Source organism: Cricetulus griseus, chromosome 3, assembly GCF_003668045.3.
Source record: "Cricetulus griseus strain 17A/GY chromosome 3, alternate assembly CriGri-PICRH-1.0, whole genome shotgun sequence".
NCBI classification, from domain to species: Eukaryota; Metazoa; Chordata; class Mammalia; order Rodentia; family Cricetidae; genus Cricetulus; species Cricetulus griseus.
In genome coordinates, this window is record NC_048596.1 from 239,253,119 (window position 1) to 239,397,297 (window position 144,179).

The following is a 144,179-nucleotide window of genomic DNA, read 5'->3' on the forward strand; positions in this document are numbered from 1 at the left end:
TTCACAGCAGCATTGTTTATAATAGCCAGAACCTGGAAGCAACCTAGATGCCCATCAACTGAAGAATGGATAGAAAAAAATGTGGTACATTTACACAATGGAGTACGACTCAGTGGGAAAAAAATAATATTTAACAAAAGAAGTAATCCAATGACAAATTCCTAACTTGTCACTTATTTCAGTTTTGTGTCCTGTGTTATGATGAAATATTCTGATAAAAGTACCTAAAGGGATCAATGTCTTATTTGGCTTATAATTCTGGGTTACAATCTGTCAATGCCATGAAGTCAAAACAGCAGGAACTAGAAGCAGCCAGTCATATCCATGGTCAAAGGCAGAGGGGGAATGAATACATGCATGCTTGAGCTTAGCTTGTATTTGACACTCATAGACTACCCAGGACTCTAGCCTATGGAATTATGCACTGCCCTTAAAAGCACCCTAGTTAACACAATCAAGAGAATCTCCCACAGAGAACCCACAGGCCAACATGATCTAGATAGTTCCTTGTTGGGACTCTTTTCCCAGTTAATAACAAAAACTACCAGTCAAATGATTCCTTTGACATTGGTTTTTGAATGTAGCATTTGAAAATATTGTTATAAAAAAAGAAGAAAGGCCTGTGTGTTAAACAACTATGGGCTCTTTAGTGCAATAATTATTGGATACTACATTTAAGATAGTACTGGAGGGGAGAAAGTGGCTAGAGTACAACTGTCCTCCAAAATTAAACAAAAAGGAATCCCAGCAGGAAAGAGGTGTGAAGTCTGTAAGCCATGCATTACATGCAACGAATACATTTTTTTCTCCTATGATGGAAGAAATGCTAATATGCACATTCTTTGACATAAACAGGAAAGTTTCTATCATGTGGTGATATGTTATTTATGATTCATTACAGTTTGCCTGAAGATTCTGAAAGCAAAGTCAGACACAAGCCATAGAAACCAGGCACATACCTTTAATCCCAGCAGCCAGAAGCTAGGAGGTAATGGTGCACACCTTTTACCTTAGGAATCAGGGTAAGAGGTAAACAGATCTCCCTGAGTTCAAGGCCAGCCAGATCTACACAAGATTGAACCAGTCCTAAAGAGAAACAGCTCACACAAAGATGATCTCAGCTCCTGGGATCACATACCTTTAATCCCAGCATTAGGGAAGTATATAAGACAGGAGCAAGGTCTCAGTATCAAGCATTCATTCTCCAGCCATGTTGAGAATAGGAATGCCTGAGCTCTCTGATACTTTGGCTGCTTTGCTTCCCTGATCTTCAGTTTGAACCGCAATATATGTCTTTGAGTCTTTTAATTTATTGTGTTACAAAGTCAGTTTGTTTTCTATATTCTGTGGTTTGGGTAAGGAACCTTGGTTGAGAAAGATGATCTGAATTTTTAAACATTTTCAAGCTTTCCAAATTCAAAATGTGTTAACAGAAAAATGAAAAGTTTAAGATCATTGTTTTGTTCCACTAAATATTAATTGGCAAACTGGGCTGTTTTTGTGCCCCTAAAGAAATTAAAATCAATTAAAAACATTATATTTCAGCCTCCTTGCTTTTTTGTTTAACTAACTCATTATATTGGTATTGGTTTAAATTATTTTGAAAGGGATTGTTATGGTGTTTCAGAGAAATCCAGACGAGAATCCTCTGAAAGAGGCTATTCTTTCATCTCTGACGAAGTAAAGGTAGACTCTCAAGAATCTTGGGAAAAAGCTGAAAGAGTCTTGTATCTAATTTTAAGTCCCTCCTTTGAAAAGACAAGACATTTTATATTTAACAGCTTTTTTTCTTTAAACTGAAGCCATAGCCCATCTCCCCAGAAAGAAAAAATGTAATCTTGATTTTTTTTCTTTTCTTTGAAGGTTCTTTCATTGTCCCAGGACTTTAGAATACCTGATAAAATTTAGCTCTCTTGGACTGAGAAACTAGAGTATCCATTCCTCCCAAATCCCTCAGGAACAGTAGATCTGGCTTTAGGAAATTCTCACCCCTTCTTTATTGAGCTCTAGTCTCCCTTTGGAAGGAACTCCAGGAACCAGGAACAGACTTCAGAAGTACAGACTACCACTGTGGCTCACCTCAGACATGTTCATATTCTTTAATTTACTTAGAAACTTAAAATGACTATGAAATATTAAAAAGTACTTAATCCACTTGGACATAATGAGGCCTCAAAATTATTTCCTTTTTGTCTCAAGCCAAATTGTGAACTGGTGGGATTGGCACCACATACTCTCCCACTAGTTACCTTCAACAGCCTGTTGCTAGCATGTAGGAAATTTAGTGCAATCATGAAAGGCCTCTTGGGTGGTCTTGCACTGAACTGGTAAGGTAGATGTATTTCATTCAGATTAGCACCCATCATAAAGCACATAGAAAGTGACTCTGATGCTAACTACAATACCTCTTTTCCCCAGAGAAAATGTAATGAACTCATAAAGTAGTCAGTCCCACAAACACAAACACACACACACACACACACACACACACACACACACACACACACACACGTATATAAACTTGGAATTCTTAGCAAAATAAGCAACCCAATTACACTGAGTTGGACAGTCAGCAAGTCAGTGATTTTGTGGTTTGACCCTCATGTGGTACATCAATCACAGCAAATTTCTTTCTCTCTCCATTCCAAGAAAACCACCACTTCCCACACAACATGTCATTACCATCACAATAGGATCTGCTCAATAATAGAGCTTGGATGGGATCTTTAACTTTAAAACCCGTTTGAAATCATAGCTTCCTTCCTGTTGCAACTTAGCTTTGAAACAAACTTCCACCAATCTTGGCAAATCACTGCCTTTTTTTTTTCCCTTAGTGTTTTGATTCTATTACCTTTCAAGCCAGTTTGGATTTTCTATTTCCCCACAAGAAGCCAGATTTTTCTAAAGTACATGGGTAATTTTTCTATTTTTCCCTGTTTGAGACCTGCACATGCCTAAGCCTTCCAAAATCCCAGTATAAATGAGACAGATGATTTCCAGGCCCTGCCTTACACTGAAGAGACTTTGACAGTGGATGATTGCTGAGGAAGAAAGAACCATTCTTTAATTGAGGGTGTGGCCACTGCTGGGTTTCCCATAATCCCTTGGATGGCCACACATCCACATATCTATGGGCAGCACTAACTGTAAACAATAATTTTTTAAAAAAATATTGGTTTATCAGATAGGAGTAATAAAATGAGCTGAAGTTGGGATAGGCTATGCTGGGAAGGACATGGAGGAGAGTGAAGGGTAGATAGTTCATTGAATGCAAGTATGAAATTCTCAAAAATAAAGAAAAATACATATAAAAAAACAAGAAGAATGCAAATAAAATATCCATGGGCCCATGGAATAGGAACTCAAGTGCTTTATATAAAGCAACATAATTTCTACTTAGGCAACTGATGACAGTCTTATCCCTGTTTGGAGCACTAAATCACACAAATAAGCACCAAACCACCAATAAGAATTTGCAATACTATTTAGTAGCAAATAAATAAATTTTAATATTAGAAATGAATTAAATATTTTATGCTTAATTTGGCTCTTTAGCCATCCAATTTGAAATCTGTAGTCAAGGGAACTTGAATGTCACAGTAACACAGCACAGTTATTCTCAAGGGTTCTATCATATATATTAGCAAACTTCCTAATTGTTTGTTTGGCAGATAGGCAGGCGGCAGATACAACTGGTCCAATTACACAGAAAGGAATTTCATGACCATGCTATTGTACTTCCTGTCAGGGTGCCAGTTGCTAAATATATTTTCTTTAGTATTCTTTTCACTTTATTTTATTCCTAGAATTTCAACAATGAGATATGTATTTCGTTAAAAAAGCAAAACTGATATTCAAACACAGCCATAATTTGTAACCTTAGAGGAAGGTCTTAGAAATTCAGATATCTCAGATTGGTGAATACTCCAATTGTCATCATAGAACCTTCATCCAGTAATTGAGGGAACCAGATGCAGAGATTCAAAACCAAGCACCAGGCAGAGCTCTGGGAATCCAAAGAGAGGGAGGAGAATGTGAGCAAGATCATGATGGAAAAATCTACAGAGACAGCTGAACCAAGCTCGTGGAAACTCATGAACTCTAGACCAACAGCATGGGACTGAGTGAGGCCCTCTGTGTGTGGGAGACAGTTGTGTAGGGTGGTCTCTCTGAGAGGCCCTTGACAGTAGGATCAGGATCTATCCCTGGTACATGAACTAGCTTATGGGAGCCCATTCCCTATGGTGGGATGCCATGCTCAGCCTTAATGCAGTGGGGAGAGCCTTGGTCCTGGCTCAACTTAATGGGCCAGGTTTTGTTGACTCCCTATGGAAGCCCTAACCCTTCAGAAAGAGTAGATGGGGTGGGCTGGGGAGGGTGGAGGTGAGAAGAGGCAGGAAGAGGGTTGGGAGGGAGAACTGTGGTTGGAATGTAAAATGAAATTTAATAAATGAATAAATGAACAAATAAAGAAATAAGAAATTCAGACAGCTAGATAATCTTGCTTCATTACCCCTTTCTTAGAATGAAATTAGATAATAACATCAATAATGTAAATTGAACTTTGTATCACTGATTTTTTTCAAATGGAATTTCACTTTTTTTTTTTTTTAAGTTTCCATAGTATTACTTTCTGTGTGAAAACCAAATACTAAACTGGCCATGACACTGGAACATCAACAGCCATACTGACACTTCTTCATTTAAGTCCTATTTTCTTGAAGTTGTACTTCTGTCTCTTTGTGGGAGAAGCAGGCCATGTACAAAGAGTGTCAGATAAACCCATACCATGTGATGCCATTGAGGCCTGGCATAGCAATTGGACTCTTAGAAGTACAGGCTCCTGAGAGGGTTTAACACTTTTTATTTCAAAAGTATTGATTGGCATAAAGGGACTTTTACATTTCCTTTTGCTTTGTTTATCTTTGCCTCCTCCTCAACCTACCAAGGCCCTCTTGCTTCTAGGAAATTGACTTCAGTCATTTAATCACATGATTGTTTGTTGCTTTTTTTAATTGAAGAAGTAAGCATTTTTCTAGCACATCTGGAGAGCAAAACATTACACAACTGAAAAAGAAAGCCCTCTAGAAAATGAATCTTACATTTGAAATACCTGTCTTATTTTTCTGCTAGAAGTAATATTTTTTCCTGCTAGAGTAAATGTCCTTGCTCATGGGTTATTTCCATGTTTGACTTGAATGTATTTCTGAAGTAAGGATTTGGGGAGACCAGCAGTGCTGCTAAACTTTTACTGAGCAACTTCTCTTTCTGCCTTTCCCCCAACTTGCTGGCTGACCTGGGCTGCTTTTGTGACACCTGCTCCCATCTGCCCCCAAGCTGTACCCTTTCAAATGCAGGTCTAAATTACTTTCAACACACTTCTGCTACTCATTCTGTTAAGTGCCCCAACCAAATATAAGTTCCTATTGGCCTAAAAATAGATCCCTTGCCATCTGGAGCCCCAAATTTTTTGCATTTTCTCTTTCACCTCGAAGCAACTCTGCCAGTCATAAGAGAACTTCACCTGATGTAATTGTGTCTGTTTCCAACTGCTCCTGAACACACTCTGGAGCTTTCGTTCTGAGCGAATAATTCTCCCTTGTTATCACCAGGTTTCCTGAAGGGATCAGATGTTCATTCATTTTGACATTTTCAAATCATCAGAAAAAACTTTAACAAATCCCAGACTTGAATTTTGGCTTTAGTCTTTGTGTTTTATGAAATGTTATATCCTATACATATTTAGGTTAGACTAGCTCTCAAAGTTCTGCTTGGTGAAACACTCATGATTCTTGCAATCCTTAAAAACTGCAATATTGAAAGGGGCCAAGTTATTTTTTTAAAGGCTTGTTTTTAATCAAAACTGATAAAAGTTAAAACACACATATGTTCATTTAAGCTTTCTTGTATCTTTGAGTAGATAGTGTTAAAACAAGACCATGAGCAGAATATGAGGTATGGTTTCAAAAGAATATGAAGCAAGAAGGAAAATATTGCCAGTTTTCACTAAAGTTTCCCCAAATTTGTGGATAACAAGTATATAAAAATTTGTTCTGTTGTGAAATATTCAAGCACATATACAATTGATCCCATTGGGGAGCCCTCTGTACTCCAGCTGCCCTGGGATGCTTCCCTACAACTTTTAGGTTGTTCTCGGTTTCTTTCCTTAGTCACCCTCATCGCTGCTCACAACATTTTCCTGATAAACCTCACCCTGTGTCTTGACTCCATTATTTCTGACATGAATATCTCATAGATTCCTCCTCCCATGTCTTCTGAATTCCTGATAAGATGCAAAGTAAGTATTTGGCCCTTGTTTTTTTGGATACAAATTCAAGTACTTCCTGATTCAGTTTGAGTCCCCTTCCTTGTATCCACACTTATCCAAGGATGTACCCACCTCTGTGTTACTAATCCTATGATGGACCACACATGTAGACAAGCTATTAACAGCAAAGCAAAACCTTCACCTACACCTCAGTTCACAAATCAAGAAGCAATGTCGACTCTGGCCTTTATGGTTCTTCCACTTAATGTTTTTTTATTACTGGGCAGCTTCCATTCAGGGAAGCTTCCATTCTAATGCTAAAATACAAATACAACTCTGTGTTTTCCCCACTAGCTCTAACATAACCCAAAACTCCCTGTGCATGGATAGTTCATATGTTTTATTTTATTTTAGTAAGAGGGATAAAATCCAGGTTCTCAAATGTACCCAGAGCTACATTCCCAAGCCCATGGCTGTTGTTGAGAGAAGTCCTCAGATATTTTTCTCAGAAAATATTAAATCTTTTTTACAGTCATCTTTTAAAGGAAAATAACCATCTGATTCACATTGCAAGAGTTTATCTTCTGATGATTTAGAGGTCACAATTTTCAAAGTTAATCATCATATAATTTGGAGAAATCTTAATTTAAAAGTGTATTATTAAACAATTCTGAAGCCTAATTTTACAATTTATTTCTATTTATCATCAGAATTGAGACCTTGGAATATGATATCACAAAACATGAATATTCTTAATTCTTATCTTTTGCAAAGGTAAACATTATATTTAATTTTTTATCTATATAACAACAAGTGCTACAAAGAAAATATTTTACCATGGTTTAACTAATGTAATTATTACAATAAATTTTTCTTTTTTTTGTTTTTTTTTTCCTTTTTTTTTCCAAGACAGGGTTTCTCTGTGTAGCTTTGGAGCCTATCCTGGCACTCACTCTGGACCTCAGGCTAGCCTCGAACTCAAAGAGATCCACCTGCTTCTGCCTCCCGAGTGCTGGGATTAAAGGCATGGGCCAGCAACGCCTGGTCCTACAATAAATTTTTCATAACCCATTCTTCCCTTTCTAAATGTAATACAGTTGATTTAAGGTGATAAGGCAGGTGTGCTATTAGCAGAGAGTTATTTTACTCTTTATAGTCACGGCCTTCAGAATGCCTCTGAGATGTTTTTGAAAACAACACTGTTATCAGCTCTGAGTATATTCCAGACCTAGAGAGCTCCATGTCTGCTGCAGAGTGCAGAGCAGGAGTCAACTTAAGTTGAAGAAGCATATCCTTTTTTAATAAGTGAATAGAAGGAGCATGCAACTCAGATATACACAACTAAAGAAAAGCTTTCAGTGGTAGCACCATGAAAAGCACTACACATGGTAGATCCTGGAGTTGATGGCTTTCCAAAGGACACTGAATGAAGGAATTGTTATTGTCATGTGTAGAGACAAGAGACTAGGGTGACCCAAAGAAACATGGATGGGAATGGAGAGAGAAGAGTGATAGTGTGTTAACCAACAGAAAGAATTACTTTTGAACAAACTAGGGTCAAGACCACCTAAAGTAAGCAAGGACCTAATTGAGGGGAAAGGTAGAAATAGACACTGTGCAGAAGGCAGTGTGAACTCACCGCTTCAAGCATGGGGAAAGGAGGTGTGCACTGACTGTTGCAGATGAGGAAGGTAGCGTGAGCTGGCTGCTGTCACTGTAGCAAAGTGCTCCTAGTATGGAGACAGCACTGAAAATGTAACTCTAGGTAGAAATCTTGATTTTTTTCAGGGACTTTATTGCCTGCACCTATGTAATAGAAAGTAGAGCAGATGGAACTAGATTGTAGCCAGGACTAGCTGAGTCCAAGGTCATGCCCATGGCACACATTTTAGGGAGGTCCTTCTCTTCAGGATCCTGTGGGTGACTGGGATCAATAAATATAGCTATCAAACAATCATAGCCAGGGAAAGAGATCTTAGGTGATGGTCTGTACCATATGCTAGTAGTAGATTGGCGTTGATTAATGGTAAGCATGTTCAATGCACAAGAACTGTGTTGATCTGTAGACTCTAAACCACTTGGCAGTAATGCATTTTCCTTGAGTCTACAGTAGCTGTTCTAGAAAACATCAGAAGAAAAGTAGCAAGTAAAGAGGGACCAGGTGTGACTGGGGAAGGGACAGCAGAGAGAAATCTAGTCAATGCCATCTCCACATCTAGAAATGCTTATCTGCTGGGGTACTGAAGTCAAAGCAGTGATGGAGATTGAATGTACACTGTAGAATGGTGGTTCCAAAGGCAATGGAAAGATGAAGTTAGGAAGAGATGCAGGACTAAGTGGAAACATGACATTAATTACGGAAAAGAGTTAGTCACCAGACATTTACTTGAAAATGTCACTTAACATCCATTCTTTGAATTTTTTCCCTTTGAAACATAATCCTACGCTGACAGGTGTTTCCCCTTCGATGTACTGCATGGTAGATGGGGTTTTATACTGTCTCTGAAGCATTTTTCAATCTCAATGACAATTTTCACTGATTTATTTTTCCCTTACTGCTTGTTTTTAAAACATTGTCTAGGTATTGACAAGAATGTTACTGGTATGGATGAATTCCCTTATATTTTTTATCATGAGTTTTCTGTAAATGGTATCTTTTGATACCCTGAAAAACAAATCTTAGCCATTTTGCTTTTATGTATCAATTCTTCATTTCATATAATTAGAAGAATGATCAAAAATATAATTTTACATACAATATTTGAGAGTTGATTTTTGCATATGTGGAGACTCCTTAACAATTTAGTGGAGTTTATAATGCTCTAATATGCTCTAATGCTTCAACTCAATTTGAAGTTTTTAGCAGATGAGTATTTCATATTGACATAAGTACTATAAATCTCTTTGTTAGTTTAACTCTGATACTTCCATACATTGGGAATCCATAATACTACTATAATATATTACAGTCTCATTATTTCAAAGATTATATGAGAATATTTCAATGTTATTTACACAAACTATATCTACTGATAGATTTTGAATAGCATCTAGGAGGACATTATGGTTACCAATTAAGTGACAACTTAGGACTCTATATTATTTATATATCCAACCAAGTCTGTCAGCTTATTGACAAGTAGAGGATGACATACTAAAAAGAAAGGTAGATGGTTCTGAACTAATTTTTATTCATTAAATTGGTAATCATATAGAAAATAAAATAAGATTAGGTTTTGTGAGAAGTCTTCATTTCTACTGCTCATTCTTTCCTCCTCTTGTGCACAAACTTTCAGGTGTGAAGGCAAAATAGTTCATGGTTTTTATACTCTAATATGCTGTCTTTTTCACTCCAAGATATCATGGAAAATCTGTATTTTACACTTATAAAACTTCCAGAGAAGTAGTACACAACATACCAATGCCCTTATATTATTATATTTCTTTGTCTTAACAGATTTTTAAATTCATTAGCCAAACATTGGGACTTCTTAAATAAGAAGCAACATAAAAGTGACATTTGACTTTAGGCTATTTTTAACTAATGTTGAAATATTCAATTAAGATACTAATAAAATATCAGACCTTCTTTAAATTCTACAAGTCATTAGAAATGTCTATATCCTTTAGATTTAAACTTAAAAGATATAAATTGATTTTCAGAATTTGAGATCTTTCTAAGGAAGACAGAAATAATCCAGAAGTTGACTTAATTTTTAAAATCTGTTTATTACTTTATGAATTAATTTGTGAATGTTAGATTAAATTTATTAGTAATTTATTCTTAGTGAGATATCTATTTTTATTTTTATATTTAAATTCTTTAATTACTACTCATATTTACATATCGATGCCCCTAGTCCCTTGCCCTCCCATCCTCCCATGTTCCCCACCCAGCCCCCCCAACACATCCCCCTACTACTCCCCAGGGATAGTGAGGCCCTCCACAAGGGACCTCAAAGTTTGTTGTATCATTTTGGGGGAGGGCCTAAGCCCTCCTTGCTGTATCTGGGCTGCAATAGTATCCCTCCATAGGAAATGGGCTCCCAAAATCCATTTATGCACTAGGGTTAAAGACTGGCTCCACTGTTAGAGGTCCCACAGACTGTCTTGGCCTCCTAGCTGGCACCCTCATTCAGAGGGCTTGGTTCAGTCCAATGCTATTTCCCCAGCTTTATGACTAGGGTCTCCATGCTTTCACTAGGTTAGGTCAACTGTTTCTTCGGGTTTTTTGCAGTACCATCTTGGCTCCTTTGCTCATCCCTCTCTCTCCACAACTGGATTCCAGGAGTATGGTCCAGTGCTTAGCTGTGAGTTCCTGTTTCTGCTTCAAACAGCTACTAGATGAAGGCTCATGTTTATCTTTTGGGGACTGGGTTACCTCACTCAGGATGTTTTCTTCTAGTTCCATCCATTTGCCTGCGAATTTCAAGATTCCATTGCTTTTTTCTGCTGAGTAGTACTCCATTGTATAAATGTACCACATTTTCTCTATCCATTCTTCAGTTGAGGGGCATCTAGGTTGCTTCCAGATTCTGGCTATTACAAACAATGTTGCTATGAACACGGTTGAACATATGTCCTTATTGTATGAATGTGCATTCTTTGGGTATATGCTCAAGAGAGGAATTATGGATCTTAAGGTAGACTGATTCCCATTTTTCTGAGAAACCACCATACTGATTTCCAAAGTGGTTGTACAGGTTTACACTCCCACCAACAATGGAGGAATATTCTGCTTTCTCCACATCCTCTCCAGCATAGACTGCCATTGGTGTTATTGATTTTATCCATTCTGACAGGAGTAAGACGGTATCTCAGAGTGGTTTTGAGCTGCATTTCCTGGATGGCAATGGATGTTGAGTACTTTCTCAAGTGTCTTTAGGGCATTTTAGATTCCTCTGTTGAGAATTCTCTATTTAGTTCTGCACTCCACTTTTTAATTGCATTGTTTGGTGTTTTGGAGACTAGCTTCTTGAGTTCATTGCATATTTTTGTGATCAGCCCTCTGTCAGACGTGGAGTTGGTGAATATTTTTTCCCATTCTGTGGGCTGGCATTTCTGACTGTTTCCTTTGCCTTACAGAAGCTTCTATGTTTCAGAAGGTCCCATTTATTAATTGTCGATCTCAATGTTTATGTCTATTTCTTATGCCGTCATTCATACACCCGCAAGAGGTCAACCCCAGATTTAATGATGAGAATAAGATAGAGGTTGCCCTATTCAGTCCTGATAAGTGTGATAAGGTTTTGGTTGCTTGTCTTAACAGCCTGGGGAGTTAGTTGTACATTAAGAATCTTCACTAGATTACCTCTTGCTATAAACATTATTTAAGCAACATGGCTAAAGAAAATCTCTAGACAATTGAAGAAGTGTAGCTGAACTCTGGGAGGGTACTAAGATACTGAGGCCTTTGACAAAATCCAGTATCCATTCATTGTAAAAGTCCTGGAGAGTGTAGGGATACAGGCATATATCTCAATATAATAAAAACAATATATAGTGAACCCATAGCCAACATCATCTTAAGTGTAGAAAATATCAAACCATTCCCACTAAAATCAGGAACAAGACATGAATGTCCAGTCTTGCCACTCCTGTTCAACATAACACTTAAAGTCATAGCTAAAGAAATCAAGCAAATGAAGGAAATAAAGTAGATACAAATGGAAATGAAGTAAAAGTATCTTTCTTTGCAGATGTAGATGAGGGACTCAATACCTCCACCAGAACACTCTTACATTTGATCAATTCATTCACCAAAGTAGTAGAACAAAAATTAGGGCACATGATCAAATGAAAAAACATACTGGAAAAAATCAGGGAAATAATATTTGCAATGGGTGATAAAGGAAGGGAGGGAGGCAGGCAGGAAGGTGGGAAAGCAAGAAGGAAGGAAGGAAGGAAGGAAGGGAGGGAGGGAGGGAGGAAGGAAGGAAGGAAGGAAGGAAGGAAGGAAGGAAGGAAGGAAGGAAGAAAAAATTGAAATAAACCTAACAAGAAAAATAAAGTCTTACAAAGACTTCAAGATACTGTAAAAAGAAACAGAAAACTACATCAAAAAAGTGAAAAGACCTCCAATGATCATAAATTGGTAGGATAAATAGTATAAAAATGTCCATTCTACCAAAAACATCTACAGATTCAATACAATCTCCACTAATATTTCAATGTAATTATAAGCAAAGTTTATTTTAAATCATACATTTTATACGAAAATACAAAAGACACAGGACAGCCCAAACAATCCTGAGAAACAACAGAACTTCTGGAAGTATTACCATCCCAGATTTCAGTTTAAACTACAGAACTATAGTACTAAAAACATCATGATAAATATAGGTTTATTAATCAATGAATGAGATAAAATTCAGAGCCCACATATAAACCCACACTCTAATAGCCACCTTATTTGGAGCAAAGAAACCAACAATATACATTGGAGAAAAGATGGCATTTTCAACAAATAGTGTCGGTCAAACTGAATAGCTACATATTGAAGAATAAAACAAGGTCCATCCTCATTTCTCTTGCTGAACAAAATTCCAATGGAATCGATCAAAGACCTCAGCATAAGACCCAGTTCCTTGAGTTTGATAGAGGAGAAAGTAGGAAATAGACGTGAACTCATTGATGGAAAAGAAGGACTTTTTGAATATGACCCTGATAGCACAGCCATTAAGAGAAAAAATTAGTAAATGGGGTATTATGAAACTAAAAAAATTTCTTGAGAGAAATTTGAGGGAAGAGCCAGTATATCTAACAGCCAGAATATATAAACAGAATTCAAATTTAAACAAGAAAACAATTGCCCTATGTAAACATGGGATGTAAATGTATCTTTTGAGACTTCTCAAAAGATAAAATGCAAATGATTGGAAAACAATGACTTTACATACTTAGCCATGTGGCAAGATACAAATTCAAACTTCTTTGAGATTTCATCTCAATCCACTTAGAATGGTTAAGCTAAAAACAAAATGATAATTGCTGGTATGGGTGTGGAGAAAAGAACATTTATCTACTGCTCTTGGGAATGAAAACAATTGTAGCAAATATAAAAATCAGTGTAATAGTTCCTCAAAAAGCTGAAAGTAGTTCCACTATATGAATACCACCCAGGGGTATCTTTCCAAAGTACTTCATAACCTACTTTCAAGATTTTGGGTCATCCACAGTTATCACTACTCTCCTTATAATGTCCAGGAAACAGAAACAGCCTAGATGTTCACTAACTATTGAATAGATATTAAAAATGTGGCATATTTACACAATGACATTTTATTTAGCTATTAAGAATGATTATATTATAAAAGTTGCATGTAAATGGATGAAGCTGGAAACAGTCTCCTTAAGGGAAATAAATTAAAGCCAAAAAGATGAATACTATGCTGTTTCTCATTTCTGCATGTTATCTTTGAAATTTTAGATATGTGTGTTTCATTAGGAATTCCCATAGAGGTTAGGAAATTACAAAGGGGAGGTCCTTTCAATTGAGGGGAGATAGAATGCACTTCTATAAATGGTTAAAAGGTTATAATACAATGGAATGGTTAGTTTGTGTTTGAAGAGTGGAGGGTCTGGTAGAGGAGTGAGTATATGAAGGAATAACTAACACTAAAGAACTTTTGAAAAAGATATCGGAACTTGGAAATCTACCATTGAAGTTTCTCTTTCTCAATCTCTCTCTCTCTCTCTCTCTCTCTCTCTCTCTCTCTCTCTCTCTCTCTCTCTCACTCTCTCTCTCTTTTTCTCTCTCTCTGTCACACACACACACACAAAAAAACACACACACACACACTCATGCACACATGAAATGGAACTACACTATAATAGGACAACAAAGTCCCTACTGGAAACCACATTTTAACTGTTCTTGTATGTTTGGTCTTCCAGTAGAGCAAGGTTGACTTACTAGGAGATATATCATTAAAGAAAATCTACTTTCCTTATAACAGCTATAAATTACCAATAGCTTCTCAGCTAGATACAGGACTTTGCATGCTGGCATTTGATCTGTCTTGGCCTTATACAGGTTTTATGTGTGATATCATAACCATTGTTATGCAGCTACCTTGCTGTTTCCTGAGAGTAATCATTTCCTTGCAGATACATACCACCTCTGGTGCTTACAGTCTTTCTACACCATCTTCTACACAGATCCAGAGTTTTGGGAGGGGTGTGTGGTATAGAAGTACCATCTCAGACTGTGTAGAAGATGGGGTAGAAAGCATTCTGTCCATTTTAAGGTCTCTATGTTAATCACTATCTAGTATAAATATAAGCCTCTTTGGTGAAGGTTGAGAAAAGTGCTGATCTGTGGGCATAAGGATAACTCAGTTTAATACTACATATTTAGCAACATATGGATGGAAGGTTTTCCCCTAGGACCTAGGACCTGTCCAACCACAGATCCCAGGCCCCAATAATGGTGCCATGTATGGGTTTTACCTTGTAGAAAGAAATTAATCCAGTCAGGAAGTCATTGGATACTCCCATGATGTTTTTGCTGCTATTGTAGCAGTAGGAATATTCTGCCAGATCAGTCATTATTTTAGGTCACAGGATTAACAGCTTGGTAAGACTGATGATTACTTTTCTCTTGTAGCATGCATAATCTCCTTGCACTATGCAATCTATCTAGTGGGGATGAAGCTTTTGGGTACTGACCAGTGTCTTCAACAATGGAGTCTCAATCATCTGTGGTAGTTTGAATGTAATTGAACCCGTAAGCTAAGAAGGAATGACATTATTAAGAAGTGTGGCCTGGTTGGTGTAGGTGTAGCCTTGCTGGAGGAAATATGCTACTGTTGGGGTGGGTTTTGAGGTCAAGCTATGCCCAGTGTGGACACAGCCTTCCTCTGCTGTCTGCAGTCAAGATGTAGAATTCTCATCACATTCTCCAGCTCTATGTCTGCCTGCATTCCAACATGTCGCACTATGATGATGATGGACTAAACCTCTGAAACTGTAACTCTACCCAACTAAATATTTTCCTTTATAAGAGTAATTGTTGTTGTCATGGTGTCCCTTCACAGTAATAGAAACCCAAACTAAGACACCATCAAATTCTGGAAGAAAATCATTGGAACTGATTAATAGCCTGAAATGTATGCAGATCTATGAACCTTATTGGCCAACAAGTCTAAAGATGTAACCCAAACTTGGCGCTGCTTTATTGTTGTTGGCTTTGATTTGTTTTTGTTTGTTTGCTTTTCTTTCTCAGCTTATGATACCTGGTAGAAGCATTGTTACCCTATTATAAATTAATTCATTTTTACTATTATTTTCTGTGTGTGTTTATTTGTTTTGTGTATGTGTGTAATAGTCTACAGTAATAGGTTACAATTGACTCTTTGAGAGGGTTGTTAGTGTTATGCATCTCTTCCTGTATGTCCTCCTTTACCCTGAACTCCCATCCCTTGCCCCAAGTTAACCCATTCTGTACCATCATTCCTCTTTAACCTTTTATAGCACTGCTTTCTATCTCCCCTTCTATGGAAGAACCCCTCATGGTCCCTTACTAATTGATGGTTTTCAGATAAGTCCATGCATTTGGGAATTTCATTTTCTTTGACAGCTTAACAATATTCCATTGTAATAATATACCACATTTTCATTATCCATTCATCAGTTGATGGGCATGTATGCTATTTCAGTTTCTTGATTATTGTGAATAGAGCTACAATGAACATTGATGAGGAGGCATCTAGGATGTAGAGTCCTTCAATATATTCCCAGTAGTGCCATGGGTCTTTGGAAGGTTTATATATAGAATATAAAGATACCACACAAAAAGTCCACACCAATAAAACAAATTATTCAGTTAGAAAAATGGTGCATGGAACTAAAGACAGAGTTCTCAAAAGACAAAATGCAGAAGGCTGAGAAATTTTTTTAAAAAGGTTCAAGATCCTTAACCATCAAGAAAATGCAAATTAAAACTACTTTGTGACTTCATCTTACCCCTGTTAGAATGGCTATGATAAAAAAAAATGATGACAAATTCTGGCATGGATGTGGAGAAAGGGGAACACTTATTCACTGCTGGTGGGAGTACAAACTGGTATTGCCACTATGGAAATCAGTGAGGAGGTTCCTAAAAATCTGGAAATAAATCTACGACATGAAAAATCATGTTTCCTAAAGCAAACACAAGATAGAGAAAAGTATCGTGCTTTCTATTTTGTAGTTCCCCTGACTCTGGAGGACAGTGGGTCTCTAGGTGTGATTCTGGATTAAGCTGCCACAGTTTAGCATTCTGTAAAGAAGACTGTAAAGAAGACATCATATCCGCATGAAAGACAACAGAATAGTCAAGGAAAGGAACATGATTATTGCTTGAAAATGAATTTGGCTTTTCAGTGGTCCTGGAAGGAACACTTGAGACTTTGTTTGTGTACCATTGATTTAGGGAACATTGAGGCTTCCTGCTGATTATACATTTTAGTCAAATTTACAACTGTTTCATATGCTTTTGAAGAAAAACCTGGTTTTAGGACATTGTACCCATAATAAAGTTAATAGCATATAATAGGTACCTTTAAAATAGATGTATAATATGTAAATATTTTCACATAAGTATAAATCAAGGCACGACAGCTTTGGACTACTGATACATAGCCTGTTTTCATGATCCTTTTTTTCAATTGGTTTTTTAAAAACCACTCTTCCACATATGTACACATATACAAAAATGGTAGAACTAAAATATTTTCCCTCTTAGCAATTTTGTTGTAGTATGAATGAGTTTTATAACATTGTAAAAAGCTGTGAATTTCATGGTTTGAAAAGTAGTTTTTTGTTTGTAATCTATTATTTGAAACACTTTATTTTAATACTATAATTTAGTGCCACTAATTGCTTGCAACCCCATAAAGTATATATTATTAGTTATGTGCTTCAATATAATTTGAAGATATTGTTGAGTGTGTTAATTTTACATATTGATGTTATATTTACTTTTTAAATTAAGTAACAATTTCAACATGCTTTCTAAAGTTTGACTATCTGCAATGTAGTCATTGGTTCTCTTAATGTTCTCTGTCTCTGTCTCTGTCTCTGTCTCTGTCTCTGCCTCTCTCTCTCTCTCTCTCTCTCTCTCTCTCTCTCTCTCTCCCTCTGTGTGTGTGTGTGTGTGTGTGTGTGTGTGTGTGTGTGTACAGGGACATATGCACAAATACATGAGTAGGCCAGAGATTGATGACAGTAATCTTCCTCAGTCACTCTCCACCTTATGTATTTGAGATAGAGTCTGTCACTGAACTTATAACTCACTATTCATTCACCTAGATTGCTTTTCCAAGGAGTTTTGGACAATCAGCTTTTTCTACCTTCTCAGTGCTGGGATCACAGGCACATATTATACTGAAATTATAGATTTTTGCATAGAGCCTGGGGTCTAGCTTCCTATTGTTATCGGTAATTAGTGGTTAATACAGAGACTCATAGCTGTTCAAAGTCCTGAGAATATGTGACAAAGAATGCTCAGCCATAGAAGGGCCATCTCTATTAACCCCCATATCATCAAGTGACAGTGGAAAGAGCACAAGTGCCTGGTCCTCCAGCAGGTAGGTAGGGCTGGTCCAACCAGTCTCTTCCTGGGGCTGAGCAGGATGGTGAGTGTCAACAACTCAGACCCCCCTCCTAGTCATGGAGAGAACCATGCTGAGTTGGGAGACTTGTCAAAGCAGAGTCTCCTTTGATTGCATCAGGAATGCACTTTTATAGAGTTGAGAAAGTGGGTGGGGACCTCAAGATGGGGTGAGGTGTAAGGGCCAATAATATTTCACCATGTTAGCAGTAGCTAGGCAGAGGCAGTTTTGCTGAGACAGGTTGCCAAACTCGAGTCAGGCTCAGGAAGTTCCACTAGGCCTTGCTTCTTGGCCTTTTTAGGCCCAACACACAAGGGCTGAAGAATGAGGAGAAATGCTATGTAAAGCTGTCCTCTGCACATGTCATGGCTGCTACACACATGACTCAGAGCAGCTGTGATTGCCTGCACAATACCTGAACAAAATCGGATGGGTTAAAATTTCCAACATGGTTGGGGAAGAGGCCCATAGAAGCCCTACCCCAAGCTGAGGCGCTATTGACAATTGGGTGCTGCAATAGGGAGATTCTCTTTTTTCTGGTGGTGACCAGTGGTATATTGTCTGTACCTCAGTGACAACCCCACACCCATGTGAAAATGTGCATCACTAATGAGGATATGAAGTCGGGAGGGAGATGTGTTGGGAGGATCAATTAGAAACTAGAGTGAGGAATGGAGGTATAGACCTGATCAAAGTACATTTTATACCTGTACAAAATTTCCAAAGAATAAATTTCTAAAAGAAGCCTATGGCATTCTAAACTCACCCGAGGCCAAGTGAATACAAATGTTCCCGTTGGACTACTTCTTATAATTGTTTAAATTTTAAGAAATAAGTCTTGTTAAAACACAGTTTGTATTTTGTCATGAAGCCAACCTGAAAGCTGAGAGGACAAATTATGTCACTTATGTTCTTTGTCATTTGCTTGAATCACACATAACTTTTCTGACAGCCTACACTCTGCATTGATCTGTGCAGATCCTTTAGTGGGATGGAAGAAATGGCACCTGAGCAGTGGTGACTCACATTCTTGCTCACAGCAGTAGGCTGGTGTGTCTCAGCAGGGGTGGAAATGGGAGAGCTTGGTCACCTACCAGAAGGATCAGCTAGCTGGGTTCCTGAGTATGCTCAGCTCAAAAGTCTGTACCTTGCCACATTCTAGACAGCTCACCCCTTATATAAATATAAAGAGGAAAGTATTTTGGCTGGTAGTCTTCAAGGTTCTGTTTCTTTTTGTCTTAGTAAAAAGGAACAAAATTTTAGAATTACATACACAAGAATATAAAGTTTCAGAGCATATAATGGCTATAACCCACACTAATTTCAAAGACTATTGCAAAGGCTGATTACAGAGTATAGAATGAAGACTCAAGTTGTCTTGAATGCCTGTTCTGCCATGTGCTAGCTCTTAGACTTCTCTGTGATGCTCTTTGTCCATGTGCAAAATGGGTAGTGGCAGTGGATCCCTCAGAAGGTGACTATAAAGACTAAACAAGTTAAAACATAAAGTATTACATGACTTCAAAATTACAAACAATTTGTACACTTAGCTACACCATCATCTTAATGTTTGTTTTTGTTTTAGTGCTTCTGATCTCTCTTGTCTCCCAGTGTCTGGCCCCATTTTCTCATTTATACCATGGAGGCTACTTTTATCTCAACTTTATATAAACTATTGTCATTTTGAAAAGGTAGCCTCAATTGAGAAAATGACCTCATCAGATTGGCTTGTGGGTAAGATGATGGTGAATTCCCTTGATTGATTTTTGAGTGTGTAAATGGAGTTCTTAATTTGTCTAAGTAATAAAATCCTGAAGTCAGATATCGAGGAAAATTCTGAGAGATCAGAGAGAAGAAGGAGCAAGCCAACACTTCCACACTTCACCTCATTACCATCTCAGCAGACAAGAGAGCAAGTTCCTGTTTCTCCTGGATTATATCCTGTTTTCACCCAGCTAGCTCATTTCCTGTCTGTCTGTACAGACCTCCAGACCTCTATGGTTAGCTAGTGGGATGTTCCATGCTCTGACCTTCAGACGGGCTTTATTTGTACAAGCATGGTATCACCACAGATGTAGAAGGATCCAGTTCATTGTGAACAGTGCTTCCTCTGGGATGGTGGTTCTTGGTACTATATTAAAATAAAATAAAATTAAGTAAATAAAGCTGAGCAGTTAAGTCATGGGGAGAAAACAAGCAAAAAGAATTCCTCTATGGCTTATGAATCAGTTCCCATCTCTGGGTTCCTGCCTTAAGTTCCTTCCCTGGCTTTCCTCCATGGCATACTATGGTGTGAAATTGTAAGGTAAAATAAATTCTTTTCTGTCCAAGTTGCTTTTGGCTTTGATACTTAATCACATCAATAGAAATCCTAACTACGATAGAAAATGGAACCAGGAGTAAGGCATTTCTGTGAGAGATCTGACCAGGTGTTTTGGGGAGGATTGCAAAAGGACTTGGAACTTTATTCTGGATAAGCTCTTGAGTGTTCATGGCTTATGGAGCTGTTACAGGAACATAGAACATAGTGCTAAAAGTCTTGAAAACAGTGTAAATTGGCTTGGAAAATTTCAGAGATATGTTTTGAAAATCCATTAATGACTATATTGGGGCTGTCCAATATTTTGAATTAAGAACTACTGAAGAAAAATCTTTGCTAGGACAATAATGCTGGTAAACTAAGGCTAAGGAATTAATGATGATTAACAAGAGCCCAGCATTATTGAGAAGAAGTCTTCTGAGACACGTTTCTTCAGACTTATTATCTAGAAGCTGTGGTCCAGAAAGCAACAAAACTGTCTACTGTAGGTAGCAGAACATGAAAAAGTGTAAAAGTTACCCAGGTGGTACTTGTGTTGAAGACATGATGAAGTCGTAGAGAGAAGCTGAGGCTTAGCACCATGATTCAGGGTCAGAGTTCTTGAAATGAGACCAAGAGATGGTATTGGTGAAGGTGCAGCCCAGTTGTAGTGGAAATTCTAGCATTTTAGAGATGCCATCCCATGGGATGATGACCAAGGACAGCATCATGCGTGGCATCAAGGGATTCAGAGCCTCTAAGACATTCTGCATGTGCTGTAGATTGCAGAGATGGAGAGGTAGAGGAGAACAACAAGTCCTTTGGAAACCAGAAGATCATGAGTTCAAGAAAGTTTGACACTGAGTGTTATACTCTTGGATTTCAGCTTTGCTTTTCTTTGATTTTGGTTGTATTCTGGTTATTCCTTTTCAGGATAAGAAAGTAACTTATTTTGATTTTACAGGAGCCCACAGTTGAGAGACTTTGAACTTTTAAAGAGACTTTGGAGTTTTAGAAGGACTACGGATATTTTAGAGAAACTTTGAACTATAAAGGAGGCCTTGGATGTTTTAAAGAGACTGAATGTTTCAAGTGTTGAAATTTTTAAAGACTGTTTTAAAACTTGAAATGTTTTATATTGTCTTATTAATATGAACATGACATCTTCAGTACAAGAAGAAAGGAAACATTGTGGATTAAAAGTGATGTGTATGTCAAGTTGACAAGGGGTCAATTATGTTGCCTAGTTTTTATGTCAACTTGATACAAGCTAACATCATCTGGGGAGAAGGAACTTAATCAAGAAAATGCTTCCATAGTATATTGGCTTGTAGACAAGTCTGCAGGGCGTTTTTTGAATAATGTTTGGTGTGGGAAAGCCTAAATCATTGTATGTCATACCGCCCATGTGCAGGTAGTCCTGGATGGTAAAAGAAAACAGTCTGGGCAAGACTTGAGGAGTAAGCTGCCAAGTAGCTCTCCTTCATGACATTTACTTCAGTTTCTGCCCTGAGTTCCTGCTCTGGTTTCCCTCAGTGATGGACATAAAAGATAAGGTCAAATGTGCTTTTCCAAGGTACTTTCAGTAATGGTGCTTGATCACAGCAATAGAGCCCTTAACTAAAACACCTTCTTATATTGTTTTTGTAAGTTGTCTCACATCCTGCGAGAAAAATACAGTCATGTAAACACAATCTTTTTATGAATTAAAAGAAGAAAGGAGTGGTGAACATCATTTATGAAGTTATTCAGAGCAAAGTATTCATGATTTTCTTTAAGGATGATTGCTTACACTCTAGTTTTCAGTCTCTGATCCACTGTACATTTCTGAGAATGCATAGTAGGGTCTTTCTCAAGAAAGCATTCTCAGGACATTTCTGCTGTCTCTCTGGCTAGAATAACAACTTTGCCTATCTTCCTAGAGGCTACACTCTGGGATACTAGGCACATACTTACATAATTTTTTTCTTTTCTCACCTCTATATCAGAAACTAGCCCTCATGAGGGCTGCCTGATGAGTTGGAGCAATGGCACTCCCACCCAGTGGCTCTCCATCTTGATTAATGCATCTTTGTCTCAGGCTCCCTCCCCCTCTATGGACTTCCTTGGTGGTTTAATGTAGTGAACATTTTGAGAAGGTGGCTCATGGTTCTCCCTTGCAAACCTGACTGAGTCAGCCTGTGTATACAGCTGAATGGAGAGATGAGTTTCATATTGACATAGATCCTCAAATAAAGTTGTTAGTAATGCTTAATTAAATTTTACAAATACTGTATATGTTTATTCCTTACTTCCCTCAAAGATTCAAGGACTGTTATTAACAAAGCTCTGAGAATTCACTTATGCCTGCCTCTGTGTTAGATATGAATGTAATAACCTCTGCTTTAGACTTCTGTGTCACAAAGGAACAAGATGCATTAATATTGATAACATGATTGACAATTCTGATATACACGAAGTGAAACCCTCAATATGACTTTGTAGCCAAGGATACCAAAAGCTCCGGAAAGAGTGGACTAGATATGAGGAGCACGCTAGCCACAATGAGAGCTGTCACTAACAGGCACTTGACATAAGTGATGCATATTGGACAATTAATTCTGTAGGAGTGAACTGGAACACTTAAGGGCTACCTCTCAAGCTACTGTTTCCACTGCCGTGTGACTTTTAGTGATTTATTAATCATTATACTTCACTACCTTTCCCTCTGTAAGATTAGGAAGACAGAAAAAGACACTGTTAACGAACTTTCCTGTCTGATTTGACCCTTATAACTCAGTATCATAATTTAGTCATCTAGCTGTTAAACTGATTGACACTCTTTAAAGAGATACTTGAAACTTTTTTTTTCTGAGAACCTCTTCCCTCCTCTTAATTTCCAACTTGGTAACAGCTTTAACTCTAAGAATAGAACATGGCACTGAAATGAGCTATGTACTTCTACATTCATACAGAAAGATTTCTGTATGGCTCTATTTGCCTGCATGGCTAGATACTTAGCTAGTCCTTTAATTCCAATGTAGCAATTCATCTTTTTAGCTGTCTTTTTTTAATTAGTCAAAATACACAGAATCACAACTGAGCTCTACTTTTTTTTCTTCTGTAAAGCCATGTTCATATTCCTTGCAAGATTGTGCATGAACAATGGTTATTGAAATAAGGAAAAATCACAGAGTTCCTAAAATAGATACAGGTATGTATTTTTCTACATGTGTTTAATCCTCACAGTAGTAATTCTTCTCCCAGGTAAAGACTCAGTGGTGCATTTGATCCTTAGAAGAAGTTCTTGATTTGTGGTTTTCTGTTCAAATTATTCTCAGGAAAAAAAATCAGGGATACCTGAAGTTTTGAGAATATCTCAAAAGCATAGTATCTCCTTTTCCTGCTGTAACTGCCATTTGCTCACTTCCCAATTAATTCTTCGCACCCACCCTCCTCCCACCTACACACTCTTGCATACGATCTGTCTTAGTCATTTGTCACTATCTACTAGAAGCAGCATAGTAGCACCTTGATTGGTGTTTGGCGATTATCTCATAGATCTTGAGTGAGATGCACTTCTTTCTTCCCACAAATTGTTAGGTTGCTTAAGGTCAAGATCACTTCTACCCAAGAGGAGGTGTTTAATAAAACCTTATCCTAAGAAATAACCTTTTACTTTACTTTGTTAAGATTTGCTTTAAGACCTCAAATGGAATTACACAGTGCAGAAAAGGGGGATGTTTAAAGGGTATAGGGTGGGTGGGTGAAGAGCCTGTGAGAGAGCTGAAATCTCTGGCAGCAAAATTCTGAAAGAAAGAAGTATCATCCTTAAGAAATTCTTATTATCTCTTATTATCAAGAGCAAAACACAAGAGATATGGGTGGAAATGCATTTAGCAAAGGGTTATAGTGATGACATTTCAACATGCGCTACCCAAAAGTGCATCAGCATATGCATATACAGACACAGATAGCCACACAGTCTGTTGTTCTGCTCAGTAACTCAGAGTTATGGAAAGTATGTATATACGCAACACTACCACAATGGAGAGCTAAGCAGCAAACATTCTATTCTTTATTTACTTTTAAACGAGTACACTCTATGGCTAGACTGGCCTCTATAGCTAGCAGGTGTGATGCTGTATATTTCAATAAATCTTTATAATAAGGAAGTCTGTACATGATCCTTGTGCCTCAGTCACATACATGTTAGAACCACAGTCTCATGTTGCCACACTGGGATAATAGAAACTATTTTAGAAACTGTAGCAATACTTCCAATCCTCAGCATGTCTCAGTGTGTGGATATAGTGAACTAGTGTTACTGACCAGACAACCATGATAATTAGTTTTTAAAAAATTATCGCTATTTCACTAAATTTTATACTCACTAAAATATTTAAGATATACACCCTTAATATCCTCACATAGATAGGGAAACTGAATTTAAAAATTCACTTGTCTGTGATGTGTCTAGATATATTTCTAGAGCTCACAATTATGATAACTAAGAATATACTATAAACTGGTTTCATGAAAAAATGAACATCAAAGTTTTTTCCACATTTTCTACAAGACAGTTTTTTAAACATGTTATTTGATGGCATTTCTGATCTCATTTTAAAGATTTGGTGGCAGAAGTAAAACAATAGGTCAGTTCCATCTATAACTATAAAATATCAGATTAAGAAGAATGTCATTTCATATGCCTGCCTCAAGGCTTGTATCCAAAAAGCTGAGTGGAAGTAATTCTTTCAGCACATTGGACTTAATATTTTATTAATATACTATTAGTTGGCAGTATCAACAGGAGACTGCTTCCTAATATACTAATCCCTTATACAAGTAGTCACAGCAGTTGTATAAAACCTGTAAACTTATATAATTCCTTCAGAGACTTTAAATCATGTCTACTTTTAATACCTGATAAAATATTAACATTATATAAAAGCAGGTATAATGCTGTATAGTTCAATAAATAATTATAAGAAGTCTGTACATATTCAGCACAGATGCGTCTACTACATATTTTTTATCTGTAGTTGGCAGAGTCAAAGGAGCAAAAACTGTAGATCAAGACAGTCCTTGTGACTTCTGTGCTCAGATGGGGACCTGGTTACTGTGATAACTGTGGCTCAGATGGGGCCCTGGTCACTGTGACAATCATGTCTCAGATGGGAACTTGCTCACTGTGACAACTTTGGCTTAGATGGGACAGTGTCACTGTGAAAACTGTGGCTCAGATGGGACACTGCCACTGTGACAACCATGTCTCAGATGGGAACCTGGTCACTGTCACAACCATGATTCAGATGGTGACCTGGTCACTGTGACAACTGTGGCTCTGATGGGCTCTGTCAATGTGACAATCATGTCTCAGATGGGAACCTGGTCACGGTTACAGCTGTGGCTTAGATGGAGCACTGTCACTGTGACAACGATGGATCAGATGGGAACCTGGTCACTGTGACAATTGTGTTCATATAGAACACTGTTCATTGTGACAACAGTGGCTCCAAAAGGGCCCTAGTCACTGCAACAACTGTGGTTCAGATGGGGTATTGGTTACTGTTACAACTGTGGTACAAATGGAACACTCATCTCTGGTACAACCATAGCTTAGATGGGGTACTAGTCACTGTGATAACTGTGGCTCAGAAGGAACATTTGACTTTTAGATGATTTAAGATTATATCTCAACTTCCATTTTCCTCAATCCCAACTTGGCTGTCTGTTTAATGAGATTCTACTGATAAAGGTGTCCGTTTTTGTCTTATGTACTTATACACTCAGCACTAGGCACACACATTCTTAGTGTGGGTCCTAGAGTCTTCTGACCCTCTTATTTGTCTTTTTGTTGTATTTTCTCTGTTGAAAAATGAAATCTAAAACAAGCTGTCCTTACAAATTTCCTGAATGATTCAATCTAAAAACTTAAGCAAACCATTTGTGGAAAAGTCTACAAAGTATTGTGTATCTTAGAATCACATTGTATAGAGAAAATAAAACAAATATCACTCACACATCATTTACTGGTTTCACTTTTGTTGAAATACCCTCCTTCTGGGTATGTATAAGCATATGCCACCAAAAATGATATAACATGTGGTGATATTTTTTATGTTCTAATAAAGCTTGCCTGATGATCAGAATGCAAAGCTAGCCACAGACTTAGAGGCCAGGCAGTGGTGGTCCACACATAGATCCCAGCAGCCACACGAGCTAGTCATAGAAACTGGGTGGTAGTCATGCATGCCTTTTATCTCAGCACTAGAGAGGAATAAAGTACAGGAGCTCAGGGTCTCAGACTGTATTCACTCAATGCAATCTCAGGCAGTCTGAGAAGCACTGCAGTTTGGAGATGCAATCAGAGGATACAATTACCCCTTCAGTTTGAGCATTGGTAGAGGTGAGAACTCTAGTGGCTGGCCACTTTGCTTCTCTGGTCTTCAGCTTTAACCCCAGTATCTGTCTCTGAGTTTTTATTATTTATGTTACAGCTGTGCCCCGTTTACAAAGAGATGGATCAATTCAATTATTATTTATCTTTATGGTCACATTCATCTATGGGAATGAGATACCAATTGGCTCTTGTATTATTACTTTTTATTGTTGTGACCATGGACATTTATAGAAGGAAGGGTTTCATTGGGTTTATAGTTCCAGAGGAAGAGTCCATAATGCTTTGTGGGAACCAGAGCAGGAGGCTGAGAGATCACATATTTAAATATCTGAAGGCAGAGATAAAAATGTTAATGGGGAAAAAGCTACAAACTCTACAAGTCCACCCCCAGTGACATATTTCCTCCAATAAATCTTTACCTCTATGGTCCCACAGTCTCCCAAACAACTGAGGATGAAATGCTCAAATATCTGAGCTAATAGGGGAATGCTCTCATTAGAATGCAGCCTTTAAAGTTTCTTTTTGATGAGTAGTTTTTCATTTGAAATGATTGAACACTTGGGCTGATAAGATGGATCAGTAAATAAAGGAGCTTGTCACCAAAGCTAGTCATCCTGAATTAGATCACTGGGATACATATGGTAGAAGCAGAGAGTTGAGTTATAGCAGAAAATCATCCTCTGACCTCCAAGCATGGGTAAGAAGCACAAACATGGACATATATACACACAAATGCACACCTGCATATGTACACACACACCTACCAAACACATACATTCACATATACCTGCATGTATACATACATAATATACATACATAAATGAATGCTATAAAATGAAATTATTAATTATTATATTCTCATTCTCAAAAGCTTGTCAAGTACAAAAAAGAAAGAAGAATTAAGGCTACATGAACATAAATAGATTAATTTTTAAAAATTTGTTGAGTTATCTGAAACTAAATCTCAGGTTGCCTCAGTGGAAATGAAAGAATTCAGAATAAAGAGAAAAGAGAAATACTTCTTGGTCTGAATTATGGAGAATGCAAATAAATGGACTTGAAACAAATATGCATTTCTCATGGAAGTAAAGGACTAGGAATGTGACAGACATGATATCATTTTATAAAATAGAGTTAATTTCAATTTTATAGAATATAGGTCTCTGCTTGGTCAGCATTCTGCACTCTATGAGTTTCTATGTGAACAGGGTAGGTCAGTTCTAATAAATTCATTGGGAATTTCTACCTTGATACAGTACTTTGAAACCCACAAACTCATGTATTTTATTTCATCCTCATGCCAATAATGTGAAATGAAATTCGGCTCTTCTCTTAATTTCAGATAAGTTAGAAGACCAGGCCTTTTAATCCTGCAGCTCAAGCTTATGGTGGCTACTTCTTAGTGATGATGAAAACAGTCATAATGATGTTAACACCCTGAGTTCTTGTTTTGGACTGGACACCATTCTGGGCACATTAATTTATTCAAAAAAGTGATGTCATAATCCCCAGTAACTTCACTGAGTTTACAAATATGTGGCTCTCTTTGACACTGTATGATTATCATCTTCATGGCTCTGGAATCCAGAGAATTTCTGCTACATTCTGAGAAATGCTAGACAGAAGCAGGAAGAAGCAGATGGCCACCCTCAGGCCTAGAAAGGAGAAAATGCATTCTGACTTAGGAGGAAAAGGACTATTATTTCATGAAATAAAAAGGCAAATATTGTTTCCCTGACTGAAAAACATTCCAAACAAAGTAAACCTAGAATTTCTTTCATCTTTTCCAATATGGTGTTAATGGAAAGTACATGCGTCTTTTGGCTTTGATCTGTCACATGTTCTTGTCATACTGTGTCACCTTAAAGCATTGGGTTCAAGTGATCATTGGGTTCAAGTGACCTTTAAAAAAAAAAAAAAGAACTGTGAGACAAAGCAACAACAGAGAATTCTCATTATAAGTTGATTCTCAGGATTTAGGAATTTGTTACAGTAAAGGGAAAATGACTAAAACAGTGACTATCAGAATGGAATTCCAGGCTGACATCTTTTCATTTATTACATTGAAAGCCTTGAAAACAAATATAAAAAAATATTGAAGGCAGTCAATTATTAGCCCAAAATATGGTGTGGAAGCCGAAGACCCCCATGACAGCATTTCAAGACTTTTTTTTTTTCCTCAAGGAAGACTCCACTGAAAATCAGACTGAAGTCTTAAGAGTAACAGCAGAAAAGGATTAGAGCACACCTACCCAGTGTCTCACCTATATCCAACAGAGCTTCAGAAAGAACATGAGACATTATAAGATCTAGAATAAAGATAGATAGTTGGGGAGCCTGGAAAGGATGAAACAAATTTTCCGGGACCCACTAGGGTAAGCAACCCTATTCTCTATGGCAGAAAACAAGAGCTTTTGTTCTATAAAGATCTTGGTGGGAAAACTTATCCTTCTTCTCACAAGCATCATCCGGTTCACCCTGGTCCTCCCAGGCTATAGCAAAACTCTTCATTGTCACATATATCCAAATACATTTAAATCCTGGCCCACACTCAGCAACAGGGTGACCTGTTATAATGTTCCAGTTTGTGAAGTTGCCAATTTTCTTCTTCAGTTTTTCTGTTCATTTTCATTTCTGTGGATGAAGCAGTGGATTCTCATTATAAGCAATGAGATTTTTTTCTTTTAGATCTTAGATCTTTAGGCAATTTAGTAAGAATACAACTATGCTAGAAGAAAAATTATCTATGCTAAATCTAAACCTAATCTTAATCCCCAAAATTCAACAGGAACTAGAAAAAAACAATTGACTAAAAGAGTTCTGAATATTCCAAATCATCTTTGAAATGTACTGAAAATTAGAAATATCATCATGGTAAACTTTATAAAAAGAGGCCTCAAAATACATGTCCTTGAGTAAGTATGCCTATAATGCATATCATATACATCCCTTATACATTCTGTCTTTGTCAGGGTTCCTATTGCTGTGATGAAACACTATGGCCAAAAGCTACTTGAGAGAGAGAGAGAGAGAGAGAGAGAGAGAGAGAGAGAGAGAGAGAGAGAGAGAGAGAAGCTGCTTATTGACATGTTCCACATGGTTCAATCAACCTGCTTTCTTGTGTACTCTAGGACTACCTAAAATGACCTGGGCCTTCCCACATCAATCACTAAATCCCATAGATTTTCCCACAGACCAATCAGGTTCATGAATTTCTCAATAGAGGCTCCCTCTTCCCAAATGATTCTAGTCTGTGAGATGACAAAAACTAGATAGTAAATTAATCCATTGTCAACTTGACACACAAACATACCACTTCTAAACCATAACCTTTCCTTTCCTCTTAGTCCCCAAGATCTCATATCTATATTAATAATATAACATAAACATTCCAACTTTTGAAAGTCCCCACAGTCTTTAAAAATTCAAACAGAATGAGTTCAGGCTCTTCCAATTATCCAGATTTTTCAAAGTTCAAAGCATCTCTAAAATATCCAAAGCCTCTCCATTCAAAGTTCTGAATTATTTTTTTTAATTTCAAAGTATCTCAATTGTGCTCTTCTAAATTACTAGTACTACTAATAATAAAAGAGTTACATGCTTTTTTATTTAAGAGAGAAGAATCAGGGGATAGTCACAATAAAACCAAAGTAAAACTGAACTCCAGCAGTATAAAGCTCAATATCAGACTTCTGGGATCCATGATTGCATAGACTCTAAATGGTATGGTTGCAGCACTTCTTTGGCTCTACAATTTACGGAGAAGGAGTTTGTCTTATAGACTCAGGTTTGTTTCACTCCATAGCTACTGCTGTCCTTGGTGGTTGTCCCATTGTATTGACACTTATAAATGCTTTGGTCCCCTGCAGTATTTGGGCAGCTCGTTCACAAGTAGCCATTGTAGGACTGCCTTCAGCCTCAGCTGACCAGAACCATGGATCCCTTCTCTTTTTTTCCTTTTTTCCCTTTATTTTTGTTTTCTTGTGTGTGTGTATTTGTGCTCTCGTGCGTGCGCACATGCGTGCATGCACATGTGCCTGCATGTGTTTTTATAATTTTTGTGGCAAGGTCTATGTATCCCCAGATGTCCTAGAACTCATTATATACACCAGATTGCCCTTGAAGTCACAGAGATCTATTTACCTCTGCCTCCCAAGTGCTGGGATTAGATACTTGTCATCATACCTGGCTAGAGTCTTCATCTTAAAATAGCATATGAATGGCTCCAGTAGTCTTTGTTTTCCTCTGAAACTTCATAAGTCAGGCCTCTGTTGTCTGAATTGCTCTCAGTATTCTCTTCCAAGCTTCCATAAAGCAGCCCACTGAACACCAAGCACTCAATGCCTTTTCTAACCCAAATTTCAAACTGCTGTCATAATCCTCCCCAAAACACATGGTCAGGTCTGTCACAGAAATATCCAACTCTGGGTACTAATTTCTGTCTTACTTGAAATTTCTATTCTATCATAAACCACCATGAGCTAAAGCAACTTGGGGAAAATAAGATTTCAGCTTTCAGCCCCCCATCACAGTCCATCATTGAGGGAAATCAATAAAGTAACTCAAATGGGTCAGGAACCAGAGGCAGGAACCGAAGCAGAGACCATGGAGGAAAGCTTGCTCTTCATGGTTTGCTCAGCCTGCTTTCTTAGCCACCCCAGAACACCTACACTGGAGTGGCAACACCACATTGTGAGAGGCTTGGGCCCTCCCATGTCAACCACTAATCAAGAAAATGCCCCCACAGTATCACCCATGTGCCAATTTAGTGGGAACATTTTCTATATTGATGTTCGCTCTTCCCAAATGACTCTAGTCTGTATCATGATGTTGACATAAAACCAACTATGGAGTCCAGGGTGTTGATTCTCTGAAATCATACAAATAGAGCCAAAGCACATTTCTTCTATCTCAATGTTGGCAGAATTCCTCTGCCTGCTTCTAGCAGTGTAGATTTCTTCAGAAGGGGCATTTCCCAATGATGTGTACAATTGCATTAGCAGACAGATTACGGAAGTTAGCCCTTACCAGTGTGGCTGGCCAGCACAGAACCATTAAGGGCAAAAACTCCATACTCTTCTCTGGACTCTGGAGCTGTGACGTCCACTCATTCTTTCCTGCTCTGTGACATAGGAGCTCTAGATATTCTTGGGTCTTCCTGACCCAAGACTGGGAACCAGTTTCTTAGTGGTTAGACCTTATCCTAGGAGTTACACCATCAGCTTCCATTGTGCTCAGTTGTGTGAACTGCTCAGTCCTCTCCTGGAAGTGGCTTTCAACTGTCACAGCCTGAGGCTTCTCAGCATCCATAATCACCCCAGCCAATCCCCCATGATACATCCCTTTATCATACATCTATATACATTTTAGTGGTTTAATTTTCTCCAAAGCATGTTAAGACATATTCTCTAACTCAGCTTCTTAAGAAAATTGTGAAAAGGGTGACTATACATCCCAGTTTTCCTAGTACAAGCCCAAATCCTGGAGTCATTCTCATAAGCTCAGCATTGTACCAATCAAAGTGTCCTATTCCAATAAGTTATTGAATACTCAATTGAGAACAATCTAAAGGAAGACTCCTGAAGATTTATTTCTTCAGCACATCAAATAGCCCAATCAAATTCTCCGCCTCAGGTGTTTTTTTTTTTTTTTTTTTTTTTTTTTTTGTAAAACAGAAACACTCAGGAAAATAAAATACATCTCAGAGGATGCTAAGACCTCCATATATTGATTAACAGGCTATTGAAACTAATGCTTCACAAGAAAATAAGTAATTATTTCACTTTTGGATGCTTTCCTGATTTAAAACCAGTAAGAATCTATCTTCCTTCCCCAAACTGGGATACCTCTACTTCCCTAGCATATGACTCTGCTGTCCCTACCAGTAATTCCAGTGGATTCATAGCTGAGCCTTTTCCCTCTGTCAGAGGTGCAACTCTGTGTCTCCTCTTCCAAATCTAGCTTTAAACATGCCACTTTTAAAAGAAACTCCATCATTTCCCACTAATTTAAAACTGAATTTTGAAAATAGCTTATGGTTAGAATTCACAGGAAGTCACATCCGTCACTCTGGGATTGCCAAGAAGAAGAGTGCTGGAACTTTTCCTAATCTGTCTTCTGTTCCTCTGTGAGTGGGTGTTTACACTCACATTGCCTGCATCTTGGCCAGGAAGGTTTACCTCTGGAGGGGAGGTTAGATGGGAGAGCAGGGAAATTGTAGCTGGGAGCAGATGCCAGCGTGGAGGTGGCACGATGGTCCTACAGTATCAGAGGTCCTGCTGAGAGGGAGATGGCAGTGGAGAGCATGCTTTAATTGTCTCCAACACTGTAGTGTTCATGGAGAACAGAAAACTATTATTTAAACAGATGGCAAGCCTGTCCATCCATAACCAGGCATTTAATGAGATAAAGCAGAACACGCAGGGTTGTAGGTGTGTGAGTCCAGACCATTTTGGAAGATAGCAACTTAATTGCATTTCTATTTTTGTGAAGTCTGTTCCCAGATGCCCACCTTGCCCTCTATTCTACCTTTCTTCCTTCTTTGTCTTTTTTTTTTTTTGTCTCTCCTGTGTTTCTGGCTTGAGGGGTATAATTAGGTGGACATTTCCTTCAGGGCTTCCAGTGCCATTTTCCCATTTGGAAATGGATCTGGGAAAATGCTGGGAAGCTAAAGCCAGAGGGCTAGGATGAGGATTTCTACCCAGCACATTTCCTCTTCCAGGACACTGAAATTGTAAACTCTCTTTCATAGCACTTTTTAAAGGTTTAAAAATGCCTTGTATTAAAAGGAAAGTTCAAGTTCAATCCTAACTCTGGGTAGGTGTTTCTTACGGCTTGAATCAGAAATGTTCTCCAAAGGCCCCCCTGAGCACCATTGCCTGGCTGCTGGTGCTATCTGGGGAGGCTGGGCAACCCATTAGCAGGTGGAACCTAGACAAAATTCACCACTGTGGATGGACATCTGACTGTTATGGCATGGCTCTAGGCCTGCTGCTGTTTTCTGTTTCCTGACCCATATTATGTGAACAAACTGCTTTCCAGTCCCTTTCTGTGTGACTGAGCTGCTCCCCAATGCTTTGTCTACCACCATGGACTGAAAGTCATGAGTTATGCCAGCCATAAGATTTTCTTCCAGCAGTTTTGACAGTCCAATAGGAAAGTCTTCAGTGTAATACCTCAATAGAAAAAAAAAAACATGTTACTTATTTGTTTGTTTATTTATTTATTTATTGGAGTTTTAAGGATTAATTAACAATCTCTCAAATTCTAGGTCAATCAATGCTCTACCATTAAGCTACTGTGGAGATTTGAATGAGAATGGCATCCTTAGGCTCCTATCCTTGAATCTGTGACCACTGCTTGGTAGGGCTGTTTGGGAAGGATTAGAAGGTATGTTACTTGCAGTGCCATTGGAAGTTTCAAAAACCCATACCAGTAGCCCCACTCTTTCTCTCTCTTCTTTGCCTCATCTTATAGATCAGGTGCAAGCTCTCAGCTATGGTATTCTGCCTTTCTGCCTTTCTGCCTTCCTGCCCCTCACCATGATGATCATGGACTCACCCTCTTGAAAGTAAGCACATCCACAATTAAATGCTATCTTTTACAATGATCATGGGGTCTCTTCACAGCAATAGAACAGTAATTAACACAGTAGCACTCCACTCTTTGGTTTTAAATTTTTAACTTTTAAAAATACATGAGATGAGTTTTGTTAGATTATCCAGGCTAGCCTGAGCTCACTCTATAGGTTCAAGTAGACTTTGTAATTCTGGTCTTATTGCCTCAGCCTCTCAAGTAACTGGGATTACAGACCCATGCTACCACACCTAGCCCTGTTATTCTTAAAAGCCAAATTTAAGGTCCACTATGTCATTCCTCTCAGTTAGCTGCAGGCATTTGGTACACTGGATATTTGAGAGTATTATTTAAGTATATAATAGTCATGACACCTTTGTTACTTTTTTCATTGAGACATCCAAATATGTGCTCTCCTCAGTAAAATCATCACCCTCTATACGGTCAAGAGCTGGTTGCTACTGGTGAATAAACCCTGCATGTTCAGGTCAACACAAGTTCAGTTCTACAAAGATCTGGAAATATCATTCTACAGGTGCTGAGACCAAAGCAGATATTGTGGCACATTTCTTTTATCACGGAAGGATTTAGACAGTGTACTGCCATAAGACTCTGAGCGTATTCTGCACTGATGGGTGTGCCTTTGCTTTACATGGTGTTCACAGGAAGGTTCCAGACTAGAAAATTCTCATTTGAGAATTTTGAGATGAAAATTACATTTCTCCCTTTCCATTCCTCCCTGCAAACCCTCTGATTTACCCTTTCTTTCTCTCTTTGAAATGCATGGCCTTTAACAAAAAAATTGTCATTCTATACATATATGTATATACATGTATAGTCCTAAACATAGCTTACTAAGTCAATATAATGTTGATTGTATATATGTTTTTGGGCCTGATCTTTTACTACTGGATAACAAATCAATGTGCTCTTCCCTGGGGAAAATTATTTCTACTCCCAGCATTTCTCAGTTGTGGAGGGTTAAGACCTAATGGGATTTTTTGCCTATCAACTTTGGCGTGTGCATTAGTGTCATACTTGTTCAGCTCACATTTGGCCAGTGATGTTTGTCAGACCTTATGGATGTAGCTTCTGATGTTTCTAGGGAACACAATCTCACAGCAAACTCTGATCCTCTAGATCATATAATTTTTCTGTCCCCTCCTCTGCAATGTTCCCCAAGTCTTAGGTGTGAGATTGTTTTGTTGATGTATCCATCTGGACTGGGCTCCACAACTCTGCAGTTATGTTGGTTATAATGTTCTGTAATGGTCTGCGTCTGTTTCAGAGAGAAGTTGCTTTGATAAGGGGTAAAGACTACATTTGGCTGTGGATAGGAGGATAAATGTTTAGATTGTTGTTAGGGATTATGTTTGTTTAATAAAATAGTGGTGTAGATGGTCCTTCAATTTCCATGGCTTCACTATCACTGAGTACTAAGCTATGTTTCCAATATCATACATGTTTTACCTCTTGATGAACATGTTTTAAGTTCAATTAAAGAGTTGTTGATTGTGACCAAGATATGTAGGTCACTAGTCCACCTTCAGACTTATGGTGCTGTGCTAGTCATTGATATGATTCTTAGGTGTCATAGATGTTAGGTTGGTTACCTCTCTCCTTTGAAAGCTTGCATGGTGCTTCCTTAAGGAGGAGGCTTTCAGGTTCCTTCTATGGTAGGGGCCACTGGACCTTCTTTCTGAAGTGCATATTGTCTTCACCAATAAAGACTTACCTTCTATCTCTATCAGCTAAACAAGGGCAGAAACAATAGGCTGTATATTTTGGGACAGAACTCTCTTGTTATATGAGTTTTGTCTAAGATTTTCATTTTCAAACTTTCCTTAAATAACTGAATGTAATTTTTATAATCTCAATTCTTATTTCAAGTTATTTAAGTTTTGTTTATAAAACATGTTTACTGGTTCCTTAACAAAATTGTCTTACTTTGATAACTTTTGGCTTTCATTTGCATACAGTTCATTGAGTGGAAGTATTGTATGCCTGGGAATAAGTCATTGATTATAAATATGTGAATATTTGAAACTTACTTGGGAATGTGCAGTACCCACCTTAATGGTGACTGAACTTGTTCATTACTTTCCTATAGCTCTTTATTCAGTGAACATTTTTGAACAGCTCCATATGGAGGTTACAGGGACTCCTCCTGGCTATTAGTTTAAATAGCATAGCATAGTTTAAATAGTATAGCATAAGATCAATAAAGGAGACTGTAATTTGGTATAATCATCTGGTACTTTTGGTATAATTATATGGTACTTTATCTGGAAATATTAGAACAGACTTAATAGTATGGATGAGACAAAAGTCACTCCAATAGAAGGAAGCATTTGCCAGGCTTGCAAGTAGAAGAAACATAATCTGGGAATGTACAAACCTTACTGTGTTAAAACAGAACATTTAGACTATGTGATGGTTAATATTCATGGGAAACCTGAGTGGGTTTAGACACACCCAGGAGATGCATTCCTTGGTATGTTTAAGGGTGTCTTCAGAGATTTAACTGAGATGAAGATCTGCCAATACTGTGTGGCACCATCACAGGCTGAGTTCCTGGACTGAATTAACAGCTTTGGTGGTTTGAATGAGAATGGACCCCTTAGGCTCATATGTTTGAATACTTGGTCTTCAGTCAGTGGAGTTGTTTGGGAATGATTTGGAGGTTTGGCTTTGTTGGGGAAAATGTGTCATTTGGGGTGTGCTTTGAGATTTTAGAAGATCCCCACCATTTCCAGTGTTCCTTTCTCTCCCTTGTGCTTATGTTGTTAAGATATGATCTCTCAGCTATTCCTTCAATAATGTCCTTAGTCTGCCATCATGGACTTTGACCTTTTGAAACCATAACTGTAATTAAACACTTTATTTTATTTTATAAGTTGACTTGGCTATAATGTTTTGTCACAATTGAAAGGTAACAGAGACATCAGGGGAAAAGCAGAAAGCAAGTAAGCACCAGAACTCATCTCTCTCTGCTTCCTGACTTCAGATACACTGATCAGTGACTATTGCCTACTCACCAAGATTGACTGCAGTTCTTTGAACTATGATTCAAAATAAATCTTTCCTTCATCAAGTTGAATTTGTCAGGCCTTTTGTTATAGTAACTAAGACATAAATTAATGTAACTTATTCTTGTGTTACAGTGTCAGAAGAATAAATTTGCATAATAGTAAATTATTATGTGTTCACAGGCCTTTAAAAACTGAACCAGAAATTTGGCCCCCATGTTCTCTGTTTTCCCTTGGCTCAACCACCAAGAGTTCTCACGGACATCACACGTATCTTTTAACAGAATCTGAGATAGTAGTTGCCAATATAGGCTAGATTTGCCTCCAAGTATTGGGACTTCTTTTGGAGTGATAAGGTAAGCCTACAAACTTGTTACCTATAGCAGCATCTAGCACATGGTCATATTCAATAAATATTTGCTGAATGTCCAGATGGGTGGATTGTTGAAAGTTCTGTGAACATATTTAAGTGAAGTGAATTATTTATTTTATGCATACCAGACTTATGGACTACACTAGACACATCTCACAGCTTCTGATCAACTTCATTTAGCTTACTTGCTCTGATCCATCAAAGGGGACGGCTGCTATTAGGTTATTCACTGCACCCAATAATAGCTATTTAAACCAGAGTATACATAAAGATTCAGAATGATGATGCTGTTTAAGTTGTGTGGACAGTGACAGTTTTCGTCACAAAGAGTAGCGATGCTGCTTCATTTATGGGAAGCAGTGTAGCTATTTCAATTATAAGGGATTGGAGGGCTGTTTCACTTACATGGAATACCCAGCTTTTCAGTCACATAATGCTATTTGCTATTAGATTCACCGATATATACATTTTCAAATTTCCTCTTTCCCTCTGTCCTTCCCTGTGTTTTTTTCTACCTCCTTTCTATTCTCCTTTCCTGTCCACCTCTCTCCCTCCCTTATTTCCCTTTCTATACTTTCTTTAGATGAGGAAATTTTATTTCCTATCTATTTAACCTGGAGCCATGCGACATACTAGGCTTGTTCTCTACCACTTAGCTATATTTCCAGCCCACTTTTTATCAAAAAATTGAATTTTTATCACTAGTACTGAACTTGTGGTAGTTAGTAACAATAACAGGCATGTGCTGTCAATCGACTTCCATTTGCAGCTTAAACATATGTGATTGTGAATGCCAGGCTTTCAAGAGTTATGTCAGCTTTCAAGTAGCCTCCTCAGATCCACAATTTTTACTAGTCCCTAGGCATCTTGTTAATGATCTTCATGGTTTGGATTTGTCCTCAGTGTGATAGCATTAAGACTGAGACCTTTGAGAAGCCAAGCCTAGTGGCAGGATATGGGGTATTCTGGCTACTAAAGGACTAATTGGCTCCACCGCTACCTTGGTGAACTACTGGGGAATAGAAGAGATCAAGACTGACGCCTGGTTTCTCTTAGATTTCTTGTTTCATCATGTGATCTCTCCATCCTTTGTTCTAGAATTTGTCATAAGACCCTCTCCAAAACTAAGGAAATATTAATGCCATTGCTTTTAACCTTAAAATTCTAATTAAACCTCTTTTCCTTTTAAATTCCTTAGCCTCAATTATTTTATCGAGGCAATGAATCAGGTAATTATCATTATATACCTGTTAAAGTTAAAATAAATGGTAAGCAAAGAAAATAGCACAAATCTTCAGCAAGAAAATAGATTTTAGTAGATTTTTGCAATCGGTTGGTTTGTGTTGTGATTTGTGATCCTGGAAATTATGATGGCTATACTTCACTAAGATGAAACTTATCAAATACAATTATAGTTTTAGGAAAGGTATAAGATAAAATAAAATTTAAGTTTGGAAACCAAATGATCACCCAGTCCTCTCCTGGTGTTTATACTCAGGCCTTCTGTCAGTTTTCTCCATTTAAAAGAACTTCCTACTTTCACACCTGTTGATCCTTCTGGCTGGAGGGCTGTTCCCTAAACAATCACAATCTTTTTGGTATAATTAAGTCATTTTTTTCTTTATCTTGGTAACTTATTTTTTTTTCCTTCCCAACATCTTCTATAGTATTTTATGTATTTACTTTATGTTTACTTGGTTACTTTTATGTTTCTTCCTCAGAAGCATGAACTACATCTGTTTATGGCATCTTCAGTTGGATTTTCTTTAAAAGAATATTACAGACTGGATGATTTAGATAGCACCCATTTATTGCTATGCTTTGAAGCCTAAGAAGTCCAAGTTCACAATCAACATGGTTGGACTCTGGCTTTTCTTCCTAAATTGTCATGTGGCATACAAAAAGCTAACGCTGTAAATAAATAATCTCAATCCAGCAAAATCAAAGGAAAGGAAACACACACACCACACACACACACACACACACACACACACACACACACACACAGAGAGAGAGAGAGAGAGAGAGAGAGAGAGAGAGAGAGAGAGAGAGAGAGGAGAGAGAGAGAGAGAGAGAGAGAGAGAGAGAGAGAGAGAGAGAGAGAGAGAGAGAGAGAGAGAGAGAGAGAGAGAGAGAGAGAGAGAGAGAGAGAGAGAGAGAGAGAGAGAGAGAGAGAGAGAGAGAGAGAGAGAGAGAGAGAGAGAGAGAGAGAGAGAGAGAGAGAGAGAGAGAGAGAGAGAGGAGACCACACTCATACATACTCTACCACCACAGCCAATAACAACATTAAAATAATGGGAATCTAATTGGTTATTGATGTATCTCAACATTAATGGTCTCAACTCCCCAATAAAAAGACACAGAGTAACAGAATATATACAAATATGGGATCCATTCTCCTGCTGCATCTAAGAATCACAACATCAAGGTTAGACATTACCTCAGGGTAAAGGGTTGAAAAAGATATTCCAAGCAAATAGATCCAAAAAATAAACTGTTGTAGCCATCTAAATGTCTAACAAAATAGACTTTAAACTAAAACTAATAATAAAAAAAGGTTAGGGAAGAACACTGCATTCTCATCAAAGGAAAAATCCACCAAGATGACATTTCAATTCTTTTTTTTGAGATTTTTTAAAATTTACAATCTTATTTTACATAAAAATCCCAGTTCCCTTTCCCTCCCAGCCACCCATGCTCCCCATTGATCACCCCCCACCCAGACCAACCCCATCCATTCTTCAGGGAGTGTGAGGTCTTCCATGGGGGATCAACAAAGTCTGTCATATCACTTTGGGGAGGGCCTAGACCCTCCCCCATGTATCTAGGCTGAGTGAGTAGCCTTCATGGGGAATGGGCTAACAAAATCTATTTGTGCACTAAGGATAAATACTGGTTCCACTGTCAGCGGTTCTATAGACCGCCCAGGCCTCCTAACTGACACCCACATTCAGAAGGCTTGGTTCTGTCCAATGCTGATTCCCCAGATTTCAGAATGATGTCCCTATGCTCCCACTTGGCCAGATCAGCTGTTTCTGTGAGTTTCTCCAGCATTGTCTTGACCCCTTTGCTCAGTCCCTCCTCTCTGTCTACAACTGGATTCCAGGAATTTGGCTCAGTGCTTAGTTGTGGATTTGTACTTCTGCTTCCATCAGCTACTGGATGAAGGCTCTAGGATGGTATTTCAATTCTTAACATCTATGCTCCAAAAATAAGGGCACCCAAGTGGGTTAAACAAACACCACTAAAGCTTAAATCACATATTTATCCTCTCACAGTGATAGTGGAAGACTTCAATACCCCACTCACACCAATGGACAAGTCATCCAGACACAAACTAAACAGAGAAATACTGGACCTCACAGACATTGTAAACCCAATGTACCAAGCAGATGTTCACAGAAAATTTCATCCAAACACAGAAAAATACACCTTCTGCTCTGTACCTCATGTAACTTGCTCCTTTATCTGTTGGAAGTTTCAACAAATGAAGGAAAATTGAAATAACCATTCAGTCCACAATGAATTGAAGCTGGATATCAACAACATAGAGCTTAGAAATCCATGGAAACTGACTGACTCTCTACTGAATGGAAAATGAGTCCAGACAGAAATGAAGAAAGAAAGTTTATGCTTTCTAGAATTCAATGAAAATGAATGCACAGCATACCCAAATTTATAGGAAACAGTGATAGGGAAACTATGAGGAAAGTTCATAGTACTAAGTACCTATATTTAGAGAGAGAAGGACAGAGAGAGTGAGAGAGAGAGAGAGAGAGAGAGAGAGAGAGAGAACCTCATACTAGCAACTTAACAGCACATCTGAAAGCTCTAGCACATAAAGAAGTATTCACACACAAGGGAGTAGATGGCAAGAAATAAACTGCTAGCTGAAATCAATAAAATAGAAAGAAAGAGAATACAAAGAGTCAATGAAACAAAGAGTTTGTTCTAGAGAAAATCAGCAAGATAGACAAGCCCTTATCCAAACTAACTAAAAGATAGAGAAAGTATATCCAAATTAACAAAATCATAAAAGAAATTGGGACATAATAACAAACGTCCAGAAAATACACAGAATCATGAGGACATACTTTAAAAATGTGTATTTCACAAATTTGAAAAAGTCTAAAAGAAATGAATAGTTTTCTCAACAGGTACCACTTACCAAAGTTAAATCAATATCAGATAAATAATTTAAACAGATCTCTAATCCCAGTTAAAGAGAAACAGTCATTAAAAGTATCCCAACCAAAAAGGCCTATGGCCAGAAGGTTTTAGCACAGAGTTGTGCCAGACTTTCAAAGAAGAGTTAAAACCAATACTCCTTCAAAATTATTCCACAAAATAGGGATGAGATGAATATTACCCAACATATTTTGTAAGGCCACAGTTACCTGATACCCAAACCACATAAAAGAATCAAAAAAGAAAGACAAGTTGTACTGATCCAGACCCACTGAACGTCGTTGTCAGTGAGGAGGCCTAGGACAATCTATGGGACCTCAGGTAGTAGATCAGTATTTATCCCTGGCATATGAATGAATTTTGAGAGCCCATCCCACATGGAGGCATGATCTTTCAGCCTGGACACATAGGGAAGGGCCTAGGCCATGCCCTGGAGGATATGATAGGATATGACAGACTTTAAGGATCCCTTCCTGGGGAGTGGAGGGGGGATGCGGTAGGGGTGTTAGGGGGATTGGTGGGGAGTGAGGGAGGAGGGGAGGGAGAGGGAGCTGGGAAAGACATGTGAAGCAGGCTTGTTTCTAATTTAAATATAAATAAATTTTAAAAAGAATTACAGACCAATTTTCCTTGTCTATACTCCTGAATATAAGTGCAAACATACTCAATAAAATAGTTGCAAACCAAATTCAAGAACATATCAAAAAGATCATCCACCATGATCAAGCAGGCTTTATCTCAGAGATGCTGGGATGGTTCAATATATGAAAATCAGTAAATGTAATCCACCATATAAACAAACTGAAAGAAAAAAAAAACCACATGATCGTCTCATTAGATACAGAAAGGCCTTTGACAAAATTCAATGCCCCTTCATGATAACAGTTATGCAGAGATTAGGAATACAGGGACTTACCTAAACATAATAAATGCAATTTACAAGAAGCCTATAGCCAACATAGCCAACATCAAATCAAATGGAGAGAAATTCAAAGCAATTTCGCTCAAATCAGGAACACTACAAGGTTCTTCATTCTCTTAATATTTATTCAATATAGTGCTTGAAGTTTCAGTTAGGGCAATAAGACAGCTAAAGGAGATCAAGGGATTCAAATTGGAAATGAAGAGTCAATTCATCATTATTTGCAGATGGTATGATAGTATACAAAATTCCACCTACTCCTACAACTGATAAACACCCTCACCAAAGTGGCTAACAGTTAGTGGATACCATACTAACTAAAAAAAAAAAAAATGATCAGTAGCTTCCCTATATACAAATGACAAATGGACTGAAAAAGAAATCAGGGATACAACATGCTTCACAATAACCATAAATAGTATAAAACATCTTGGAGTAACTATCCATACAAGTTAAAGACTTATATGATAAAATCTTCAAGTCGTTGAAGAAATAAATTGAAGAAGATATGGAGAAGATGGAAAGATCTCCCATGTTCATGGATCAGTAGGATGAACATAATACAAATGGCCATTTTACCAAAAGCAATCTACAGATTCAATGTAGTCTTCATCAAAATTCCAACAAAATTTTTCACAGATCTTTGAAATGACACGTCTCAACTTCTTGTGGAAAAACAAAAACACAGGATATCTGAAACAATCCTGAAAAATAAAAGAACTGCAGGAGGTATCACCATCCCTGATATCAATACATGGTAATAAAAATCACATTGTGTTGGCATAAAACCAGACATGCTGATCAATGAAATTGAATTGAAGACCCAGACGTAAATCCACACACCTGTGGAACCTGAGTTTTTTATAAATAACCCAGAAATACATACTGGAAAAAAGAAAGCATCTTCAACAAATGGTGCTGGTCAAACTGGATGTCTGCATATAAAATGCAAATAGATACGTATTCATGTGTAAGACACAGGTCCAAGTGGATCACAGCCCCAGTATAAAACCAGGCACACTGAACATGATAGAAGAGAAAGTGGGAAAATAGCCTTGAATGCATTGGCACAGGAGACAACTTTCTGAACAAAACACTGATCGCTCAGGCTTTCAGATCAACAATTAATAAATGGAACCTCATGAAATTGAAAAGCTTCTATAAGGCAAAGGACACCATCAATAGGACAAAGCATCATCCAACAGAATGGGAAAACATTTTTCCAACTCTTCATCAGATAGAGAACTAATACCCAAAATATATAAAAAACTCAATAAACTACTTATCAAAAAACCAAATAATCTAATCAAAAATGGGCTACAGATCTAAACAGGGAATTTTCAATAGAGGAATCTCAAACAGCTGAGAAACACTTTAAAAAATGCTCGGCATCCTTAGTCATCAGGCAAATTCAAATCCATACTGCTTTGAGATCCTATTGCACACCTATCATAATGGCTAAGATCAATAACACAAGTGGCAACTCATGCTGGTAAGGGTATGGAGCAAGAGGAATGCTCTTTGGTGTTGTCTTATGAGGGTATTTTGCCATGAGAAACCCATGCTTGTTGTCTCACTTAAATCTAATCACTTCCCAGAAGCCCTTTTCTAAATCTATCATTAGAGGGAAGGGTTTAGAATAGAAAATTTAGAGGGAGCTAAAAGGATTAAGAAGGGATTGGACAATGAGTTCTTAATTGTTTTTGCTGCCTTATTTTGGAATGAACAGAAAGTGTAGCATCCTAGATCAGTCAGCACCTCACTCAGTTCTACAGTCAACACACTTAACTTTGTCCTAGGTATGAGTCTAGACAAACTGCCAATTCATGGATCTATTAAAATTTGACATTCAAGGGTCTTCTGAATGATACAACATGTGGACAATAAGAAACTCCTCCACAGTGATAATATGAGCAAAGGAGTCAAGACCATGATGGGGAAACCCACAGAATCAGCTGACCCGAGCTAGTAAGAGATCACAGACTCGGTCTGACAAATGGAGAACCTGCATAAGACCAAACTAGACTTCATTAATATAGGTGACAATGGTATGGCTGGGACAATATATGAGGCCAGTGGCAGTGGGTCCAAGATCTAACACTAATGCACAAACTGACTTAGTGGAGCCCATTCTATATGGAGAGATACCCTGCCCAGCCTAAACACAAGGGTGTGGAGTTGGAGAGGTTCCTTGGTCCTGCCTCAACTAGATGATGGGACCTACTTAGCAGACTTCCTAGTGGAGGTCTTAACCTCTCCATGGAGCAGATGGGAGGAGCAGTGAGTGGAGGGATCCGGAGGAGAGGTGGAAGGGGGAGCTGGGATTGGAATGTAAAAATTAAATTAATTTTAAAAAAGGAAAAAAAGAAACTCTACCACATTCTCCACTGTTCCCATTATGGGTACTTAAAACCAGAACACCAGACTTCATAAAAATTTAAAAGCAGGACAATTAGTCTTCTCTCATCTTATCTGATAGATTATCCAACTCCAGTTGGTCAGACTTGAAGATGTACACATACTAACAGGTACTCAACAAGTCGTATTTATAAATTTATGCACATCTATGTAACAATAATAATTAAATAATAAGAAGCTATAAACGAGAGCAAGGAGGCACACAGGAGGAGTTGGAAGGAAGGAGAGGAAGGGGGACATATTGAAAATAAAATACTCATACATAAAATTCTCCAAAGTAACAAAATAAAAGCTAAGACAAACATGTAAAACATGCATGCATGCATGCGTACACACACACACACACACACACACACACACACACACACACTATAAACACAACTGTAAAACACACAAAAAAAATCAGAGGATTAAACACAAGAATGGCTGATGAGAGAAAACCAGAGGACAGACAGTGGAGTGGTGTGTGTTTGAATAGGTATGGCCCCCATAGACTCATGTGTTTAAATCCTTGGCCCATAATACTTGGCACCATTAAGAAGTGTGTCTTTTTTGGAGGAAGTATGCCACAATAGGGACAGGTTTTGAGGTCTCATATATGCTCATGCTATGCTCAATTCACAGTCTCTTGCTGTCGCATGTGGATCAAAATGTAGAACTCTCAGAGCCTTCTCCAGCACCATGTCTGCCTTCAGATTGCCATGTCCTGCCATGATGATAATGGACTAAACCTCTGAAACTGTAATCCATCCCCAATTAAATGTTTTCCTTTATAAGAGTTTCTATTGTCGTGGTGTCTCTTCACAGCAATAGAAACTCAAAATAAGACAAGTATGCAGGGCAAGCCCCAGACTGAACCATTTCCTGAAGTTCTCCATGACAACACACACTGATAATAAACAGCTTCATTGGCTGCAGGAGCTGCTGCCTTTGTCTTAACTTTGTTTTTTTTATATTCCATTGTTTCATTCTTCCTATTTTTATTAGGAAGAAAATTATTTTACATGTCAATCCCAGATCCCTCTCCCTCCCCTTCTCCCCTGCCGCCCCCTACTGCCAACTAACGCCCTACCTATCCCATACCCTTTCTACTCCCCGGGAGGGTGAGGCCTTCCATAGGGGGGTCTTCAAAGTTTGTTTTACCTTCCCTAGCTAAAGTCATGACACAAATGTGATCATGGTGGAAGAGGCTGGTCCCTGAGAGAATTGCCTTCTTCCTGTGTCTCATGTACAAAATTTATGCCTTTGGAATCCCCCGTTGTCACCTAGTGTTTTAAAGTGGTGTTTGCAAATGTCACATGAATTAAGACCTTAAACAAAATGTTGGATTAGCAAACATCAAAAAATCTTTATGTGAACAATAACAACAGTTCACATAATTATTGCTCCTAAATATGTTAAGTTGAAGATTTGTGATTTTAAACACTACTTGTACTCTAAATAATAGTCATTGATAAATGCCTCTCATCATGAGCTAAAACATGTTTCATGTGTAAAAACATTGACAACCACTCCATTTGCACAAATGTTACATAAGCAGAAATAGCATCATTATTTAAACATTATACTAAGGAAGACATTTCCAAAAAATCAGATTTTTACTATACTTACAATCCATAAAAATGTAAGGTAGCATGTGCATGCTTGTTAAAGATTCTTATAATAAGAAAGGCTGGGAAAAGTAGAGTCATATCTTATCAAAACAATCTAAGAAATCTTAAGAATGCTGCTTTTCTAGTAATACATAAATATACAAGAACATGAGCGAGAATCCAAGTAAAGACACAGTTCTTATTCATAGGATTGACAGTTTTATTATTACACCAGCCTGAAATAACATATAATGGTGTGTGAGTGTGCACTGAAGTTTCTAAAAGCAGCTTTTAAGATAGGCTTAATGTGAGAAGGGTTCAACTTGCTTCTTTGAATCTGGAGGATGGGGTCTCCTGGGGACAAAGGGGAAAAGGGGAGATAAACTTTAATGCAATCACTGTTCTTGCTATAATTTGTTTATTTATTTATTCATCACTATTTACTGTACAGTCACCATATGCCAAGCTCTGTAGACACACTGAGGGACCTTGATAAATACTCTGCAGAGTACAGGCAAGAAACAGTATTAGTAAAGACTTGTTGAAAATCAAGAGATATTTTTCAGTACTTGGTGAGAAATCTAAAAAGACATCAGTGACTCTTCTAGGAAGAGGAACATTAAAACTAAGAGCCCGGGGATAAGATGGAACAAGATCAAGGAATGGGAGCAGTGAATGCTGGCTCTGTGAGGATGCTGCCTTCCTCAACACTCAATAACCAGGGATGAAAACTCCATGAATACGATTCTCAGAGCACTGGACTGAATCCATTAATAGAAACTTTGAGAAACTAATCCTTTTTGGGTATGGGATTACAAGGGTAAGTTAGAACTTGGAAGGTGGATGTTTCATGGTGCATCATACAAGTAAATCAGCTGGATACACTAAATGAAGAGCAGTAAGAATGACTGATTTATCCAATGAGCTCTAGGCAAGGAATGTATAGTAACCTTCAGGCTGTGCTTTCAGCCTCCTGGTTGGGTAAGGAGCTGGTATCAAAGCAATTTTATAAGTTTTACCCAAATGGGTGTTTCTTGGTATTACACATAAAGCAGGTAGCCTGAAACATGTCTGTAACTTTCTTTCTTTCTTTTTTGTGGTGCTTGGGCTCAAACCAAAGTCTTATGCATACAAGGTATCCTGTTCTTCAATGAGCTACATTCCCAACTGGGTTAAACACCTCTTAAGAGTTTGTGACCCATGTTCCAATCCTTCACTATCACAACAATACATTTCAAGCAGAAGGAATGGCACATGTAAAGGTTCGGAGCTCAGAAGATTCAGCACCCACAAGAGAGAGGGAATACCTAAAGATGTCAGGACTGAGCATAGGGATATGCTAGTGTAAAGTGAGCCTAATGGGTAAGCCAACAGGCCTTCAGTGCATTAAGATTTGTGACTGCTGGAAGTGGAAAGTCCAATGCAATATGATTGGAATTATGGTCAGATTTTCGTTGTCAAAAGAAAACATCTGCTACAGAATGGAAGAAGACTGTAGTGAGAAGAAATGTGTCAGCATCTTGAACTGATGGGCCTGGATGCTGCGTATGTGCCTGTGTGTGCTTAGAGGAAAACATGTGAGGCACTGATTCTAGTTTTGTACCATGAATTCTAGAGGCATGCAGCCACAAAGAAACACAGAGTTAATATATGTAGGAATATTCCAGAAATTGCAATTCAATGTGTTCACCTGTTTCTGAATTTGAAGTAAATATTCATCATAATTTGAGCAAGGAAAATAAAGGTGAGGAAGAAAATAAAATTGTGAGGAAGAATATACTGAGAGATATGCTTTAGCAAGAAGAGACCTCCACCCTGATCTTACTCCTTCTCTTGATAGCACTCATCCAGGCCCGCTTTACTATATTGTCTTGTTTTTTTTTTTTTTTTACATTCTAGACTTTACTTTTAAGATTATTTTAATTATTACACGTCTCCCTTCCTTTTCCTCCCTTCAAGCTCTCTCATTTACCCCTCCCTGTTCTCCTTCACATTTATGGCCTCTCTTTCCATCAGTTGTTCTCGTATGCACATATGTATTTGTATGTACATTTATAATCCCAAATATAACCTGTTGAGTCTGTACAATGCTTCTTGTATGAATGTTTTTTTTCCTCTCTTTTATTTAAATTAGAAACAATCTTGTTTTACATGTCAATCCCAGTTCCCTCTCCCTCCCCTCCTCCCCTGCCCTCCACCGACCCCCTATCCCATCCCCTTTCTGCTCCCTAGGATGAGGCCTTTCATGGGGCATCTTCAAAGTCTGTCATATCATTTGGAGCAGGGCCTAGCCCCTCCCCCGTGTGTCTAGACTGAGAGAGTATCCCTCTATGTGGAATCAGCTCCCAAAGTCCATCCATATACTAGGGATAAATACTGATCCACTACTAGAGGCCCCATAGATTGCCCAGGCCTCCTAACTGACACCTGTGATCAGAAGTCTAGGTCGGTCCTATGCTGGCTTCCCAGCTATAGTATGGGGTCCATGAGCTCCCCATTGTTCAGGTCAGCTGTTTCTATAGCTTTCTCCAGCCTGGTCTTGACACTTTGCTAATGACTCCTTCCTCTCTGCAACTGGATTCCAGGAGTTCAGCTCAGTGTTTAGCTGTGAATGTCTGCTTCTACTTCCATCAGCTACTGGATGAAGGCTCTAGGATGGCATATAAGGTAGTCATCAATCTCATGATTGGGGAAGGGTATTTAAAGTAGCCTATCAACTATTGCTTAGATTTTTAGTTGGGGTCATCCTTGTAGATATCTGGACATTTACCTAGTGCCATATTTCTCTTTAAACCTATAATGGCTCCCTCTATTATGGTATCTCTTTACTTGTTCTCCTCTATTCTTCCCCCGACTCAATCTTCCTGCTCCCTCATGTCCTCCACTCCCTTCCTCTTCTCCCCTTAACTTTCTGCTAAATCCCTGTCCCCGACCCCCATGCTCCCAATTTGCTCAGGAGATCTTTTCCCTTTCCCCTTCTGTGAGGGATCATGTGTGTCTCTCATAGTGTCCTTCTTGTTTCCTAGCTTCTCTGGTGGTGTTGTTTGTCTTTTACTGAGATCCAGGCATGGGTCCCATTGAAACAAGGCCTGAGAAGAAAGAGGCAGCAGCTTCCAGCCCACTGTAGAGTGAGTGCGCCTTCAAGAGTAAGAGTTGTTCTTACTAGATTGTTTGATCTAGATCAAAGAATCAAAGATCATACACAAATCAGGTTGCTTGTTTGATTAATATTTTTGTTTTTCACCCTCAATCCTAATGTTCCAAAAGGGGAAATTTTATGAATATACATCAATATCAAAAAGTATTTTTCAAATCTACCCACAAGATCTTTTGTCAAAGCCCACAGATGTTAACAGTAGTGGATATGTATCATCTCTGTGATGTGTCAAATACTACATCAACTCTACTCATCCTTATGCCAGTCCTACAGTGCTACATTTGCTAGATGAGGCTACAGTACCAAAGCTAAGCAGACCATAATAGGCACATTGACCTTGATTTGGGTCCCTTTCTTTCCCAGCTAAATCACTTCCCCATACCACAAGGAAGGAAGAACAGATTTTGAAAATTAATCATTTGAGATAAGTAGATATGCACAATGATTTGGTCTGTCTTAATTGTTCTTTCAATTCTGATTGTCTGGGCTATGTGCAGAACCATAATCACATTACCACAGTACTTGAGAGACAGAAAATCAAATGTTCAAAGCCAGCCTAAGCTACATGAGATGCTATTTCAAAACTGTAAAATGAAAGAAAAAAGGCTGGAGTTTTCAAATGAAGTGATCATGATTGCTTAACCATGAATATCATAATTTATTCTTTATTCTCCTATTGGTAGACATTTGGAATAATATAGTAATACAAATGATGTGCTAAATATCCATTCTTTTTAAATTCTGAGCTGTAGTTACTGGCATGGATAAACCCTGGATTCTTCATATATTTCATACTGAGATTTTAGGTCTAGCTCTTAATGATCCAATATAGGTAAGAGATAATCTAGATTCCTTTGCTTTCAGTTGACAAACAGGAGGCAGAGACAGGGAACTTCAACTTCATCTTGGCCCAGAATTAAGTCCTTGACATATTCATTCCCTACTGGAATGTTTTTTCCAGACACAAGATTTGGAAAATATGATTGTTTAGGTAGCATTGTCCTTGCAATAACTTTCACAATGCAAAAGAATGAGATGGCATTTAATGGAAATAGATGAAACTCTATGAGTTACTCTATTTATCACATTTTCCTTTTATAAGGATGTTTATGTCACTAAAGGATTGAATGTACAAAATAGTTTTCAGGTTTATATTACCTACTGTGGTTGTTTAAATAAAAACAGCCCCCACAGGCTCACAGGGAGTAACACTATTAGGAGGTGTGGCTTTGTTGGAATAGGTGTGGCATTGTCAGAGGAAGAGTGTTCCTTTGAGGTCTCAGAAGCTCAAGCCAGGCCTTGAGTCTCACAGTTCTCTTCTTGCTGCCTGTGGATTCAGATTTAGAACTCTCAGCTACCTCTCCAGCATCATGTCTGCCTGCATGCCAACATGGTTCCTATCATGATGATAATAGACTAAACCTCTAAACTGTAAGACAGCCTCAATTAAATGTTCTCCTTTATAAGAGTTTTCATGTTCATGGTGTCTCTTCATAGCAATAGAAATCCCACAAGAGAAGTCAGTACCAAGGACTAAGGTATTGTTGTGATAGGCCAGACTATGTTTTTGTATGGAGGATTGTGGACTTTGAGAATTTGTGTTAGGAAGCCAGTGGAATGCTTGAGGAATTGGTTAGTGGGCCATAATAGTAGGAGCATGGAAAACAATGGTGCTAAGAATTATTTGAAGTGTGGGGGCCTGGCTCAAGTAGTTCCAGAGGAAAAGAATGTTAGTATGTGGCCTAGAGACCATTTGTATGATATTTTGGCAAAGAATGGGGTTGCTTTTTGACCTTGGCCAAAAGGTATGCCTTAGGCTAAAGGAAGAGTTTTATATTAATTGTATTTGCAGAGGAAATTTCAAGGTAGCCTAACATTGACTGTCTTGTGATTGTTAGGCTTCACTTTTATGAAGATCTATACTGAAAAGTAGCAAGCTGAGCAAGAAAAAACACAAAATGTACAGTTCAAGGAGAAAACTGGTAACAGGAAATGGAATCAAGATGAATTCTGTGTTCAAGGAGATAAACAGATTACAGGAAGGACTGTTGTTAAATGAAATAAAGGCAGTGGTAACATCAGAGCAAGACTTTATCCAGCTAAGCTCCCAATTTGTGAAAAGAAATTAAAGGAAAGTTTAGGGCCAGGTGTGGTGGTGCATGCCTTTAATCCCAGCCCTCAGGATGCAAAGTCAAGCAGGTCTCTAAGTTCAAGGCCAGCCTATTCTACAGATCAAGTTCCAGGACAGCCAAGCTGAGGCTGTGAAGGAAGCCATCAGAAAGCTGATAAAGACATAGTTGAATAAATGGGTCCATGTTCCAGCCCCAGTGTGCATCAATGTTCATCAGAACTTGGCAGCTTCAGCCACATGGTTCTTGCTTTAGAATCAAGGATAGAAGAAAGAGGTTATGGGATCTTCATCAGAGACTAAGGAAAGCTGTTGAGGCTGGGCATGTGTCAAGGTGTCCCTGCAGGAAGACTAGAGAGGCCATTGTGTGAAACTGTTAGGTGAAACCTGGATTACCTTGGAGACACCAACATGTTGGACATGCCAGAACCATGGGATACTTGCTGAGTAAAGCAGTGCACAGGGAGTGGAAACAGCCCAAGAAAAAGAAGTGTGTTGCAGTCAAATAAGCTGAAAGGAGTTGGAGATCTGAAGAGCATTTTGACCTCAGATATGGAGATGAGGAGTTTGCCCAGCAGGATTTCAGTCATTCTTTAGTCCAGTATTTCCTCCCTACACTCCCTTTTGAACAATAACATTTATCCTGTGTCATTTTATGTTGGAAGTATGTGATCTGCTTTTTCATTTTGAGTTTACAATGGGTATTACAGTTAAGAGATTGCATGAGTCTCAGAAAAGACTTTGAACTTTGGACTTTTAAACAGTGGCAATACTGTGATCGATTATGGGTAATTTTAATGTAGGACTAAATGCATTTTGCATTGAGATATGGCTACAAATCTTTGGGAGCCAGGGAGTGGACTGTAAAGATATCTCATGATATGGAAGCAGTCTCAGTTTGAGTACACACTGATGTTTTCACAATGATACCACCTCCTAGGGAAGTATTTCTCTGAACATGTATTAGTGGATGCTGGAGAAATGACTCAGTGTTTAAGAGCACTTGCTGCTGCTCCTTTGGAGGTCTAGAGTTTAGTTCCTAGCAGCCACACCGAGAAGTTCCCATCTTCGCATAACTCCAGCTCCAGGGAGTCCTTACAGACTCTTCTGGCTTTTTGGGCACCCTAAATGTAGCATTTACACAGACACACACACACACACACACACACACACACACACACACACACACACACACACACACACACAATAAATTTAGTAATCTGTCCTCCCTACTAAGAGACATGTGATTCTATTTAATGAGTGGATATTATGACATTGTACATAACACTCATTACACTTCCCAGGATAACTTGTCTGATATTTATTTTTTTCATTGCTTAGTAAAGATGTATCTTTCTATTTTAGTTTTCCATTGGAATGCAACAAAGCCAAAAGTTTGTCTTGGAGCACTTGCCTGTGGTCACGTAGCAGACATGCATGTCTTTTTAACAATGTCTTGACAGAGGTCTCTGTTGGCTTTCATACAGGAATGATAATTCTGGTGGATGGAGAACTGTAGGTTCATAATATTTCTTTTTCATGGAAAACTTCCGGCTGGAGTCCTTCTCTCTAATATCATCTAATATTATTGGAATGTTCGGTGCTAACCCAGTCTTTTCCTCCTGTACTCAGAAACTCCATTATTTTTCTCATGGGATACTTACAGATAACACAAATTTCTGTCATAGGCATGTTTTGCTTCTTGTTACATCCTCCTATCTTTTATCTTTACACCATCATAATTTTCTCATACTTTTTCTCTGAGTAATGGAAAATTTTGAGATTGGATTTTTATGTAACTGATTTGTTTTCTTGCAACAATATATTCTTCTTTACTGCTTCTATTACATTTTACTTTTATTTATTTTAATCTAGTGGCAAGTTTTTTTCGATATTTAATGGGGGTAGTGAAGCTAAAATAATTTTAAAAAACACTTTGACATTTTTGAGAAACATTTTCTGGGTGGTTTTAAATTTATTCTGAATCCCTCATCAGTGCTGATGTGTGGTGCTAATTCATGTTTTAAAACAGCAACATTTCTACCTATGAAGTTCACTCACCCTCAGCAGGTCAATCAAGGTTATTTAGTATTGTAATTTAAGATTAATTGTTCCTGAATCTGTCCCTCCCTGTAAACAATGTGCAGGTTACAAATGAACATAAGGGCTTCATTCACTTTTAACACCTTTTCTTTATTCTTGCCTATTTCCAGTTGTCATTAGAGCTAAATGAACCATGTTCAGATGAACTCTGCCATCCCAAGGTTTATTCTGGGCACCCAGAGTTAGCATGGCATCACCTACTTTTCTACTCAATATAATTTTCTTATTCAGTGCTCTATGCAACAAATAAAAGTCAAAATTGATATGTCCCCAAATTTCAGTTAGATGAGGTTATAATAACTAGTTTGTACTATTTCTTTCACAAGACTTCCCTCCCTCCAACCAGCAACAATGGCCCTTAAGTAGAGTTTACATGTTCAACATCCTTGCTTAGTAGACAATCATCCAGAGGGCAGGGAAAAGACTCTGACCTATGATTCCAAGTATGGTCATTGTGAAGTGAGGTGCTCTCCTTTGCCAACTGTCCATTCCACCCTCTCATCTCTCGTATCTATAGAGTGCTTATTGTCTTTTGTCTATTCAAGTCCCACATGGGATCTTGTTAGGCTAATTTTCACCTAGGATAGCATTTATCTGGGTATAGCACTGTTGAAATATCTACAAATACCTCTTTTATGAATATCAGGCCCCATTTAGGGGTGTGTGTGTGTGTGTGTGTGTGTGTGTGTGTGTGTGTGTGTGTGACTCTAACCTGACCTTTTACTTGTCTTTCTATGCATTTAATAATTTAAATGGAGATATTAAAAAATACATTATATGTGTGCTTTCAATTATTATATTGGACCTAAAGTCTATGTTTGTATCAGTTTTAATATTCAAGTATCATTATATTTAGACTTGAATATTTTATTCCTTGATTCTTAAGCAAAAGCAGAAATGAAGATATAAATGAAAGAAAAAGTGAAAAAGGGGGATACTGATGAGTACCCAGAGTAAAAGGCTATGAAAATACCAAAATGGCAAATTTGTATTGGCCATTTTTCTAATTCATTATATTTTGATAAAAGTAGCTAAATCACATATGCAGCATTAAACATTCTAATGGAAAAGTTACAGTAAAAAATGTATATGGTTTGTTTGCTTTTACTACCTAGTATAAACTCTTCAATCTATCCAATTCACCTGCCAATTTCACAACAAATGAAAGTGAACCTATACTTTTGAGCAAGTTTATGCTAAATTAGTTGTGGAAGACACCAAAATAGCTTTCATATTTTGTATCAGTAATATGTCAACTTATTAAAGTACTGTGGTATACTCAGTAAGTTCAGCTTTCCGTTATAATCTTTTGGATTACAAAACTGCATTTGAAAATGAATGCAGTAATTCTAAGCACTGCTGCTCAGCTTTATGTGGCTGGTTGGCAAAACAGTCCTTGGAAGACAGATTGGAGTCCTGTAGCAGTTCACTGTGCTGGATAGACTCAAGTGCTCCCTTTGCTGTAGCTCCAGCTGTCCTCTCTTCACACATGGCTACCTGGTCTTGCCTCCAGAGCCCAGCCTGCATTCATAGTCATCTGGTCTACCCTCTATTTATTTGCCTCTTCAAGAATTCCCATTTAAACAGGCAGAACAAAATAAAGCCACTCCAAATCAATTTGAAAGCAAACAATACCAACCATTTAAAAGTTAAGTTCCAAATAATTTTCAAAATTGTGTGTTCCTATGAAGTAACCACCAAAATGTATATGATGAAACATTATATGACATACAAATATTTTTACATGGTATGTAAGTAAATCTTACCTAGGGAAACATATAGTTGCTCTATATTAACAAGGGAATGTTTCCAAGGGATTGTTTCCTTCACTTGTAGATGCCAATATCCAAACACACTCAAGTGTCTAAATAAGATGATGTATTTGCATATAATCCCCATCCTGCCATGAACTTTAGTTCAGCTCCGCATTGCCTATGACTCCTAATAAAATTAAAGACTATTCAAATAGCAGTCATAACTTACCTCACTTGTCATTCACCTCAGGACAGTGTACATAAAGACAACACTCAAGTATTACAAAATTCCCATAAACTATAATTTTGTGCCATCATTCTTATTTCTTACAACTCATAAACTCCAAGTTTTCAATAACTTGAAACATTGAAAGGATCACATCACCTTATCAAGTTGTGATAGAATCTGATTTCAACTGAAATAAGGTATACATGAAAGACCTAACCCAAATTCAGGAAAACAAGAGTGCCTCCCTGAGGGGTAAAATTGACTACCATTTGTGTTTCTTTGTAAAATATATCTTTATTTATAGACTGTGTTCCTTGGTTGTGTACTAATTTTGTATTAGAAACAAAAAGTTTATATTAGAGGAGAAACAAACAAAATCACTGTGTTCCTAATACTCTGAAGAAGCCAGAACATTCCACATACCCTGGAGAAAGTATATAGAGAAATCTTCAGAAATGTAGGGTTTTCTGTTTCAGTTGTCTCAAAATATACTTTACACTCTTCATCCACAGACACAATTAATTTCTCAAAATAATTCTAAAATCAATAATGATATGTACTTTACCACCCAGAACCTGGGATAATTTTTCATTTTCTCCTGATGAATCTGAGGTTAGGACTGGGGAAGATTATACTTATTCTAAAGGATAGCCTTGGGAGTTAAAGCAGAAGGCCTCATGTAACTTGAGAAAAACCTGAACTCAGTTTTCCAGTCTTTCCGTCCAGTTGAAAATAATCCCTTGTAATCTCTCACTTCTCTCTTCCCTTACAGGAGGGGCCAACCCAACACTTTGGCCTTCTCAACCTCCGCAGATGCTGCTCAGTGTCTCTTCCTCCCCAGTTTTGGCTCGGCATGGTGTCTCCCAGGCCCACTGACTGTCGGTTGCCATAACAACTTATGGCAAAAGAGGGAAGCCTGGCGAAGCAGTGGTTGGGCCAGGTGGAGAGGAGGAGGTAGAACAGATAGCTGAGACACACAGAGTCCCTGGAAAGTTGGTGTGGAGGCAGGTGACTGCAAGAAAGGTGGAGGAAGCTTGAGTCTGTGATGAAGATGAAGTTAAAGATGAAGGAAGAAGAAGGTGAGGAAACATGAAAGGAGAAAGAGAAAGGTTAGAAAAACACCAGAGAAGCATAAGGAAAGTGGAAAACAAAGAGATAGTCAAACAGCAGGAAAAAATGTCAATCTCAGATACTGTGAACATAGTAAACTCATCTATCTCCTGGCCCATTTCTATTTCCACTAGGACTGGTTTGAGATTCAATTAGAATAAAATGAGCTATCAGGGTACATTGATTTGCCAGACTTGGTTACTATAGTCTACTGGGTCAGGCCTTATTTAAATTAGTGAACTGTGCTTAAAAATATCTAGTTTGCCTTCTTCCCAGAATTGTTATAATGACTTCAATGAGTTGTTGAATATTCAAAAGCTTGGAAAGCGCCAAGGCAGTCTACAAATGTTACAGCTCTCATCGTCCTGATTTCATCATTATCAGTGTTAACATGTTTCTCTTCCACTCTCCCAGGCTCCTTTAAACTATATTGGGAACACCATTTTCTTTAATTTTTTTCATTAATTAGACTTAGATTCATTTATTTTCCTTGTAGGAGTAATTGAGATTTACTTCTTAAGTCTATAACTAAAGGATGGATACTTTAGTTTGCCATAGTTACTGTCACTATGAATGAAACACATGGGATCTAACTCAGTACAAATATTGTGATCTATATCCAATAAAAAACTCTTTATGTTGTACATCTTTGATTGATTTCTTGTTCTTTCAAGTAAGCATGCAGAAGGTGTGTGTGTGTGTGTGTGTGTGTGTGTGTGTGTGTGTGTGTGTGTGTGTGTGTAATATATATGAAATCAAAGTGTTTTAATTGAGAATAAATTTAGGATCAACTGAACAGTACTCTTTTTCCTTTTATCTATTTTTTGACACAGGGTTTCGTTGTGTAACTAGGCCAGACTCACCTTTACTTCTCAGCCTCCTAAGAACTGAAAGTCTAGGAGGGTGCTGTCACACCCTGGACAACTATGCTGTTTAAAGTTGATCTTGCAATCTGTCATCTTATGCGCTTGTGAAAATGTAGATTCTGATTTTTAAAATGTAGTGAGGGTCCAACCTCTCCAGGTCTTCTAGCATTGTCACAATGGTGCTGGAATTTAGGTCCTTGAGCAACTAGGATTTGTCACAGGGGTATGCAAAGCTTTTGAGGTACAAAACACTTTCTATAAACTTTGATAAGACACCTAAAAACATAGGCAAACCCAGTGAAGTGCTGAGTATCTGAACAGAGACCTAGTTGTCTCCCAAGGAGCAATAGGAGTTGTTTTAGTCATTTTCTAAACCTTTCATGGAAAATCTTTAAGTCTGTGGAACACATGAAATGCACAAACTAATCCAAACACTTCTTTCACTCCTAAAAATATGGAGACTTTGAAAGTTTAGAGAACAACAAACATATTTGTAATGTTCCATATCCATACACATATGCCCAAACATATATATTTAAGGCATTCACATAAAGACATTTGTATGCATTGGTGTTTATGAGCATTGGAACTATGAGATGATGCCAATCAGAAGCTGAAGTCTAAAGGAATCTCTCTCTTCACAGACCCCTTACTCACTCATTCACCTTGGCAGGTAAACTGAGAGAAAATTACCTACCTTTCCAAATCAAATGTTTATTGCAGATATCTCAGAGCTAAATGGGATGTCAGTTATCATAATTTGGGAGCTACCATTGGTCACCCATGAGAACTGTCTCCCAAGAGTTTTGTCTGGTTTTAGAACTGTAAAACACACACACATACACACACACACACACACACACACACACACACACACACACACACACACACACCAAAAACAAAAACAACCAAACAACAACAAAACTTTGTCCAATACTGAGATAAAAATCAAAACAAGAAGAGCAAATAGAAAACAAACCTGAGGGAATTTAAACAATAGCTTAAGAATACCTGAAAATTTCCAGGTAAAGCAGGGTGCATCCAAGGTGCAGAGCAAGGCACTGATTTTTGTGGTCCTGAGAAATGAACATCCTTCTACAGCACTTTAAATAGTCTATAAATAAATTTCTTAAAGTGTGTATTTTACCTCAAATACCAGTAAAATATTATTGACTGATTTGTGTGTGTGTGTGTGTGTGTGTGTGTGTGTGTGTGTGTGTGTGTGTGTATGTGTATGCGCTCGCTCACGTGCTTGCACAATGCACATATTCACATGGCATAGCACATGAATGAGTGAAGGACAACTTATAGGAGTTGGTTCTCTCCTTTCATCATGTTTGTCCCAGGACATAATATAGATTCTCTCTGTTGTCAGGCTTGGTGCCATCTTGCTGGCAACACGTTAATATTAAATAAATGACAGCTGTATCTAAAAATCACATAGTTACCATCCTTTGCTTTGTACCCTTAAGAGATATATAAAACAGCTTACAAGTTACCACTAAGTAAGCCATTAAGCCACCGACCAAAGGATCCTTGTGAACTTCAAATTTCAAAATGAAATTAAATCCAGAAAAATAACTCCCACCACACTTAAGTCTTTTGACTGGCCCTAGTAATAAAAAGAGTGATGACATTAGAGTTGTGAGGGACAGAAGAACAATGTGCCTCTATTCCTTCAAGAGGCTTTCCAATTGAAAGTAGACACAGAGCATCAAATTTCAAACAAAGACAATGACTACTAAGGAACTAAGGGATCAAATAATTACGTTTATTTTTGGTAAGGACAGTGAATAGTAAGAAATTCCAACACATTTTACGCTTGCTCACCTTCTTACACTTTTCAGTTTTATTTAAATGATTTTATTAAAATTTACTTTGCTTTTTTGCTGTTTTACTTGTATCTGTTAAAACTTCCTCTCTGCATAACCAAGTTATCCAAATTTGAAAATTATATATCCTTTTCCTTACTAATGTTTAACTTACTTTTAAAATATCCTTAGATACCTACTTAATTCTGTTTAAATATATCTTTAGCCCTTCAAAAATAAAATACACAAACTTGAGAATTCCCTACATATATAAAGTTAGAGATTTTTGCAAGCAATTATTCATACTCCAACCCTTAAGATTTTTTCTGGTATATATTGGAATTTTATATCCAGAATATTATCATTCTTAAAACATTTAAGCTACTTTTGGAAGAACAAACTATTTCAATCTTCTTTATTGATTTAAACTTCTTACTATTTTCAGAGTTATTTGGGGGGCTGGAGAGAATTCTCAGCAGCTAAAAGTGCTTATTGCTCTTTGAGGAAATTCCCAGTACCCACGTAAGGGTTGGAGACTCATAACCACAAACACCTCTAGCTCTATGTCCTGTTCCAGCTTCCAGTCCAACATCCCCTGCCCCTACACACACACAAAGTTTAAAAATGTTTAAATCGCTCATCTTTGGTTGGTTTTAAATGTACACTAAAAGACACTACCTTCATTTTACAACACAATTTAATCCCAGCTTGTTTTAATTATTCATCACACTTTTAAAAATTACACATAACCAAGGGTTGGGCAGATGGCTAGGAGGCTAAATGACTTGCTGAGCAATCATGAATACAGAAGTTAGGATCCTAGCATCAATGTAGCAAGCATGGTGTCTCACAGATGACTGTCCCTCCAGCTCTGAGGTATCACACACCATCTCCTGGTCCTGTTTCACATGTTAACACTTGTACATATTACTCATACAGGCACACACATAAGTAAATAAAACCCTTAAAAGACACACATAATTTTCATCATCTTTTTTCATTTGATTGGTTCATCAGTCAACTGGAATACTTTTTAAATCTTTATTAAACTTGCTTTCCCTTGGTAAGAATGATATAAAAACATTTAGAGTCCTTTTATTTCCATTGTCTGCCTCTTTCTCTCAAATGGGAGTGATAGCCTGTCGAGCACATAGTTGAGCTTCATTATATTTCTCTCAAATACCTTGTTTTCATTTCTCTTCTGTATTTTCCAAATTGTGGGAATCTCCATTTCAACTTAAATTTTTTCCCTCTTGTAAACAAATTTTCCTGCCATCTTGATGCTTCGGTGGTTTCAGGACAGGGTTTCATATTCATCGTGATTTTGAAGTGGTTATGCTTGGATTTTAGGTCCTGTTCTACCTTTTTCACCCACCATCCATCAAGGAAACCTTTCCCTGGCAGGTTTTTATGGTGGCTTTTCCCACATTTGCTGTTTTTCCTCTTTATATCTTTGACTTAGATTTGTCATTCATCAGCACCCTCTATTCTGTTTTTAATTTGCTATAGTTTCAACTGTAGATGGAAATGTGTTGATTCAATAGTGAGGTTCACAGGAGAATGTGCAAGGATTAGCAGTGCCCATTGAATGTAGGAGTCACAAATCCATGGACATGAGGAAAAAGATGTCTGAATGCACAGCTACCATAATGTAATTCATAATCAAATAAGTTGACTCTCAGTTGTTTCTGGATATGTTCACCTCTTGTATCTCAACTTCACTGAAGTTTTGGTTTCAACATACAACATGTGAACTCTCCAAATTACATGCCATATGTCATCCAGGGTCAGTGGATGCTTGCTGAAATAGATTTGTTTACATATGAAAACAGTTTTGTTTTGTTTTTTAATCAACTGCTATGTTCTTATTGTAGATACAGTTTCATGCTTCTCTTTGTAAATTCTGTCCACATTCATACAGTGGATACCATAGGCTGTATGGCTTGCAAACAACAGGAATTTACTTCTGAGCAATTCTGTACACTGGAAAGTCCATGTTGAGAGTAATACTAGATTTTGTAAAGGCCTCTAGTGTGCAGATGCCTGTCTGCTAGCTGTGTGCTCACTTGGAAGAATAGTGAGGGAACTCTCAGCGGTCTCCTTAACAAAGGCCTAACTTCAATGGCTGTCATGTTGGTGATTAAGTTTCAACCTTTGAAATTTGAACATATGTAAGTATTCAAAACATAATATAGCACTTGACAATACTTTGTCCTGTTGTACACATTTTATTTGCTATTAAATTGAGATGAAGTTTAAAAAAATCAATACATGTATACTACACATGTATAATTTGAGGACTTCGACTGTTTCTAGCAATTTTCATAGATTTTTAAATTTTGTTTTGCTATCACAGGTTTGTCTAACGCAAACTTGAAGCACATTCTCATGTTAAGACGTCAACACAAAGTGTATTTAGACTTCACTTTTTGAATGAAAGTGTTATCTATACAACTCTACTAGTAATTTAGTTCAAATTTGCCACATTTCTAAGCATACTAAAGTACATGAATGAACAATGGAAATAGAGCTTCTCTTATACGGCAAAGACTACCTCCTTTTGAAAACACCTCTGTCCTTTAGTTACCCTTTATGCTGGCTATATTTTCTCAGGCTTTTTGTTCATATTAATATCATGAAAACAAATTTCTAAATTCTTTTCCAGGTCATATTTCTAATTCTACTTTATTTAAACTCTGATTGGGTTGTTAACTATTATCACGAGGCCAAGCTAAGGGACCCTTATTAGTGTCATCAACAACAAGAATCCACAAAACAAACTTACCTGAGGATTTTAAAATATATGTATCAAAATTAAAATGAAGGAAGCAACCAGCTAGGGTTGGGAGCTTGTGCCTATAATCCCAGCACTAGGGAAGCTGAGGTAAGATGTCTGTTATGAGCTCATGTTTGAGGTCAGCATCTAAAATAACAGTCACATGGTGACAATGCTGTTTGTCCTTATCTCTTATTCCTGTAGGAGTTCCTGCAGGAATTTTCCAAATACTACTATTTTTGTTTGACAGAACTATTACAGCTTTACATTCTAATTACTACCCTTACTTAAACAAAGATGATACATAACTGCTGAATTATAAAACCATTAACCCAAGAGATTAAAACTACATACAGCCTTTAATCCCAGCACTCCGGAGGCAGAGGCAAGCGGATCTCTGTGAGTTCGAGGCCAGCCTGGTCTCCAGAGCTAGTGCCAGGATAGGCTCCAAAGCTACACAGAGAAACCCTGTCTTGAAAAAACAAAGCAAAGCAAACAAACAAACAAACAAACAAAAAACTACAAAAAAACTCTAGAATTTTATCATCCCCTATGACCACTGGATCTAAAAGAGGGGTGATTGATTCCCCCTTTCTGAATTTTATGTGAAACATGGTAGAAAGAGCCAGATTTTGGACTTCTGAAAAAATGTAACTACTAGATTACTCTTTTTTTTTTCTTTTCAGAAAATAAGGAAGGATGCAAATTCATGTTCTGACAGCTCATTCAATGAATCTGCAGGCAATGAGGTATGTGTGTGTTGGGGGATGGGGTATGTGAAAAATCTAACCCTCAAAGGAAAATTATAGGAGCTTATCTCTATGCAACAAATAAGTGGCCCTACTTTTCATGCCAATCCTGACAACTATTATTAGATGTTCTGGGTTAATTAGACAAAAACATATTTGGCTAATTTCCCTTCAAATTCACCATCAATGTCAACACATTTGGAGAATCCTAAAAGGCTGGGAATTTACAAGTCATAAACATTTAACAAAATAGCTAAGCTTCTTAAAATACTTTCCCCATCTGTGTTAAGCCACAGAAAATCGAAACAGAACAGCATTATATCCCCCAGCCTACATGAGTTGTTATTAATGATAGCAAGTCTCTTGAGATGGAATGCTTTATGTGTAGGGGAAAAAAATCAAAGCATATACACAAGCATATATAGATTTCATACCAGATTGGCTATGAAAATAGCCCGGGGCCAACTAGAGAGAAAGTAGGTATTAGCTTGCAGGTAAGCCGGAACAATTTTTCACTGGGCCAGTGTGTGTGTGTTTGTGTTTGTGTGTGTGTGTGTGTGTGTGTGTGTGTGTGTAAGAGAGAGAGAGAGAGAGAGAGTATAAGACTATGTGTATGTGCTTATAATTGTGTGTTAATTTGCCTGCCAAGTCTTGGTCTTGAAAATCACGTATCTATAAGGTTCTATATAATATGGTTTTTCCAATTTCACCCAATCCTTCTGGACTGAAGACAGACTTTCTCATATGTCTTCCTTGCATTCACCAGCTCTTTTCATACTTGAAGACTTCATCTCTACCTGAAACACTCACTGTGTTAACTACCCACTACTCATCCTTAATGTATGTGGTTAAGCCTTCACAGAAGTTCTTCTGTATCACAGCACTGTATTTAGATTATATTGCCTTTTAGATAATTTCTGAATACATAGTTAATGTACATATATGTTACTATATGGTATGGGTGTATATTCAAACACATAATGTCACACATGTACACACATTTCATTTCTTGTGGCACTTAGCATGAGATATATGCTCTTAACAGATTTTTAGTATTTCATTCAATGTCTATGCCCAGCTAATTAAAATCATCAATCTATTTTCTTCACCAGGGATCACTAGCATGGCTCCTGGTATAGAACAGATACTTATTCCAGACATGGAGACACACTCATTAAATCTTAGTACTTGGGATTCAGAGGGGAGCATATTTCTGTGACTTCAAGGCCAGATTGTTCTATATGTTGAGTTTGGGGCCAGACAAGGTTACATTAGTGAGACACTGTCAAACAAAGAATTAAATTATGCCTTAGAGATTTGTTCACTGCACAAATCTATAAGACACAAATGGAAAATAAAAGGAATTAATAGGTAACTCTGCAACAATTTTCATCTAAATCAGCACAAATTATCATGCCAGCTCCTATGAAACCACACCAGAGAGATTTTCTATATAAAAATCCAACAGTTTATTCTTATGATGTCTTGGAATTTTCTTTAATTTTAAGCATTATTATTAAAGCCAGAAAAGCAAAATTGGCCAATGCATAAGTAAATAGTCAACATTAACAAGGAAAAGAAGAATCACTAGGTACTCATCTAAGATTGGAACCACATGGAACTTTGTCCATCCATATTGGCATGTCAATTGTTTAGGCAGCCATGTTGTTGAGATTTCATGGGTGTGGCTTCCATGACGCATCTGGGAGGTACAGACAGTTAATGAGTTACAGAAGGAGAATTAGTCTTCCTAAAGTATGAGCATTTTAATTGTTATCCAATGACAAGTGGTCTTCCCCAAGATATATACAGTAAACAAAGCTACATTTATTTAAAGAATAAGGATCCCTGAACTTGAGAGGGAGTGGAGGAGGGCATGGGTAGTTGGAGGGAAGACATGGAAGGAAGAAGTGGTGTAACTATATATCTTTTTTTGCAAACAGAATCATGTTTAATTTTAATATGTTAAGTATACTAAAGCAATTGACACAAATTTATAGAGAATCATTTTGACAATAAGAAACCCAATAAGGAACATCCCTCTATCTGTTACAGTGTGGATTTTCCACATTACATTTATACCAAATTTAATGTAATATTAAATTAGTTTTACAGATGTAACTACATATCTTAATTTAAAATTTTAAAAATGTTTTTAAAAAAGACTGGTGATATAAGAGCCATGGTATTAGGTATTAGAGGACTGATGCAGTCTTTGAAACTTTCCTTTGGAATAAGAAACTGATTTTATAGTTTGGAAGACAGCACACAACATTGCTTGTATCAGACCTGTCCAGGCATTTAATTACCTGCTTCCACATACCTTAGCTTCCTCACCCTCATCAAGTGGTCCTTTCAGGGCACTATATAATGATTAACTACCTTGCAGTCAACAACCATGCATACTTTCTTTTATTCTCATTCTAACAAAATTCAATAACAGAAACTAACTCCTTCCTCTCAGTGTCCCAACTTTTAATCCCTTTCATAAAATTTCTCAAGGATAATGGTTGTTTATAAGAAAATTTGTAAATGTAAATGTATTTTCATTGCCTCCCTTCAAATTATCAATTGCACAGTGAATCACATCCTTCCACCATACAGACCTTGAAACTCTTTCCATTCCATTATAAAATTTTCCATTCCTCTACTATACTGGAAGTATTGAAAGTCTGGGCTTTGGCCCACAGGGCTGCTTTCTAAACATTGATGATCTTGGATTATCTCACATTTAATTTCTAGTCTATTTCTATTAGATTTCTCACAAGTTATCATCTTCTACAGCTCACCATTTCCTTGCCCATCATTTCTGTGCATGAATCATAATCTTCTTTTCTGCCTTTTCTATCATCATGAGTGACTTAAACATTACAGTGAATATGCTGACTCATCACTACTCATCTATTTCACTTATTTGACCCTCAGCTTCAACAAATATCAGCCTCCCATGGGTACAGTCATATCCTGGATCTTTACCCAACACCTCCACGATCTCACTGGGTCTCTTTCCTGGCATTTCCAGCAACTGTAAGCCACCCCATGTGGGTGCTGAAAATCAAATCTCGGCCCTGTAAAAACAGCAAGAGCTGTTTATTAGAGATCAACTAATTGATGTCCTCTCTTTAATTATAATTTTTCTTTTAGTAAACTTCCCTCCTGCTTATTTCTTTGTATTTTTCATTCTATTATTAATTGAAAACTAATAGTTGTATACTTTTGTGAGTATAATATAATGTTTTCATCTGTGTTTGTGCCAGATAATAAAGTCTAACAAATGAAAACATCTATTATGTTAACTATTTGTCATGTCTTTGTGATGAGGTTATTTAAAATATGTTTTTTGACCATATGGAAATGGTAAGTAACTATGGCTGTCTAGCTATGTGAATGAGCAACAGTACTTACTCCCCTATGTAACTTTAACTTGTGCTGGGTAATGTCAGAGACATACACCATTTGATCTCAATGGTACCTGAAAAAGGATAAAATCATCAACGTACATAGAATGACAGTTTTTCTTAATTTTCTGTTGACTCCTGTCAGGAACTCCTTCTTTGAATCTTGTAAGTCCCTCATTGACATATCAGAATAAGAATAATCTCCTTTCATAACTACCTTGTTTTTTCCAACAGTGTATTGCAATGCCTCCCCAAGAATACCTCTGGGTAACAGTCTAAGATGCTCCCTCCTAGTGTATTTCCAAAGCAAGCTCCAGGAAAATAAGAAGTTGCCCTTCTAATTCATATTTTGAATCATCTTTGTCATTAAGTACTCAAAGTAACAGCATTTTTGTCTGAAAGTACCACAGTTGTCCCATGAGATAGTTCTTTTTAACACTACCCACATTTCTCAAGGAAATATGTCTGAAGACCCAAGCAAATAGCAGCCACATATACAAACTAAAGATGTATTAACTCCTAAATAAGTAAGTTGGCATTCCATCACTTGTCTGTAAAGTATCCACAAAATAGCTACCATGTGCCCCAAAAGAAAACACAGAAACAAGTTTTATACTGTGGATAAATAGTAATATGGCATTGCTAACTTTCTGGGGAATTATCTGCCTCTGTCTCTGTCTCTGTCTCTGTCTGTCTCTCTCTCTCTCTCTCTCTCTCTCTCTCTCTCTCTCTCTCACACACACACACACACACACACACACACTAGGTCTCACATTGATCATTAAATGTTTGATCTTTCCATTGCACTTGATATTAGCCATTGAGTAGCTGCTCTCAAGTTTTAGTTTTTAACCTCCTGGGGACACAAGTAATTCACGGATAAATACAGATTTGTTTAGCTTCTGGCTATGACAATTATAACTTTTCATGTGTAGGGTGAGGCTTCAACTCTGAGTTTTAACAGGCATCCCAGGTGGTTCTAATCTACTGTACAAAAAAATAGAATTGTTGTGATATATATATATATATATGCCAGTATGCCTGGGTGTATACATTTGCCTCAGGCCAATGAGACATCCTGTCTCAACACACACACACACACACACACACACACACACACACACACACACACACACACACACACAGTGGACACACCTGAAGTATGACACCTGATTGTCCATGGTCTTCAAACACAGGTGGGGAGGTGACATACGTGCATGTGTATCTGCATACACACACATACACACAAATTAGCATTCATACAGCACACCCAAACTGGAAAAGATGAAAATAATGAGCAACTTTTTTCTTGCTGATAGTATTCCTCCTTTGGGAGAGCTAACCTGTGGTGCACTGAGAGGGTACTTAGCAGAGTGCTATCCAGGAATCACCTGTGTCAAACTGTCATAGGGAGCTCATGAAACTTTCCAATTCCTAAAACCCCTCCAAAGCAATGGTTTTCAACCTGGGGGGTCATGACCCCTATGGCAAACTAGCTCCAAAAATATTGATGTTATGATAAGAGTAGCAAAATTACAGTTATGAAGTATCAACAAAAATAACTTTATGGTTGGGGGTCATCACAACATAAGGAATTGTATTATAGGGTCACAGCATTAGGAGCTTGGGAACCACTGCTCTAAAGGAATCAAGTAGATGCTGTCAGTCTTTAACTCTCTTCATCACTGTGTCCTCAGGTGGCTCCAGTGCCCACACAAGTCCCTTGCGACAACACAAAGGTCTTAAGGCACCAACCAGAATCACTTAGCGGACTTCTATGTACCACTTAAGTTCATCCCTGAGTTTAATCAAAACCCACCGAGGGTAAAAAAGAATAAAAACAGCTGCTGTTTTAGGAAGCTCTTCTAAGAACTGCTTTCTAATAGAGAATTCAGAGAAAACAGCTGAGTGGCTGGCTATCTTCAGTTTCATAGGATTGAGCTCTGAAAGGCTCCCCTTGATTTGAGTTTCCTTTTTCATTGAAGGAAAGCCCAACTCCAGTTCCATATTATCTCATATACTATCATAAAACACAATGTGTGTATCTACAGCCTTTAAATCTTCATAACTTCATCATATTGATTTTGACAGTTTTCATTTCATTCCATTTTTAAATACTGAAACATCTGTCATGTTTACAGCAATTCTGTACCCTACTATTAATGATCCAAACTAGTATTTCTGCTAAGAAAGTGCACTGATGAGAGCATATTGGGTCATGGAAATTTCTCACACACATGGAAATTTCTAAGATGAACTTAGAATTACTAGATTTCCCCCTCAATGGCATCATGGCTTACTTACACAGCTACCAACAAGTGAGACTTTTCCCCTCCCCATACACCTGCTAGTTATCCAACATTCCTCTGTAATGAATGAATCATGTATCATATATGGGCTTTTTAATGTGTGTACTTCTCATCTTTTTAATTTTCTAAATCACGTTGTCTGAATTAAGTTACTAATTCCAAGCTTCAAAAACTCTATGTCCAGTATGTCTCTTCTATTTGTTTTGTCTGTGATGACTTTATTAGAAATTCTGAAGGCTGTGTCAGATACATCCCTTTATCTCCCTATTTTGTGTACCTTTAGATGCCTTTATTTGTTCAAAAATCCACAAAGGCATGTATCTACATTCTCTAGCACTATGTGAGCCAGAATTCAATTTCTCCATCAAAATACATGAGATCAATAACTTATGAGAAACAAAGGTTTAGTTTTTCTCCGTTTCCAAGGTTGTAGTCCATGATGGTTGACTGTATGGTTGTTTTGTTTATAGGAATAAGTGGTGAACAGAGCTGTTTACCTTTCCATGAGCAGGAAGCACAAGGTAGAGAAAAGCAGGGACCAAGTCTTGATAGTCTCTTCAAGCTGTGCCTCACATGACAGAACCCCCTCCCATTTGGCCCCTGTCTCTTAAAACCCAAGCTTATAGTTCTGCCTCTAATTCATAGGATTAATGTCTCTGTCCTTTTACATCATTCAAAAGAGGCCAACCATGTTTTACTCCATAATATAACAAATAATCATTTGTTTTATACATTTCCAAAAGCATCCAATAAGCAATCTGCCTTTGTCTACTAAATTATATGCTATCTACTTTACATGCCTTTCCATGTGCACAGATTTATTTTATTGAGTTGTGCCTTCCTGTGCCAACATCACAAGGCACATTAAACATGGCTTTAGTTTCCTTTCTCTGCTAAATCAAATAATTTGTATTTATTCCGCAGTTTCAGAATTGATTTAAATAGTTCTGATTCCATGGTTAGCCATGTTAATTTACAGAACTTGCTGCTTTTAAAGTAATCTATTAAATCCTTTATACAAATTTTTATACAAATTGCTGTGAATTCCGGAGGTAAGTAGTATTAACTCATGCCACTAGTGTACATATCTCTCTCCATTTGTATACTATTCTGTTGTTTGATTACTTTCAAAGATCATATGTTATGCTGTTGACAATAGCAAGTCACAGAGAAGATACAGGATAGTCTTCATTTGCTGACCACATTGGACTTTCCAAAGAATTTTCTGTCACTTTTGAGTCATTCAGTTTGGCAAATGATCATATAATCTGTAAATAATCCAATTTTATAGCACCTTTTCATATTTTACCTTGATTTCCTTTTCTCATCTTATAATGTATTAACTTGAAGATTTAATACATTATAAATGTATATTAAGTTTTATCAAGTTTTTTCATAAAACTTTAAGATAATCACTTGTTTCAGTATCTATCAGTGTCACATGTGACATTGAATTGTTTTCTCATGATCAACTATATTTATCCCTTTAAGATGAGTTTGGTAATGGTTTATTATAGCATAATATTATATCCAAGAAACTAAAGTTTACCTAAAAGTTGGTAACAATTTTGGTTGTCACCAATCTGGTCACAGAAAATGGCCAATTTAAGGTACATATCACACTATTGCTAGGAGTCTAGCTGGGGTTCTCCTTACAGATACATATGTTATTTTAATCTGCTTTTATAAAAGAAAACATATTAAATACTACTTGTGCTTCTTGGGAACAAAGATTGAATTATACTTTTATTTATTTAATGGACTTTCTGTTTTAGTGTGTCATGTAAGCCATTTATGTCAGGAAAAACAAAAAATTAAGTATTTTGATATAGTTATATATTCTCAATTTTTAAAAATAACTGGATAGATGTCATTATTTTCAATTACTTACCTTTTGTCTTGTTATTTTGTTTAATTATTTAAGATACATTTTGCACGCACACACGCGCGTTTGTGTGTGTGTGTGTGTGTGTGTGTGTGTGTGTGTGTGTGTTTGATACTAATGCACATGTGGCCTCATAGGACAACTTTGTAGAGTCAGTTCTCTCTTTCCACCCTTCACACTCAGGCTATCAGGCCTATGCAACAAATACTTTTATCCATTGAGCCATTTCCCTGGCCCTTCCTAACTTTTAATATGGCAGTGCCATTTCCTGTTAAATTAATTTCTTTCATAAAAATGCTCTTTAATTTATCTCTATTATTTTCATTGTCATTAGTTTTTTATTGTCCTTTAAAAAATGTTTCCTCATATCTGGGATTACACTAAAAGCTTTTTTATCTGGTGAGTTGAAATCACTCATTTGTTTTCTACTTCCATAGATTTTAATAAATGAATTTAGTGTTTTCAGATTTATATGCCTTATTCTCTATTTTTCAGACATTCTGGTGTGGTTTACTATTCAATACAAGGAATTCTGTTATTTTCTAGAGTTTCATCAACACAAGTGTTACAAGCATACTGTTGTTTTCATTCTACTGTTGATTTTAGATTTCTACATTTCAGGTAAGAAAACAATCTGTACATGATGGCCTCAATGTAATTTGGTACATAGTATGTGTATTTGGGTGACAATGGGAGCCCTATTTTCCTACGCATTGTGAACCCATATTTCTTTGATATAAATTTCCCTATATGTCAGTTGAAATGTATTTTATCATTTATTGATACTTAATACTTGACACTTCTTGCCACAGGCTCACTCAATGATATGGTAGGAGGACAAATTCAAACACACACTCAAAGGCATACAATTAAGACATCTTAATCTTGGACCATGAAGATTTACCCTCTAGGCTGCTATCTTATACTTTCTCATCTACAAGTTTTCCCCTAACATGTAATGTAATGTTTTCATTGCTTACACACATGAGCACTTATAGGCAGGTGGAAAAGGAGATAGAGTATTATATTAGCTCACTACCTTGCATACACTATACTGTTCTTAGGTATACCTGATATACTTTGTCTTCATATTGAAAATCTATAATATTTATCAACTACAAATAACTTTGATTATTTATTCATTAAAATAGTGTCTCTTTTACAAAGCAATTAAGCACAAAGTTGTCTTTCTCTCCTAATAAGCCCTACAAACCAATGTGTGTGAAATATATATGAAATTTTCAAGGCTTATTTTGTAACTTTATGAGGCAGTATGTGATAGGCTATAATTAGTTATGTATCCACTTGGGTTTTTTTGTGTGCATGTATGCACATGCGTGTGAAGTATGTGTCTTACAGTATGTATGTGTATAGTATGTGTGTGCAGTGTGTGTGTGTGTGTGTGCGTGTGCGTGTGCGTGTGCGTGTGCGTGTGCGTGTGCGTGTGCGTGCGTGTGTGTGTGTGTGTGTGTGTTGTGTGTGTGTGTGTGTGTGTGTGTGTGTGTGTGTGTGTGTGTGTGTGTGTGTGTGTGTGTGTGCAGTATGCATGAAAATAGGTGCATTGACCTGTGAGGAACCATGTGGAGGTCAGAGACTGACTTCCATGTATTCTTTTATCACTTTCCCACTTTATCATTTGAGACAGTGTCTCTTATTCAACCTAGAACACTGTTTAGACAACATATATAATAACCAACTAGTTCCTCAGATCACTCTTTTGCTGTATTTACAGACACACACTGCCATGTCTGCCTGTTACATAGATGCCAGCAATTCAACCTGAGGCCCTCATGCTTACACGGTTAGATCTTTACTTGCTGAGTCCTTTGTCTAATACTCCACAATGTACTTAAATATCTTTGCAGGTAGTAATATTTGACTAAGCTATTGGGAATAATTCTTTCAGTTTTAACCTCATCTCAGTTTCTTTGAATTTTAATAAGAACTTCATACTTACATTGTATAAAATGTTTTAGTAGACACAACCACAGTGACCTTACTTCTGTAGTGACACCAATAGCATATACATCCTTTGACACAGTGAAGCTGTTGTCTCTCCTTCTGTTTGTGTGTATATTATGTATGTACAGTAATACTTAACACTTACATTTAAGGCTTTCTACATGTGTTTATACATATGGAATAGAATTAGAAATTTGTCACATTTTCTTTTAAGAAAAATAAAAGGGAAAGATGTCTGCCTACTAGAAAGCCCTAATAATATTTAAATGATGTAAGGGATCAATAATAAATTTATCTTTACATTTGAACACCATGAAGTTTTCAACATCTAAATAATTTTGACCTTCAAAAACAGAAATTACATATGGTTCTATTCATATGAAGCTTAGTGTGAGCAGTCCACTTTCGATCTCATCATTTTACTTGTTGGGAGTGAATATTAATATTATTAATCATTGATAATATTAATATTATTAATGGATTTAATACTACAGGGGTGAACAGTTAATTTATCTCACAAATTTAGGATATACATTTGGAATTCTATGCATATGTATACTCTAGAAACAATTACTGAAAAGTATTTAAAAGATAAGAATTTCATTGTTTTCTAATTTGCAAGTTATAAACAATATCGAAAAATGTATTGCCAATACTTCATTTTTTGTGGTCTTTTGGAATTTCTTTTGAGTTAAGTACTTGAGAAAAGCAAAACAAAATAAAACATTGAACCAAGAACACATGGGATAGTCTTATGGGATCATTTTCTAGGTGAATGCCTCACTGCTTGGCCATCAGAACAGTAGAGCTTCCCTGAGGCCAGAAAATTAAAAGTAAGAAAAAACAATGAGTCACAAAGTAGCACACCCTCTTTTAAGGATTGAAATTTGATCAATGATTTGGAAAATCACTACAACACATGTATATGTATGTAGTTATCTTGCTGTATTGGATTTTTTAACTTATCATGCACTGTATTTTTTTGTGAGGCTTTATTTTCTTTCTGTTAATGCTATATAAGGCATTTTTGTCTTATTGAAAAACTATATGATAGAAATTGTAAAATTTGGGACTGCAGAGCTGCCTGATTAGAGGTATGCATGTTTTGGCAGCATCAAGAACTAAAGTTGGATCTTCAGATCTGCACCATAGCTGGATACAATGGTCTGTATCTACAACCACAAACCTGAAGCCCATCAACCAGCCAGCCTAGCTGAATCAATGAGCTAAGTTAAATGAGATATTATGACTAAAAAAATAAGGTTAAGTACAGTAGAGAAATGCACTCAATGTTGACCTCTGGTCTACAAATACATATCTGTAATACATGTATGCACCCACACAAAAATGCCCAGACACCCCACACAGCACATGCCCATTCACACACAGGGATGAAATTTGTAGATCTCTAACATGAGATTCCCTTGTATAAAGTTCCACAGGCCTTATGGATGACACATTATTTTTTATAAAGGACTTTGCACTCTTTTACATTTATAATCATATTTATACATTTCACATCTTTAAGATTATAATAATCAACAGTAGCATTGCCCTGCTGTTCTTTTTTTAACCTTCTATCAGTTTTATTCATTTTGCCATATTTGTACTTACCTATGGTGTAGGAATCATAGCTTAAAAGTGAGTGTAATGTATCATGATCGTGTCCTGTTCAAATAGTCCCAGCTTTATGTGTTGAGAACCTGAGATTGCTTTTCCTCCAGTTGGCCTTTGGAGTGTATACTAAGTTATTATACCAGAGTTACCTGACTTTGCAACAGAACATTAAAACTAATTTCTGCATCTAATTGTATTTCAGAACAAGCTCTCCAATTGCTACATATATCATCAGGACAGCCTTCCTTGCCCCAAAACCTTAATTCTCTGGACATCGACAATATCAGCTGTTTTATCTTTTACAAGCAGAATAGGTAGTCTTGTCCTTCTGTGCCTGGCTTATTTCACTTAACATAATGCCCTCCAGTTTTGTTCATTTTTCAGCAAATGACAAAAATTTTATCCTTTTCTTATGGCTCAATAGTGTGAAAGTAAAAATTTTAAATGTGTGTCATGACATCTGCTTCCATCAGTTACCAGATGTAGGTTTTAGGATGACAATTGGGGTGGTCACTAATAAACATGACTAAAGGAGGAGGCCCATTCAGATACCCTCTCCACTATTACTAGGAGTCTTGCAGGGATCATCTTTGTGGATTCCTGAAAATTTCTCTAGCACCAGATTTTTCCCTCATCTCATAATGGCTTTATCTATCAAGAAAGCTCTTTCATTGCTCTCCCCCTCAGTCCCTCCTACAACTCAGTCTTCTTTATCCCTCATGTTCTCCTCCCAAATCCCCTCCCTTCTACCCCACCTCTCAATTCACCCAAGAGATCTATTATTTCTTCCTGGGGTCCTCCATGCATGTCCCTCTTAGGGTTCTCCATTTTATGTAGTTTCTCTGGGGTGGTGGATTATAGCCTGGTGATCCTTTGCTTTACATCTACTGTCCACTTATGAGTGAAAACATACTTGCCTGAGCTCCTGAAATTCAGCTGAAGAGAGGGAGAGCTCATATGAACAAGGCAGGTCAAGCACATGAAGGAGAAAACCACAGAGACAGCTGACCAGAGCTAGTGGGAGCACAGGGACTATAGACTGACAGCTGGGGAACCTGCATGGGACTAAACTAGACCCTCTGAATGTGGGTGACAGTTGTGTGGCTTTATCTGTTGCAGGGGTGGAGGGCAGTGTTTAGCAGTGGCACCAGGACCTATCTCAGTTGCATAAACTAGCATTTTGGATCTCATTCCCTATGAATGGGATACATTGTTCAGCCTTGATGAAAGGGGAAGGGGCGTGGTCTTGCCTCAACATGGTATGTCAGACTTCCATTGACTCCCCTAGGAAGGTTTTATCCCCTCTGAGGAGTGGATGGGGATTGGGAAGGGGGAGGTGGAGACAGGAGAAGGGGAGAGAGGGGGAACTGGGTTGGTGTGTAAAATGAAAAATAATATTTTAAATAAAATTGTAAAATTTTAAAAATGAAAAAAGAAATTAAAATTACAGAAACCGTAACTTTTCAAGTCAAACTAAAAAAAAAAATTACATGTCCATTAACTTCAACTTGTTTAGCATGTGGCAGAAATATTGAAAGGCCAGCACCATTTGTTGAAGATGCTTTCTTTGTCTTTTTTGTTTCTTTGGTATTTTTTTCTTTTTTTAAATTCTTTAATTACCATTCATATTTACATATCCATCCCACCATTCCTTCGACCTCCCATCCTCCCATGTTTCTCACCAACCCCCCAACCCATCCCCCAACTCCTCCCCAGGGACAGTGAGGCCTTCCACCAGGGAACTTCAAAGTCTGTCATATAATTTGGGGGAGCGCCCAGGCCCTCATTGCTGTATTTGGGCTGCAACAGTATTCCTCCACAGGGAATGGGCTCCTAAAGTCCATTTGTGTTCTAAGGTTGAAGATGACTCCACTGTTAGAGGACTCATAGACTGCCCTAGCCTCCTAGCTGGCACCCACATTCAGAGGGCTTGGTTCGGTCCAATGATGTTTCCGAAGCTTTATGACTAGGGTCTCCATGCTCTCACTAGGTCAGGTCCACTGTTTCTGCAGGTCTCTCCTCCCCCCCATCTTTGCTCCTTTGCTCATCCCTCCTCCCTCTCCACAACTGAATTCCAGTAGTATGGTTCAGTGCTTAGCTGTGGGTGCCTGTTTCTGCTTTGAACAGCTACTGGGTGAAGGCTCTAGGAATAGTAACCAAGGTAGACACCAATCTGAATATAGGGGAAGGGCATCAATGACATTTTCTCCACCACTGCTTGGATTCTTAGTTGGGGTCATCCCTATGGATCCCCTAACATTTCCTCCTCGCATTGAAGATGCTTTCTTTATTCCATTGCATAACTTTAGCTTCTTTGTCAAAAATCAGGTGTTCGTAGGTGTGTGGGTTTATATCACGGTTTTCAACTCGATTACATTGGTCTACCTGTCTATTTTTGTGCCAATACCAAGCTGTTTTCAGGACTATAGCTCTGTAATAGAGCTTGAAGTCAGGGATGGTGAAGCTGCTGGAAGTTCCTTTATTGTATAGAGTTGTTTGGCTATGCTGGGTCTTTTGTTTTTCCATATAAAGTTGAGAATTGTTCTTTCAAGGTCTGTGAAGAATTGTGCTGCGACAAGGGCATATAGAAGACTGCAGATAGATCCATGTATATCACCATGCACAAAACTTAAGTCCAAATGGATCAAAGACCTCAACATAAATCCAGCCACACTGAACCTATTAGAAGAGAAAGTGGGAAATACGCTAGAACTAATTGGTACAGGAGACCACTTGCTGAACATTATACTAGTAGCACAGACACTGAGATGGACAATTAATAAATGGGACCTCCTGAAACTGAGAAGCTTCTGTAAGGCAAAGGAAACAGTCAGAAAGACAAAATGGAAGTCCACAGAATGGGAAAAGATATTTAGCAACCCCACATCTGACAGAGGGCTGATCTCCAAAATTTACAAAGAACTCAAGAAGCTAGTCTCCAAAACACCAAATAATACAATTAAAAAGTGGGGTACAGAACTAAATAGACAATTCTCAATAGAGAAATCTAAAATGACTGAAAGACATATAAGAAAGTATTCAACATCCATAGCCATCAGGGAAATGCAAATAAAAACAACTTGAGATACTATCTTACTCCAGTCAGAATGGCTAAAATGAAAAATTCCAAGGACAGTTTATGCTGGATAGGATGTGGAAAATGGGGAACACTCCTCCACTGCTGGCAGGAGTGCCAGCTCTTACAGTCACTTTGGAAATCAGTATGGCAATTCCTCGGGAAAACGGGAATCACTCTACCACAAGATCCAGCAATTCCACTCTTAGGCATATACCCAAAAGAAGCACATTCATACAACAAGGACATCTGTTCAACTATGTTCATAGCAGCATTATTTCTAATAGCCAGAACCTGGTAGCAATCTAGATGCCCCTCAGCTGAAGAATGGATAGAGAAAATGTGGTACATTTACACAATGGAGTACTACTCAGTGAGGAAAAAACAAAAACAACAACAACAACAAAAAAATGGAATCTTGAAATTCACTGGCAAATGGATAGAACTAGAAGAAACCATTCTGAGTGAGGTAACCCAGTCATAAAAAGACAAACCTGGTATGTACTCACTCATATATGAATTTTAGACATAGACCAAAGGATTACCAGCCTACAATTCATATTGCCAGAAAAGCTAGGAAACAAGGAGGACTCTAAGAGAGACATACATGGTCCCCAGGATAACAGAAAAGGGACAAGATCTCCTGAGCAAATTGGGAGCATGGGGGAGGGGAGAGGGAGTTAGGAGAATGAGAAGGTGAGAAGAGGAGGGGTGAGGAGGACATGAGGGAGCAGGAAGGTTGAGTTGGGGGGAAGAATAGAGGAGAGCAAGATAAGAGATACCATAATAGAGGGAGACATTATAGGTTTAAAGAGAATTCTGGCACTAGGGAAATGTCTGGAGATCTACAAAGATGTCACCGACTAACAATCTAACCAACAGAGAAGAGGCTACCTTAAATGTATTCTGTGAAAATGAGATTGATGACTAACTTATATGCCATCCTATAGCCTTCATCCAGCAGCTGGTGGAAGTAGAAGCAAACAGCCACAGCTAAACACTGAACTGAACAGGAATCTAGTTGCAGAGAAGGAGGAGTGATGAGCAAAGTAGTCAAGACCAGGCTGGTGACATCCACAGAAACAACTGACTTGCAAGGGGAGCTCTTGGTCCCCAGACTGATAGCTGGGAAACCACCATGGGACTGATCCAAATGGCATGAACATGGATGTCAGTGAGGAGATCAGTGGGGCCTCTTAGTCAGTACTTATCTCTAGCATAGGAATGGACTTTGGGAGCCCATTCCACATAGAGGGATACTCCCTGAGCCTAGACACAAGGGGAGTGTGCCTAGGCCCTATCCCAAAGGATATGATGGATCCTGAAGACCCCCTATGGAAGGCCTCGCCCTCCGTGGGGAGCAGAAAAGGTATGGGATAGTTAAGGGGTTAATTGGGGGGTGCAGGGGAGGCAGGGAGGGAGAGCGAACTGGGATTGACGTGTAAAACAATCTTATTTCTAATTCAGATCAAAAATGGAGGGAAAAAAAGAAATTTTGAAAGGCAAAATTGTAGAAAGAAGTCCATACACACAAAGTTCCTTATGAAAATATATTACAAATGGACTTCCTGATTACACAGTTTCTCAAGTTCTTAGAGCTAAGTTCTGTTTTAGAAACTTCCACCTCAGTTGCCTTGGTTCTTATCTATGACTGTGAGACTTCGTATCCCTCCAAACCCAAGACTGAATCTATAACCTGGGTGTCTTTCTCAATCTGTTTTAGAGCCATCTCTTAAAGAAGTGTCTACTAAATCTTCCCCAAATAAATTTCTTGTTATGTTCACCACTATGTTAAGGAACTTAGCATTATTCCTAAGAAGTAAGCCATCTTCTTACTTTGTATATATACTCTTCCTCATTCTACACATTTTCATTATCAAACAGCCTTTCTTAATACTACACTGTGTGTTACCCTCTTCTTGAAATCCCTTAGTAGGGCTTGAGTATGAAATACTCCATAGGAAAGCATGTTTGAACAGTTAGGACCCAGGATGTGATTTTGATTGTATATGTTATGAAGCAGTGAAAGTGGGGCATCTCTGGAAAGAGGGAGTAAATAAAGATTGCATTTGAGTTTTTAATTACTAGCCTAATCCTCAAACCTGTCCACCTCAGCTTCCTACCCCTTAAAGATGTGAGAATGTAAAGAGTTCCAGCTGCAGGCTCCTAACACCATGGAGCCACCTGCCCTTGCTTCCCTGCCATGATGGACTGTATCTTTTCAAACTGTGAGCCAGTAAAATTACTTCTTCCTTCAAGTTACTTCCAGTCAAGTATTTGTTTAAAGAAATGTGAAAAATAATACAACTTTCTTGTTAATTAGTTAGTTTTGTTTTTGTTTTTGAAACACGGTTTCTTAGTGTAGTATTGGCCGTCATGGAACTATCTCTGTTGACCAGACTGGCCTCGAAGTCACAGAGATCTATCTGCCTCTGCCTTCCCACCCAGCAACAAATTCTAAAGATATACATGTTTAGAAATTATCTACTGACCTGAACAAGGGAGAGCTCTTGGTCCCCAAACTGATAGCCAGGAAACCAGCATGGAACTGATCCTGACCCCCTGAATGTGGGTGTCAGTGAGGAGACCTTGGAAATCTGTGGGGCCCCATGTAGTGGATCAGTACTTATCCCTAGCATAGGAATGGACTTTGGGAGCCCATCCCACATGGAGGGATACTCCCTGAGCCTAGACACAAGGGGGTTGGCCTAGGTCCTATCCCAGAGCCTATGACAGACTTTGAAGACCCCATATGGAAGGTCTCACCATCCCTGGGGAGTAGAAAGGATATGGGATAGGTAGGGTGTTAGCTGGGGGTGCAGCGGGAGAGGGGAGGGAAAGGGACCTGGGACCGACACGTAAAATCATCTTCTTTCTAACTAAAATTAAAAAGAAGCAAAAGAAATAATCAAATATTATATCCTCAGTAATTTATAACCATACCATTTTAAACTATATTTTCATGGAGATAAGCTCTCAGTAGAGTGCTAGTAATCCAGATCCCCCAACAAATGGGAAGAAAGAAAGGATGCAAAATGAGGCATGAGGCTAGATCATCCTTTTTCCTCTGTACTTTCATAATTAGGATGTAACTGTTTGCTGATTTAGTATGTATTGTTTAGTTCTACAATGTTCTACATTCCTGGTTTGGCAAAGTATTTCATGTTTTTATACCTAAGTCTCATCATTTGCAGAATGAAATTGCACAAATGAAATGAAGTAGCACACCTAAACTACTAGAACAACTTATATCTAATACCATCTCCCTTTTGCCTTGTTGCAGTCCATAACCTTAGCTGTAAGATTCATGGTCCTGATGATATAAATTACACATAGCTGAAATGCTTGCCCTCCTGTCTCTGTCTTTATCCTAACAATCAAACATTCATCTATGAGTAGGGTATCTATTATTTAGTGTACCTGCACAGTTCTGACACATGTTTCCTACAGATAAAGGTCATAGCACAAGACAGTAAGAAACTTGAGAGCAAACACTACTTCCATTGTCTCTATAGCCTTGGTGCTTTACTCAGCACCTTGGAAATGGTACCATTTGAAAACATTAGATGGACTGAAAATATGTTATTTTGATCATAAAATTAAAAGTTGGTGTTTAAATTGATATCTTAGATTTATGATACTGTCTCCCTTTGATGAAACAAAACATCCTGTAGACTCTGACAACATCATATTGTATGTGTTTCATATAATTTTAATTGGGAAATTATTCCTACTTAGGACACAAAAAGACATTAATTAAATACTACTATGAGCCAGGCAGAATGCCCAGTGTTGTGGTAATTATATAAAAGGAAAGACCTAGTCCTAATTCTCTGTCCCCATCTCCTCTTTCAAGTGCATCTGGGGCTCCTCAAGTACAGAATTCTTCCCTCTTGTCTATAACATCACTCTTATTCTCCATGCTATTTTCATACATACTGAGGACAATTCAGTAATCATGTATACAACCCACTCAGTGTTGTTTCTTCCTTTACTCTGGATAGCAACAGCCTCTTAAAATTATACAACATTCCCTAAATAATAGGGATAACAGTACACTGCCTACTTTCTTATTCCAAACAAATTTGCAAAGTTTTTATTTTTTACTTATTTATTTGGTTGTTTTTAGTTGTATAAACACAAGTTTATATTGATATTTTACTGGCATCATCCTTAGAACTACATGACACTCTTCAGCTTTCTTCTTTGGCTGACTAGAATGTCTCTGTCTCTGTCTCTCTGCCGCTGCCTCTCCATGTGTGTGTCTGTCTCTGTCTCTGTCTCTGTCTCTGTCTCTCTCTCTGTGTGTGTGTGTGTGTGTGTGTGTGTGTGTGTGTGTGTGTGTGTGTGTATGTGTGTTTTTTGAGAAAATTTTCTTCCAAGAAACTTCATTTTATCAACAGTCTTCCTGTGTTTTCCTCAGTAGAATCACATGAGTTTGGGTTCATCAAGACATTTTTTTTCTCATTGCTGGTCATGAAGGACTGAATAAGATCCAACAGAGCAAATGCTTTGATGTCAGTTTCTAATATTTCTTCCTGCATTAATATAATCTTTGAGACAGTTACTATTCTTTCTGAATCTTTATATTTCTCATCTGAAAAAGGTGCTAATAATTTTATTTCAATTTGGTTTTAAAAATACAGAAGAGGGCTGTAGACTGTCTGGGGAGTTTTACAAATGTTAGCTCTTTATCCCAATTTATTGACTAGAGTTGAGACCAGAGTAGGCCATTATGCTTTGGAATATTGTTCTCTTGGATAATAAATGATTCTTGTAGGTAAATGAAGAGAATATAAAGTACTCAGAATTTAAAAGACACTACCAAGCACAGACTAATTCCAATTGAATAGGCATTATACTGGAATTTAAGGGGACTCAAGTATGAGCCTGATAGGTTTGGGGCACTAAGCATGAGTGCAGTGTCATGATCTACATTTGTAAATATCAGCTCTGTCTTTCTCCCTTCCCCAAGCAATTTCTAATGTCTCACTGCAACAAATCTTTCTCTCCCATTTGCCAGTATCTTTTCTTATACACAGTTTGTCAATGCACTTTTATTGTACAATCCAGTTTATACCACAGCTATTTCTTTTAAAAATAGATCTTGTCTATATTTTCCATTTTGTCATAAATACAACTTATCTTACCCAATATTAGTAATTTCTATAATATGAATTTTACTTGTATAAAATAGAATATATAAATGAAGTCTAGAGATTGACATTCCTTTGGGAGTCCAGAATGAGCATTTAGCTTCTCTGGAGGTAAATTTATATAGTTATATGGAATTATGACAAATGAGGCAAAAATGCATTTAAGGAGCATGGAATCAACATTGTGAATTGAGATAATAAAATGAGTGGGTCTATAGTTTGAATGTAGCCACAAATCCATGTTATAGAAACAAATTCCCAATGCAATACTATTGATAGATGGAACCTTTAATATTGACTAGGTCACAAGTGCCCTGCCCCAATCAATGGATGAATAATATTACTGTGGAAATGGATTTGAAATTACTAGAGTCTATTGGTCATTTCAAAGCAAATTTGGCTTTCCATTATTTTTCTCTTATCCAAGTGCTCTTCTGCTCTTCTGTCTACCACCATGAATGATGATATGAAAAGAGTATGATGATATGAAAAGAGTATTCACCAAATAATCATGTTCCTGGGATTCACAAACTTCAGACAATGAGCCAAAAAGAAAAAAAATCTGTTGTTTGCTATTGATCCTCTATGGGCCTATTATCAGATGAGACTAAGATGAGCAGAGAAGTGAAGGTAAAATAATAAGTGGTACATATTTAAATTGGAATAGAAGCCTAAACAGCTAGATTAACCAGGCTAAAAAGAGGAAATCGGGATGGATGGTTAGTATCCCCATAAGCCAGGGGCAGAGAAACTGTGAAATCTGATGGACATCAGGAACACAAATGCAAAACAAGTTAAGAACAGTAGACAAATCAGACATTTTCCGAGGTAGGTAGCCACATAACCATTTCTCTCTCTCTCTCTCTCTCTCTCTCTCTCTCTCTCTCTCTCTCTCTCTCTCTCTTTCTTCTTCTTCTTCTTCTTCTTCTTCTTCTTCTTCTTCTTCTTCTTCTTCTTCTTCTTCTTCTTCTTCTTCTTCTTCTGCACAACCTTGTTCCAGAGTGACTGAAGTGATAGATGGTGTGCAGGGCTATTTCTCTTCCTATCATTTCTGCATACTGCCTTGCAGTATCTCATTCTGCATCCTAGGTTATAATTCATCTTTCTTCACGAATTTCCAATTTATTGCCCACATGATCATTCTGGGAAACCTCCAGCCACACACAGCTCATTTCTATAAAGTTGATGTGAGCTAGTAATGTGGCACCATTGCTAAGAAAGTGGAAACAATGGCAGCTACTTCTTGTATTAATATAAATGTATTGCCCAGGGAATAGAACTGAAACTCACAGTTCTTATTCTCATCTAAAGTATTTTATAAAATTCTGAATTTCTTTTTATGGAATCTGTAAGAAAGTGAAAAATATCAAAGTGGTAAATGATCTGAAGATTACTTTTCAATTGAAATACATTCTGGAACTTACACAAATTGTATTAGATGGTAAAAGAAGAAATGTTAACTAAACTTCATCCTTGAAATATTCTCATGGTGTGAACATAGATTTGTTCTATGATATTTGGCAAGGGAAAACTGGAAAAAAATGAATGCATGTGTTGATAGAGTTAAGGGATTTACACATTGGCCATACAGGTATCTGCTCTATCCACAAAAGTCTAATGTCCTGCAAGATTTAGCAAGCATTCTCTCACTTCTCTCCAGTGTAGTATCACTCCCTGATGCTTTCAAGATAGACCAGATGACATTTGATTCCCAGTAACCTGTCATTTGCCACCTTCCCCCACTGCTCTCTATTATAATCCTTGCATTGTTATTCATATCAGATACAGAACATTTGCTTTCCTTTCCATGAAGAAAGAAGATCATTTTATAAAATGCACTCTATTATTGCCCCTTCCCACTTAATGGTGGGGACTACTTCTTTGTGTAAGAGTAATGGGTGATTAGATCTGGTGAACTGAGTTTATTCATCCCAGGGCAAGACATCCTGTTTCTCTGTGGTGGTGAAAGCAAAGCAAGATCTAATCTTTGCTCTAGTCCAGATATGGGATTAACAGCTGTGTCTTGAGGCATTACACTAACATTACATGAACGTCTGTGGCACTAGTAAAGTCAAGATTCCGAGTCACATGTGGATCTGAGATCCTAGAAACAGCTGTAAAATGCCAAATGGGTACATCCAGACCAGATGCCCAAAGTTTAGAGAAAAATCCATTTCAGTTTTTCAACTTTTAAGAAGCCTGTGTTTTCCATATCCACTTCCTCAAGGTGAATCATTCCCTACCTACAGGACAATGGAATGTGACCAGGAGGTCAAATAGTCCCACAAGGCAGAGAGCAAGCATCGTCTGCAAACCAGAAGCTGAAAGTCATGTGAAACACCCAGCAATTCATTTTATAGAGTGAGAAGAGCCAAGAGTTTGGGCTGGTGGGCAAAGCTTTCAGGGGGGGTCACAAAGAAAACATGGTCTACCATTGCTTTCTTCATTCACTAGAGCCAGGAGCGGCCAGGGTCTTCCCAAGCCAAGTCTTCTGCCTTTCAGGAAGAAATTCCCTGGGTTCGGTTCCTGTGGTGATAGTTGTACCATCCAGGCTCCAGACAAATGTTGCCAGCTGAGATCTCAGTGGGAAGAGATATCATGAGTTTAAACTGCCTGGAGCACACATTTTCTGATCCTTCTTAAGGATGGCCGTGGGAATCTATAATAGTAGAGCAATCAGCTCGGATACAGGTGCTTGTCTGCATCCAGATGCATAGTCCAAAAGGATGGAAAGAAATTATTTTCTCTATTTCTGGTCCCTTCAGGAAGCTCTTCCATAATCCAGGGTTTAAATGGTGGGCAGATGTACCATGCAGCCACGGGACAACACTGATGGAAAGACCACCCAACAATTGAACTCAGCAGCTGGTTATACACTGATATCTGTTTTCCTCTTCAAAAGTCCCTCTAATGCTCATGAGTATCAGTGGAAGAGAAGAACTTAGTGCTTCTTAGTCAGAGCCCGTACACACAATGAGAGATACTCAAGAACAGTTGGAGACATTACAGTGACTGAAAGACTAAATTATACTGTAAGACAAACATGTCTGTGAGGCCAAAATAAACAGTAGAATTAATGCAGGAAACAAATCGTTCAAAGAAAGGAACCTCCCCAGTTTCTTCTGAAATTCTTCACTTATACTCCAAAAGAAATGTATGTGTCTGAGTGGAATCACATTTTGACATGTTAGGTTCTTTGTATAGCTCTTTTATGAATTTAGCCTCCTGTATGTACTAAGGAAGGAGAGACAGAGATGGTGTTGTCGTCCTGTCTCACATCCTATTTCCTCTGTGTTTTCTTTCATTTTGTTTGCTTATGTGTGACCAAGAGAGGCACAAATGTGTGTGCACATATCCGAATGATTCACCTGTTGGAGATGCTAGAATTACAGCTTTTGAAGGACCAATTATTTGTTGTGGTTAGGACTTGGCTGTAGTCAGGTGTTGAGAAACCGGATAAATACTCCAGCAAAGCCTGTATTTTGAAATTCTGCTCGGGGGATTAGAAAGAAAGCTTTGTTCACCCTGATAGCAACTTTAGAATGCATAGAAGCTGTAGTGTGCCTGCCTCTGCCTGTTTATTCACTTTTCATGATTCTGCCTCTGTCAAAGGACTCAGATGAGTCTTTCTGCTCACCAGCTTGCTTGACCCTGTCAAACAACATGTGAGCACAGAGAAAAACATCTCAGCCCTCTGAAAATTCAAGAACTGTTTGGTAATATTCAATACCTCATGTGGTTCTGTTAAGACAAATTTGAAAAAGCATTTCTCATCCTGACCTGTTCTTCATTGTGATTTCTCAGTGTCGGCACTGATGTTATTTATACCTCTTAATCTCAAAGGTCTCAGCTGACTTATAAAGTGAATAATAGGTATGGTAAGTAGGAATTCTCAGAAAAAAACCATTGCATTTTTCACAGATGAAAAACTTAACTATGTTTAGACATCTTCAGTAATTTAAAAAGCACACCCCACTGGTTGAAAAATAAATTAATTAAATGATGGCCTCAAGCATGTTCAGACACCACTGGGACACACGAAGCAAGTTTTAGAATTTCGAAACAGCTTTTAAATTTTTATTTTTACAAGTTTTTTGTTTTATTAAATGCTCCCTGTCCTGTCCCCCAACCCTACCTCAGTTTTAGAATACTCCCTTCTAGTGACAGCAGTACAGTTACATATGGCCAAAGGGCTCACAAGATAGTCCACTGGGACCTTCAGGAGCTTAATTTGTGGCATAAATCTCTGTTCTCAGGCCTCTGCTTTCAGACCCCAAAGGCTGTCAAGCCATGCTGGAGGGCAGTGAGGCTGCGTTGTAACTTAGCTTTTATAGCAGTTCACATGACTCTAAGACAATTGTTTCCACTGAGATTCAGATGAAGCTGTTAGTTCTTCATGAGACCCCATCTGTGTTTCCATTAATCTTGGTAATAGGCTCAAATCCTTTCACACTCAGAAGCTTTGTCTGCATTTGTAACAGGGTGATGGGGGATGGAACAAATTACTAGCTTATTGTATCCTCACCCACATTACAAAACCTTGTGGTACTTTGAGGGTGGGATTTGTAAAAAGGGCAAACTAGGAATTGTTCAAAGAAAATTAAACATCAACATTCAGTTTTCTACTAATATGAACTTTTCTAGAAATAACAGTGGTGTGCTACGCCGTGTGTGTGTGTGTGTGTGTGTGTGTGTGTGTGTGTGTGTGTGTGTGTGTGTTGTGTTTTAAAGGATTTTGAAGTAAACTTGTATGTAGTATTTTGTTTATTTGTTTGTTTGTTTTCTTTTCCCTCTTTGGGGGTCTGCCATTCAGCTCCCAAACAAATACACAAAGACTTATTCTTACTTAGGAATGCCTGGCCTTAGCTTGAATTATTTCTAGCCAGTTTTTCTAATTTAAATTATCCCATTCTCTTCTATGTTTTGCCTCTGGGCTTTCTACCATTCTTTATACTATATGTCTTTCTTCCCTTCTTATTCTGTGGTTGGCTGGGTGGCTGGGTGGCTGGCCCCTGGCATCCTTCTGTCCTCTTTTTCTTGTTCCTCTTCCTTCTTGTTCTTCCTTCTCTCTTCTCCTATTTATCCTCTGACTGGCAGCCACGTCTATCTTTTCTCCTGCCTAGCTATTGGCTATTCAGCTCTCTATTAGACCAGTTAGCTGTTTTAGACAGGCAAAGTAACACAGCTTTACAGTTAAACAAATGTAACATAAAAGAATGCAACACAGCTGGGCAGTGGTGGTGCACGCCTTTAATCCCAGCACTCTGTAGGCAGAGGCAGGTAGATCTCTGTGAGTTTGAGATCAGCCTGGTCTACAAGAGCTAGTTCCAGGACAGCCTCCAAGGCCACAGAGAAACCCTGTCTTGAAAAATCAAAAAAAAAAAAAAGAATACAACACACTTTTGCATTATTAAACAAATTTTCCACAGCATACACAAAGGTAGCACCTCTTAAATATTCCACAACACTTACATTCAAATAAATCACTTTTAAAAGTTATATCATGATATGCATTTTAAAACAAACCCAAACCTATCCTTTTATAGTATAATACTAGAGTTTACAAGCTCTCATATAGCCTCCTTAAAATCAAGATATAAAATGTTTCTATCACTCTGCAATGTTTCTTGTGTTCCATAGACAGAGTCAGTTCCCTTCTCTCACCTCAGACACTAGTAAGTGGTGATCTGATTTCTGCCCCAGTGTTGCCTTTTCTCAACCATAGAAATGAATGAATAGCATTTTTTGTCTACATTCTTATATTTAACATGATGATTTTGGGATTCACCCACATTATTGCACCTCTCAGTAGTGTGTTCTCTAATTACTTTGGAGTATCATCCTAGTACATATATGTGCTACACTGTTTGTGTAGTTCCAGGTTGTTGGTTTCAGAAAGCTGTTACAAGTGTTGACATGCAGAAGCATGTACTTAAAATATTCTGATTTTCTTGTGAAAATGTTTAGAAATGAAGTTTGTGGTGGTGCACTTATGTTTAACACCAAAATAAACTGTAAAGCTTCTCTAACAAGGCCAAGTCACTGTTGAGTGCCCACCACCAAGGTCTAAGCATTCCAATTACTCTAAAATTTGGATTCTGAAACTTTATCTGTATTTGCTCAGGTTTTCCTCTGGTGCTTTTATCCTCCATTTCCATTCTTTGTATGTAGTAACATCTCATTGTGCTTTGAGTTAGGATTAGTGTAAAGACTTATGAAGCTTTATTTATCTATTTGTATGTATAGTGACCCATTTTTATGTATTTAAGGCAAGCGTTACTACCTCAATAAGCGGGAAAATACAATTGCATCTTGAAGGACTGAGATATAGTGGGAGAAGTTGGAGATTTTGAGCTAGTCAGATGAAGTCTCATCAGTATGTTTTTCGACTATAACTTACTAGTTACAGTAATAATAGCAACCCCACACAGTATGTCACAGGTTTGCATAAAATATCTAAGGCAGGTAACTAAATGCAGGAACCCCTTTCTTCCAAGGCATTGCTATTCTTGGAATATATAAGTCTTCTGTAGAAATAACCATCTCTAAGGAGGTCTAGTGTCTTCAGTTTCATAAGCTAAGACCACCATGTCTTGACCCAAGGTAGGAGAGGAGTTCTTGGGAGGTTTGAAGAGAAGAAAATGTTAGGGTGATCCCGTGGAGAGTTCAGTTTCCTTTTCACTCGGTGGATTATTTGGGTCATATCTTCACCACTGCACTTCTTTGTAATTGGTGTTCCTCTCCGTAGCCAATATGCTTTACAGGCAAGAGGATTGTAGGTTATTTGTTTTGTTATCTGATGGTTGAGGTGCCCATGTAATGTTTTCTTACAATCTGAGTATTGGTGGAAGGGAACAAAGGTTTGTCATTGGCTTATGAAAATTTGTGTTTGGACATTTAATTTGTTTTGTTTGGAGGTAAAAGTGTAGTTTAAGATTGACACTTCTGTACGTGGTATTTTAGGTACTTAGCTGAGCAAGTTCAGCTCAAGAATTCCATAAAGCTGTGGGATAATACAAGTTCCTTTCTCCTTTCTGGAGCTAAGTAAGAGAGCACTATTCTGCTGCCTCAACCCCAAAAGCCCAAGGATTCCAAGTGTAAGGATGAAGCTAACTCAAATTCTCAGCCTTGTGCAGGAGAAGCTTCAACTGTGCTGCTTCCATTGGATTTACAGATTATCACTGACATACCATGTATGCCTTTTTGTATTGAACAGCCTACTTCTTTCACTCCCATGAAAAAGTCACCACAAACTTAAATCCACCATCTTGACATCAGATCATTGCAAACCAATTAAAATAAGCATTACAGACATACTCATATGCATATAAGTTCCCATTTCTTCAAGTCCCTCTTAGCATCCAGCTGTGTTATGCTGCCTTCTGCTTCCAGAAGAAATTAGAGAAGCAAGCAAAGCTTTCTAAGATCACTTCTACTTCCATATGACATTTGTGCCCTGCTCTTTGTTTTGACCTCTCCTATGCAACAGTTTTCGTTTCTACTAATCTCATCTCTTTCTAGATCTTCTAATAACCTCTATTTCATATCCTTTGATTATCTTAAGATCTCTTTCTAAAGTTCAGGGATAGGCCTTGGCTCTTGGACTTGGAGGATGGCTCATGACTCTTTTTTTGCAAAATAATTATGGTTGATAGTATTAGTGCCTAAAAATCCTCTCAACTTAGGTACATATCATGAATTTTTAAATTTTTCAATACAAAAGGCTAAGTAAAAACTATATAGTATATCTCAATTTACTTCATTTTTGAGTACAAAGTTAACATTTTTAAATGAATTGGAGTTGTTTCCCATGTGTTTCTCTTTCAGACATTTCAAAATTAAAATATCCCTCAATCAAATTCATTAAATTTGTTATCCTTCTATAGAAGTCTTCTGAGGATAAGTTAATAATAACGTATCAATAAGAAAGGATAATGCATACACACACACACACACACACACACACACACACACACACACACACTTCTTAAGAGAGATTTTAATTCAGTGTGTGTTTTCTTATGACCCTGTAACAAATAGCTGTGGAAACTGAAGAGATACCTATAATTAGTAATTTCAGTTTGAAATGTATATCATTGACTGACTGAAAGTGATATGTAATTTGTTAACTAATGTGCAATCTAAGTTAAAGCATCACTCTAAGTTGAAAATAAGATGAGAGCTAAGTTTGTTATGCACTGATTTAGGGCAGGTATAGTGCTATAAATTTTAGAAAGTATAGATTTTTTTGTTTTCTTTCAATGTGAACAGAAGATTTTTTGCTTGATGAAGTGCCTACAAAAGCTAGACAGAGGTATTAGACCCCCTGGGACTGGGGTTACAAATGGTTGTGGGCAGTTTATGGACACTGGGTATTGAATCCAGGTCCTCTGAAAGAACAACTAGTACCTACAACCTCTGAGCCATCTCTCTAATACCCAGATAAATGGTACCCGTCTTGATGCCATTCTCATAAGTGCTGTTTTCAAGAGAAATGTAGGTATGAACTCATGTAGGGATCAAGAGATGTTTCTAATGTAAATGCGTTGAGATTATTAATACCTCTATTTATAATTTCCACACCATTAGGTATTTTATAGAGAATTATAGATGATCAAAATCTAAATCAAGAATAAGAAATAAAATCAATACTTTCTGTGTGCCACAGTCTTCCTCAACAGAAAGAAAAACTCCTTAGCATGCCAGAGCTTCCATCACTAACTGTAGAAATTTGGAATTTGTGGGACAGGTGATTGAATTGTGAAGCCTCCTGTGACCCAGTGAGGCTAGAATAATAGGTATTTTATGCAATAGTAGCTCAGCCATATGTATCATATGAGTATAAATTAATGAGATAACATGAATTAAGCAGTATGTGCAGAATTTACAGTCAAAGTGATGGTTGACAAGCTCACTCAGGTCAAGATATTTATTCATGCTTCAATTGAGTACCCTGTTACTAGAACTATGTACTATGTAGGGCTGTTGTAAGGATAGGATAAATGAACACTTGTGATGATCTTGGAATACTCTCTGGGGTGCATAGCAATGCTGAAGTGCTTGTTAAAGGAAAGAAAGTCTCAGGAGGCCACTGACACAACAAAGCTGATCAAGGACGTCATGGAATTAATTGAACTGTCTCCTCTCTGAAAACCAGTAGCTTTTCAGGGATTAAAGTATCTGAAATTGTTATTCCCTAACTCATAATACTCAGCTCTAGTATATAGTTTTTATTTAAATTATCTTATTATGTATGCACAGAAATTTTGAAAATTAGAATTAGCTTTAATTTTTTATCTATAAATCAACTATCCTCTTGCAATTCAAATAGATTTTCCCAGCAGTGAAATTCTAAAACAATGAAAGAAATACAGGGTTTTTTTATGTTATATGGTCTGTATCTATGAGCATCTATGTACAAGCCTAGATGTATGTCTCTGCAATATTACTTTTCAATCAACACCAACATAGAAAAGTGGAGTATTCTCAGAGCCCAATTCTGTCAGAAACCACACATACCATCTTCATTCCTCCTGTGTTTGTGGCCTGCTAGACAGTATCCTACCTTATTAACTTCAGGGATACTATCAGATTTTCTCATTCCTTTTCGCTAAAACTAAACACAGTTTTCTTTTTTAAAAAGTTGTAACAACCCCTCCTTGTAATCATGAAGAAATGGCAATATGGAGAAAATAAGTAGCATTAGTAAACTCAAGCCCAGTACTTTCATTTAGTTTCTTTGGGTATCTGAAAGAGCCTGCATATTCTTGTAAAGGGTTAGCCTTTGTAGGAAGCCAGTCTGGTAAACACCTGGGAATTATGTATTTGGTGATGATTACAAACCACTGCTGTAAAATGGAAGAAGATATGTTTTCCACCTGAAACTCAAATGAAACATTATTTTTTAAAAATCTGAGTGCCTTACCATAATCACAGGGAAGCTTCTTGCTGTATCTCACTCACCTGTGGGTCATCTGTGGCACAGCTGTGTCTGCTCTGTGACCACAAGTCTGAAATGAATCCAAATGGTAGATGATACTGACCACAATGTCTAAATGCTTAACTTCAACAATTCACTGAACACATATCTATTACTGTTCTAAATCCAATTGTAATGTTTGAGACCCTGATTCTTCACCCCATGCTGTCAGAATCATGTATTTTGAGAAAGTCAAGTCAGAAGACAGCTACTGTCCAAGGACCTCCTGAGTGAACTCCTCAGGAGAGATTGTGTAGTTGAGTTCTAAGTAACAATAGACACTTCGATAACACAAAATGCTGTTTTGATGAGTCATTAAAATAGATATGATCTGTTTAGAACAGTTTTCAAAAGCTAAATTTCTGGGAGAGACAGCCAAAGTAATCAGTCCTAGATGTGATAATCGGTTTTCAACCACTGTGGCAAAACTACCTAAGTAAATCAATTTATAGAGAAAGAAGATGTATTTGGTTCACATTTCAGATATTTGAGTCTGTCTGTAGTTGGCCTGTTAACCTCTTGGCTTGTGGCAGCAGCACAGGGCGTCATGGTGGAATTGTGTAGCCAGGGGATCTGTTGACCTTGAAGCAGTCTGGAAACAGAGAGAGGAAGGGGCCAGGACCTCAAGTTCCCCTCAATTGTATATCTCCCTTCAAAAATCTACTCCTTCAACTGAGCCCCACTTAGATAATGCTGCACCACATCCCATCAGTGCCACCAGCTGAGGAACAGGCCTTAAATAAATAGAGTTCAGGGGACATTCCAGATCCAAATCATTTTTTATAGTATTATTTATTGTACATGTAGTTCTTACATATAGACACCACAAAACATATTCATCTCAGCATTTCCCAACACATCAATCCTTTCCAAGAGATAAAGTGAAGGAGTAAGATCTATGGCACATGGAACATTTGGCTCAAGTAATTTCAGTTGAACTGTATGCAGAGATATTTTGGTAAAAATCCTTGATAAATTTAGAATTGCATGTATATTTCAGTGTCCCCAAAGAAACAGTGCAAGGTAGACCTTCCTCTCCACTGTCATCCTTATTTTGCAACTAACATATAGTCATGAGGATTTTACATTAATCTATTTAAAGTTTATCCTTGCTTGAGGTTCATTTACAAGTGGAAAGATGTTTCTAGGCAATCACAACTGATTCTTTTGGGGGGGGGTAGTTGAATTACAAGAAGTCATACTGAATTTTTTCTTAAGATTCTTATGAGATTTGGGCCATTGATAAGGCTCACTTGGTAGAGTGCCTGTTGATTAGGCATGGAACCCTCTGGTGGATCACCAGTACCCAAGAAACTGGTATTCCTATAATCCCAGTACTAACTAAGAATTAGGCTGTCAGAAAAATGCTCATATATATAGCTTGTAAGCTTTCTTTGGACCATGAGGTCATTGATGTAGTTCCATTAACACAACCCTTGGATAAAGTGGTATAGATGACAGACATTTGGCTTTGAAATTTGTAATTCTCTTTCCTGTCTTGAGAGTTACTGCAGCTCACATGCCTTGTGGCCTGGAGGACACCTCTGCATAACCGACCCCCCATTGTCCCATGCATACTTGAAGCCTTAGGAAATGTCTGATTTTAGTTTTCATCGTGTATGAATTTAGGTCTAGCTGTTACTCATATTGTGGAGGCAAAATTGATTGATTGGTCTCCTACTTAAAGTATTTCAGGCATCACTGAAGGTGGGAGAGGGGGCAGAGGGCCTTCCCAGTGACCTAGGGATGAGGCCAGCTTGGATGACAGAAGCTTGAGTGGTCCAAGGTGGGGGAAGAGCCTGAACTGAACTATCAGACAGGAGTGAGTTCAGAAGGCTTGACTTTTGTAGGATATTTGGGCATCACAAAAGGCAAACTGAATGTCAGTTTGTATTTACCTCCTAAATTATACAAGGCAAAGTGCTTTTCAAATCACTGAAAATTTTTGAGATTTCAAAGTCAATTTGTTCATTTCTACTTTCCCATCCTTGGGCTTTGCAACTGTACTAAGGGTATAGGTCAAGAAGCAACTTTATACTGCATGTGTGTGAGAAGGGAGATAGGAGAGAAAATAATGCTTAGTGGAGAGAAACCAAAAACTACCTCTAGGAACATGTTGATCAAATTATCTGTATAATTTCAATGCAAACAACCAAAGTGTATATCTTGTATTCCTAAACATACAATACAAGAAAATATTGGTTTGGTACATCAAAATCTGTGTCTAATCCTATTATAATCCTATTAATCATGTAACTACTATAGCATTAGTTTGCAAGTTTCCTAAATTAAACTTAGCTTGCCTTTCCAACATTGTCTTTAGAAATATGACTTAGAAATACAGATTTACTTGAGCCCCCACCTTGTATATGACCCAGAATGACATAAATTTAGATAATGGCTTGCAAGGCAGCCTGGGCATGTGGAAATCTTCTAATTAAGCGGGACACATGTGAAGCAAAGGGTGACCGTTATTCATCTTCCCAAAGCTTCAAATCTTCCTCAAGAGGACAGTGGGAAAGGGAGATGCACTAGAATAAAATTTAAAGGCACAGATGTATATAAACGTCTAAATGAAACCCATTACTATGTATGCTGACTTAAAATTAATAAAAAAAAATCCCTCAAGAAAATGTTAATACTTACATGGTAAGAAATTTTAAACTATTGTTTACAAACAATAAGTTTGGAATAAAGTAATACTAATTTTTTAAAAGCCAAACCTGTGACAGAACTTGTTCTTTTGTAAAGTTGTTTCCACCTTCATTTCAAGTCTTGCACACAATGTTTTATGCTACTCCTATGGATACTTGTAGATAAACGCATCCAAGAATTATCTCACAAATTACATCGGAACATTCCATACAAGCCATTGCCTCATGTATTTTCTACACTGGAGAGACTTGATTCCTCTTAACATCCTGCACACACTAACATTGGGTCAAATTCTCAACTTTTCTTATTCTTACTTTCTTTGACTGTATCTGGTATCTGACCCCTACGTTACAGAACAACTTCTTTCCAGCTGTGTGCTATCTTTAGGTTGAGAGGCTCAGCTCAAACACCAGCCCAAGATTTATTAATTTAAATATCATCAGAACCATTTATCCAACTAGGTGGAAATGGTTAATATGCAGATTTCAAAGAGAGGAATTTTGATGGCTAATCTTAAGGGATTAAGTCTGAGGTCTATTAGAGGGACCCTGACTCCAGTCAGTTTCTTGTATTTTACACCTGCATTGTTCCTCTCTTCTCTTTTCTCCCTTCCAACATGTTACCCTACCCCTTCCTCCCCTCCCCTCCCCTCCTCTTTTCTTCTCTCTGCATTCTCCTTCCCCACTCCATCTCTTTTCTGTGTGTGAATGTTTCTATAGACACACAACACAGAACAACATGAAGCTGTGCTCATTTTTTAGGGCACAAAAGGTTAAAGAGACTAACATTTACTCTCTCCTACTTTCACAGCTGGAATTCTTTATCCATCTGCACTAACCCATGTCATTTCCATAGCTGGGTACACTAACATTTGATCATGAAATAACACTTCTTGGAAATGGAGCATCCTCATTGACCACAAGTTTTCCCAATAAGACATCCCAAGAATCTGTATAATTGATGGGAGCCTATGGGACCAGGTAAAGGTACTTTAAGGTAACATGCTGAGTTATGAGGGACTTAGTACTCACAACAGCTTAAGAAAATATACTGTGTGTTTGTTATTAACAGACAGGCTAAAGTCAGGGAACTCTTCAATAAAACTAATTAACGCTGTTTTGATTCCACCTACAAATGTCACTGGCATAACATTTGTAGTCATCTTAAGAAAATGTAGTCATTCCAAGCATAGAAAAACAAAATACAGTACTTGTGAAATAAATAGCAAAGATTTCAGTAAGGGTAAGATTCTTGAAAACATTTACTGAAAAAAAATAATGTTGCATAGGTTGTCATGATTTTAAACAGTTATGAACGTATTGACTTTAAAGACTATTTTAGGGGCATCTTTCTGAACTCTCCAGCCATAGAACTCAATATGGTTTTCTTTCTGTCATTTGCTGAATGTATTTGAGACCAGGGATTCTGCAGCTTCCTCCAGTAACCCAGCATGAGACAATGAGTCATGCCTTCATTTTACTGAGTAACAACTGATCTGGCACTGCAGAGGCTGGAACCTGTTACTCCTCCCTGCCTACCACAGAAAACAGCAGAGAGAGGTGAATGGCCACACAAATGGGAAGAAAAGGTGGCTCTACAGCCTATTGAAAAGGCTGGAGTTGGGCACATTTGTTACTTGGGTTAGTCCAGAGTGTGCATGTCATTTATCAGGGAGTAGATCTGATGTAAATATATGAGCATTGCTACCCACTGTTACTACTACTCAGTGTCCCCAGGGATGTGAACATATTCCAGGCAGCTCATGCCTTGTGTGTCTAACTACATAAAAACTACTATTACATGCAAAACTTGAAATGCTTCCTGCCAAGGGATCTTGTTCAGTTTGCATGACTGACCTCTGAATGTCTCATGACAGGCCTGGCAGCTTTTGTCTTTTGTGGATCATAGCCTGCTTGAGAAACTGAGGAGCTCCGTGGAAATGTGTACATAATTCATAGGAGACTGTGCTGACAGTTACAGGAAGTGAGATGACCCCTTGATGTCCATCATAGATGACTGAGTCACCTCTTACTACTGACATTACATAAAAGAGTGAATTCTAGCCTGATACAAGGCTTCAGATTTTCTTTTTCTTTCCCCCCTCATTTTAGAAACAGCAGTGCCAAGAGCAGGGACTTTCACATATACAGTAAAAAAAAAAAACGTACAGTATCATCAATGCAAAGTTGGACACGTGCCAGTCCCCTCCCCCTCCCCACCCTGAAGCATCTTCATTTGAATTTAAAGGGGTGGATGAGTGACAGCAAGGCTCTGTTCTCCTTCTGACAGGGCTTTGGCAGATCATTGGTTGTCATCAAACCTATTCCATATCTTGCTCCCTGCCAGGAATTCCACCTACATGCCTGATGGCAATTAGTCCCTTGTAGGTGCTAATGAATAAAGCGCAGCACGTTGACTTCACAAGGATGAAAAAGCCCACGATCCAGATCCAGAGAGTCACCCCAAGAATCCCACCCCCTGCCACTCTCCTGTCAGTAGAGCTCTCACTTGTCCAGCCACAAGCTGAAGTCCCTGCCCCCCTTCTATGCACATGGGCAAGGGAGACAGAAAGCTATCTGGTGAGGACACAACTGAGCAGAAATCAAGAGATTTTTGTTGTTGTTGTTGTTGTTGCTGTTTGTAACATGAAATCTTATCTGTCTTTTAAATACCCTATTCTACTCACAGCTGAAGATGATGCCAGTTTGGGATAGTCTGGGTTAGGACATTTGAGCTGAGTCTGCAAACTCAAGCATTCTTAGAAAACCTCTAGAGGCCTCCTTTGAGAGCATTCTGCATCAAGAAGGTAGAGGTCAATTCCCAGTGGTTGCTGAAAATTAAGTCCCAAAGGGCTTTGAAAAGTGTAGATTCTCTTACCCTGTTTCTGGGCAGGTGGCCTAAAACAGAACCTAAATATCAAAATGTTTAAAACCTTGCCCCCGATGAAATGGATAACTGTTCTGGTGCTGGTCTCCTGGTTTGCTGAGCTCTGTCCAATTAAAAATCCCCAGGACTACATGTGGAGTAGAGGCTCTTAAGTTTGTACACACTGTGCTTTAAGATTTTTTTTTTTCAAAAGCAAACCTGGAACCTGACCTCCCATTAAAGATACGTGAATGTTTGAAAGATACTTTTAAAATTGAAGCTATAGGTAATGTTTTCAACCCTTTCTTGCATATAGTGAAATGTCACAATGAAACTCATCATTATATACAATTGGCATATATGAATAAAAATGTAAAAACCAAACTATGTGTGCATTATAATTACCAAATTTTATATCTTAACCAAAATGAACACGCATTTTAATAAGAATATGGCAAATTTTACTTTTCTTGATGATTTTGAATTCAAAGAGAAAAATGTTTTGTCCTAGAGAAAAATATACTTCAACATACTTGGGTTTCTTTAAGTCCTATGTGGTTACATGCATTTTACTTAACAACATTTCTTGGAAAGGGAGTTCATGAACCTCTTTAGACCCCTGTCACAGTACAAAGGGTAAAGAAGATTGTGAACCCCTGACACATAAGATAAACAATTTTTCATACTTTCCCATGTACTCAAGCATTACCTGTCTAGGCCCTCAAAGCCCACTACCAGACAACTACACCGGAAAGCCTTGAGATGTGTGAGCAGCATGGTCTCCTCAGAAGGTAACAAACCAATGAAAATGGTCAGAAAGACAATTTTCTTATGGTTTATGAGACTCCAAAGATTAAGATGGTTTGACCACAATTCCTTGAAACTTCTAAACTCTAATTTTAGTAGAAAGAGATTTAATCTGTATCTCTGAGGTTTGCTCTTTTTGAGTCAATACTCTATTGGTTAAAAAAATATATGGTTCCAAAATATAGCAGTGAAGTAAGAAAGAAAGAAGATTGTTTATGAGACACTGTATATATTCATGCTGAACTGCATAAATCATTGCTTCCTGCACACCCAAGGTCAAGGTTTGGCAAGAAAGAAAGCTGAAGGTGTGTCTTCCCATTCCAGAACCAGAGCCCTTGGAGGGAGACCTGTAGTGTGCTGGAGGCACACGTTGAGGAATTCTACACTGCTGGAACAGGGAAGCTGGTTTGAGGAAACCATTTAACCAACATTAGGAAGAAAAGGAAGAGAGACCATTTTTAATTGGATGTAGAGTTATATTTCAGGACTTAAATTTACATCATATTTTTAAAGATCTAATCTAATAAGTATTATGTCTACTGTATTGGTAAGAAATTAATCCTGGAATGTTATTTCTGATGGTAGACTTTAAAGTATTTGATTTTTAATGGACTTCATCAGACAATAGACACTGTCTGAATTTATATATGGTCCCATCAGTACAGGAAAATTAAGACCACTAAGTAGAATAGGAATGGAAAATTCCTATCACATCCTCTCATCCCATACCTGTGGCAGATGTAAACTGATGTCTGCACTGTTTCCTTCCCAGCACAGAAAGCTGTTGAACATTTCAGGAAATCACACAAATCAACTGGAGCCAGTACAGAGGCAGCACCTGGAGCCCCAGGGAGGCCAGGTGCAGGGAACAGAGTAGGACTGTGGAAGAGGCAGGCAGGGACTGGCTGAAAGAGATCTCCTCCCTCTCTGGTCTCTCTGCTTCCTCCCCAAGCTTGATGGATTGAGGGGCAATTCTGCAGGAACTCCTTGTTGCCTTTAAAAGATCATATGAATATCTGAGAAAATGCTAGGTTCTGATAAGATTCCTACAGAATCAGTTACAGGTGCTACATTCAAAAGAACTAGACTGCTTTAACACAAAGGGTTTAATCTCCGAGGAAGCTGGGACTTATTTCTTGACTAAAGGTTAAGGCATATTTCTTCTCTTTATTTTTTATTTATTTATCTTTTCATTTGGCAGAGCTCTCCCACATCCCTTTGTGGGTAGCTGCCTCCTCTGCATATGTGTAAACCAGCTGTCCTTTGGAATGACACAGGCCCCCACAATGTCATGGGATAAGACGTGTGGGAGTTGACTGAGAACCTTAAACAGCTATAGTAGGTGGGGCTACTAGCATTTGTAGGCCAGGTAGTACTCTGCTAGGGTTCCATGCCAAAAGGCCAAGGCCTTTGACCTGGACCATTATGTTTCAATATCCAAGCCAAGGATTTTGGAGGCCTAATATAGGCAGGGAGTCAATCAGGATAACTTAAGAGGGGAAAAAAAAAGACTCTGCCTTTGCTCGAGTTCTCCAGATTGGCTCTCCAGATGGCCCTCTCTTCTCTGGTAAATTATGCAACAAGCTGCTTCAGCCGAGTTTTGCAGACCTGGATGATCTTGAACTGATTTCAACAAACAGGCGAACTCATGGGGTTTCAGGGTGTTCTCCTGGTCCTTTCAACTGAGGAAGGAAAAACCAGGTAGTTCTTGTTGCTTGTCATAGAGAGAGTGCAATGCTCATACATAAAACAGCAATGCATTGTGTCTCCCCTTGTAAGACAAATGGTTTGGAAGAAGCTGGGAGGCTGTTTTATCAGGAAAGGTTAAAAGTGCATCATCATTCCCCCTCAAAGGAGAGATCTGACTTATATATTCTCACTAACCAAGTGACATTCATTCTCTCGTAGCACAACTAGGATTCAAAAGGCTTAGAGTTGCATTTCAGCATAAAGAGCCATGAAGGCCCCACTCTCTCTGCTATTAACATTTCCTGGAGCCAGAATCAATAGAGCATGCAAATGAGTCTCTGATTATTTCTTTGATTTGCAGAATGTCTCCTCCCACTACACCCTCAGAGTTGAGGTGGAATGGATTAGCTCACTAGGCCTAGAGCTGCTCTTAGCACTGTGGGAGTTTGGAGAGAGTGGCAGGACCACCCTGTCCCTCCCCAACTCCAAGAAGGATCAGAGTCTAAAGAGATCCTCTGTCCCTGCAGAAAATAGGCTCTAGGGATCGATTTGCCACTGAAGAAGACTGGAACAGGAGGCAGAATCAATAGGCCAGGTGGCAGGGGGAGCAGATGGGCCTTGGCTGAGCCCAAAGCTACAAAAGGAAGAGTTGAAGGAATGGGGAACAACCCACTAAGAAATGCAATTTGGCAACTAAATACAGAAAGGAAACAAATAGGAGTTTATTGTGGCAAATTCATTTCTTGAGATGTTAAAAGTGTGCAAATGACAAATTCAAATTCAATCATTCATTTAGCTCAAGCTTGCAAAGTACCTTTCAGACCTTCACGTGTCCTGGAATACAAATAGGAACAAGACGTGCTTCCGGTTCATAGTCTTGCACACAGGAAGGCTTTAGAGAGGAGTACAGGTAGAGTACAATTCACCTAGTAGAGAAACATTGGGGAGGAGGCAGTGCAGGACTGATTGGTAGAAGTTAGGGGATGCTCATTGGAAGAATAGTGGCTTCTTTCAGATCAGAAACACAAGACCAGAGTTTGTCATGTGTCAGCATATCAGTGAAAACAGCTGCATGGACAATCACATGGGTGGGAGGATGGAAAAGCCTGCCTGCATGTATGACTGTAGTATTTCCAAGTCAGCTCAGTATTGAGAGCAGTCTGTGTGGCAGAAACTGCTTACCCACTTTCAGAGTATGGACTGAAAAAATGCCTTACATGCCATGCTAAGAACTTTGGGTTTTCCTTTGGAAAATAACACATTTTTTATAAAGAGTTGAGGAGAGTAATACCATTAATGGAGGGCAAGAGGAAGTGGCTTCTTAAAATCCTGCCTCCTCAAACCAGGACTTCTCTAGTTTTAGGAATTAGTCCACATGCTGAGGCCAGCTACAACTCCAGATGTGAACAGCTGATTTGGTTGTTAGTTATACTTCTGAAAAAAAATGTCATTGTAACCTAACAATGCATTCATTCATTATTTTCAAACACTTGTCTTCTCTCCTCTGGGAATACAACCTGTAAGTCAAGCTGGCACTGTAAAATGATGACAGATATTACAGTCTTGTTCTCTGACCTATTGAAGCTCTTGGTGAGACTGGAATATAGTGGCCATGTAAATTAATCATAACTAGAAATTTTATTACATCAAATAAAAAGCTAGAAAGCCAAAATAGAAAATAACACGGAGAGACAGAGGGGAATATTTTTATGTACTATTAAGTAGCAGTCTCTGAGAGAGGGTAAGGTCTGAAGGCAATCAGGGAAAATGTAGTGCAAACTGAGTGAGATGATATTAGAGGAACAAAGGCCAAAGTATACATTGTCTTGGGATCACTCTGATGGATAAGTCTGTCTTTTCACACAGACTGAAAGCCATTAAATAGGATGATTTAAGGTTATTAAAGACGACTTTGACAATTGTGTGAATGGGTCAAAGGAAGGAAAGATTAATGATTTAAGAGACTGGTGAGAAGACACAGCCCAGGGAGGAAATGATGCTATCTTAGAAGATGACCACAAGTATTTGAACAAAAGCAACTAAAAACTTGCATGTTTCTAAATATAATGGCAAATTTTCATTAAATTGACCTATCAGTAGGCTTGTTACTTAACACATGAAAATGAACAAAGTTGCTATAAATAACTATTTTAAACAATTAGTAAAATTGAACACTATCATAAGAAAATGAAGAGCTACAGACTTTGTCATTATTAGATACAGACCTTAGGTCTTCCCTACTTGACTTTTATGCAGCCATATCTTATTTTGCCCCCTTGGCAATGCCAGTTGTGTTAGTATTGAGGCGTCTGTACTGGCCTGCCCTTGGGTTTCTGACAGGATATGTCCTCAGCTGCAGCCACTAAGAGCACCACCTGGGCACATGCACTACCTTCCCTTTTAAAACGGCTCTGCCCACTTCCCAATTTCTTTCTTTCTCTCTTTCTTTCTTTCTTTCTTTATTCCTTTCTTTGTCTCTCTTCTCCCCCTCTTTCTCTTTCTCTTCCACTACTCTTGTCACAAGGAACTGGTCTCTGCCCCTTCTCTTTCCTCTTCCAATAAACCTCCTATGTGAGTCCCGTTGCATGGCATAACTCCTCTTTGCTTTTTTTTTTTAAATTACAATAAGTTGTTCCTGTGGTATTCTCTCCATTGACTAGGCTGCTGGACTTTGGAATATCTAGGGCTCAAATTTCTCTTGTTTTCTGAACCCAGTTTTTTGATGATCATATTCAGTCTTCAAAATCATCCATACACTCATTTTTAAAAAAGTAGATCTCTGTGTTCGTAGGTTCTCCTCAAATTCAAATATTCAGTTATATTATTACACCATCTTTATGACCAGAAATCTAATCATCTTCCTCAAACATGGTTACAGCTCAGTTAATAAGCCTTTATACTTTGTATTTTCAAGTCATAGAGTCAGATTCTCATTCTCCCTTCCCTATCCCATACATGCTACCCCATCTGCATCTCCAGATACTTTTATAATCTAGATGTTCCTTAAGACACTTACAATGCCAGCCTGTATCAATGACTGACAACTTAAACTATCTTCTTTCTTATATTACTGTAGCCCCAAGTAGTCTCTTCAGTTTAAACCAGCATGCTCCTGTGTGATATGCTAGATTTTTCTCTTACATATACTGTATGTTTTCTTAGATGTCTAACTTTTTAAAAAGGCAAACATAATGAATCCCAGTAAGTTCCTTATTTTCTTTATCCCTCAGATCACATCCCCTAACCTTGTCTTACTCTACCTTCTTCATCACATAGGCATCACTTGCTAGTCCTCAAATGATGCAGGGATATTCCAAACATTGAACATGTTGCAGGTACTCTTTTTACCTGAACTCGCCCAAAGGGCCCTTCTTTGATATTTATCATTCAAATATTAAGTAAGGTCTTCCCAATCTCTCTTCTCAAGAGGGAACCCTTTATACTTCTTTATGGTTTTAACATCATATTTAACATACAGCACCATCTTCTACCCTATATATTTTGTATGTGTGGCATCCTCTTCCCTATATTGAACTGCAAGCTCCAAGAGGTCAAAGTGTTTTGTCAATGCTGTTTACTGTATAGCCAAGCTCTCAGAACTGTTCCTAACACAGAATAGAAACTGCATGAATAGTTGTTGAATATATTATGAGTGAAAAGCTCATAAAAAGAAAACCATGAGAGAATTTTCGTTTTAAAAATCCAATAGAAGACCTCAGGAACAGTCAGGATGGTATGGCCATAGACATGCTAGGTCCATGGCACATGTTGATACTTGATACCATGTAGATGTTCATGGTCTGAGATATTCCCAGAAAGAATGTGAAGCCCATGCTCTATGCTCCCAATGCTATAAAAGGCAAGGAAGCTACCTTTGCAGTGGTATTGATGACTGTAGACTCACAGTTGAGAATGGGACATGCAAGGATTCTGTGACAAATCCCCACCACTCACTCCAGCACCCCAAAAGTAACAGCCTAGTTACTAGTTCAAAGAGAACTCTTAAAAATTGGGACAAGGATGCTGAAACATAGCAATCCACAATTGATGGTTTCTGGTGAGGTGCAGGTAGGGAGGACTCACTTTTTTAAGGGGCTGACCATAGGGAGTTTGACCATGCTTCAGTAAGTGTATGGGCAACACAAAGTCGACTTTTTCTTCTTATTATTTTTGGGGCAGTTCACAAGGGAGTAAAAAAATCTGGAATGACTGAGAAGTGAGTATGATCAGAGTGGAATGACGATTCCCTAATAATCAACAAAAACTGGAAATTATGTTGGAAAATAAATCCAATAGACTTGGTAGTCCCAAAAGGTTAGTGTGTAAGCAATGGTATGGTTGCTGCTGAAACATCCTAGGGAGTGATATGGCATTGTTGAGAATGCCATCTCAAATGAGAAATTTGAATTAAATTACAATGAAAAATGAATATAAGCTTCAGAATAAAACATGGACTGGAAGGAGGAAATGCTATATGGGATACAGTAAAGAAAGCATGATGGTATGCATACCAAGAATCATGACAGTGACAGAACAAAGAGAACAAACTGAAACAGAGGTCCAGCATTACTCTGTCAGTGTTAGCTAGACAAATTTATAACGAGTACTTTATTCAATTCTCATGACTCAATCAACAATCCAATCATAAAATCCTATAACTTTAGTCTCCCAAAACTTCTTACTTCTATTCCGTCTTTCTGTTATCATAGTTCAACTAATTATCATTAAGTAATAAACAATTAAGAGTTTTCTTATTGTCAGATATTCAGTGGCTCTCAAGTTCAACACAAAGGAGCTCAAAATTCTCTCAGGAAAGGAAATAGGACATGATCACAAGATGACAAAAAAAAAAAAAAAAACACTTTTAGTGGTTGAAGGATAATCTTCCAGCTCCTACTGTGTCATCTCCACAGTCCCCAACTAATGTGAGAAATTACCAATACGTAGTCAGTAGAAATACAAGGGTATTTAATAGGGAAAAAGCCTTACTTACAGAGCGACCTAGCCAGCCAGCATGGCAGCAGTCTGTACAGCAAGCTGAAAAGAAACCAAAAGTGCCCAGCCACCTGACCGCCTCTGACTCTATCTCATCCTGACCATACCCTCGAAAAGAAGGCATGGTCAGACACACCTGTAGCCAGCCCCTAAGTAGTCGTGGCTACAGCTTAGTGGAGGTGGGGCTTGGCGGCATTTGGCAGAAAGATTTATCCTAACACCCAATTAAGTTTAAACAGGTGTATTAAATTGAAGCCCAAACGTTACCAATACCAATAATCAGTGCCTTGGTGAAATAAAGTCAGAACACATAGGTATAATATTCAGATTTCCAGGTGACAGCTATTCTCAGCATATGGTAATGATCCTGTGAGCTAGAAAAGGCATTCAAGTAAACACATGGGCACACTAAATATAAGTTCTATACTTAGACATGGATAAACCAACAAAAGCAAAGATGAACACTGTTTATATTAGCTAAAGGGCTAGAGGCATTTTGCTATGGAAATGAAAAGTTAACACATTATATACAACTATTTTATACTTTCAAGGCCTAGAATGTAAAACTAGTATCCATAATTCCTTGATGTGTGTGTGAAAGTCAGAAAATAATTTGTTGGAGTGTATTCCAGGGATTTGACCCTTGACTCATGCTTTCAGGCTAGGCAGCAAGTGCTCTCTCAGCCTGAGCCATCTTTCTTCCCCCTTTTTTAGAAACAATTATTTTACATATCAATCGCACCCCTATTCCCTTTCCCTCCCATCTTCCCATACCCCCTACAAGCCCCCCAAACACCCCCCACCCCCGCTCCCCAAGGACTGTGAGGCCTTCCACGAGGGATCATCAAAGTCTGTCACATCATTTCAGGGAGGGCCTAGGTCCTCCTCTGTGTATCTGGGCTGAAATAGGGCCATTTTCCATGGGAAAATGGCTCCCAAAGTCCATTTGTGCACTACGGATAAATACTGGTTCTACTGTTACAGGTTCCATAGCTTGCCCAGGCCTCCTGACTGGCACCCACATTCTGAGGGTTTGGTTCAGTCCAATGCTGGGTTCCCCAGCTTTACCACGGGGTCCCTGTGCCCTCACTAGGTCAGGTGAGCTGGTTCTAGAGGTTTCTCCAGCAAGATCTTGACTGCTTTGCTCACCCCTCCTACCTCTCTACAACTGGATTCCAGGAATATGGCTCAGTGCTTAGCTGTAGGTGCTTGCTTCTGCTTCCATCAGCTACTGGATGAAGGCTATTCAGGGGGCCTGGTTTGGTCCTATGTTGGTTCCCCAGCTGTCAAACTGGAGTCAATGAGTTCCCAATTTCTCAGGTCAGCTGTTTCTGCAGGTTTTCCCAGAATGGTCTTGACCCCTTTGCTTATCACTCCTCCCTCTCTGAAACTGGATTCCAGGAGTTGGGCTCAGTACTTAGCTGTGGATCTCTGCTTCTGGATGAAGGCTCTAGGATGGAATTTAGGGCAGTCATCATTCTCATTATAGGAGAAGGGCATTTAAGGTAACCTCTCCACTATTGCTTAGGTTCTGAGTTGTGGTCACCTTGTGGATCTCTGTACAATTCCCTAGTGCCAGATTTCTCTTTAAACCTATAGTGGCTCCCTCAATTGATGTGTCTCTTTTCTTGCTCTCCTGTATTCCTCTCGCCACTCAATCTTCCTGATCCCTCATGTTCTCTTCCCCACTTCTCTTCTCCCCTCCTCTTTCTTCTACCTCTCTCCTCCCTCCCCCAATGCTTCCAATTTGTTCCTGGGCTCTTGTCCTTTCAGCTTCACTGGGGGACTGTTTATGTCTCTCTTATGGTCCTCTGTGTTTCCTTGCTCTTCTGGAGGTGTGGTAATCCTTTGCTCTATGTCTAATATCCATATATGAGTGAGTACATACCATGTTTGTCTTTCTGTGACTGGGTTACCTCACTTAGGATGGTTTCTTCTAGTTCCATACATTTGCCTGCAAATTTCAAGATTCCATTGTTTTTTTTTCCCCTGAGTAGTACTCCATTGTGTAAATGTACCACATTTTCTGAATCCATTCTTCAATTGAGGGGCATCTAGGTTGCTTCCAGGTCTGGTTATTACAAATAATGCTGCAGCCTGAGCCATCTTGATGGCCTAAATGGTTTGGCTTGTGATCTGTGGGCAAATGGAGTGGCACTGTCAATCACCTTGCCAAATTCCCTCTACTGATAATCTGCTTGGACTCTCTAAACAAGCTTACATATCAGTAGCTGTATATATCAAGTACCAAAGATGAAAAGTAGCTGTCTCAGTTCTTGAGACCATTGCTCAGTGTTTGGTATAACATTTTAAAGCTGTGAAAAATGTGGGACCCAAAAAAGGTTTCAGGAAAACAATAGGCTTTACCACAATCTTATATTTTGTATGTCATGTTGCTCTGGTTCCACTTCTTAAGAACATTCAACATATTTTAAAACTGCTACCAGAACCACTGGATTTTGTATTAGATGTGAAATGAGTGAGTTTAAAATAGTGGTTTTAAACTGAACGAAATTTTCCCATCTAGGGGATATTTGGCATGGCTTGAGATTTGTCTGATAGTCACCCCTGGACTGAAGGAATTCCTGGTACCTAGAAAAATCAGAAATGCTGAGAGTAATGACACCAATGATATCATTTATTTTAAATAAAGCATCAAGTGTAGTCCTGAATGAATGTCAGTGCACAAACAGGATTATTAACTGGTGCAGAGACAGGGAGCAAGGTGGAGTCAAATGCAGGAGGCCAGCTGGTTAGCACAAGCAGTAGCCTCTGAGTATCAACACAGCACAACACTCCATAGAGCTCACAAGGAGACACCTGATGTACTTAAAATAAAATGCAGTGGAGTCCATAATCCCAAAACTATCATATTATCTTCATAATTTTTGGTAAATTGCCTCAATTTCCTCCTCTATAAAGAGTGATTTCGTCCAGTTCAGAGTTATTGTGTGGATTACATAAAATATTTGTCAATCTTAAAAGATAGTTGCTAGGACACAGGCTAAATACTCATATTTTTTCAAATAAACCCATTCTGCCCTATAGAATGTCAGAGTTTGCCCAGGAACAGTGACAGAAAGATCATGACTCTTTGAGACTTATTACCAAATACTGAGTCCTTGGTACTTCTTAACCAGTATGAGAGAGTTTATACAATAATATTTATTAGGAAAAGCTGTAAAAAGAAGCTATTGCAAAACCCACTGTTTGTAGGACTAGCAACTTATCCAAATAATCCATGAACATTGTTTGACTGATAACTATTGCTACAAAAATGTAGACACATGTCTTACTGTTTTAAGACTATGCATTGTAGACACAGTATATAACAAAGATGTGTTAGCATCTGGACAAGGGTAGGCTGACATACAAGCTTCTGCTGGGAAATGATCCACTTAACCTTACAGTTCATATTCACTTCACCAGCCATTACTGCTCCTTGAAAAAAAAGCTTTAATCCACAGAGAAATGATGTCTAAGTCATTCCCCATAATTGGTTATTCTTGAGTGGAAAAATTAGGGTCTTTCTCAAAATTCTACTAGCAAAATCCCTTCCTGGGAGTTTTGAGCTTGGAATCAGAAAAAGAAAATTCAAACCTTGGTTGTTTCTCATGTAAAATTTTAAACAAACAAGCAATATGCTAGGGATTTGTTAACTGGCAGTGCTTAGAATCAACAAAGCTATGTGTTTGGTTGGTTTTCTACCTAGTTGTTTAATAAGCTACAGTTTTAGATGAATTCTTTTTCCCTGTGGAACAATGCCTCCCCTATAGATTGAGAAGGGTGCTTTTCCAGTCCTTTGCCAGCTCTGATCTAGGCTCAAAAATGATATTTTCTCTGAATACAAATCTAAGATGTCACACCATTTTATATTATTCCCCCAGTTAAATGGGCTATCACCAGTGAAACCCTGCAACCTATGATAGAACATTCCAGAACCACATGGATGAGCAAAACATTCTGCAAATGAATACTGCATTCTTTCTAGGGCAAATTTTCCTCATAGAAAAAAGAAAAATGAACTCCAGTGATGGCTGATAAGGTTCCCAATGATGACTTTCGAAAGCTGATAGTACAGAAATTTTAATGACATGAAACACATTCCATCCAACATTTACTGTCAAGCCAGGAATTCATGCCAGATAGGTAGAATCACTTCCATGTATAATCTATTAATAGTATCAGATAGAAAAACAGCTATAAGAAGAGTTTTCTTTCATATTTACATGATTTTCAAGAACCAAATATTTAATTTTGTGGTCTTATAATAACCCCAATGAAAATACAACTACATTTATAATGTTACATTCTGAAGCTTCTGCTAATTTGTATGCACATATGAATGTATGTGGTACATGATTGTATACATATATTTTATACTGAAAACTGATAACCACATGGAATAAAATGCTTGACCTTTGGGAAATATTAGGCTACACTGTTTATACCATTGTATTCGCTTATTGCTCTTGCTAGAAATGCTTCCTGACTGCAGAGATTTCCTCCTGCTTTCCTCATTTTGCCTTTCTAGGCAAGCAATAAGTAGTGAAACGAGGAAAGATGGTTTCAAAACATAAAACCTGTTTCTTGTGTAGATAAGGCTTAAAGAATATAAACAGATGGATTTCTCCCACAGGACAGGTCATCATACCATCGGGGGAAAATGAGTTGGCTGCTGCGTTAAGAAGCAATGAAGTCATTGCTATGCACATAATTAAAATGTGATATTTCAAGAGGAGTGAATCCAAGCAGAAGAAAAGAAAAATTACAGCTAATACACACTGTGGTTGTGGCTTTGAATTAATGTGTGCCTGGATGTAGAAGAAGCCAAGTAAACAAATACCAGTTACCAAAAAGTAGGAAAATGGCAATACATCTAATTTCAAGACTTTAACCTCAACCTCGACCCCAATGGCAGTATTATTTATTTTTTGATGAGCTCATTTGAAATGTACCCTTTATTTTACTAACAGCTGGATTAAGGGCACACAGAAGAGCATGGCACATGCCACTCCAATGCCTAGAAGAAGCCCTAGTCAGAATGCCATGCAGTTTTGCCAATGCAAAGGACATGGGTCTGAGTCATACCTGCTCAGTGTTGCAAAGACAGCTTTTTAAAATCTACATCTGAGTTACTTAGTGGACCAGTTCAGAAAGAAGCTGTCCTTGTCATGAATGTTATTCAACTTCTTTCAAGGTAGAGTTGAGTCTAGATTAGAAAAAAAAATGCTATAGAATTTTGAACAATGGACGCTGTCCCCTTTCTGTCCAGGAAGCTGCCTAGTGAAAAGAAAACAGCAGATGCACAAGCAACTGTCATCTTGGGTAAAAGAGATCCTTTTCTTGGGACCATATCAGTTTCATGTTTACAGTTCCTCTGAGACTATATCTATATGATGACAGGCTTTCTGGTGAAAACTGAGAAATTCAGTTGCAAATGTGAATGCTACAAAATGTGTGGCTATTTGGCAACAGGCAGATCAAACATCTGGATCCTTGACTCAGTTTTTCCATTTTCACCCAATATTTTCATAACGTGAAAAACACCAATTAAAAAAAGAAGCCAATCTGGTGTTTTGGCTTTCCTACTAGCCAATTTGTATCTCAAATGGTTAGCCCAATTGATTGTGCAGCTTTGAATGGCCAAAATCAGCATAAAAATAGTTGGTGGGGTGGCTGTTCTGATCTCTTTCAATCAATATGGTGGAATTGTAAGCTCTAACTCATAAGTGCTGCATAAATGCAAATAATTTCTGCATTTCAGAATTCAGTAAACAGTGGACAAAGAGATTATCATTTTTCTCTTTGTAGATAAAGACAGAGACACCCAAATTCAGGTGATTTTCTTTAGAAATCTCAGGAAGTTGGGGTCCATTTTCTATGGTAACATGATGCTTCTTTTTTGTGGTACATCAAAACAGCTAAGTGAAACAAAACTACACATGAATACTTACAGAGACAAGTTCACTTTTGAGAATCTACACAAAGGCACTACTGCAAGAGTAAAGGAGAGGTAGGTTCAATTGAAAATAAAAGAGAAACTAAGAGAAATGCTACCGAAATCTAGCATTATTGTACATGACAGCAAGTTTACAAGTATTCTAATTCTGGAGAAAACCACATCTTGGGAGGATATCAACCAATATTAAGAAACCAACTGCAGTTCATTTTAGACAATGAAAGGACATACAAGCCAGGATATGAAACAGTGTTATTCTGATATGTTGTTTTCCAAATTTTCCATTAAGTAGGAGATGTAGTTTTAAGAGTTGGAAGCCATAGTGAAGAAACAAATTGTTTTTTGGAAATATTAAGTGACCTAGTACTGGTTTAAAAAAAAATTCAGCTGTTTATCTCAATAAACCAACTTTGTATAAGACTCTTTCTCATGTAAAGAAATCTCATGTCAAGTCTACAAAGAATATTGGAGACCCATATCATGGGTGACACACGATGAAGATTCTACAGCAGCCCTCAGGGATGGTACATTTTTACTCTGGCAATGAGTCTGATGCTATCGAGAGATTAAAAAGGAAAAAAAATACTAAGTCAAAGAATAAAATTGAAATAATATTTAAGGAAAATTATTTTTCTCCATGTATTTTTAAATTTTGCAGCTTTCAAAATAACCCAGCATACAGTACCCCTCAGACTGACTGACTCATCGCCATGTCCACACACTTTCTTTAAAAACAGAAAAATCATTTTTGAAAATGATCAAAACATAACATTTTGCTGGAACAGATGCCTTGCCTGTGCTCTGTGCCACATTTTTGTAGTATTTAAAATGAACGTTTCAGTTTTAAACACCGAGTGACTAATCATGGTTGGGAGGAGAGGATAGGCCTGGTGGAGGCAAAGTCAGGCTCTCCCTCTAACACATGTGAAAAGAGCCAGGCAGCTTCAGGCTTGTGTACACCAAATACATTGTACTGGTCTATCTTTCTTAAGATTGGCTGGAGTTCAGGGGAAAATGGGAATTTTTAATATCTGATAGTGATAAATCCTTCTAAGGATGTATGCTTCATTTTATTTTTGCACCTCTTACTGTATCTCCAGCTTTCTTTTAAAGGTCTTCAAAAATATCTTTGTAAACTACATTCTAAGTCACAGCTTGCATGGTTTCTCTATTTATACCCTTTCAGCATTAAGCATGAATGGCACCTTCTCTTAAAGTCAGACTCATTTGAAATATAGGTATTTAGTGACTCAAGGTATACAAATTCTCTGTCTAAAACTATTAGGCATCATTTTTCTTTTTGTTATGCTTTCTATATAAATTGACCTAATAATGCATGGGTTAGTTTTGTGATACCTTTGGGAAACGAGATAGATTGGATCTCTGTACTCCTCACCAGGAACAAACAACAGGGGCATTGCTCTCTGCATTCTGTTGATTGTATATTGATGGTAGCTGAGGTGACAAAAAGTGACTGTCTTCTGCATGCCTCACTTCCAGGTCTGTATCTAGGCTACTGAATGCTGAATGAAGACTGGGAGAACACTGGGTAAATTATTTTCCGTAACAAAGGTTTTATAGGTCATGAAAACTTAACTTGGTATTGTAGACTCCTTTCTAATTTATAATGACAATACATATTATTAACCAGTGCCAAGCTATACAGCATGAGCAAAATTCTGGTTTTATTTAAAAATATTTGTTCATATCTATTCTTAACATGAATGCAGACTTTTATAAGCTCTGAATTCCTGAATTTCTTTTTACACGGTGAAGTCTGCACATCCTTCATCTGCCATCTTCAATGGAAAATCTGAGACTCTTGAAGAGCTGTTGTTTGTTAGATAAATATACTCCTACTTTGAAATGCTTTCCATGTGTAAGGCAGTTGGATAGAATCTATGCATTGACATTATGATAGCATGTCAGTTACCCAAAGTTTTGTAATAATTACTCAAACTAATTAACTATCTAATTAATGGTACTAATGTAGACAAAAGTGTGGCCAGGACTGTCATTTCATGATCTATTGTGTTTTGCTTTATGGAGAAATATAGCTATTTCACCTCCCTTTCTGAAGGGTAGGTCTAACATCATGTCTGCAGTGTTTACCAAAGGCTAAATCACACATCATGAAATGGAATTTTTTTCAGAAAGGAGTCATAGTTCTTACCTTCAGAATAGTATAGTGAATGTATAGAAGGCACTAGCAGGTGTGGAAACTCACAGGGCTCAGGATATGCATTCCTGTGTCTTTAGATCATCTCATTTGTCATTATTCTGGAAAGTACCATTTAGTGGATGTCTGCATTACCTAAGACATTCTTTGTCTCTCCCTAATGGATGACACTTCCCAATGGAGGCAGCGTTTCATTTCATCATAGAATATAGTAATGGATAAACAGGCAAACCAACCTAAGCAGAAACTGCTTAATTCTATTGTACCCGAACTAACACATTATTAGAACCAAGTTGCAATTTAACTTTTATTCACTTTCATCATAGAAAAAAATAAGGGACTTGCTTTTGTTCTGTGGATGAGGAAGTCAGAAGCAAACTGCCTATCTCTGTTGGAAATCTGCTCACTTGCTGTGTCATTGAGAGTTATCAGTACATAGCAATTGTCATATTAAAGTGGGATAAAAAACGTTGTTGTTAAATTGTGACATGTGAAATCATGTATAAGAATATTTTATATAGTTCAGGATATTTTATGAACTTCTTAAGAGAATGAACAGTTTAATGTCGGACTAGAAAATACATCAGTGATGGGACTGGAAATCCTTATAATATCTTCTTCAAATTGACTATGTGCATCTTCATAAGAGGAGATAAATATTTAGGGTCTTGAAAAGTCATAGGTTAATATTAGGGAGAAAGTTGAATACTTCAAGAAGTTGCCATGGGACAAGAAGGGCCTAAAAAATGTTGTGCAATAGTAAAAAAAAGGGGGGGATATAGAACTTTTATCGTGGAAATTAGGTGAGTCACCTAGTAATGTGGAATGCAGTTAAGAAAAGGTAGAGTTGGGGCATGCCTCCCAGAGTTACCTATAGCAATCTACTAAAAAGTGAAAGAAAGATCTTTAAAATAAAAAAAAAATTCCCAGGCATATGAAGATGTTTTGCTTTTGACTCAATAATTACTTGATGTAACTGTTTACTTAGCTCTTTCAACAGACATAGATTTTAGTGAAGGTACCCTCTCAACCCCCTCTTCCACATACACACACCTCAAAAGCACAGTTTTAGAATCATTTAGGATTCTATAAAGGAGCACCACAGTGCATCTTCATGCACCTTGTAAATAATGACAAAGAGGTTAGGCATTGGTATCTCAAAGACCTTCTTATATTAGAGCACATCAGCAATGATCCATGAAGCATTGAGTCCTGGGGATGTCTGTAATTGTTGAGGTGGGGAGAAGGAGGTCATGTTTGCATTTGGATTACTGAGATCATTGAAGCAGAAAATGTCAGTATTGTAGGATTTCTTATAGTCTTAAATACTCCAGGATCCTTTGTGAACAGTCATGGTGGTATTCTGGAAGAGGATATTTCTAAAAGGATTTGACCATGGCCTTCTGCTTTCTGGCAGCATCTCTTCGAAAGGCTTGTGTATGCAAATTTCAATGTGATCTAGATAAAATATACTACAAAGGTATATGAATATATAATTTCACTCGATGAAATTGATTTCATAACTGTTAAGATTTCAAGTTATTCCTTTCCTAATTGTCTTTGGCTTTAAGGCTTGTCAGTGTTCTGCTCATTAAATTCATCATCTCTTCTTATGAGAGAGCGTTGAGGACAACTTCACTGGAGTGGCTCACCCACACACAGCCCCCAAATCAGGCTGTTCATCAGTTGAGTGTTTTTCTTCAGGCACACAAAGAAGCTATTTTCTCCTGGGTAGGGGCTTCCCCTGACCTCCCACCCACCCCTGTTAGGTAGAAAGTCATCCCCGAAAAAAAATGTGTCATTCTTGGAACAGAACATCCCTTAGTGAAGACTCACTGAGTAATCATTCAGCAAGAAGTATAAATCTACCCTGAGGGTCGGAAAAACCCACAGTTAAAGAGCATAATGGATAAAGCCTTGCATTCCTGGATATTAAAATAGACACAAGCACAGAAGTGGATTGCTGCAGTGAAACAAAGGGAATTCTCCAAAACTCAAGCAGGAAACTGATTGATAAACTCTCGTCTAGGTCATCATTAACTCTTTAGTCACTCAAAGAGATTATCATTCCCTCTTAATCAGGACAGTGTGGTGGTTGACCTGCCCTGAGCCATTTCCTGCTGGCTTCATGAAGCTGATGGTAAACACAAACTTTCTTTTCCTCCTTTCTTTATTTCCCTATCTTCTTCCTTATGTGGTTACAGCATTGACCCTGCAGAAGACATTAGACAAAAACTATGGGAACTCTGAATTCTCTCATGAGTCACAACATCCTACCTGCAGCCAGACAGGCCTGGGCTAGGGACTAGAGCTGGCACCAGTCATGCTCTATAGGTTGGAACTGAGCAGAGAGCTGTCCTTGTTGCAGAGGCTGGCGGGGAAGTTTTTGCTGGGTGGGCTAGGCACAGGTCCAACAGTGATCAACATGTTCTCGTCACGATTCAGGCAGCCGCCTGGCACTAGGGGGAATCCAAGCTGGATCCACCCAACAGGTGGGCAGAGAATTGCTCAGAAAATCAGCCTGCTTAGGGACTTGCTTATCTAAAAGGCAGAATATGCAAATGGTAAGGACACAGGCTTCTGGTCTTATGCCCACTCCATTTAACTGTGAGTTCGTGGACAAGTTATTTAAGCAAATAATGTTACCAAGACTTTTTAAAGGAAGCCTTGAAATAAGAATAATCTCTGACACTTTGAGCATTTACTATATGCTAAATAATTTCTAAAAAAACCAATAGGATATATTTCATCCTTATATCTGCATTTCATAAATTAGGGAACTGATTCTCAGGCCACCAGCTAGTGATGATAAATCCAGATCTGACTTCATTGGCTTACATTGTAGCTACATGGTAATTACTTTGAAAACTCCAACCATTCCTTTAACGGTGATGCTGCTGTGTTTGTGGCTCCAGACCAGTAGTTACTAGGAAAGGGTGAGAATGACGTTCTTCAGCCCTGGTTACTGATGACAGCCTTGATTCTTAGAAGACAATGCTAGATGAGAGAAAGACAAATGTCTGCTCAGATATAAGGCCCAGCTGAGAGTTTCCATAGTGTGTTAGAAAAGGTACTAAAATCCATCAGTCCTCCAGAACAGAGCCCAGAGAAAACTGAGAGCAGAACCTACCATGAAATTTTGACTTCAAAGTGAAGCACCTTGTAAGTTGACAGACAACATTGGAGGGGCCCAGAGATGAGCTCTCGATCAGTGATGCTGGACTATTATCTTCCTTGAGGCAGAAAATCAGGAGAGACTGTGGCCCATGGTACATGCAAGATGATTGAATCTCAAGATTACTCAGAAGTTAAGAAATGTGGGCAAGGACAGAAACCTTGGATCAAGAGTCGAAGCTGGGCCCACAGAGAAGAGATTACTGGCATCCTGTTGATTAAATGCAGATTAGAAACAAAAATTCCTTCCAGGTTATTTGGTAATGTTATGCTATTTATATTATGCAGTCCAGAGTGAAGTGGTATCTGGTAGTACAGTGTAACACAGCACAGAATGCATAGTATATATGACGAGGGCCAGTGAAGTTTACTGTAGTGTTCAATAATAGGGTAGGGAGTACGAAAAATTGGCAAGCATGGGATATGAGGTTATTTTCTGGTATGCTATGTGTTGCAGTATAGTTTGTGGCAATGTAGTCTAGTGTAATGCAGAAAGTAACAGCTATTGAGCTAGAAGTCAGGACAATTGAATTCTCATCTTCTCTGTGCCATTAATAAGCTGTATAGCCTTGGATAAATCACTCAGCCTTTTTTGGCTGCATTTTCCTGTAGCATGTAAAATGAGGGGGTTGGAAAAGATGATCTTGAAGGTCAATTCTGAAACATCCCACAGCTTGGTCTTACTCATGAGATCTCTAAAAATTTATACTTTCTGCCAAGATTTAGAGGTTCCTTATACAGACTTTCCCCAAGTTTAGAATGCCAGATAATGTTCCTGGAAGAGAAGAAGAAGGAAAAAGCCCATAAATAGATTTCAGTACCAATCCAACATTGAGAATTAAATTAAACGAAAGGTTAACTTATTGCAATACAATCCTAGTCATAATTCTTTGTTAAATGGAAGATAGTCTCAGCCAGAATCCTGGGAGGTCTGGGTAGCTTCATTCCAGTTCCAGAAAACATACTTTGTTATACCCTGGTTGAGGCACAACTGCAGTACCTGGAAAGTAAGCAATCCACATGGTCAGAACCACTGGACACAATGAGCACACTAACACAGACCTCCGTGGTTGCCTGCCTAGGAATCAAAAATGATGTCTTTGCTGGAAGAGTGTGTACTGGTCAATATTTTCAAGTTCACTGTTAATTGCTTCACTTAATAATAATTGTAGCGAAGTTTTTAAGGTAAATTACACTAAAAGACTTATGAAAAGCATAGAGATTTCTTGCAAATCATAATTCTTGCTAAGTGAAGGATATTCTTAGCCAGAATCGTTGGAGGTCTGGATTGCTGCAGAATACATCCAGAAAAGTTGCTCTGTTATATGCTGGTGGAGGCACTTGCAACCTCTTTGGACTCTTAATTTTCTTCTCTTTGTTTCCAGGATTTATGCATCTTCATGTTTCTCATGTTTCAGACTAATATCTGATGATTTCCTGCATTGGTAGACTATGTTTTGGCTCTCCATGTATTCTTTCCCATATTCAAATAGTGTTGTAATCTTGGGGATGAATCAATGTTGAGGATTAAAATTATTTTGCCAATGAAATATCATTCACAGTTTAGGATGATATGTACAGTGATTCTGTTTCCTTCCTTTCTTCAATTTAACTAAAGTTAATACATGCCAATTTTGATTACTTAGTTTTCCTTATAGGCATTCTGACATTTTCAGATTTCTTCCAAAAAGTTATCAGATTAATTTTCAGAAGATAAATCCATAATATTCAATTCATTTGTCGTTTTTGTTTTGTTTTCATTGGTTGCTTTTTTGATACATCTCTAAACTTGTTCCATAAGTGTCATCTTGGGATTTTCCTCAGTTCATCAGCCTTAAAATTCCCTTTGTTTATTCCTTGTTTGAATTCCCCTTGTCTCATGCATTTCTCCTTAATGATGTACTTCTTTGTTTTGAAGCACCAACTCATTTACCCATTATGCAAGATGAAAAATATGCCATTGAATTAAATAATGGTAATAACATACCTCAACATGCCTGGCTTTCTTTAAATCACAATGTTTGAGTCTGGACTACCTTTGTCTATGATATTATATCATCCTGGAAATTCCCTTGTTCATTTTTGTTCCTTTTTCTTAATGCTTTGTTCTTCCACTTGGAGACTGAAATCTCTTTTGTTGGTTAAAAATTATGAATAGCTTCCTCAGATGTGTTGGAAAGGCATAATAGTTGAGGTAGTGCAAGTTTGCAATTATTCTCAATTTTATCCTTACAGATTATTGACAGTTTAGCTAGATATAGAATTGCAGCATGGAAGTCCTTTTTATGGGGGGGGTGGGGTGTTCGAGACTGGGTTTCTCTGTGGCTTTGGAGGCTGTCCTGAAACTAGCTCTTGTAGATCAGGCTGGTCTTGAACTCACAGAGATCCACCTGCCTCTGCCTCCTGAGTGCTGGGATTAACCACCTCCTGACCGCAGCATGGAAGTCTTTTTGCTGAAAAAATTTAAACACATTGATCCATTGGCTTCTTGCTTTTAGTGTGATCTTGAAACACTGGATTTCATCTTGATACTTAAAAATCAGATATGTATGTATGCACTAAATATTAATGTATTATTGTGCCTTATGTGTTTGTTTGATTATATATACACATTTGTGTGTGTGTATGTGTGTGTGTGTGTGTGTGTGTGTGTGTGTGTGTGTGTGTGTGTGTGTACTGATTTATCTATCTGGAAAATTTTAAAATTGTATTGCCATCTTTAGCATTCTTATATTTCCCAGTGGTTCTCCTTTGTATGGGTCTAATTTCTTCTCATATTATATACTCTGAAAGAATTTCAAGATGCAAACATTTACACTGAAAAAGTTACTTCATTATTTTTATCAACTAACTTTACTTTTTCCCCTTGGAGATGAAAAGAATTCTGCTATTGAGCATTCTGGGTCTTCTAATTCACTCTCTATTAAATCATTTTTTATCTAAGTTCTATCTCTTCTATTTCTTTTTTCCTAGCAGAGTTTTTTTTTTTGCTTCATTTTCTAGCTCAAATCTGAATTTTCCTCTTCCATTAGGTATAGTATTTAAACTTCCAATAACTGGCTTTTCCTTTGGTGAGTGGTGTAAGGGGGTGGAGTTTTCCTTACATTTAATTTTTTTCCTATATCATACATTTTACCATGAGGACAGATTTCATATTCAATCATTTTTATAATCTTGAGATTAAACCACACTTACAAAAGATTTTAAAAAATTAAGTCAGTAACCTGCTTCTTTCTCTGTGTACAATGTCTGCCATCTTGTTTCAGTACTCTTACTAGTAAACTGACATTTTTGTGCTCTATTTGTGCCTCATTTGCCAGTCTTGTGGATGGATTTTGATGTCTGTATATTGATAAGTTGATTGAAATGTTATCAGAGTGTCCTAAGAAACTAACCTGTGTTTTCTACTAGAAGTAGTAGGTTGGTGTCCATTAATTCAACCCCAGAAAAAAATTTCAGGACATGAGTATTGGAGAACAATGAAACTTTACTGTATATAAACAGGTAGTTTCTGAATAGATCCATTGTATATGATCTATGTGTGTGCGCACATGTCTGAAACTAATGCATATATATTATGTTTTCTTCCATGGCCTTTGTCTTCCAACTTGTGATTATTTCTGCTATTCATGTTAAGTGTTGTCACAAGTTTTCTGATAGCCTTTCATAAAAAAAACAAAAAAAATCTGAGGTACTGAATATGTTCTTGAAGTATGAATGGCCTCACATTGACTTGAAGATTCACCATCACTACAGTTATTATCTTTTTACTTTCAATATTTATCCACAGGTTAGTATTTCTGATTTCTCTGAATCCATACACATTTTACAAATAAAAAGGTACATATATATTTTTAATGCAGCATTGATTACAGAGTAAACATCTTAATAATAAAATAGGGTATGATCAAAATAGACTTCTCAAAAATTTACACAATATTAATACATATTTTTAAAGAAAGGAAAGTTATTGGTTGTCCTTGTAATAGTCATGCCAATATTAGACCAGTGAGCATGAGGCTGACAAGTCATTATTACAGGTTGTAGAGTCCACATCTGAGTAAGATGATGATGGATTTTTGTCTCCCAGCAACTAGCACAGAATTTCTCAGCACCGTGAAAGCTACTCAGTAGGGAGGTAATCCCAGGCCTCTTGCAAGGTATTTTATCAATGTCCTACAGACAAAGTATATAATGTCTTGAGCATTAAGGTCTTAAAGTCTCTTTCTTGTGGGTTTCCAAGAACAGTAGAATACAGTCCTCTAAGGTGTCACTGATCAATAATTATGGAGAGGTATTTCACACCTAGTCCTGGAGTTTTTTGTTTGATAACCTATGGTTTCTGGGAATAACAGTGGTTAGCCATGCATCATACCTTTAACCATTTGATGATGATGGTGGTGGTATTTTAATAAATGTACCAAGTAGAGGTCTCTATAGGATTCTTTCATAATCTTTAGTTTAAGTTCATCTTCCCTTCTCCTTCTCCTCTCTCCATTCCTCCATCCCCATCCCATCTTAAACCTTTTCAATCTCAGGATTTTTAAACCTCCATGTTCATATTACAGGTGTTGTACTATCTCCCTACCATAAGACTTCATATTTTCTTTCCAATCTAATGCCCCATTTCTAGCTTCATGACTTACAGGCACTGTAAGGTACACATGCTAGTCTAATAATTCATAGCTAGAATTCACATATGATATAACATGCAGCATCATCTACCTCTCTCCAGGTTATTTCACTATATATCTTTTCTAGTTTCTTCTATTTTCCTGTAAATGTTATAATTTCTGTTTTTATTATAAGTGAAAAAAATTCCTTTGTGTATATGTGCAAGTTCATTCATGAGTTGATGAACATCTAGGCTGGTTACATTTCCTGCCTATTGTAAACAAAGCAGTGATAGACTTGACTGTGCATGTGTCTCTTGGAGTAGGATATAGAGACCTTTGGGAATATATCCAGGTATGGTATAGCTGAGTCATATGGCAGATACATTTTTAACTTTTGGTGAATCCTCCACAGTGATTTCCAAGTGGTTCCACCAATTTACAATTACAGCAACAGGGTGAATAAATGTTCTCTCTCCCCACAATCTCACCAGAATTTACTGTCATTTTCTTGATGAGCTAGTCTGACTGAGGTGAAATAGAATCTCAAAGTAGTTTTAATTTGTATTTCTCTAATGGCTGGGGAAACTGAACACTTTTAAATATTCATTAGGTATTTTTATTTGTTCAGCTCCACACATTTTTATTGAGCTATTTTGTGTTCTTGATGTGTAGATTTTTATTCTAGATTTTCAATCCTCTTTCAGGTTATAGCTGATAAAGATTTTCTACCATTATATATGCTACCTCTTTATGTATTTAACAGTTTTTTTTCCAGGAAGATTAGTGATTTATTTTTTATTTTTTATATATTTGAATTTACAAACAAGATTGAATTACATGACGATCCCAGTTCCCTTCTCACTTCCTTCCTCCTCTACCACCCCCCAACTAAAATCCTACCTGTCGTATGTCCTTTCTTCTAATCTATACCTGACTCAAAATTTATGCTTCCTCATGACCTCTGCATCCTTCCTTTTCTTCCCTTCCCACTCTGGTAGTTTCCTCCCCCCTCTTCCCATGTTCTCAATTTGCTCAGGGGATGGTGACCCTTTCCCCCTCACCAGGGCACAAAGTTTGTCTCTTTTAGGGTCTTCTTTGTTTACTAGTATCTCTGGCAGTGTGGATTGTAGGCTGGTAATATCTTACTCTATGTCTAAAATCCACATATGAGTGAGTACATATCATGCTTGTCTTTTTGTGATTGGGTTACCTCACTCAGAATAGTTTCTTCGAGTTCCATCCATTTTCCTGCAAATTTCAAGATTCCATTGTTTTTTTTTTCTGCTGAGTAGTACTCCATTGTGTAAATGTACCACATATTCTCTATCCATTCTTCCATTGAGGGGCATCTAGGCTGCTTCCAGTTTCTGGCTATTACAAATAATGCTGCTATAGACATGATTGAACAAATGTCCTTGTTGTGTTTTGGGTATATGCCTGAGAGTGGAATTGCTGGAACTTGTGGTAGACTCATTCCCATTTTCTTGAGGAGTCACCATACTGATTTCCAAAGTGGCTGTACAAGTTGGCACTTCCACTAGCAGTGGAGGAGTGTTCCCCTTTCTCCACATCCTCTCCAGCATAAACTGTCATTGGTGTTTTTGATTTTACCATTCTGACAGGAGTAAGATGGTATCTCAGAGTTGTTTTGATTTGCATTTCCCTGATGGGTAAGGATGTTGAACACTTTCTTATGTGTCTTTCAGCCATTTTAGATTCCTCTATTGAGAATATTCTATTTAGTTTTGTACCCCATTTTTTAATTGGATTGTTTGGTGTTTTGGAGAAAAGCTTCTTGAGTTCTTTGTATATTTTGGAGATCAGCCCTCTCTCAGATCTTTTTCCAGTCTGTGGGTGTCGTTTTGTCTTGCTGACTGTGTCCTTTGCCTTACAGAAGCTTCTCAGTTTCAGGAGGTCCCATTTATTAATTGTTGATCTCAGTGTCTGTGCTACTGGTGTTATGTTCAGGAAGCTGTCTCCTGTACCCATTAATTCAAGGGTATTTCCCAATTTGTCTTCTAGTAGGTTCAGTGTGGCTGGCTTTATGTTGAGGTCTTTGAATCATTTTGACTTAAGTTTTGTGCAGGGCGAAAGGCTTGGGTCTATCTGTAGTCTTCTACATGTTTGCATCCAGTTATGCCAGCACCATTTGTTAAAGATCTTCTCTTTGTTCCAGCATATATATTTGGATTGTTTGTCAAAAATGAGGTGTTCATAGGTGTGTGGGTTAATATCAGGGTTTTCAACTCTATTCCATTGGTCTACCAGTCTATTTTTGTGCCAATACCAAGCTGTTTTCAGGACTATAGCTCTGTTAATAGAGCGTTAAGTTAAGGATGGTGATGCCTCCAGAAGTTCCTCTATTGTACAGGGATGTTTTGGCTATCCAGGGTCTTTTTTTTTCTCCATATAAATTTGAGAATTGTTCTTTCAAGGGCAGTGAAGAATTGTGTTGGGATTTTGATGGGGATTGCATTGAATCTGTAGATTGCTTTTGGCAAGATTGCCATTTTTACTATGTTGATCCTGCCTATCCAAGAGCATGGGAGATCTTTCCATTTTCTGGTGTCTTCTTTAAATTCTCTTTTTAGAGACTCAAAATTCTTACTGTACAGGTCTTTCACTTTTTTGGTTAGTGTTTCTCCAAGGTATTTTATGTTGTTTGTGGCAATTGTAAAGGGTGATGCTTCTCTGATTTCTTTCTCCTCCAATGTGTCATCCGTATATAGTAGGGCTACTGATTTTTTTGAGTTAATCTTGGATCCTGTCACTTTGCTGAAGGTGTTTATCAGCTGTGGGAGTTCCCTGCTAGAGTTTTTCAGGTCACTTATGTAGACTATCATATCATCTGCAAATAGTGAGAGTTTGACTTCTTCCTTTCCGATTTGTATTATCTTGATCTCCTTTTGTTGTCTTATTGCACTAGCTAGAACTTCAAGGACAATATTGAAGAGGTATGGGGAGAGTGGACAGCCTTGTCTTGTTCCTGATTTTAAAGGAATTGCATTGAGTTTCTCTCCATTTAATTTGATGTTGGCTGTTGGCTTGCTGTATATTGCTTTTATTATGTTGAGGTATGTTCCTGTTATCCCTGATTTCTCCAAGTCCTTTATCATGAAGGGGTGTTGGAGTTTGTCAAAGGCTTTTTTGGCATCTAGTGAGATGATCATGTGATTTTTTTCCTCAGTCTGTTTATATGGTGGATTACATTGTTGGATTTTCATATGTGGAACCATCCTTGCATCCGTGGTATGAAGCCTACTTGATTGGGATGGATAATTTCTCTGATGTGTTCTTGGATTCGATTTGCCAATATTTTATTGAGAATTTTTGCATCAATGTTCATGAGGGATATTGGTCTGTAGTTCTCTTTCTTAGTTGTGTCTTTGTGTGGCTTGGGTATCAAGGTTATTGAAGCCTCATAAAAAGAGTTTGGTAATGACCCTTCTGCTTCTATTGTGTGGAATACTTTGAGGAGAATTGGTATTAGCTGTACTTGGAATTTCTGGTAGAATTCTGCACTGAAGCCATCTGGCTCTGGGCTTTTTTTCGTTGGGAGACTTCTACTGACTGCTTCAATTTCATTAGAGGTTATAGGTCTATTTAAGTTGCTTATCTGTTCTTGATTTAATTTTGGTAAGTGAAATCTGTCCAGAAAATTGTCCATTTCCTTTAGATTTTCAAATTTTGAGGAATATAGGTTTTCAAAGTATGCCCTAATGATTCTCTGGATTTCCTCTGTGTCTGTTGTTATGTCCCCCTTTTCATTCCTGATTTTATTAATTTGCATGTTCACTCTTTGTTGTTTGGTAAGTTTGGATAAAGGTTTGTCTTGTTGATTTTCTCGAATAACTAACTTTTTTGTTATATTGATTCTTTGTAGTGATTTCCTAGTTTCCATTTTATTGATTTCAGACCTCAATTTGATTATTTTCTGGCATCTGCTCCTCCAGGGTATATTGGCTTCTTTGTTTTCTAAAGCTTTCAGTTGTGCTGTTAATTCTCTAGTGTGATTATTCTCCTGTTTCTTCATGTGGGCATTTAGCACTATGAACTTTCCTCTTAGCACTGCCTTCAAAGTATCCCATAGGTTCGGATATGTTGTGTCTGCATTCTCATTGAATTCTAGGAAATCTTTAATTTCTTTTTTATTTCTTCCTGGTATGCGTGAATTGTGCAATTCAGTGTTACTTAATTTCCATGAGTTTTTAGGTTTTCTGTAGTTCGTGTGGTTGTTGAATTCTAATTTTAAAGCATGGTGGTCTGATAAGACACAGGAGGTTATTTCAATTTTTTGTACTTGTTGAGGTTTGCTGTGTTGCCAAGTATGTGGTCGATTTTAGAGAAGGTTCCATGTGATGCTGAGAACAAGGTAAATTGTTTTGTATTTGGGTGGAATGTTCTATAGATATCTGTTAATTCCAATTGTGCCAAAACTTCTATTAGTTCCTTTGTTTCTTTGTTAAGTTTCTGTCTGGTGTTCCTGTCCAGTGGTGGGAGTAGGGTGTTGAAATCTCCCACTATAAGTGTGTGCGGTTTTATGTGTGATTTGGGTTTTAGTAATGTTTCTTTTACAAACGTGGATGCCTTTGTATTTGGGGCATAAATGTTCAGAATTGAGACTTCATCCTGATAGATTTCTCCTGTGATGAGTAGGAAATGACCTTCTTCATCTCTTTTGACTGATTTTAGTTTGAAGTCCAATTTGTTGGATATTAGGATTGCTACCCCCACTTGTTTCTTGGGTTCATTTGATTGGAAGATCTTTCCCCAACATTTAATTCTTAGGTACTGTCTGTCTTTGAGGTTGAAGTGAGTTTCTTGTATGCAACAGAAGGAACGGTTCTGTCTTCTTATCCATTCTGCTAATCTGTGTCTTTTTATAAGGGAGTTAAGACCATTAATGTTGATGGATATTAATGACCATTGATTATTGTTCATTCTTGTTTGTGTTTTATTTGGTGATGGTGGCGAGATTATGTGTGGTATTCTGTCCCTTTTTCCATTTGGCTCTTGGTAATTTGGGATTATCTATTGCCTATGTTTTTCTGGTTGTAGTTAACTTCCTTGGGTTGCAGTTTTCCTTCCAGTACTTTCTGTAGGGTTGGATTGGTGGATATGTATTCTTTGAATCTGGTTTTGTCATGGAATATCCTGTTTTCTCCATCTATAATGATTGGAAGCTTTGCTGGGTATAGTAGTCTGGGCTGGCATCCATGGTCTCTTAGTGTAGGTAGAATATCTATCCAGGACCTTCTGGCTTTCAGATTTTCCAAGGAAAATTCATGTGTGATTCTGATAGGTTTGCTTTTATAAGTTACTTGACCTTTTTCCTTTGCTGCTCCTAATATTTTCTCTTTGTTGTGTATGTTTGGTGTTTTGATTATTATATGGTGAGGTGACCTTTTTTTTTGGTTCAGTCTATTTGGTGTTCTGTAGGCTTCTTGTATTTTCATTGGCATGTCTTTCTTTAGGTTGGGGAAGTTTTCTTCTATGATTTTGTTAAATATGTTTTCTGTGCCTTTGAGTTGGATTTCTTCACCTTCTTCTATACCTATTATACTTAGTTTTGGTCTTTTCACAGTATCCCATAATTCCTGGATATTTTGTCATAGGGATTTGTTAGACTTAAGATTTTCTTTGGTTGATGAATCTATTTCTGTTAATGTGTCTTCAACTCCTGAGATTCTCTCTTCCATCTCTTGTATTCTGTTGGTTATGCTTACATCTGTAGTTCCTGATTGTTTATCCAGATTTTCTATTTCCAGCATTCCCTGAGATCGTGCTTTCTTTATTGTCTCTATTTCAGTTTTTAGGTCTTGTACTGTTTCCTTGAGAAATTTGTTGATATCTTATATTTTTTGGTTAGTTTTTTTATTCCATTTCTTTAAGGGATATTTCTCATGTCTTCTTTGAGGTCCTCTATCATTTTCATGAAGATGCTTTTAAGGTCATTCTCTTCTGGTTCATCTGCATCATGATGTTCACGTCTTACTGGTGTATGATTCCTAGTCTCCCATGGTGTCATATTGGATTTTCTGTTGTTGGATGTGCTTTTACCTTGTCCTCTTCTCATCCTTTCTTCTGGTGGGTGTAGCAAGAGTTTCTTGTTCTCCTGGTGGGTGTGGGACCTAGGTTCTCTTCTGGTAGATGCAAACAGATCCAATACTCTGATGTCGGCCTCTTCTCTTGAATGGAGGTGTCACTATTACCCAGGTGTCCACAGCGTCCAGGTGTGCCCAGTCCCACTGGCTGGCAGTTGAGCTGTCACCGGGCCTCGGTGTGTCGGATCCTGCCAAAGAACTCGGTCCAGCACTCAGGTCACTTGTGTCAAATGAATCTGAGCAGCAAAGACGAACAGGAGCCGGAAACAGCTCCTGGCCTACCTGGGCCAGCGGATGGAGGCTGGGCTGCCTGGGTGTTCGGTGTTCGGATCCCACTGCTGCTGAACTCAGTCTGGCACGCAGTAGCTTGTATCAGATGACTCTGGTATTTAACAGTTTTCTTTGCTACATAGAGTGCAATTTAATAAGTTCCCGTGTTTTTAATTATTGGTCTTATTTTAAACTTGACCAGGATCCTATTCAGAAAGTCCTTAATGTTTGCCTATGTTCTGAAGTACAATCCTTACTCTTCTCCCAGAAGTTTCATAGTCTCCGATCTATTTTAAGTTCTTTGATACATTTGGAATTGATTTTTTTTTTTTTTGCAACGTGGAAGAGTAGGATACAGATTCAATGTTCTACATGTAGCTATACAGTCTTTCAGATCTTTACTATGGAATTGAGAATGGTGGTAACTTCAGTGGTATCTGCTCTGATCTGGATTGCTTTCTTATCCAGGGTCTTGCAAGCTTTCATTTTAACTGAAGTATTGGTGTAATGAATTCTCAAAACACTGGTTGCTTGCTAGTACTTCCTGCTTGCTCAGGGAATATTATTTTCCTTGAGGGGGTTAAAGACTACATAGTCACAGTTACCATCCTCTCATATCTTAATTAAGACATTTTAATACAAGACTTAGGCTCCTCAGGATAGAACAGCTATTGGAAAAATCTGTTAGTTACCAATTGCCTATATCCTGAACTTTTAGTATGTGTTTGTGTTTTTTGCTTAAAGTTCTTATTGGCTGTAGTTCTATTTTTGTTTATATTATTACCCTTTCTTTCTCTTGGACAATACTAGATATTTGTTCTTATTATAAATAGTTCTGTACTAGGTTTAGAAACTTCTTATTTAGACAAAAGGGGGAGGTGTTGTGGGAATTCATTCCACCAATAGTTTTGGGATACTGCTCTTAGTGTGTAGTTTCTGTGTGCGGTGTAATCTCTTATAAGGAAGAGGAGGAGTCTCTCTTGCTCTCTTGTGTGGTAGTCAGAGATTTTATCATATCATTGACCCCAGGGCAGAATGAAAGACCTCAGTGACTCTCTACATTATTGTTATTTGTGAGTATTCCTCAATAAATATTTAATATTCTTTTATTCAAGTTCACATGGACTCACCCATGCCTACATTTTTTTTCTTTCTATTTCTATGAAAAGTAGCACTAGAGTTCTGATTGTAAGTCCATTGAATCTATAGATTTCATTTCAAGGATGGCCATTTTCACAATAATATCTCTACTAATCAGTGACTATAGGAGTTCTTTTCACTGTTAACTGATTTAAATTTTATTAGTCTGTTTTGGATTTTTTTAGTATTAGTATTTTTTGTTTGTTTTTTCCTTCTTTGGGTAGGCTAATTACAAAGAATTTTATTTTTAAAAACTATTATGAATGGGATTCTGATTTCTTTCTCAGTATGTTTATCACTGATGTGCATTTAGGAAGGCTACTGATTTTTCTGTTATTCTATAACCTGCCACTTTGCTAAAAGTATGTGTCAGCAAAGACTTTATTTTAGATACTTTTATTCATAGAACAGTATAGTCTGTAATAGGGATACTTTGAGTTCTTCCTTTCTAATTTGTAAGCCTTTTGTTTACTGTTTTTGTTATTTTTCTGGATTTATTGACCCACCTAAGTCCTAAAACACTAAGTTGAGTAGAGAGTTAGCATATTTCTCTTCTTCTCAATCTTAATAACAACATTTCATTTCCTTCTTACTTTTTCATGTAGCATGATGTTGGCTATAGGTTTGCCATATGCAAACGCTATGGGTATTTTGCCTCTGTCCCTAATCTTTCAGTGTTTTCTATCATGAAGGAATATTAAAATTTTGAGGGCTTTTTTTCTGCATCTACTGAGATGTTCAGATGATTTCTATGAATATTTTTATAGTAATTAATGACTAGAATGAAACGAATTAAATAATAGCAAATGATATGTTTATGTGGCCCTGGATTCAGTTTGTAAGCATATTATTGAGAATGTTTACCTTTGTTCGTCTATAATTTGCTTTTTCTATGGTGTCTCTCACTCATGGCTTTCAATATATTTTGTTTTCTTTGTATATCTAGTACTTTAATGACAAACTGACATGGGGAGTTTTTTTTCTAGCCTTGTCTATTTGGTGTTCTACATGCTACTTATTTTGGGAGACCATCTCTTTATCTAAATTTTATACAAGTTTTCTTCTGTGGTTTTATTTTTTAATTTTTAATTTTTTTCCATAATTTTGGCATGAAGACTTTCTCTTTCTATACACCAACAGTTCATAAATTTTGTCTTTTCTTGGTTCCCCAAAGATAGAGCATGCTCTGTCCATGCTTTTTATAATTTATTATTGACATTGATTAAATTATCTAATTCCTCTACCATGATCTCAAACCCTGATCTTCAGTCCAATACTTACTATGGAACTATTTATGTGACATATTTAATATTTATTCTACTATCTTTCACTTTGCTTTTTCATCTGTATATCTGTTTGTTTACTCAATTCTATTTTCATATCCTGAATTGACTTCCTCAATTCACTTAATTGTTTCTGTTCTTTCAGAAGTCATTCAAAAGCATAGTCATGTCTTTGACCATATTCATTGTACTACTTTAAGTTTCTTCATCCTAATTTATTTTAAGGTGCTTTCATTGGGGGTTGGTAATCTTTGGAGAAGAAGGTTGACTAAGTTTCATATTCCATATGTTTTTGACTTAGGATCAGCCTATTTGGAGTTAAGTGTTTGGTATCACTGTTAATGGTGATGATAGTTTAATCAGGGCACCTTTCAACTTTCAGTGGAGATGTTTGCAGAGTTGTTCAAACAGACTACTTTGTAATGGAATAAGTGACATTTTTCTATTTTTGAATAGTATTCCTGGCACTAGGCTCTATCACTGGACCATCTTGTGAAAAGTTCAGAATTGTCTAAAGTATCTATCACTATCATCAGTAATTCAATATGAAAAAAGAGTAACTAAAAGTTAACTACAATATAGTCACTTATTAAAATCCCAATTTCTTTAGGGACTAAGGGGCATTGATAGTACTGTATGTATTAATATATTATTGTGGGTGGGGAAAACAGAAGAAAGTCAAAAGAAGAAAGAATTCATATTAGGACTAGCAAATATTATTAAGTTTGTAGATAAAATGTAAAGAAGGGAAAAAAAGGGATTAATGCAAAGGAGATAAAGAGAGGTCAAAGAACAGTGGGGATGAGTGTGGTTGTTTGTGTTAATGGTACAATGGAAAGAAAGGAGTAGAGATTAACACTCAAATAACACAAACCAGTCTCATCTCTCTTGAGACTGGTTCCCACAAATTTCCCACAACCTGTAAGAGACTATGTTCTTCTGGAGAAGTAAAGGCAGTAGGACAGGGCATTCCAAAAATTAAAAGAAAACAAAAAGAAGAAAGGAAAACCAAATAAACAAATGAAAAAAGCAGGAAAAATATCAGAAAATAGGAGACTAAGACTATTTCCAAAAGTATAAGCAGCTGAATTAATAGTTCAAGAGCTAAGAAAATTTATAATTGGTAGGATTGTGAGTGATGCTTATCTTTATGATGTTATATGTAAATATAAATATATATTTACTTATGCTTAGCAAACTTTTTACAATAAGAAATGTTTATACCTTAAAGCACAAAAGTCTATTCTTTGCTCTTGTATTTATGTGAGTTATAGAGGTGTCCAGAATTAGGGTAACCAATAATTTCCTTTTGTCCACTACCATGGGATTTTAATATATATAGATTTTTTTATTGGTAAAACTTGAAAATAATTGAATAAACTCCAACCAGAACTCTTAATAAAATGATACAAACATGAATGATTAGGCTGATAACTAGTTTATGCCTTCAACATTGTCAGTAAATCATCTTAATCTAGAAGCCAATTTAATTGAATGATACTTATAAATCCAATTATAATTGTTAACAAGCTATATTAATGCTGAAATTTTAATTCTGTATAAGTTTTCAATTGTTGTTACTCAGACACTGTGTTTTGTAATGCTGTCCTCTTAGTTGTCCTCTTCCTGATTTCTCTTCTCTTGTTTTACCCATTTAGTTCCTGGGGATTTTCCTTTGGTTTATTAAACTGTATTTTACCAACAGCTTCAAGTCTTACTTTTACACTGGGATTCTCAAATTCATACTTCCAATTTTTCAGGATTTAATTTTCATCTCTCTATTTCCTGTAATTTTTCATATCCCAACTTTTGTTGCTATATACCCAAGATTGCATAATTCCCCATGCAAATTAATCACTTTCCAATATCCAAGTTACCTGGGTTAGATATCCTGACAACTATCTTTAGTCATTCTTTACCTTCACCTTTACAAAGCTCTCATCTTTGTCCTGTAACCTTAATATTCTCTGTTTTTTGTTTTTGTTTTTGTTTTTGTTTTTATCATTGAGTAGTACATTTAAAGAAGTCTTTGGAACTATTAAGAGAGAAAGAATTTTGCTCTTCTAAGTAGCCAAATACCATTAAGTTACTAACTCTTCGAATTTAACAAACTTATGCTGTTCCCTGGATTTCTTACACTTTCAGAGTTTAGCTTTTGATAGCCACTCTAGTAAGTGCTGACCATCATTCATCCTGACAGTAACTTTTACTGTGTTACTCTTAGCTAATGACTCCTATACTATATTAAAGGTGGGAAAGTGGTTTTGAAGGCATAGCCTCTGATCCTACTTTCCACCTTGACATGTGATAGATATTGTTTCCCTGAAAATACAAGAAGCTTGGAAAAATAAAGTTTTGGGATATTTTCCATGAAGTTTACTCATATGTGAAACCAAGGCCTTTTTAAAAGTAATTTCTTACCGTGAGTTTTAAAGCAGAGTAAGTGTTGATGGTATAAATAGAATCCTACTACAGCAATATATTCCTTAGTAGGAAATTGCCAACTAACCAGATTCATGAAAGATAAGCTTCAAACTAATTTTACATTTTGTCCTGTATCCTAGAAATAACGGGGTCCTTAAGAAGAGTTAATAAAATCCCACTCCAGGAAAATTACTGAAGACATGAGACTCTAGAGCATATTAAGTAGGAAGGGAATAGCAACACTTTATCCCATCTCTGATATACAATACTTGATCCATTAATCAAAATGCAGACAGAATTCACAAAGAATACAGTGAAATATCTTCAAACCTTCTTCAAATGAAGATCAGAATTAAATCAAAATATGTAAAAAGGAGTTACGATCTTTGAAAAGAATTACAGTTCTTTGCCATGCTGGTGAGTCACTCCCAAACTTTAGAGGATATGTTGGGTGGTAGGACAGAGAGTGGGTTGTTGCTATCTACTCTGCTTTCAAGTATGGAGCCATATGGGCAGCTTGAGTTTGCTCCTGGAATGTGGGCCCATCTTGGATCAGAGGCTTATTCATGTCTCAGAGGTTTGATGTGGTCTGTGGCAGGACAGAGAGAATAGAGTACTGCATTTAGGAAGTCATTATTCTCTCGTCCATGACAAGGCAAGGGGGAGGGAGTCTTTTCCCATGGATTATATATAAGAAAAAAATCTAGAGTTATTTAAGTCTAGCTCAAGAAAGAGGTGCTTGGAAGAAAGGGAATCCATCAAAAAAAAAAAAAAGAGTGGACATGGAAAACACCATCTGAGAACAGTAAGTGGGAAAGGGCCAGCTGGCTATAGTGCACTGGTGAAATAAAAACTTTGGGAGAAGGAGAAAAGCTAAACATACCTCTTCCCAGATGGTGGGTGCCTTCCTAAAATAGACATTGACTAAGAAGGAATGGAGTAATCTACTCTTGGAAAGAAATTTTAAATTATATGTATTATCTGCATTTGGACATGCCACTTTATCAGCTGACAGATTTCCAATTTAAAGTGTTTTTAGAGCTGCCTATCTGTGACCTAAGTTTGAGTAGAAAAACGTTGATAATTAGAAAAGCAATCTCTAAGGCCACATATCCAAAAAAGGAAGGAGACTAAACAAAGTGGGTTTTGTCTACATTTTTGGTTTTGTCTCAGTTTTAGTCATAGCTTTCACATATTGATTTTCATTGGGATTATTGAATTCATTTCAATGATACTTTATCAAATATTTACTATAAACATTATTATAAATGAATAAACACAGTAGATGATCTGAAATCAGAAAATTTGGCAATGGATGCCAGCTCTTCTTTATCTAACTCTTGGTTTTATAACAAGAAACTTAATGTCTATGAATCTAAGAATTTCCATGTCAATTGAGAACAACTCAAAACTCTTTGGAGTGTTACATGGGATAATAGAAGAGTCAGCAACTCTGGTAACTATATGTAGAGAATACAATAAATGACTTCTCTGTGGGTATTTTTAAAGAGCTTCAAAAAGCAAGACTTGTGTTTGTATTAGGATATCATTTCATTGTAATTCTGAACAAGTTCTTTCTTGTCTTCAGAGGAATTGCTTTTTAAATGCACCCAAGGGGTAGTCTGTGGGCTGGTCTCCACGGTCACACAAAGACATATATAAAATAGCAGTAATCATCAGTCACAAGAATACTGGTTAGCCACAATGACACACACTTCTAAAAGCAGATAGTCAAGATGAAAATTTAGAAAGCATTTTTATAAATGGATGTCTTATAATAATGACTACATCTTGAGTAGTGACCAAAATAGTCTGATCTTGCACCTTTTTGGCATCCAAAGAATGTAGATTCAGCACACCCAAACCTCAAGTGTCTTCTTCTAAGCTGTTCAAAGCCCTCTCTGGTAAAATGCTACTTGTATTTTGGTGAGGGATGAGCCTTGTGTGTCTAGTGATTTTTTTTCCACATTTAAGGGCCTGGGGAATCATGTGGTGGGCATTAAGATGACTAATACAAATTCTCCATCTTCGAAGAACTAGATGGTGAGTGGGGTGAACATAGCATAGGTGAGCACAGAAAAAAAAAAACAGATATTAAACTCTATCCCACATGTGAGAGTAGGGGTATGAAAAGGAAGGCAGAAAACAAGATACCACAGAAGTTCTAAAGAGATCAGGCAATCCTGATTAAAACCCATCACTTCAGCCTTCTACCTCAGGCAATGTAATTATATGGTCTTCTGACCCCCTTCCCACCTCCACATTCTGTGTGCTACAGATGACTTCATTCTTTGACATCATTCACCACAAGAGGATACTGGACTTTCTCTGACCTGACTGAATGCTCTGTAGATCTCAGGCCCATGTTTAATTTCTTGCCAACTCCACACAATTTTCATCAAAATGTGACAAGAAGCACTGAGCATAGTTTATATGTACCTCATTAATTTCATATAGAAGCCTATAGTAATTTCCATTTTCCTTCATTCAGACTCTTTCTGATTCCTTGTCCTTATCTAAACTGCTTATTCCCAAGCTGTGCTGCAGACTAGGGAGTTTATTTTTCCAGTTTTAATGTAGCTAAGCTTTATATAGTTTCTTCTTCTAGAACTTTAACCTCATCCTCATTATTTGACAGTTCTTCACATGGGATTTCATTAACTGGTGATCAGAGTATGTTTCCATTTGTCTTTTCATATCATCCTAAATTTCATCACTGGTCTCTTATGTGGAGAACTAATTGTCGACTTTCATCACCTTCCTACAAATATCCTTTATTGGGTAAAAGTATTTAGAGAGAATCCAGTTTCAAATGCTTCTTTTCTTCTCAGCAACCATTTTCCATCTTTTTCTCTACATTAGGAGAAGTCAACAGACACCACAGCATGTATTCTCATTAGCAATATACAGATCTCTCATTAGATTTGCTTGTAAACTTCAGGCGTCATTCTTTTAGACAGCAAGATTCAAAGGATGGTCATAGGATGCCATTTTTAGAAGATTCATCAACATCCATGTCTCCTCCCACACATATTTTATGATGGCCATCTTTTCAATCATTTATTCATACCTCATCAGTGGCCCTACTTTGCATCAAAGTAAATGTAACATTTGGATTAGGGAAAGCTCTTTACACTTCCTCTCTCCATCATTTCTCACCTCCTGACAGTGTTTCCCTCTGAGGTTGTAGCTTCCTTAAGACCATATTCCCCAGGTTGGCTCAGCTGCATTCTCCCAGTCATTCTTTCCAAATGTCTTTTTGGTTACTTCTTCTTCACCTGATCTCAGTGATGAACTAACCCACCTCTCCCTCTCTCTCTCTGTGTGGAGGGGGACAGGGAGGTATGTATCGATGTGTGTGCACATGTGTTTGTGTGAGGAGCTGTATGTGTCTCTCTGTGCTGTCTCCCTGTGTGTGGTGTGTTTGAGTGTATGTGGGGGGGGCAGGGAGCTGATATATGTCTCTCTGTGTGTGTGTGTGTGTGTGTGTGTGTGTGTGTGTGTGTGTGTGTGTGTGTGTGTTTGTGCCTGCAGGGATCGAAAGAGATAATAAAATTCCCTGGAGTTGAAGTTACAACACTTTGTGAGTTGCCTGGTGTAGGTGTTGGAAACTGAACTTGGGTCCTTTGCCAGAGGAGCAAATACTCCTAACTGTTGAGCCATCTCTTGAATCCTCCTTATTTTGTATTGATAGCTCAGTTCCCATAATGCCACAAAATGTTATGCAATTTGGGGAAAGCTGTCATCACTAGTCTTATTCAGCTATGGATTCTGTGCTCAACAATCTGTATTGGCCAGGAAAGATGAGCCCACTGGTGCAATATTGAGTAATAACTCTGTTACAGGTATAACCAACCATTTCCTGCTTGGATTTAATTAAAACTTCACAGTGGACAATTTATGCTTTATTATATTTATGTTCTGTAAATCAGATCAAAACCTACGGTTGGGAAGGCCATAAGCATTAGCAGGGAAGCTACTACTACTGTTTTATTAAATAGAAATAGTGTGGTGGGCTTGTCCAATTGTCTTCTACATATGAGTGTGCCCATAACATAGTACTGCTGTTAACTTTGATCAGAGAAACTTTGCACTGAGAGTCAAGTGTGATTGCAGAGACTAACAACTGTCTGAAGCACAGAAAATAAATGATTGTCAAAAATCCATGCATAAATTAGACATCTATAGCACTCCTTCCAAGGCTTGAGCAGCATCATGGGAGGAGGTACAGTGATAATTGAAGAGCCAGGAAAGGGGTATGAGTCAAACATTGAATTCCAGACATAGCATAGCTGATGCACCATTGAATCCATAGCAGCTATGATTGCTTACACAAGATCTTCACAAAATTGAGCCTGTTATTGGAAACATAGAGGCTGATGGAGCTCTACTCCTCTATGAAGAGTTATATACAGATAAATTTTGATGGAAAGGAAGAAGAATTTTCTACAACATACACTAAAGACCAGCTAGACATGCTATATCATGGATTGAACAACTACCAGGTCCTTGGCCTTTCTGTCAGGAGACAGCCAAGCTTGGACTAGTTGAACCATGACCTGTAATCACTTTAATAAATCTTCTTTATAAGTATAGATTCATTCTATTAATTCAGTTAGTCTTGTTCTTCCTAAGAACCCTGAGTGGCACAGATTATGGTATCAGGAAATTAACTGGGTCACATCCATGCACAAAAGACCTGAAAGTAAAAGGCAGTGAGTTGTGAAAAGGAAAAGCATTAAGTGAAGTTAGAGGCAGACAAAAGCAGGTAACAGGTGGTGAATACGATCAACTATGTTATGTAAATGCAAGAGAAACCACAGTGAAACCTATTATTATATGTAATTAGTATATGCTGATAAGGAGCTTAAAGGGGAGGTTGAAAATGAATGTAAACATTATAAAAATTAAATTAGGATTGATTAAAAACACCACCATAGCATTTCATGCTCTGAAAGATTATCTTCCTAATGATCACATCCAGCTGGATAAGAGGAAGCCACGTATTACCTCAAAAGAAATAATAAAAAAAAACACAATTGCAAAACATGGTACTTATTCATATAAAAATATTTCAGAAAACTAGGAGTAGATGGGTAATATCATATGTTTATGAAGAAGTCCATCCTTACACACAACTGTTTTCAAATTGTTTTTATTAATTTTTTTCCATACAATATGTTTTGACCATGCTCTTCCCCTCTCTCAACTCCTCCCAAATGTCCCAACCCTCCCAACTTCATGTCCCCCCCATGTGTGTATATGTCACATACATAAATACAAACCACAAATCCCAAAAACAAAAACAAAAACATGAAAATAAAAAACAATAAGACAAAAAAATCCCAAAACAAAACAAAAAGCATAAAAACAAACAAACCAAAACATAGAGCTGCCCTCACATAGATCTTGTAGCTAACACACTACTTAAACATTGAGGAAGTAGAAGAACACCTGTGGAGAACAGCTCTTTCATAATTACTTTAGAAAACAAACAAACAAACAAACAAAAACATGAAGTCTAGGTGTGTGAGTAAAATGATCAGTTCTGCTAGATCCAGAACATCATTCAGTAGTAAAAAGAAATGAGCTTGCAAACCATGAAACTTGTAGAGGCATCTTAAGTACTCATTGTTAACTGAAAGAAGTCAACCTGAAAGGCTAACAAGTTTCTCACTGAAACATTATGAATGTTCTATTGCTGTGAAGAGACAGCATGGCAAAAGTAATTTATGAGAGTAAGCATTTAACTGTGGGCATGCTTATAGTTTCAGAAGTTAGTACATTATCATTGCGGTGAGCAGCAGACTGTCATGGCACTAGAGAAGTAGCTGAGAGCCTTTGAGAGCTTTGCATTCTGATCACAGGCAGAAGGCAGAGAGAAAGACATTGGGCCTCCTCTGGACTTTTGAATACTCAAAATCCACCTCCAGAAACTCCCCTCCTCCAGCAAGTACACACCTACTCCAACTGTCTAATCCTCCCAAACAGTTCAACTGGGGACTAAACATGCAAATATATGAGCCTATGGGGGCATTTTCATTCAAACTACCACACTATATATTCAGTAAAAGGATTAGTGGATTATAAAGATTAAAAATGGATAACAGAAGCAGAGATCTACAGCTAAGCAGTGAGTCAAACTCCTGGAATCCAGTTGTAGAGAGGGAGGAGTGACAAACAAAGGGGTCAAGACCATGCTGGGAAAACCCACAGACACAACTGACCTGAGCAAGTGGGAGCTCACGACACCAGCCTGACAGCTGGGGAACCACCATAGAACCAAACGGGGCCCCTGAATGTGGTGTCAGCTAGGAGGTTTGGGCAGTCTATGGGGCCTCTGGCAGTGGAACCAGTATTTATCCCTAGTGCATGAATGGACTTCGGGAGCCCATTCCCCATGGAGGGCCATTCTCCCAGTCTAGATACATAGGGAAGGGACTAGGCCCTGCCCCAAATGACTTGACAGACTTTGATGACCACCCCATAGAAGGCCTCACCCTTCCTGGGGAGTGGATGGGAGATGGGATAGGGTGGGTCGGGAGCATGGGAGGATGGGAGAGAGAGGGAACTTGGATTGATATGTCAAATAAGATTGTTTCTAATTTAAATAAAATTTATAAAAAAAATGGGTAACAGAATGAACCAACAGAACACATGGATATTTGCTGAAATGGAACAACTATAAAATACTACAATGGAGGATTCATCTCATTATGCAGTTGTTAAGATTCATTGGAATGTATACCACCAAGAGTGGACTCTAATATGATGTATGTCTCCTATGTGGTAGCAATACATTGATTGGACTCATGATTGATAGATTATACCAGTCTGGGATGGGACTCTATTGACAGGGAAGATGGGGGCAGACAGAGGACTCATGTCAAATCTGCATACTATCCTTTCTAGCCTTGAACATAATCTCTTTTATAAAGCAACGAATATTTGTTGAATATGGGTATGATTTACAATGCCAGAAGAAATGGTACTTATAACTCCTTTAAGCCAGGCAGTGTACACTCACCCTGCTGTAAAGTTTGTACCAGAGTTCACTGGAGACAGGTAGAGTGAGAAAGCAGCAGTAATGAACAGCAACAACTAAAACCATGATTAAAGTAAATGACAAATAGGATCAAGACATAAGATTTATTGCAATCATACATCTTATTCACAAACCCTTAATTAAGATGAGCATTATGCTTGATAATTTTAGCAGACCATTTGTAAATAATGTCTTCTAGATTGGGTTAATACACTCCAAATTATAGCAATAGCACTAACATTTCTCTATACACAATCCCTGAGATCTTGGAAGCTTAGTCCCTCATTTAAGAAAGCCATATGTGCTACAACACTGTATATATTTTATTGTACAATTTTCTTTTAGGATTTTAAGTATTTAAATATCTTAATGAGAGGATGAGACATTACAGACACAAAAATGAAACTTGAATATTAAATTTTTAAGGAATAGAAAAATTGATTAATTTAAAAGCAATTTGCTCTTACAACAACTGGGCAGCAACTATTAGTCATCATATAATGTCATGTTTCTAATAACTGAATCACATGATGGAAAAATACTATGAAGTAAGTTTTATCAATTCTTCCAATTATGAATTTATAATATAATTCAGCAGTCAATTTGTTTCCCAGGGAAATTGAAATGCTTCGTGATTCTTTGACCCACTTAGGGTCCAGGTTGAAGTCTTGTGTGGTCTGAATTTGTGTGGCCATTCTCTAGTATGATGACTCACCAGTGGTTAGAGCCTCTAGCACATTAGAACACAGTGACTAGGGTATTGCAGGGAAATATTCATGAAGTTAGCTTCTTTACTGACAGAGGAAAGGGAACAGAATGAAACCTTGTGTTATCAAGCAACTATGCATGTTTATACAGAGTGAAAATTTTCATTGAATATTGAAAGCTGGATCAGTTCTACCCACTCTGTTTCTCTGTGTAGTAACTTTAGAGAGTTCATGCAACAAGGAGGTGAGGCTCCAGATATTTGGAAGTTAGCCTGACTGCAGCAGTGGGGGACTTTTACATGAGCTAATGAAACAAAATTTTATCCTGAATATTCCTAATAAAGTTACTCCATGGATTTTAAAACACATGAACAACTTGGGGATAGATAATTCCCATTATTTTCTTCCTTCTAAATAAATTGTTATACACAATTTTGAGACTTACTGGTCAAAGGAATAAGTTTATAGCTAATGGTTTTATGTAGCTAATTTTATGTGTATCCCATATATACTTGTTATGCTTTTTTATATAACTGATATATTTTCTTCAATTATACTAAAAATCTTGAAAAAACTCATTCATAAGCTTTAGATTTATGGGACATAGACAAAAGGTAGAAAAATTGGATCTTCTATTCAGGGTTAAATACATAATTTAATGCTGTTTAAAATGATCTGTTACTATAACTCTTTCTGCCAGCCGCCTGAGTTCTGCCGCCTCATTAGGGCCCCCAAATAACACAGAGAGATTAATATTAGTTACAATGCTGCTGGCCAATGACTAGGATTTCTTATTTGCTAGCTCTGTCTTAAGTATAAACCATAACTTCTAATCTATACATTTTTATAAGACTTATGTTACCGAGAATGCCGGCCTTATGCCTACTCTCTTCCCTGGGATCACATGGAGATTCTCCTCTTTACTACATTTCCCAGAACCCTCCTCAACTCCTAGGCCCACCTAACTTGCTTCCCTATTGGCCAACAGTGATTTATTTATCAACCAATAAGACAAACATATACACAGAAGGACCTCCCCCATCAATTATCAGTAAGTTATGCATTTGTAATTAACTTGTGCCTGAAGAAGGATAAAGTGAAGTGCCTTCCTTTATTTTTGGCTTGCAGGTCCTCCTCTGAAGATAGAAGTAGCCATACAGATAGACTGATATATACACAAAGTACTGTGTGTACAAAAATAGCATAGCAATTCCCACCATGCAGAGATGTATCTTCTTCATTGTCTTTGGCAGGTACTAGAGAAACACGATCTCTGTGTAGTCCTTTCCCTGACCTAGTTTGGAACAAACTCCCACCTGAGTTGTGTCTTTTTTGCCTCTGAAAGTTGGAAGAGTTTTTAGAAAGTGTGTAGTCCTTTCTCTGATAGAACAGTGGCAAGGCAGAGGAAATCCACATCTCCTGTAAGTGGCTCCTAGAAGCTCCCTAGAGGACTCAGTTGGTAGGAAAACAGAAAGCTGGGAAAACAAGCAAGAGGAGGTTAAAATAGAAACCCTAGCTTAGCATGCAAAATACTGCCCTAGTACACCTCTGAACGCAGACATTACAGTATCAGCTTCTGATGCAACTGGCTGTCATACTCTTTATTGTTTTATTGTCAATTTAACACAACTTAGAATCACTTCAAGAACTGCCTTGATCACCTTAGCCTATGGTGATGTATGTGAGAGAATTCTATGACCAAAGATTGATTTAGGAGAGCCCAGCCTACTGTGCATGGTACCATTAATGGGAAGGTGGTTCCTGGCTTTATGAGAAAATGAGCAAGCATGATCCAGACAGAGAGCCAGCAAGCAGTTTTTCTCTACTATTTCTCCTTCAAGCTCTTTTCTTGAGTTCCTACCTTAGCTTCCTTTGATGATGTACTGTAAGCTGAAACAAACCCTTTTCCTCAGCTATTGCTTTTGACCATTGTGTTTTATCACAGTAGCAGAAGCAGGTGCTCAGAGTATCTGTTAACCTGTGCTGTGAAACACAGCTGTCAAGCTGCAATAGTTCTTACCCCAAAGCTCTTTTCTATCTGGTATAAAACCACATAAACACAATAACTTCCATTAAGTCTTTCTTATCACCAATGTGCAAAAGGGACCATGTCAGAAAAAGCATGTGTGGAGATTGATTTTGGCTCTTCATCTACAGGTTCCCCATTTAACACTCAAGGAATTCAGGAGTTCAGTCTTATATAAATGGCTGCCTCTTCTCCCACCTTGGGAAAGAAAGCAAAGTATATAAAAAATAGAATAAAAATTGAAAATACTAAACCCTACCATAGCTAGCCAAAGATAAACATTCATTTTAGTTTGAATTAAGCCCTCAAAGAAAGAGAGAGGTGGGGGGAGAGAGAGAAAGGTAGTTTTTGTTCTAGTTTTAGAGAGAGAAAGGGGTTTTTGTTCTGCTTGATCACACAGCCATTTAGTCCCAAATAAACACATAGAGACTTATATTAATTACAAACTGTTTGGCCAATGGCTCAGGCTTCTTAATGAGTAGCTCTCTCTAAATATTAACCCATAACTATTAATCTAAGTATCTCCAAATAGTCTTGGTTTTCCAGAGAATGCCTGGAGCTGTTACTCCTTCGGCAGCTGCATGGCATCTCTCTGGTGGCCTCTCTCTGCATCCTCTCACCAGAATTCTCCTCATCTGGTAGCCCTGCCTATACTTCCTGCCTGTCTACTGACCAATCAGTGTTTTATTTATCAGTAGATAAGAGAAACATACATACAGAAGGACAACCCCCATCAAAGAAAGAAAAGAGAGAGAGAGAGAGAGAGAGAAAGAAAGAAAGAAAGAAAGAAAGAAAGAAAGAAAGAAAGAAAGAAAGAGAAGGAAGGAAAGAGAAAACTCACCAATGGTGATATATAATGTATGTCTTTCTATTTCCAGGAATGGAATGTACATTCCTAACCTAGCAGTTAAGGACCTAGAATTATCCATGTCAGACTTAGGCACAGTGCTGAGCCCTTTGGAACACACTTTACTGACAAACCTTAGAGGCTGTGTAATTTGGATCTCATATACAGCCTGACCTCATAATTCTATCCTGCTGGATTTCAGGGAACAAAATCTGCTGTGGCTTTTAATCTAAAAGTTTTGATAACTCCAAAACTTTATTCACTTGAGTTAGTTATGTTCTTGTGTTTTCCAAACTGATTCTCTTTGCAGGGTTATACCCAGAAAAGCAGAATTTTGATGAACTGAATAGTCTGAATTGCAACAGTTAATTTAACCAAAGCTGAGATGGACAAAATACTGTGAGCTTTTCTCATTATATGCAAATAGATCTAGAAACACTACAGATAATATTGTGTCTTATATAAAACAAGAGGCTTATGTGTAGCAGAAACATTCTCTCATCCCTTGTTTTGCATTCTTGTGGTTTAAGATAATGGGTCCCTGTTGCACAACCTGGAAAGTCAAAGCAAACCTTAAGTTGAAATGTTAACACAGATGAGTGCTACAGAATTCCTCATGCAGAAACAGGCTTGTTAACGTACTTCCTTCAAGAATGATTAATACCCCACCATATTTGAAAAGT

At 37.7% G+C, this 144,179-nt stretch overlaps 1 long non-coding RNA gene across 3 annotated transcripts; it reads left to right on the forward strand.

The window, feature by feature from the left end:
• Window positions 1-4,419: 4,419 nt before the first annotated feature.
• On the forward strand, window positions 4,420-57,768 carry LOC103163705. 3 transcript variants are annotated; one of them, XR_003484123.2, is made up of 4 exons: window positions 23,908-30,333; window positions 33,817-33,935; window positions 37,334-37,506; window positions 56,787-57,768. It is a non-coding gene; the product is annotated as an uncharacterized LOC103163705 (long non-coding RNA). The 3 variants fall into 3 exon arrangements; XR_004769358.1 differs by lacking the exons at window positions 23,908-30,333; window positions 33,817-33,935 and adding an exon at window positions 4,420-6,298; XR_003484122.2 differs by having other exon boundaries at window positions 23,912-33,935.
• Window positions 57,769-144,179: the final 86,411 nt, after the last annotated feature.